Source organism: Scyliorhinus canicula, chromosome 21 (assembly GCF_902713615.1).
Source record: "Scyliorhinus canicula chromosome 21, sScyCan1.1, whole genome shotgun sequence".
In the NCBI taxonomy this organism is placed as follows: domain Eukaryota; kingdom Metazoa; phylum Chordata; class Chondrichthyes; order Carcharhiniformes; family Scyliorhinidae; genus Scyliorhinus; species Scyliorhinus canicula.
Window position 1 is genome coordinate 15,615,418 of NC_052166.1, and position 144,179 is coordinate 15,759,596.

General features: G+C 49.6%; 1 protein-coding gene across 1 annotated transcript; it reads right to left on the minus strand.

The window, feature by feature from the left end:
- Positions 1 to 23,113: 23,113 nt before the first annotated feature.
- On the minus strand, positions 23,114 to 107,855 carry LOC119955701 (ectonucleoside triphosphate diphosphohydrolase 2-like). The gene is made up of 9 exons (XM_038782165.1): positions 107,575 to 107,855; positions 62,848 to 62,965; positions 59,380 to 59,530; positions 57,655 to 57,814; positions 56,056 to 56,286; positions 53,976 to 54,245; positions 45,147 to 45,266; positions 31,051 to 31,188; positions 23,114 to 24,032 (listed from the first exon to the last, which is right to left on the minus strand). The coding sequence occupies exons 1-9, from the start codon at positions 107,686 to 107,688 to the stop codon at positions 23,829 to 23,831; spliced, it is 1,506 nt and encodes a 501-aa protein (XP_038638093.1). The 5' UTR covers positions 107,689 to 107,855; the 3' UTR covers positions 23,114 to 23,828.
- Between the last annotated feature and the right edge of the window lie 36,324 nt (positions 107,856 to 144,179).

Below are 144,179 nucleotides of genomic sequence, written 5' to 3' on the forward strand. Positions count from 1 at the left end.
ATGGGGTTACTGGGATATGGGGATAGCGTGGAGGTGTTGACCTTGGGTGACCAAGAACTGGTACAGACTCGATGGGCTGAATGGCCTCCTTCTGCACTGTAAATTCTATGATATGGCCCCCAGGGGACCAGGCTCCAAGTTCACATGCAAGGCTGCTGACATGGTGCTGAAGAACAACCTCCAAAATTTCTCCAATTTAGAGTAGGACCTGAACATATGTAAATGATTAGCCAGGCCCCTCCCACACAGTTCAGAAATATCCTCTACTCCCTCAAACAGCTGGCTTATCCTCGACTTCGTCAGGTGTGCCCCAATTACCACTTTCAGCTGTATCAACCCTAGCCTCACACACGAGGTTGAGGTATTCACCATCCGCAGCACCTCGTACCGCAATCCCTCCTCCAGCGCCATCCAAGCTTCTCCTTCACTTGACCTTAACCCCCTCCATAGTCACCTTATCATCCTCCAAAATCCTCCCATAAATTGCCGAGACGAACCCACCCCCAACCCCACCAACAACAGCAACACCTTCAGCAACGAGAAGGAAGGTGCTACCAGAAAGGTCGGAAACATCTTTTTTGCAAAGTCTTGCACCTGCATGTAACTAAAACCCTCTCCACACGGGAACCCAAACTTCACCCCCAACTCTCCCAAACCTGTGAACCACCCTTCCAAAAACAAGTCCTTCATCTCCTTCACCTTCTTTCCTCCCATTCCCAAAACCTCGCATCCATCCTCCCAGGCTCAAACCCATGGTTCCCTCAGATGGGCATCAACCTTGACCCCGCCCCTAACCTAAAGTGTTGCCAAAATTGCCTCCATATTTTCAGCATTGCCACCACCACAGGAAACTCCAAAGACCTACCAGGGGTAACCGGGAGCGCGCCGTTACCAGCGTCCGCAACCCCGATCCCTGACAAAAATTTGTCTCCATCCTCACCCACAAAGCCTCCATCTCCCTACTCCAATCAGAATACCCCGCCACTCCACCCCACCCCCACCGACTGTCGCCTTCTCTGAAGTATGTCTTCCTGATCCTAGCCCTCTTACCTGCCCAGAAAAACTACAAGGCCAACCCATTCACCCCCTTAAAGAATGGCTTTGGCAAAAAGACCGGCAGGTACTCAACTATAAATAAAAATCTGGGCAAAATAGTCATCTTCACTGCCTGCACCTGACCTGCCAATGACAGGGGATGAGTAGGCCACCTCAGTAGATTTGCCTTAACTTGTCAATCGCCCCCTATTGCTGGCCCTCTATCCAGCTCCACTGCTCCACGCACATCTCCCACAACAGTGAAATCAGACCCCAAACCCAGTTCTCTCCAGCTTTGACAAAGAGTCATCCAGACTATGAATTGGATCTTGTTCAGGCGGATTTTAGCTGTTTTCTGGATTCTTTTTATAGAACCCCATCTCAGCTTCCTCTGGAGGTCCCCAGCATCACAAATGTCTGTCTTCAGCCAATACGATTCACTCCACATGATATCAAGAAACGCTGAAGACACTGGATACCGAGAAGGCAATGGGTCCTGACAATATTCCGGCAATAGTACTGAAGACTTGTGCTCCAGAACTTGCCACACCCTGGCCAAGCTGTACTAGTACAGCTACAAAACTGGCATCTACCCTGGAATGTAGAAAATTGCCTCGGTGTGGCCTGTACACAAGAAATAGGACAAATGCAACCCAGCCAATTACCGTCCCATCTGTCGACTCTCGATCATTGATAAAGCGAAAGCTTAGCAATACCTTGCTCACTGACGCTCAGTTTGGGCTCTGCTCAGGCCACTCAGTATGGTTGACCAGGAAGCCTTCCAACTCTTTACCCCCTCTCATCTGGTGTAGTAATCCATGGGAGGCAGGAGTTCCGTCACCACACCAATATTTATTTACAATAACGATATTACAGGAGCAGCTACAAACAGTGCTGCTAGCAGTCCAGTCAACTTAAGACTGGCTCACAAAACCTACACAGGTGCTTATATGGGCCCCCTCAATGAGCTATCATTGAGGGAGCCCATACTCCAATTGGCCAACCAATAAAGCCAATTGGAGTTCATTACACCCTCCTCCCCCAAGGTCCGAGGAATTCCTGCCAGCTGGCATTCCTCTGAGCTTCTTCCTGCTCCTCATGTCTGGGTCTGTCACCTCTGTGCCGTCCGCCGGGTCGTTCTCCGAAGTGGGCGGGGTGTACCTTATAGGTGCCCGTCTTTTCCTTGACGACCTCCTTGGAAGTTGTTCTTCCTCCTCCTTGGGGAGAGGTGTCGCGGCGGCCTCGTCGAACGTGTCCATCTCCGACTGGAGAAATTGCTCGGGACTGGGGATCCTTTCCGTCTGGGCTATCCCCGCTTGAGGCGGTCCTGCTTCGCCTGCCTCCAGGTGTGGTTCCGCTGCCCTTATTTGGTCTAGGTGTTTCTTCAGCACCTCACCTCCTATCGAAACCTCCTAGGATATGGGCCCTGTTTGGGACTCTACCGTGCCTTTGACCCACGTTGGTCCATTCCCATAATTCTTGACCCAAACCGGTGCCCCCACCTGGAAATGTCTCTGCTGCCGACTATTATCATGCCCCCTGCGTTGGGCCTCCTGTTGTTTCTCCACTTTCCCCGTTAAATTTGGGAAAAGGAGAATCAGCCTCGTTCTCAGCCACCTTCCCATTAAGAGTCAGCTGGCGGTATTCCCGTTGTGGAATGCGGTGTGGTCCTGTAATCAAACAGCCAGCGGGAGAGCTATGTGTCCATTGACGCTGCCGGCTGCTTCTTGAGTCCCGCTTTAAGTGTCTGGACCGCTCTTTCTGCCAGGCCATTGGTCGCTGGATGGTAAGGGGCAGTTTTGATGTGACGGACTCCGTTTTCCTTCAGGAATTTTCCAAATTCCGCACTTGTGAATGCTGTCCCGTTGTCCGACACCAATACCTCCGGAAGTCCATGTGTTGCAAATGAGGCCTTGAGCTTTTCAATTGTCGATGCTGTGCTTGCCGCGTTTACCCGGTGGACGTCCAACCACTTGGAGTGGGCGTCCACTATCACCAAAAACATTGAGCCCATGAAAGGGCCGGCGTGGTCAATATGCAGGTGGGTCCACGGTCTGCCTGGCCACTCCCACGGGTGCAATGGCGCCTCTGGTGGCACTCTTTGCCCCTGTTGGCACTCCTGGCACCGACGTACCAAGGCTGCTATGTCTGTGTCCAAACCTGGCTACCAAACGTAGCTTCGAGCTAGCATCTTCATTTTAGACACCCCTGGGTGTCCGTGATGTAACTCGGTTAAGATTGCCTGACGGCCCTGAGCTGGGACTATTACCCGGGCTCCCCATAATAGGATACCGTCTTCTACGGTTATTTGGTCCCTTCTGCTCCAGTATGTGTGCATCTGAAGCTCCACTGGTCTTTCCAGTTCCCCTGTTAGCAGTAAATGCTTCATCTTGGCTAAAACTGGGTCTTTTTGCGTCCACAACCGAATATGTTGTGCGACTACTGGTAGGGTATCCAAAAAATTTAGAGTCATTACTGTCTCCTCTACTTTTGGTATTTGCGGCGGAGTGTCCGGGAGGGGACGTCTGCTCAAAGCATCTGCATTTGCTACTCGCGTTCCCGGTCTGTGCTCCAGAACGTATCTATACGCCGCCAGTAGCAACGCCCAGCGTTGGATTCTAGCTGATGCAATCGGGGGTATTGACTTGTCTTCTTTTAATAACCCTAATAACGGCTTATGGTCCGTCACTATGGTGAATTTCCGCCCGTACAGATACTGGTGAAATTTTTTTACTGCGAATATCACCGCCAGTCCTTCCTTCTCGATTTGGGCGTACTTCCTCTCAGCCATCGCCAAGGTCCTCGAAGCATAGGATATTGGCCGTTCTTCCCTATTCCTTCTTCTATGGGCTAAGATGGCTCCTACCCCGTAGGGGGATGCATCACAAGTGACCACCAACTCCTTCCTTGGGTCATAATGCTCCAGGACATTTTCGGATGACAGCTGTTCCTTAATGTCCCTAAATGCTTGGTTTTGGCAGGTGGACCATTTCCATTCTTGCCCCTTTTTTAGTAGCTGGTGGAAGGGTTCTAGGATGGACGCCCTATTTTCAATAAATTTTCCATAATAGGTTACCAACCCTAGAAATGATCTTAACTCCTGGACCGTGGTGGGACCTGGGGCTTCTTTTATTGCCCTTACTCTGTCTTCTAATGGGTGTAAGCCTGACTCGTCTACTTTATATCACAGGTACGTCACTTGTGGGGCCAGAAAAACACATTTTTCCCTTTTTAGCCGTACGCCTGCCTTTGCGAAACGCCTGAGCACTTCCTCCAGGTTCCTTAAGTGTTCCCTGTTTGTCCTACCCGTGATTAAGACATCGTCCAAATAAATCGCCACCTGCAGTAGTCCCTGCAGAATATTTTCCATCATATGCTGAAATATAGCGCAGGCTGATGACACTCCGAAAGGTAGCCTAGTATAACGACAAAGGCCCTTCAGGGTGTTGATCATAGCGAACTTCTGGCAGTCCTTGCCCAGTTTTAACTGCAGGTAGGCGTGGCTCATGTCCAGTTTCGTGAACAAAAGCCCACCTGCCAATTTGGCATATAGGTCGTCTATTTTCGGGATTGGGTATTTGTCCAGTATTGCGTATTTGTTTACCGTCTGTTTGAAATCTCCACAGAGACGTAGCGAGCCGTCTGGCTTCAAAATTGGTACCACCGGCGCTGCCCATTCTGAGAATTGTACTGGTCTGATAATGCCGTCGCGCCGTAACCTTTCTATTTCGTCATCTACTTTCTTCCTTAATGCAAAAGGTACCGGCCTGGCCTTACAAAATTTCGGAAGGGCTTCTGGGTCCACGTGCAAAGTTGCTTTGGCGCCTATGATTTCCCCCAAACGTTCCTGGAAGACCTCCGGGTATTTTTGGAGTATTCCACTCAACTGCCCGCTTCCACTCTGGAAAATTTTCATCCAATCTAATTTTAGGTCTTTCAGCCAGTTTCGTCCAACTGGCTAGAACTTCCAGGGGTTCCCCCGTGTAGGTTTTAAGTTTCGTCGATATTTTTGTTAGGGTTAGTGGCTAGAGTCCATCTTTGATTTTTCTAAATGCTGCCACTCCCATTACTGATACGGCCGCCCCGTGTCTATTTCCATTATTGTCGGCCGACCGTTTACCCGTGGGGTAATCTTAATGGGTTCTGATTTCTTTGTTGCAATATTATATAATTGTTCCCCTTCGGAGGAGGATGGGGCATCTAGGTTGTGTACTTCCCTGCGTCCCCACCTGCTATTCCTCTTTTGCCACCTCCTTCTAGGGTTTCTGTCGCTGTTACCCCACTCTGTCTGGTGCCAGAAACGGGCCTTTTCTGTTGGGAGAGCCTCAGCCGGTATTTCCCTCTGTCTCCAGTTAGTCCTGGCAGACTTGGGGGCAGTTCTGCGGTTTTCCTTTTTCCCTCTATTCCTCTGGCTTTTCTTGAGAGCGGCTATCTGGTAGCAGGACCCATTGTGGTAGTCCCTCTCACAGGTATCTACCTCCATTGGCGTGCCCTGTAGTTCCTGCGCCCCACTTGCTGCCTTTTCTGGGGACAGTGCGAGCTGTATCGCCTGCCTGCAGTCTAGCTCCGTTTCCGCCAACAGGCATTTCTGTGTTGTGAGGTTGTTTATACCACACACTAACCGGTCCCGAAGCATTTCATTTAGCATCGGGCCAAACTCACATTTTTCCGCCAGCCTTCTCAGGCGGGTCAGGAAATTCGTGACTGACTTCCCGCTTCGCTGTGTAGAATCTGTACCTACGCAAAATTAGGGGTGGTTTTGGGTCGTAGTGCTCTTTCACCAATTCCGTTAATTCTTGGAAAGTTTTCATGTCCGGTGCATCGGGATAAGTCAGACTACGTATAATGGCAAAAGAGGAGGGTCCGCACGCCGACAGCAGGATAAGCCGTCTCCTTTCGTCCGTCAGTATATCATTTGCCCGGAAGAAGTAACACATTCTCTCCACATACTGGGACCAGTCCGAAATAGCCGGGTCGAATGCCTCTAACCTCCCAAAAAACGGCATTTTTAAAACGGCAAGGCTTACCCTCCGAGTGCGGCAGCTGGTCTCCGCAAAGTTCTTAGTTTACCTCGTCGCCACTGTAGTAATCCACGGGAGGCAGGAGTTCCGTCACCGAACCAATATTTATTTACAATAACGATATTACAGGAGCAGCTACAAACCATGCTGCTAGCTGGGGCTGGTTTTGCTCACAGGGCTAATCGCTGGCTTTTAAAGCAGACCAAGCAGGCCAGCAGCACGGTTCGATTCCCGTACCAGCCTCCCCGGACAGGCGCCGTAATGTGGCGACTAGGGGCTTTTCACAGTAACTTCATTGAAGCCTACTCGTGACAATAAGCGATTTTCATTCATTTCATTTCATAGCAGTCCAGTCAACTTAAGACTGGCTATCATTGAGGGAGCTCATACTCCAATTGGCCAACCAATAAAGCCAATTTGAGTTCATTACATCTGGCATATTGGAATGATTGACATGCTGATAATCAAGCTGTTTGTCTGTGTTATGAACACACCTTCTATGGCCATCAAGTCCTGGAGTGGGTCTTGTTTCTGGCCCAGACGGAGGGATGCTACCCATTGCACTGTAAGAGATCCCTATTCTCGATCTACCCAATCAGTTTTGTGTAAGCTTCTAAATGTGGAAAGACTAAAGTGTGACAGATTCAAGGGTACAGCAGAGCAAAGGAAAGACACAGAGGCAACCAGAGTTTGATCAAAGCAGCCTCTACACAGTGCATTGGGTTTGAAGCAGTTAGATAACTATGGGGACCATCAAGGACACACATAACAGCACGAGATGTTGGTGGGAAATTGGGCATGGGTTGGTGGGTGGTGGGTTTTTGCATGAGTTGCAATTGATGAAGATTCTATTTTGATATAAAACTTGATCATTTTTACCATAAGAAAAATCTAAATGTTTATTACAGTTTCAGGATCTGATGTGTGCTACAAATTGTACTCCTTCCGCTGTCATGATTTCAATTAGTGCAATCATCCAATCATACCTGTTCTTTTGGATCTAACTGCCAGTCATTGAAAACCAGCCTTGGAATAAGGAAATCAAAGGAGACTGCTTATCCTATGTCCAAGTGGATTCTCACTGTCCATCGAGGCTATAGTCCATATAGTCAGGGGCCAGTTAGCTCAGTTGGCTGGATGGCTGGTTGGGAGGTCAACAGCGTGGGTTCATTTCCCATACTGGCTGAGGTTATTCATAAAGGCCGCGCCTTCTCAACCTTGCCCCTCGCTTGAGGTATGGTGATCCTCAGATTAAATCACCATCAGTCAACTCTCTCTCTCAAAGGAGAAAACAGCCTATGGCCATCTGAGACTATGGCAACTTTACCTTTCATAATAATAATCGCTTATTGTCACAAGTAGGCTTCAATGAAGTTACTGTGAAAGGCCCCTTGTCGACACATTCCGGCGCCTGCTCAGGGAGGCTGGAATGGGAATTGAACCCACACTGCTGGTCTTCTGCATTACAAGCCAGCTGTCTTAGCCCAGTGTGCTAAACCAGCCCCAGTCCATTTAGCCCATTTACATGCCTTGATTTAATTATAAGTGCTACACAAACTCTTAAAAGTGACATCTGGTTTGTTAGCTGCACAGACACCTAAGAACGACTAAGAATTTCAGTCTTTGTACTTTGCATCTTTGTTGCTTAATTGTGGAATCATTCAGACACAGTGAGTACTGACGGCACAGAAGACATTGTTCCAGAAAGCTGTCGACGTGAAGTGATCTTGGCTTAGAAGATCAAGATATAGAATTAATTTTGGTGGAGATAAGAAATAGCAAGGGAAATAAGTCAATAATGGGCATAGTTTATACTATTGGCTATTCTTTACTAGCAAGGATTATTGTCTGCAATGAGTCCGAGGATGGCTGATGAGACAAAGTGATAAGGCAGACTTTATGACACAGAGGATATACATCAAACACAACCAAAACCAAAAAAAGAACAAACAGGAAATTTCATAACAAATAAATAACCAACACCCATGCACCGCCCTCCCCGCTGTGACCCCCACCCTCTCTGCCGCCTCTTTTTTTTTTTAAACCCCAAAATCCCGCCCCCCCTCCCCCTGCTGACTTAACAATCCTGGAAGAAGTCAATAAAAGACAAACCCCTCCACTGACTCTCCCAAGGCGAACTTGATTTTTTTCCAGCCTAAGGAATTCCGTGAGATCACTCGCCCAAACCCCAGAATTGTGGAACCAACTAGGAAACAGGGTATTTTAAACCTAGTAATGTGTAATGAAACAGGATTAATTAATGACGTCTTAATAAAGGATCTTTTTGGAAGCTTTTTGTTAGGTCTAACATAGAGGGGAAATATACCGAAAGTGGCAAAACTCTTAGGAATATTGAAAGTTGAAGAGATATGGGGCGGGATTCTCCCATAATGCGCAGTATGGGAGAATCACCATTCGTGCCATTTTTTCCTGTGGCGCCGGTCCAATGCAATCGCCGCCATTTGTGCCGGTGAGTTTGGCGCGGGGCCGGCGCTGTCCGCGGCTGGGCCGTCGATTCTCCGAGTGGCTGCGCGGAAACAGCAGAGTCCCGCCAGTGCCGTTCACACCTGCTCGCAGCCGGCGGGAACTCTGTGCGTAGGGTCGGGGGCGGCCTGTGGGGGGAGGGGGAGAGGCGCTCCTTTACTGGAGGGGTCTCCGATGGAGTCTGGCCCGTGATCGGGCCCTATTTTATTACCCGGCCGGCTCCTGAACGCTCATGCCATGTTGTGTCGGGGCCGGCGTGTTGAAGAAGTCCCCGCGTATTCACGGGTTAGCGCGGCCCAACTGCACATGCGCAGGTTTGCTCCGCCCACAGTGCGCGCCAGGAAGTGAGATTGGAGCGGCGTGAACCGCTCCAGCGGAATTGCAGATGTCCGCGCCCGTTTCGTGCTGTCATGAAACGCGACGGCATTCACAACGGTGCGGACACTCTATCCCACGATCGGAGAATCGCGCCCCTGGGGTGCAGGTCCACAGATCTTTGAAGGTGGCAACACAAGTGGACAAGATAGTCAAGAAAGCATACGGAATGCTTGCTTTCATTGGACAGGGCATTGAGTAGAAAAACTGGCAAGTCATGCTACAGTTGTATAGACTCTTGGTAAGGGTGCACTTGGAATATTGCGCACAATTCTGGTTGCCACACTACCAGAAGGATGTGGAGGCTTTGGAGAGGGTGCATGGAGGTTTAACAGGATGTTGCTTGATCTGGAGGGTGTTACCTATGTGGAGAGGCTGAATAGAACACAGAACAATACAGCACAGAACAGGCCCTTCGGCCCTCGATGTTGTGCCGAGCAATGATCACCCTACTCAAACCCACGTATCCACCCTATACCCGTAACCCAACAACCCCCCCCGACTTAACCTTAGTTTTTAGGACACTACGGGCAATTTAGCATGGCCAATCCACCTAACCCGCACATCTTTGGACTGTGGGAGGAAACCGGAGCACCCGGAGGAAACCCACGCACACACGGGGAGGATGTGCAAACTCCGCACAGACAGTGACCCAGCCGGCAATCGAACCTGGGACCCTGGAGCTGTGAAGCATTTATGCTAACCACCATGCTACCGTGCTGCCCATTTCGGACTCAGACTGTTTTCATTAGAAAGACAGAGGTTGAGGGATGACCTGATAAAGATCTACAAGATTATGAGGGGCATGAATAGAGTGGAAGGGCAGGCACTCTTTCCCAGGATGGAGGAGTCAGTCACCAGGGAGCATAGGTTTAAGGTCTGTGGGGCAACGCTTCGAGGAGATGTGCGAGGCAGGTTTATGATACACAGGGTGGTGAGTGCCTGGAACGCGTTGCCAGGGGAGGTTGTGGATGCAGATACATTAACGGCATTCAAAAGGCATCTTGACAAACACATGGATAGGATGGGTATAGAGGGATATGGCACAAGGAAGTGGTGAGGGTTTTGGCAAAGGTTGGTTTCATGACTGATTCAGGCTTGGAGGGCCGAAGGGCCTGTTCCTGTGCTGTATTGCTCTGTATTCTTTATGACATGATATAATTTCACATTCAGTTTGAGCATGTGAAATTTAGGTCTAAAGCTAGTGTTTTAAATTTAAATAAAGGTAATTATGAAGATACAGTTGGCGATAGTAGACTGGGAAAAAGTTTCAGGAGATTTTTCATAACTCTCAATATGCGGGCAGCACCGTTGCACAAGTGGCTAGCACTGTGAATTCACAGCGCCAGGGTCCCAGGTTCGATTCCCCGCTGGGACACTCTGTGCGGAGTCTGTATGTTCTCCCCGTGTCTGCGTGGGTTTCCTCCGGGTGCTCTGGTTTCCTCCCACAGTCGAAAGACGTGCAGGTTAGGTGGATTGGCCATGCTAAATTGTCCTTAGTGTCCAAAAAGGTTAGAATGGATTATTGGGTTACGGGGCTAGGGTGGAAGTGAAGGCTTAATGTGGGTCAGTGCAGACTTGATGGGCCGAATGGCCTCCTTCTGCACTGTATCTTCTATTAGATCACAGATCATAGAATTTAAAGTGCAGAAGGAGGCCATTCAGCCTATCGAGTCTGCACCGGCCTTGGAAAGAGCACACCTCCACTCTATTCCCACACCTCCACTCTATCCCCTTTTTGGACACTAAGGGCAATTTAGCATAGCCAATCCATCTAACCTGTACATCTTTGGACTGTGGGAGGAATCCGGAGCACCCGGAGGAAACCCACGCACACACGGAGAGAATGTGCAGACTCTGTACAGACAGTGACACAAGCCGGGAATCGAGCCTGGACCTGAGAAGCAACTGTGCTAACCACTGTGTTACTGTGCTGCTATTATAATGGAGGAGATGGTGGAATAGTGGTAAGGTCACTGGACTAATAACCCAGAGGCCCAGACTAATGCTTTGGTGACATGGGTTCAAATCCCACCATGGCAGCTAATGGAATTAAAAAGCTTGTCTTGGTAATAGTGACCATGAAACCATTCTCAATTGTCATAAAAACCCATCTGGTTCACTGCCATCTTACCTGGTTTGGTCTTACATGGGACTCTCGACCCACAGCAATATGATTGACTTGAATGCCTTCTGGAATGGCCTAGACAGCCACTCAGTTGTATCTAATCTCTATGGAGTCTACAAAAAAACAATCAAAACCAGGTTGATCACCTGGCATTGACCCAGGCACCAGAAACGACAACGCCAAACCCAGCCCTGTCGACCCTGCAAAGTCCTCCTTATTAACATCTGAAGGCTTATGCCAAAATTGGGAGAGCTATCTCACGGACTAGTCAAGCAACAGCCTGACAGATAATTTTCCAGACTCCATTGTCTCTTTCGCGCCCTTTTGGGTGGTCCTTACTCCAGGTCCAATGGATCGATAGGGTTTCAATCACCCTCATCGATCTCAGCCAATTAGGGGGCGGATACCTCGATAGCTGGGCGGGTCCCAACTATCATTGTCCCAGGCACGTAAGCCTTTCCAAGTTGGGGGGGGGGGGGGGGGGGGGGGGGTGGCGGGTGGCGCCGGTTAGTCTGCTGCTGTTGTAACTCCTTGATTCAAACTCTATTGTCCTGGGGGAAATGGTGATCGACTCTTAATGGATACAAGTTTCAGCCAAGTCTGGTTTCTTTGCACAATACACAGAGGCTGTGTACCTGTCTGTGTCCCAAATTGACCATAATTCCCATGGTCCTTTGCAGGTGCCCATTTCACATGGCTATAGCACACTGCCACCAATGCTAGCACAAGCCTTGATCTCTCTGATAACCAAGAAAGACAAAGTCCCGACAGAATGCCAGTCCTACAGGCCCATTTCGTTGCTCAATGTAGATGCAAAAATACTGGCCAAGATCTTGGCCAGGCACCTGGAAAACTGCATGCCAGAGGTGGTTGCAATGGATTAGACGAGCTTTGTCAAGGGTAGAAAGCTAACATTGAACATCAGGCGCCTGCTGAACGTAATAATGACCCCATCCAGGGACAGAACACCAGATGTGATCATCTCCCTGGACACAGAAAAGGTCTTCGACAGAGTCGAATGGAAGTACCTCAGAGAGGTACTGGAGCGGTTTGGACTCAGAGCAGGATTCACCGCCTGGGTGCAACTCCTGTAGAGTGCTCTAAATACATCAAGCTGCACAGGGGCACAAGGTAGGGATGCCAGCTGTCCCGCCCCTATTTTCCCTAGCGATTGAACCACTCAGAATGGCAAAAAATTGGAAGGGAATCCAGGGGAAGAACAGAGAGCACAGGGTCTGACCTATGTGGATGACCTGCTCCTCTATGTCTCTGACCTTCAAAGCAGCATGGAAGGGATAACAAAAGAACAAAGAACAAAGAAAAGTACAGCACAGGAACAGGCCCTTCGGCCCTCCAAGCCCATGCCGACCGTGCTGCCCGACTAAACTAAAATCTTCTACACTTCCATGGTCTGTATCCCTCTATTCCCATCCTATTCATGTATTTGTCAAGATGCCCCTTAAATGTCACTATCGTCCCTGCTTCCACCACCTCCTCCGGCAGCGAGTTCCAGGCACCCACTCCCCTCTGTGTAATAAACTTGCCTCGTACATCTCCTCTAACCCTTGCCCCTCGCACCTTAAACCTATGCCCCCTAGTAATTGACCCCTCTACCCTGGGGAAAAGCCTCTGACTATCCACTCTGTCTATGCCCCTCATAATTTTGTAGCCCTCTATCAGGTCGCCCCTCAACCTCCATCATTCCATTGAGAAGAAACCGAGTTTATTCAACCGCTCCTCATAGCTAATGCCCTCCATACCAGGCAACATCCTGGTAAATCTCTTCTACACCCTCTCTAAAGCCTCCACATCCTTCTGGTAGTGTGGCGACCAGAATTGGCCTATCTAAGTGTGGCTTATCTAAGGTTTTATACAGCTGCAACATGACTTGCCAATTCTTATACTCAATGCCCCGGCCAATAAAGGCAAGCATGCCGTATGCCTTCTTGAATATCTTCTCCACTTGTGTTGCCCCTTTCAGTGACCTGTGGACCTATACACCTAGGTCTCTCTGACTTTCAATATTTTTGAGGGTTCTACCATTCACTGTATATTCCCTACCTGCATTCGACCTTCCAAAATGCATTATCTCACATTTGTCCTGATTAAACTCCATCTGCAATCACGCCGCCCAAGTCTCCAAACAATCTACTCTACATATTGTTTTAAGAAGCCCTCCTGGATGCTCCTTACAAACTCTGCCCCATCCAAGCCCCTAGCACTAAGTGAATCCCAGTCAGTATTGGTGAAGTTGAAGTCTCCCATCACAACAACCCTGTTGTTTTTACTCCTTTCCAAAATCTGTCTACCTATCTGTTCCTCTATCTCCCACTGGCTCTTGGGAGGCCTGTAGTAAACCCCCAACATTGTGACTGCACCCTTCTTATTCCTGATCTCTACCCAGATAGCCTTGCTGCCCTCTGAGGTGTCCTCCCGTAGTACAGCTGTGATATTCTCCCTAACCAGTAGCGCAACTCTTCCACCCCTTTTACACCCCCCTCTATCCCGCCTGAAACATCTAAATCCTGGAATGTTTAGCTGCCAATCCTGTCCTTCCCTCAACCAGGTCTCTGTAATGGCAACAACATCATAGTTCCAAGTACGAATCCAAGCTCTAAGTTCATCTGCTTTAGCCGTAATACTTCTTGCGTTAAAACATATGCACTTCAGTCCACCAGACCCGCTGTTTTCAGCAAAATCTCCCTGTCTGCTCTTCCTCAGAGCCATACTGGCGCTATTCTCTCGTTCTCCCTCAATGTTTTCACCTTCTGACCTATTGCTCCGGTGCCCATCCCCCTGCCATTCTAGTTTAAAGCCTCCCGTGTGACACTAGCAAACCTCACGGCCAGGATATTTATGCCTCTCCGGTTTAGATGCAACCCGTCCTTATACAGGTCACACCTGCCCCTGTCTTTTAACTTTCTGCCTAGCTCCCTGAACTCCTGCTCCAGGACCTCATGCCCCTTCCTGCCTATGTCATTAGTACCAATATGTACAACGACCTCTGCCTGTTTGCCCTCCCCCTTCAGGATGCCCGCTACCCGTTCGGAGACATTCTGGACCCTGGCACCAGGGAGGCAACATACTATCCTGGAGTCTCTTTGACGTCCACAGAAGCACCTATCTATGCTCCTGACTATAGAGTCCCCTATGACTATTGCTCTTCTGCGCTTTGACCCTCCCTGCTGAACATCAGAGCCAGCCGTGGTGCCACTGCTCTGCCTGCTGCTGTTTTCCCCTGATAGGCTATCCCCCCCGACAGTATCCATAGAGGTATACCTGTTCGAGAGGGGGACAACCACAGGGGATTCCTGCACTGACTGACTGCCCTTTCTGGTGGTCACCCATTTCTCTGCCTGCACCTTGGGTGTGACCACATTTATATAACTGCTATCTATGACACTTTCCGCCACCTGCATGCTTCAATGTGCATCCAGCTGCTGCTCCAACCGAACCATGCGGTCTGTGAGGAGCTCCAGTTGGGAGCACTTTCTGCAGATGAAGCCTCCCGGACCTGCCACATCTCACAGTCAGAGCACTGCACCCCTCTAATTGAGTCAATTAATTAGTAAATTAAATTTAAAACTTAAACAAAAGTTACTGTTAACTGTATGTTTCCTAGCACTAGATTTCTACTATAAATGTGAAAGCTAAATACAGTACTCTCCGATCTCTGGCTTAGATACCCCTTTAAATTGTAATGAAGTAATTATGTTTAATTAGTTTAATAATGCTTAATTTTTTTAATTTAGTGTAGATTCCCAACCAGCTAATCTGTGCTACTAAACAGATCATGAAGCCCCTGAAAGAGTTTGGAGACTTTTCGGGTTATAATCTCGGCCTGAGTTAAAGTGACATCTTCCCAGTGCACCCGCAAGGCACAGCCGTTTAAACAAGCCCAAAACAAATTCCGCTACCTGCGGATCCAAATTGCCAATGACTGGTGACGGATTCACACTGACGGTTCGGGACTTCTTTTTAAAAAAAAAACATTTTATTCAGATATTTGTGATTTTATAACAACAATTTCAAATGTAAACATAACTCAGTAAATAACACCCCGCCAATCAAAAACCACACCCAACCAACATGGCTTACACATACAGTTCCCCAGTCCCACCTCCTTCACTCGCTGATCGCGCCTGAACTATCCCTCCCAACTCCCTCCTTCCCTAACCCCCCTCCCCCTTATCCTATCTGCTAACAGTTAAATTTTCTCCAAAGAAGTCGATAAACAGCTGCCACCTCTGGAGGAACTTGATTTTACTCACGCATGTGAAACCCAGCCATGTCACTAACCCAAATCCCCGATTTCGGGGGCTCCAAGTCCCTGCATGCCAGTAAGATCCGTCACTGGGCTACCAAGGTTGCAAAGGCCAAAACATCAGCCTCTCTCGCCCCCTGGACTCCCAGGTCTTCCGACACTCCAGAAATTGCCATCTCTGGACGTGACGCCACTCTTGTTTTTAGCACCGTGGACATGACAGCCGCAAATCCTTGCCAGAATCCCCTAAGCTTCGGACATGCCCAAAACATGTGGACATGATTTGCGAGTCCTCCCGCACACCGCTCGCACCTGTCCTCCACCCCTTCAAAAAACCTGCTCATCCGGGCCACTGTCATAGAGAACTACCTTACATAGAACATAGAACAGTACAGCACAGAACAGGCCCTTCGGCCCTCAATGTTGTGCCGAGCAATGATCACCCCACTTAAACCCACGTAACCCGTATACCCGTAACCCAACAATCCCCCCATTAACCTTACACTACGGGCAATTTAGCACGGTCAATTCACCTAACCTGCACATCTTTGGACTGTGGGAGGAAACCGGAGCACCCGGAGGAAACCCACGCACACACGGGGAGGACGTGCAGACTCCACACAGACAGTAACCCAGCCGGGAATCGAACCTGGGACCCTGGAGCTGTGAAGCATTGATGCTAACCACCATGCTACCGTGAGGCCCCGTGAGACCTTGAATTGTATCAGGCTGAGCCTGGCACATGATGAGGATGTGTTGACTCTACTCAGAGCATCCTCCCACAGACCTGCCTCCTAGCTCCCCTCTCAGCTCATCTTTCCATTGACGCTTTACCTCCCCTATCTTTCTCTGAGGAAGTATGTTCTTGCTCGAGGGTGTGCAGTGATGGTTTATCAGACTGATTCCAGGGATGGCAGGACTCATAGAATCATAGAATTTACAGTGCAGAAGGAGGCCATTGGCCCATCGAGGCTGCACTGGCTCTTGGAAAGAGCTCCCTACTTAAGCCCACACCTCCACCCCATCCCCGTAACCCAGTAACCCCACCTAACCTAAGGGCAATTTAGCCTGGCCAATCCACCTAACCTACACATCTTTGTACTGTGGGAGGAAACTGGAGCATCCGGAGGAAACCCATGCGGACACAGGGAGAACGTGCAGACTCCCCACAGTCAGTCACCCAAGCCGGGAATTGATCCTGGGACCCTGGAGCTGTGAAGCAAATGTGCTAACCACTGTGCTACCGTGCCGCCACTCTGCTACTGTACCGGAAGTGTCATATAAGGAGAGATTGACTAGGTTGGGAGTGTTCTCGCTGGAGTTCAGAAGAATGAGGGGGATCTCATAGAGACTTATAAAATTCTAACAGGTCTAGACAGGGTAGATGCAGGGAAGATGTTACCAATGATGGGTGTGTCCAGAATCAGGGATCACAGTCTGAGGATTCAGGATAAACCATTTCAGACAAAGATGAGGAGACATTTCTTCACCCAAAGAGTGGTGAGCCTGTGGAATTCATTAGCACAGGAAGTAGTTAATGCTAAAACATTGGGCGCGATTCTCCGCAAATGCGGCGAGTCGTAAAGGCTGCCGTGAAACTGGCCGTGTTTCACGGCAGCCTCCGCGCCCCCTCCCGAGACCCGATTCTCCCCCCAGGGTGGGGCTAGCAGCGGGGCCCCGTGAAGCATGGCATCGCGGCCTTAGCGACCGTCGCTAAGTCTGCGCGCCAAGCGTCACGCCGGCTGATGCGCACGATGACATCAGCCGCGCATGCGCGGATTGGACGGCTCCAACCCGCACATGCGCGGGGCCGTCATCTCCCTCGGCCGCCCAGCGGACTGATCCTGCGGGGCGGTGGAGGGAGAAAGAGTGCGTCCGTTACGGACGCACTGCCTGCGATCGGTGAGCACCGATCGCGGGCCCATGCCCCCCTTGGCACGGCTGTGGTACTGCCGTGCCAATCAGGGCCCTGGATGCCCAGAACGGGCATGTTGCGGCCGTTTTTATGACGGCAGCAAGCAGGTGTGTTTGCTGCCGTAAAAACGGCCGTAAAGGCCTGGGAACTCGGCCCATCGGCCTGGGGAGAATCGCTGTTCGTCGTAAAAAACGGCGAGCAGCGATTCGTGTCGTGGGGAGGCCGTGGGGGAGGGAGAATAGCGGGAGGGCGTGAAAAATGTCGGGGAAGCCCTCCCGCTATTCTCCGACCCGTCGTGGGCAGCGGAGAATCGTGCCCATTGAAGGCGGCTAGATATAGCACTTGGAGGACCCGGGTTTGAATCCCGGCCCTGGGTCATTGTCCATGTGGAGTTTGCAAGTTCCCCCCATGTCTGCGTGGGTTTCACCCCCTCAACCCAAAGATGTGCAGATTAGGTGGATTGGCCACACTAAATTGACCCTGAATTGGTAAAAAAAAATTTTTAGAGTTGAAAAAAAAATATAGCACTTGGGGAGAAAGCAGGATTAGGCTATTGAGTTGGATGATCAGTCATTGTTACGAATTGTAGAGCAGGCTTGAAGGCGTCCTCATAGAACATACAGCGCAGAAGGAGGCCATTTGGCCCATTGAGTCTGCACTGACCCACATTAAGCCCTCACTTCCACCCTATCCCCATAACCCAATAACCTCTCCATCCCTTTTGGACACTAAGGGCAATTTAGCATGGACAATCCACCTAACCTGCACATCTTTGGGTGAGGGGGTGAAACCCACGCAGACATTGGGAGAACGTGCAAACTCCGCACAGACAGTGATCCAGCGGGGAATCGAACCTGGCACCCTGGCGCTGTGAGGCCACAGTGCTATCCACTTGTGCTACCGTGCTGCCCAATCCTCCTGCTCCTATCTTCTATGTATCTGAGACGGTTAGGGACTTTGACATGGATGACAAACTGGCGACGTCAGAGGAGCTGTCGGAGAGGTTGTAACTGCACAAAGGGAATGAATGACATCATTTACAAATCAAAATTCCACCGTAAGGAGACGCCATCATACCCACGGACGCTGCTACACTCAATGATAGAGGAACATTTGGACGTGGCCGACTTAGGAAGGGGCAACTTCGAGGATCTATGTGGGCGACTGTTAGAACAAGCAGGTTCCCTGCTGGGCGAGACACGGGAACAATGGGAGGAAGAACTAGGGATAGAAATAGGATGGGGACTCTAGAGCGAAGCACTGAACAGGGCAAACTCCACCTCCACATGTGCAAGGCTAGGCCTAATGCAGAAAGTGTTGCACAAAGCCCACTCAACCAGAACGCAAATGAGCAGGTTCTTCTCAGAGATGGAGGACAAATGTGAACTGTGCCAGGGGGTCCCAGCCAACCACACCCACATGTTCTCGCTTTCCCCAGACTTGTCTGGTTCTGGACAGCCTTCTTTAAGGCAATGTCCAAGGTTGTGGGGATGAGGTTGTGGGGAAAACTGCCTGAAAGTGGCAGTCTTCGGGGTATCAGACTAGACAGAACTCTTCATGGGGATGGGGGCCGACACCCTTACCTTTGCCTCCCAAATCGCCCACCAAAGAATACGGCTCAACTGGCAATCAGCAGCACCACCCAAAGTTGCAGACTGGATTTCTGACCTGTTGGAATATCTCCAACTGGAGAAAATCAAATTCGCCATCTGGGGGTAAGGAGTGGGCATCCACTAGACATGGAAGCTATTCACCAACTTGTTCCAGGACCTGTGTGTAGCCAACAGCCAATAGAGCCATGGATAGCAAAGGAAAGGCAAAGTGGGGGGGGGGGGGGGGGGGGCAGGGTGGTTGGGAGGGAGACCGCAAAACACAGGGGCACAGCTACAGGGGGATAAATCCAATGGCAAAAGGAGGACCAGAGGGAATAACAACAAGCAGAGAAGCACAAGCCAGGGCCAAATAAGGCCCACAGCCACCGAAGGGAGAGGAAGCAGGCTATTGGAAATATGTACACCGAACCTAGCCAGTTCGCACTTTGGTTGACCCTTTAATCTTTTTATTCTTATTTTTTTTCACTCGTGTACAAAGCAGAACCGCACCCTGATTGCCTTTGTAAAATACTACTCGCTGATACGACACAGGTAACACAATGTTCAAACTAAAAATATGTGATGTAAAACTAATTGTTAAATATTAGATGTGAAAATCCAATTAAAACATTTTTAAAACATTAATGAGGTTCCAAGCGGAGAATCTGCCGTGGGATCCCACCATTCCGGTTGGTGGGACAGGCACCGCTGGAGCTGCCTGTCTTCAAATGGGAGAATTCTGTCCTATGGACGGATTTAAAAATAAAGATGAGAATTTTAAATTTGAGATGTTGCTTTACCAGGAGCCAGTGTAGGTCAACGAGCACTAGACTGATGTGAGTTACGACATGGCTGACAGAATTTTCGATGACCTCAAGTTGATGGAGTGTAGAATGTGAGAGAGAAGCCAAGTGTTTGTTAGAATAGACGAGTCTGGAGGTGAAAAAATCTTGAAGTAACAAAGATGCACATACAATGGTTGCCTGGGAAACAACAGTGCCAACCTTTAATCTGGTTCAATTACCAGTTCTTTGCTGGCTGCTCCAGGGATTATCTGCACAATAGCAAAGAGAATCAAACAAACTTTAAAGCCTGGCTTTCCACAGAAGACAGACCTGTTAAAATTCACTGCTCAGTTTGGGAACACTGAGCTACTCCAGATCCAAGCAATAATTGTTAAAAAAGTGCACTGATTTACAGCTTAAATTAAGACACTAATCAAATCGGTCAATGCGAGGAATGGGCTGTGTATTCCTCCAGCACCCAGGCCTGACTATATTCCCAGCCCCATTCTCTGGTGGGGTGTCGGGACAGCCTCTTCATGGCTGATGGGTGCCAATAAATGAGGGAGTGACGGATGTTGTGATGACATCTTCGCTGTAACATTGGATAACCTCCAAGGATTGCAATGTGCGATTAACCCGTGCCCATTTAATATGCTGCTTCCTGATTGTTGGGTAAGGTCAGCATGCCCTTGCTGTGTTCATTGGCTGCCCTCATCAGCAGAAGACCCGATATTATGAGTACTTCTTTTCATTTGGACCCAGAAGCAGTGCTTGAAAGACAATTTGGGATTGATGAGGCTAGGTTGTTTACAGATGGAAGATTAATTAAATCTGAGGGCCCCAATTCTGTTAGTCCTAGAGATGGGTGGGACTGAGATTTGAAATATTTGAAAAATCAAACCCAAACCAGCTTTTTTGGGAGTTAAAATTCCTCTCAAAGACTCTGAAAAGCGGGAAGGCCCATTCAATCCCAGCACCCCTGCTCCCAACCCAGATCCCCAGTTCATGCACTGCATTCCCCTCACCCCTGAACACTCCAGCCTCCCACTCCCTCCGGTTATCCCCATATCCTCAACTGGTCAACACCTTCCTTTTAGAAAGACAGAGACTGAAACATCACATTTGTAAAGTAAAAAATCAAATATTTATTCAAATCATGGCCCGTAACTTTGATCGAGACAGCAACTGAGCACATTAGCTGTAGATGGTCTCCAATATTACACAGCCAGTGCTGAACGCATAGCTCTGGCTGTCCCTGCAGTGAGTACATTGGGCAGGCAGGGCAGGGTGGGAAGGACAGGCCGGGTGAAGAGTAGAGGGAGCAGGGACGGGGTGAGAGGGCAGGGAGGGAACGATGGGTAGGGCAGGAAAAGGAGGGTAGGACTCAGATGAGAGGGCAGAGAGGGGAAGGTAGGGTGGATAAGAGGGGAAGATGAGGGAGGCAGGAGGGGAGGGTGGGCGAGAAGGAGTGAAGGGGAGAGTGGAGGAGAAGGAGGGAAGGGTGGGCAGGGGAGGGGATGGTGGGGAGGAGTGGGTCGGGTAACAAAATAGGAACAGCTAAACAAAAAGCCAAAGTCTATCCTCTTTAGCTCTAGCACCCTCTTTAGCTTAGTAACTAAGAGTATATCTTAGTTACTAAGAGATCAATGATAGAGTCCGTCATTAATCAGAACATTCCGGATCTCTCAATTAGTCTACAACAGTTTGACAGTGGTGGAGAGCTGTGAGGTCCAGGGGATCACCTTGCTATGTGGTAACCAGTTTATCAGAAAAAGGTTTCTACACAGATTAAAATGCTGGATTGGCAGACAGCAATTGGGGAGGGTAACTGTGTGAGGGTAACTGAGGGTGACTGGGGGAGGGTGACTGGGGAAGGGTAACTGAGGGAGGGTAACTGGGGGAAGGTAACTGGGGGAGGATAACTGGGGGAGGGTAACTGGCGGAGGGTAATTGAAAGGGGATAATTGGGGAAGATTAATATGGAATTAATATTATAAGAGGTATTCCTATGCTCTGAACTGGATTGTTGGTATTGTGTGGCCCAGTTGGGTTGCTATCACTGGGATCCAGGGGGATATGGGTGCAGTTTTCTGTCAGGCTCTGTGGTGGAGCACTCCAATGATATTTGTACAGTGATTGAAGACTGTGCTGGGCTAGAACAGTTAGTCTCCCAGAGACGTACACCCAGGATGCACTGTGTGATGGGCAGGGCTGTGCAGCTCACTCTGGCTGGATTGTCCCTTTAAGGAACAGAGATGTAACATTGATCACACTATGCTGATAAAGTCAGCCTCTGTTCGCAAAGTGCTAACTTGTAAAGCTATAGAATGGTGATTCGGACATTTAGCTAAGATACCAGCAATTGACTGGTTTAAAGTCAAGATGAGGGTAATTAGGAGAGGTTCTGCGTCCTCTGATACTATAGCACTCACTCAGTTGTGGAGTCTGGATTATGGAGTCTCATGTCTGAAAGATGCGACTTGACCCCATGACCTTCTGAATCAGAGGCAAGACTGCTAGCCACTGAGCTGAGTAGTCAGCAAAGCTCAGCGATCAGCTCCAAACTCTCACTCCAAAGACATAAGTTCAGAATTTACACTGACCCTCCAATGTGGTAGTGGGGGCAATGGAGGGGGTGGAGAGGGGGAGAGGAGTTCACAGTCAGAGAGGTCATCTTGTGAATGAGGCATTGAACCAAGGCCCTGTCTGCCCTCTCTGACGGCTGTGAAAGACCCTATAGGACGGGATTAACGAACGTTAGGAGTGTTGGCTGGTGTGCTGGGTAATATTTATCCCTCAGCCGACCTCACTGGAGAGTACAGTGTGCAGTTCACATCAACACTCTGGAGGGGATGGTTTAGCACAGTGGGCTAAATAGCTGGCTTGTAAAGCAGACCAAGGCAGGGCAGCGGCGCGGGTTCAATTCATGTACCAGCCTCCCCGAACAGGCACCGGAATGTGTCGACGAGGGGCTTTTCACAATAACTTCATTTGAAGCCTACTTGTGACAATAAGCAAATTTCATTTCATTTCAGATTATCTTTTCATTCATCTCATTATCGTGTGTGCGATCTTGCTACACGCCCATGACGGCCACATTCCCTTAGTTACAACAGTTACTACACTAAAAATGTATTTAGTCTGCTGGAAATTGTGTTGGGGCGTTGTGAGACTTTGAAGGGGGATACCGAATTATATTTTTATTCATACAGAATGCGGGTGTCACTACTGCCCATCCCTATTTACCCTTGAGAACTACCTTCCTGAATACATCTGTGTCTGGCTGGCCCGCTTCAGGGGGCAATTTAGTATCAGCCACATTGCCTAGGGCCTGGGTAGGTGCTCTTTCAAAGGGTCAGTGCAGACTCGATGGGCTGAATGGCCCCCTTCTGCACTGTAGGGATTCTATGATTCAACTAACTGAATTAAATGTCTCTGTTTCCATGTTGGAATTTGTACTTATCTCCAGATCATTAGTCCAATCTAGACCCCCCCCCCCCCCCCCATCCCCCCAGGTGTGGGAGCTAAAGACAATATTCCAGTTTCCTAATCCTGCCTTTCTTTAAAAGCTCAAGGTGGGATAGTGGTCTGAGGAGGCAGTGGTTAACCGTTTGTGTGAAATGTTCCTCCTCCTGGCCTGGGGTCAGCTGATGTTCAGCATTATGGAACTGAATTGTATAAAGTTCCCCTGGTCTCTCTCAATTACGTTACATCTGCTTTGAATGGTGCCTCAATCAGGAGATTTTAGCCAATGAAATAAGGAAGCTGAACATTGCTGAGTTGTGGACCTGTGCTGAATCCTGGGTGAAGTTTTAAACACAATTAGATGAGGATTTAGTAGGAATGTGAGTGAGGGGTATGTGCGATGGGAGTGAGAGGTACATACTGGAGAAGCAAGAAGTTGGGGTAAAAGGAGGTGGGAGTGAGGGGCTGGGATAAAGAGAGGTGTGAGTGAGGGGCTACAGTAAAGAGGTGGGAGTGAGAGGCTGGGGTAAGTGGGAGTGAGGGGCTGGAGTAAGTGAGGGTGGGAGTGAGGGGCTGGGTAAGTGGGGTTGGGAGTGAGGACTATGTGTGGTGGGAGTGAGGAGCTTTGTTAAGAGCACTCTTGCTTATGTGGCACAGTGTGAGCAGTGTGAGGGGCTACAATCCTCCAGTCAGATTGAGGAGTGCCACTGCTAGGCTGGGGTTAGTGAACCGCAGAGATTCAAGCCCAGCAATTACTTCAGGCACTACAACACCGAGTCATTCTTGACGGAGCGAAAGGACAAGGCAAACAACAGAACTCCAGCCACAATCACCAGGATACAGATGACAATAAGCACGGCCCAGGCACCAAGCATCTGCACTTTCCAGATACCAGGATTCTCAGCTGGTATTGTGTTAGTGAGATTGAGCATGTAACCCAGAGCCCATCCAATGGTACTGCCTCCAGCCTGAAATAAAGCAAAAAACAAACAGCACAGTCAACAGCAAGGACAGAAAATCACACTGAGAGGGTGGGTGGAAGGTATGTTTGGGACAGACAGAAAGATCGAGAGAGATTGAGATAGGGAGAGATTGAGACTGAGAGACAGATCAAAAGAGAAAGTAAGTGAGACTGAGAAACAGAGAGGGAGACACCCAGAGAGAAAGAGACAAAGGAAGAGAGACAGAACGAAAGAGAGAGAACAAAAGGGAGAGAGAATGAGAGAGAGCGAGAATACGAGAGAGAGAGAACAAGAGAGGGAGACTGAGAGAGAGTGCACAGGAAGGATTCCTGACTCAATATGTAGATAGGCCGACTAGGGAGGAGACCATATTGGACTTGGTGCTCGGCAACGAACCAGGCCAGGTGTCAGATGTCTCGGTGGGAGAGCATTTCAGTGACAGTGACCACAACTCCTTGACCTTTACCATAGTAAAGGTTCCCCACGGTCGTCTATTGCAGAAAATACGGAGGCTGGGGATTGAGGGTGATTTAGAGATGTGGATCAGAAATTGGCTAGTTGAAAGAAGACAGAGAGTGGTAGTTGATGGGAAATGTTCAGAATGGAGTTCAGTTACGAGTGGCGTACCACAAGGATCTGTTCTGGGGCCGTTGCTGTTTGTCATTTTTATAAATGACCTAGAGGAGGGCGCAGAAGGATGGGTGAGTAACTTTGCAGACGACACTAAAGTCGGTGGAGTTGTAGACAGTGCGGAAGGATGTTGCAGGTTACAGAGGGACATAGATAAGCTGCAGAGCTGGGCTGAGAGGTGGCAAATGGAGTTTAATGTGGAGAAGTGTGAGGTGATTCACTTTGGAAAGAATAACAGAAATGCGGAATATTTGGCTAATGGTAAAATTCTTGGTAGTGTGGATGAGCAGAGGGATCTCGGTGTCCATGTACATAGATCCCTGAAAGTTGCCACCCAGGTTGATAGGGTTGTGAAGAAGGCCTATGGTGTGTTGGCCTTTATTGGTAGAGGGATTGAGTTCCGGAGCCATGAGGTCATGTTGCAGTTGTACAAAACTCTAGTACGGCCGCATTTGGAGTATTGCGTACAGTTCTGGTCGCCTCATTATAGGAAGGACGTGGAAGCTTTGGAACGGGTGCAGAGGAGATTTACCAGGATGTTGCCTGGTATGGAGGGAAAATCTTATGAGGGAAGGCTGATGGACTTGAGGTTGTTTTCGTTAGAGAGAAGAAGGTTAAGAGGTGACTTAATAGAGGCATACAAAATGATCAGAGGGTTAGATAGGGTGGACAGCGAGAGCCTTCTCCCGCGGATGGAGGTGGCTAGCACGAGGGGACATAGCCTTAAATTGAGGGGTAATAGATATAGGACAGAGGTCAGAGGTGGGTTTTTTACGCAAAGAGTGGTGAGGCCGTGGAATGCCCTACCTGCAACAGTAGTGAACACGCCAACATTGAGGGCATTTAAAAATTTATTGGATAAGCATATGGATGATAAGGGCATAGTGTAGGTTAGATGGCCTTTAGATTTTTTCCATGTCGGTGCAACATCGAGGGCCGAAGGGCCTGTACTGCGCTGTATCGTTCTATGTTCTATGTTCTAATGGAGAGGGATAGGAACACGCAGTATGGGAAAGTATTTAATTGGGGGAGGGGAAATTACGCTGCCAATAGACAGGAGCTGAGGAGCATAAAGTGGGAACAATTGTTCTTTGGGAAATGCACAACAGTAATGTGGGGATTGTTTAAGGAGCACTTGCTGCGAGTGCTGGATAGTTTTGTCCCACTGAGATGAGGAAGGAAAGGTAAGGTGAAGGAGCCTTGGATGACAAGAGAAGTGGAGCTTCTAGTCAAGAAGAAGAAGGAAGCTTACGTAAGGTTGAGGAAGCGAGGATCTGACTCGGCTCTAGAGGGTTACAAAGTAGCCAGGAAGGAACTCAAAAATGGACTGAGGAGAGCTAGAAGGGGGCATGAAAAAGCCCTGGCGGGAAGGATTAGGGAAAACCCCAAGGAGTTCTACACTTATGTGAGAAATAAGAGTGAGAGTAGGGCTGATCAAAGATAGTGGAGGGAACTTGTGCCTAGAGTCTGAGGAGATGGGGGAGGCCTTAAATTAATACTTTGCTTCAGTATTCACTAGACAGAGGGACCTTGTTGCTCATGAGAACAGTGTGAACCAGGTTAATAGAATCAAACAGGTTGATATTAAGAAGGAGGATGTGTTGGAAATTTTGAAAAGCATCAGGATAGATAAATGCCCTGGGCCTGACGGGGTATACCCAAGGTTACTACGGAAAGCGAGGGAGGAGATTGCTGCGCCGTTGCCGATGATCTTTGCGTCCTCACTCTCCATTGGAGTAGTACTGGATGATTGGAGGGAGGCGAATGTTGTTCCCTTGTCCAAGAAAGGGAATAGGGAAATCCCTGGGAATTACAGACACATCAGTCTTATGTCTCTGGTGAGCAAAATATTGGAAAGGATTCAAAGATAGGATTTATGATTATTTAGAAAAACAGTTTGATTAAAGATAGTCAGCATGGCTTTGTGAGGGGCAGGTCATGCCTCACAAGCTTCATTGAATTCTTTGAGGATGTGACGAGACACATTGATGGAGATCGGGCAGTGATGTGGTGTATATGGATTTCAGTAAGGCATTTGATAAGGTTCCCCATGGTAGGCTCATTTCAGAAAGTTAGGGGGCATGGGATACAGGGAAATTTGGCTGTCTGGATACAGAATTGGCTGGCCGAAAGAAGACAGCGTGTGGTAGTGGATGGAAAGTATTCCGCCTGGTGGTCGGTGACCAGTGGTGTCCCGCAAGGATCTGTTCTGGGACCTCTGCTGTTTGTGGTTTTTACAAATGACTTGGATGAGGAAGTGAAAGGGTGGGTTAGTAAGTTTGCCGATGACACGAAGGTTGGGGAGTTGTAGACAGTGTTGAGGGTTGTTGGAGGTTACAGCAGGTCTTTGACAGGATGCAGAGCTGGGCTGAGAAGAGGCAGATGGAATTTAACCTTGATAAATGTGAAGTGATTCATTTTGGAAGGACGAATTTGAATGCTGAATACAGGGTTAAAGGCAGGATTCTTGGAAGTGTGGAGGAACAGAGGGATATTGAGGTCCATGTGCATAGATCCCTCAAAGTTGCCACCCAGGTTGATAGGGTTGTTAAACATAGAACATAGAAAAATACAGCACAGAACAGGCCCTTCGGCCCACAAAGGCGTATGGTATGTTGGCTTTCATTAACAGGTGATGAGTTTAAGAGCCGTGAGGTTTTGCTGTAGCTTTATAAAACCCTAATTAGACCACACTTGGAATATTGTGTCCAGTTCTGGTTGCCTCATTATAGGAAGGATGTGGATGCTTTGGAGAGGGAACAGAGGAGATTTACCAGGATGCTGCCTGGAATGGCGGGCATGTTTTATGAAGAAAGGTTGAGGGAGCTGGGGCTTTTCTCACTGGAGCGAAGAAGGCAGAGAGGTGACTTGATAGAGGTGTACAAGGTGATGAGAGGCATGGATAGAGTGGATAGCCAGAGACTTTTCTCCAGGGCGGAAATGGCTGTCAGGAGGGGACATAATTTTAAGTGATTGGAGGAAGGTATAGGGGAGATGTCAGAGGTAGGTTCTTTACACAGAGAGTGGTGGGTGTATGGGATGCACTGCCAGCAGAGGTGGTGGAGTCAGAGTCATTCGGGACATTTAAGCGACTCTTGGACAGGCACATGGACAGCAGTAAATTGAAGGGGTGTAGGTTAGGTTGATCTTAGATTCGGGTAAATGGTCAGCACAACATTGTGGGCTGAAGGGCCTATACTGTGCTGCACTGCTCTGTTCTATGTTCTATCTTCTGGTCACCACATTATCAGAAGGACGTGGAAGCTTTGGAGAGAGTGCAAAAAAGGTTGCCTGGTCTCGAGGGTATTGGCTGTGAGGTGAGGTTGAATAAACTAGGATTGTTTTCACTGGAAAGACAGAGGCTGAGGGGAGACCTGATTGAGGTCTACAAAATTGAGAGGCATTGACAGGATAGATAGTTGGAGGCTTTTTCCAAGGGTGGGTGTGTCAATTACAAGGGGACACAGGTTCAAGGTGAGAGGGGATGTGCAAAGTATGTTTTTCACACAAAGAATAGCGAGTACCTGGTATGCACTGCCAGAGGATGTGGTGGAAGCAGGCACATTAGTAACATTTAATAGGCATCTGGATGGGTACATGACTAGGGAGGAAATAGAGGGATATGGACCGAGTAAGGGCAGAAGGTTTTTTTTTTAGTTCGGGCATCATGATCGGTACAGGCTTGGAGGGCCGAAGGGCCTGTTCTCGTGCTGTACTTTTCTTTGTTCTTTGTACAGGTTCCCCTCTCTACTCTCCCTGTTACACCCTTAAGAAATTTGAGAAAATTTGTCAAACATGATTTACCTTTCATAAAACCAGTTTTGATTATATTCAGCTTTCTTAAATGATTAGCTACTTCCTCTTTGATTATTGACTCCAGCATTTTGCCAATAACAGATTTTAAACTAACTGTCATTTAGTTCCCTGCCTTCTGCCTTTCTTAATTTTTGAACAAGGGAGTCACATTGGCTGTTTTCTAATTTTCCAGTATCCTGCCGGAATTTATCATATATTTTACAGTGCAGAAGGAGGCCATTCGGCCCATCGAGTCTGCACCGGCTCTTGGAAAGAGCAGCCTACCCAAGGTCAACACCTCCACCCTATCTCCATAACCCAGTAACCCCACTCAACACTAAGGGCAATTTTGGACACTTAAGGGCAATTTATCATGGCCAATCCACCTAAACTGCACATCTTTGGACTGTGGGAGGAAACCGGAGCACCCGGAGGAAACCCACGCACACACGGGGAGGATGTGCAGACTCCGCACAGACAGTGACCCAAGCCAGAATCGAACCTGGGACCCTGGAGCTGTGAAGCAATTGTGCTATCCACAATGCTACCGTGCTGCCCTAAATTTTGTGAGTTACAAAACATTTCAACTAACATTTCCACTACCTCTGCTGCTACTTCCATTAAAACCCTAGTGTGCAGTTCATCGGGTGCTGGTGACTAGTCGGCCTTTAACCCCTTGTGTTTCTCTATTGGGATTTTTGTAAGTTCTACCATGTTATTTGAAATCAGCCCATCTGATACCTTGGCGGCCATCCTCTGGAGGGCTGGGACCTGGAGGGCCCTGGTCGACTTGCTGGTAGCACAGTGTTGTGGTGCCAGTCCGCTCTGTGTACTGGGCCGGAAGTGCCTCGGTCTCTGGAAGGGGTGAGTAATATGGATTGGACACTCCCAGGGTCTCATGCCCCCCTTGTGGGTAAAAGGTTGCTCTTTTCTCCTCCACATCATCCAACATCCATGTCGGAGCACCACTATCCCATGCCTCCTTACTTTCTGCATAAGCCTACCATGGGGAACCTTATCAAATGCCTTACTAAAATCCATGTACACCTCATCCACTGCTTTACCTTCATCTACTTGCTTGGTCACCTCCTGAAAGAATTCAATAAGACAAATCCGTGCTGACTATCCCAAATCAACCAGTGTCTTTCCAAATGCTCAGAAATCCTAGCCCTCAGTACCCTTTCCATTACTTTGCCTACCACCAAAGTAAGTCTAACTGGCTTGTTATTTCCCGGGGTTATCCTTATTTCCTTTTTTGAACAGAGGCACGACATTCACCACTCTCCAATCCCCTGGTACCACCCCTGTTGATAGTGAGGACAGCAAGATCATTGCCAATGGTACTGCAATTTCATCTCTTGCTTCCCATAGAATCCTTGGATATATCCCTTCAGGCCCGGGGGACTTGTCTATCCTCAAGTGTTTCAAAATGCCCAACACATCTTCCTTCCTAACAAGTATCTCCTCGAGCTCACCAGTCTGTTTCACACTGTTCTCTCCAACATATGGCCCCTCTCATTCGTAAATACTGAAGAAAAGTACTCGTTCAAGACCTCGCCTATCTCTTCAGACTCAATACACAATCTCCCGCTAGTGTCCTTGATTGGACCTACCCTCACTCTCGTCATACTCATATTTCTCACATATGTGTAAAAGGCCTTGGTGTTTTCCTTGATCTTACCCGCCAAAGATTTTTCATGCCCTCTCTTAGCTCTCCTAATCCCTTTCTTCAGTTCCCTCCTGGCTATCTTGTATCCCTCCAGTGCCCTGTCTGAACCTTGTTTCCTCAGCCTTACATAAGTCTCCTTTTTCCTCTTAACAAGACATTCAACTTCTCTTGTCAACCATGGTTCCCTCACTCGATCACCTCTTCCCTGCCTGACAGGGACATACATATCAAGGACACGTAGTATCTGTTCCTTGAACAAGTTCCACATTTCAATTGTGTCCTTCCCTCACCGCCTATGTTCCCAACTTATGTACTTCAGTTCTTGTCTGACAGCATCGTATTTACCCTTCCCCCAATTGTAAACCTTGCTCTGAAGCACGCACCTATCCTTCTCCATTACTAAAGTGAAAGTCACAGAATTGTGGTCACTATCTCCAAAATGCTCCCCCACTAACAAATCTCTCACTTGCCCTGGTTCATTACCAAGTACCAAATCCAATATGGCCTCCCCTCTGCATACTGTTAGAAAAGCTTCCTGGACACACTGCACAAATACTAATGGGCCAGATTCTCCGTAGGCGAGATCCTCACTTCGCCGGCAGTGCACTCGTGCCTGCGGATTTCCCGAAGCCTTGGGGGTGCCCACAATGGGAAACCCATTGGGCGGCTGCCAGGACAGAAAATCCCGCTACCAGCCGCACCAGAAAACGGGTGCAGCGGAATGGAGAATCCCACCCAATCTAATGAAAAAGACAGAAAGGTGAAGAAAGACAAAGGCAGAGAGAAAGGGAAGGATAAATGAAAGAGGGAGCATAAATAATTGATGCAAAATGTCATAGTCAGACTGTGAGGCAGAGAGAGCAATTGGCACAGATGGGGGGAGAGAGAGTCAGCAAACAAGTGGTAGCAAAGCCAAAGTTAAACTCAGACCTTTCTCTGAAATGCGATGTTTTTAAATGTTTCATCATTGAAGCGATAGCCTCTGGTTGTCAGGATATGGATGTAGGCGGAGGTTGTGCAATAATCCACAAGTCTTTTCACTGATGCATTTGGTGCCTTGTCCTTTAGCTGCATTGACAGAAAGAAATAGAATTGTCACCGTAATAAATGATCCAACATTCAATTCTAACAGGAGTAAGTCTGAATTTTCCACACGTTGCGATGACACAATCGGCCTATCGAGTCTGCACCGTCATATGAAAAACACCTGCTGTGGGATTCTCCATCGGCGGGATCCTCCGCTTCGCTACCAGAGCACCCACACCCGCGGGTTCCCCAATGGCAACAGGTGGCCACAATGGGAAACCCCATTGGCTGGCTGCAGGAACGGCTAGGGGCTTTTCGCAGTAACTTCACTGAAGCCTACTCGTGACAATAAGCGATTTTCATTTCATTTTTCATTTCATATTCCCACAAGTAACTCTTGTCGGTCTACCTTGGCCAGATCCTGCCTTATTTTACTAAAATCCGCTCTCCCCCAATCCGAAACCTTTTTTTTTGCAATTTTTCTATTTCTTTGTCCATAACTAACTGAAACTTAAGTTGTACCAATTCATTTAGAAGCATAGAATCCCACAGTGCACAAGGAGGCCAGTCAGCCTATCGAGTCTACATCAACCCGCTGAAAGAGCTCCCCACCCAGGCCCACTCCCCAGCCCTATCCTTATAATCCAATAACCTCACCTGAACTTTGGACACTAAGGGGCAATTTATCATGGCCAATCTATCTAACCTGCAGATCTTTGGACCATGGGAGGAAACCGGAATAACAAGAGGAAACCCAGGCAGACACGGGGAGAAAGTGCTAACTCTTCAGTCACCCAAGTTTGGAATTGAACCCGGATCCCTGGCGTTTCAGACATATTAGAAAAGGTCACATACAAGCCAGATGCAGAGTCAGACAAACTACCCCGAGTTACCCCCCCAAAAACATTGGGAATTCCAGTGAACAAGCTTGAGGAAGACCCAGAAGAGAAGTTTGTAGTCTATCAGCTAACGGCCGTCCATGAAACATTGATGTCGATACAGGTGCTGCCACAATGGCAGGAGACCAAATATTTCAGTATCTATAGGGAGGGCTGAAACCCTTGAATATCAACAGCACGTCAGCCACTTTAGCCACTGATATGGGGGAGGCCCTGAAGATAACGGGCATGATGCAAACACCCAGCTGCCAATAATCATAGTCAAAAGACAAAGACCAAACTTCATGGGGCGAGATTGGTTGAAAAGAATCGGGCTAAATTGATTGGAGATATTCAGCATCACAGATGGGTTTTTCCAGGAACATCTGTGTAATAATTACCTTGAAGTTTTTCAAAGAGTTGAAACGCATAAAATGGGTGAAGGCCAAAATCTACATAGAGCCTGAGGATAAACCAAAAAGTTTGAGAGCCAGATTGCTGCCTTATGCTCTGCACCAACAGGTTAAAGTGGAGTTGAAATATCTGGAAGACCTGGGGGCAATTACTCCAGTGTAGTTCTCAGAATGGGCAGCAGGTATCCGAAAGGCGAAGGATATTTCAGTTTTTGTGACCCCAGATGTTATATACCAATTCAAAGTTATGCCATTTGGCATGAAAAACGCACCAGCCACATTTCAACAGTTAACTAACAAAGTTGTTTCAGGATTACCCAATTGTGCGGTATACATCGACGATCTGGTAATTTTCAGCCAGATGTGGACAAAACTTTTAAAACATCTGATGGAGTTATTCGATCGACTTCAGGAGGTGGATTTGGTGATAAACCTCGCCAAAGGTGAATTTGGAAAGGTCCAAGTCATTTTCCAAGGCCATACAATTGGACAGGGTCGAATGGTCACACGGGATGTGAAATTAACAGTTATTAAGGAGTTTCCGATACCCTCAAGAAAAAGGGAAATAATGCGATTTCGTGGCGTGAGTGGATTTGATCAAACATTTGTGCAGAGGTTTTGTAGCATGATTGCTCCACTGATGGACTTGCTGAAGAAACGTCGAAAATTTCAATGGACAGCGGACTTACAACAGGCATTTGACGGCCTGAATGCTGTGATAACCAATGCTCCTGTGTTGGAGAATTGCAAGGGACTCTGTGATCAGATTGAACTAAAGTATCTGACTTTAAAGAGAAATGCCAAGGCGTAGAGCAATGGACAGATTATGCAGAGACCTTCTTTTTCAAAGAGACTGTCAATCGAGACAGATTTCAGTTGGAGTAAGACGAACAAAAAAAATGGACTATATTATTATACCTGTTTGCATGTGTTCTTTTTGAAATGAAAAAGTATGTTTACTGTGTGCATTTCTTAAAGGATAGTGAAAAGGTGAAAAATGAAACCATCTTGAAGTTGATGGGTTTTTTTTTTCTTGGGGGGAGGTGTCATGTGAGAGTACCTTTAAGAAATGGGTGTTTATTACTGCAGTGATGTCAGAGAGTGGGTGGAGATGGGCTGACTGTCAGCTTTTTACTTTCGTTTTCGGCTGTTTGCTGCAGGGTGTGTTTTAGTTTCATTTTCAGAGCTGGATTGCTGCAGACACAGCCAGAAGGTGTATGAATCTCTCTCTGTATTCTAAAGACTGTAAATCGATCCTGGTGATTTAAAACTAATAACTGCTCTCAGTAGTGACTTTAACCTGATGTGCTTCTGATAAAAAGGTGTTTTAAGTCTTATGGATATTAAAAGGAAAGCTTAAAGGATTACTTAGTGTTGCATTCTTTGGGGGTTGTATTTTAATTAATGGTTGCTCAGATGTTCACTGTATGGTTTAAAAAGGTGAACTTGAGTTCATAGAACAAACATTGTTTTGCTTTAAAGAATACTTTTCCATTTCTGCTGCACCACACCTGTCGAGTGGGCCGTGTGCTCCCCATACCACAATCTATTAAAAGTTGTGGGTCAGGCGAATTCCATCATACACCTTGGGGTTCTCTAAACCCTGGTCCATAACAGGTATTTTACATTTATGAAATAAAATACCATTGTCGACATATTTTACCCAACTTGTCAACAATTTTAAAGCCAACTGATGAGGAAGCCGCAACGATGGAAATGGAAAGATTCCCGGCAAAAGTCCCTTAAACAAGTGAAACAGGCCTTAAAATCGTCAACCTTACCTGCCCACTTTAACTCAGACAAACACATTATCCACTGGCAGGTGAAAGCAGAACTAGGGGGCATAGCCTCAAAATAAGGGGAAATAGATTTAGGACTGAGTTTAGGAGGAACTTCTTCACCCAAAGGGTTGTGAATCTATGGAATTCCTTGCCTAGTGAAGCAGTTGAGGCTCCTTCATTAAATGTTTTTAAGGTAAAGTTAGATAGTTTTTTGAAGAATAAAGGGATTAAGGGTTATGGTCTACGGGCCGGAAAGTGGAGCTGAGTCCACAAAAGATCAGCCATGATCTCATTGAATGGTGGAGCAGGCTTGAGGAGCCAGATGGCCTACTTCTGCTCCTAGTTCTTATGTTCTTATAGTCACATGCCTTATTGCATAGGACGGTACTTTTGCATAAGATGCAAGGTGGAGTGGAGAGACCTGTCGCCTTTACTTCCCGAATTACCCAGAAGGTGGCACCGGAGCGAGGAGACTCTCTGCGAGCTCTCCCCAATCCAATCCGAACGTTGTCGGATTCACAGATAGATAAAGAGAGTTTGGCAGTCATGTATGCCAGAAATAAATTCCACCGATAGGTTTATGGGCAGCACATCAACATTGTCTTGGACCAATAATTGCCTTTTTCACGATGAAAAACCGGTTTGCGCTGCTCCAGCAGCAGTGGCACCGGCGCCAACGAGGTCATGCGCAGTGGCATCTGCACCAATGCGCGCATGCGTAGTGGCCTCCTTCAACGTGCCTGCCCCGACGCAACATGGAGCAGGTCTACAGGGGCCAGTGCTTAGGAAAGGAGGCCCCCAGCCACAGAGGCTGGCCAGTTGATCGGTGGGCTCCGATCGCGAGCCACGCCACATCGGATGCCCCCCCCCTCCCCCCCGGGGTCAGGCCCGCCCCCAAAGGCCGACACCCGACCCTTACACGCCGAGGACCCGCCGGCCCAGAGCGGCCATACAATTGGACAGGGTCGAATGGTCACACTGGATGTGAAACTAACAATTATTGAGGAGTTTCCAATACCCTCAAGACGAAGGGAAATAATGCGATTTCTTGGCATGAGTGGATTTGATCGAACATTTGTGCAGATGTTTTGTAGCGCGATTGCTCCACTGATAGACTTGCTGAAGAAACATCGAAAATTTCAATGGACGGCAGGACTCGGCTCTTTTCTTACAGCCGCTTGGCCTATCCGGGCCGGAGAATCAGCAGGGCGGCCATGTAGAGAGGCCCACGACCGGACCAACCACGCCGCAGACAATGCCGCCAGCAGAGAATCGCGTGCCATCGTGGGGGTGACGTGGCGCGATTCGCGCAGCCCGCCGCCGATTCTCCGACCCAGTCGGAGAATCCCACCCCAGGTACACAGATCGCAAATGCTTTAAGCCAACGTCCACTCCCACAGACTATATCGGAGTCTCCTGTTCCATAGAAGATCGGCCTTGCTCTGATTTTTCTCAACACTTGGTCAGCCCATATCAAGACGTTGCCTGACAGATGGAGCACCACACCTTAGCCAAGTGAGACAGGTCGTTTAAAGAGAAGGATTTGGTTTTCATCTGGAATTCTGGAGGGGGACCAGCTGGGATATCCAGGAGGGTTATAGAACATAGACCATAGAATAGTACAGGCCCTTCAGCCCACGATGTTGTGCCGACATTTATCCTAATCTAAGATCAACCTCACCTACACCCCTTTAATTTACTGCTGTCCATGTGCCTGTCAAAAGTCGCTTAAATGTCCCTAATGACTCTGACTCCACCACCACTGCTGGCAGTGCATTCCACACAACCACCACTCTCTGTGAAAGTCTCTGGCTATCCACTCTATCCATGCCTCTCATAACCTTGTACACCTCTATCAAGTCACCTCTCTGCCTTCTTCGCTCCAGTGAGAAAAGCCCTAGCTCCCTCAACCTTTCTTTATAAGACATGCCCTCCAGTCCAGGCAGCATTCTGGTAAATCTCCTCTGTACCCTCTCCAAAGCATCCACATCCTTCCTATAATGAGGCGACCAGAACTGGAGACAATATTCCAAGTGTGGTCTAACTAGAGTTTTATAAAGCTGTAGCAAATCCTCGCGGCTCTTAAACTCAATCCGCCTGTTAATGAAAGCCAATACACCATGCGCCTTCTTAACAACCCCATCAACCTGGGTGGAAACTTTGAGGGATCTATGCACGTGGACCCCAAGATCCCTCTGTTCCTCCACACTTCCAAGAATCCTGCCTTTAACCCTGTATTCGGCATTCAAATTCGACCTTCCAAAATGAATCACTTCACATTTATCAAGGTTGAACTCCATCTGCCACTTCTCAGCCCAGCTCTGCATCCAGGTTATTGCAGGATTGGTCGGCCTATGGGGCTGCGAAGTGCGGAGGCATGTAGAGTTTATGAGGAGGCGGGAAGCTTCGGCCCCACAGCGCAACATGTGAACTCAGACATGTGGTCTGATAGTAGTTACCAGAGTACCAGCCAGAGTCTGTGGTCATAGAACCAAGGTCTTCCCAACAGGAATCCCGTGAGTCAGCACAAGGAGCTGAGGAGGGTGTCGGCACTGAAAATCTGCCTGCCACTGAAGGGGACCTTTTATTTATTCGTCCACAGGATATGGGTGACGCTGGCTGTTTATTGCCCATCTCTGAGGGCATTTAAGAGTCAACCACATTGCTGTGGATCTGGAGTTACATATAGGCAAGATTAGGTAAGGATTCCCTAAAGGGCATTAATGAACCAGATGGGAAAATCGACAATGGTTTCATGGTCAACATCAGACTTTTAATTCCAGATTTTTATTGAATTCAAATTTCACCATCTGCTGTGGAAGGATTCGAACCCGCGTCCCCAGAGCTTGATTCAGGGACTCTGGATTACTAGTGCAGCGATAATACCACTACGTCACTGCCTCCCCAAGTGACTTCAACTATGGAGGAACTGGTTGCAGATGTGTGGCGCTCAACAAGAGTTCGAAAGTCCCCGGATAGACTGACCTTATGAACTTTGCCCATTGTCTCCCTCACTGAAAATTCTGTTTCACTCTACATAGTTGTATATAAGGGTTTTTTTTGTGTAATTGTAAGGGAACTTAAGGGGGGAGGAATGTGGTAGCGTGGTTCCTTTAAGAGGCGATCTTTCATGGGCCATGTGACCCGCCTAGAGCCTCAGGGGGCAGAGCTTGCAAACCTGAGCCTGTCAGGTTCCAGAAAGGGGGTCCCATCAGAGTAAGCCCAGGAATCGAGGGAACCACTCCTGTGTTGATCTGTAATATAAAGTTCTTCCTTTGTTAATAAATCACCATTTTGATTTAACGCTGCCTCATCGCATTCCCTCGCACTACAACAAAGTGGAATCCCTTCCTCTTGGTGAAGGCACCAGGGTCACACGTTGATGCTCTTATGGCCATATGTGAGCAATCTATGGCACCCTGGACGCAGGGCAACCCAGTTGTTGCAGCAAAGTCTCTGGCTGACTCAGTCTGGCCAGCATCATCGACCTGGAAATGAATGAAGTTTGAGTCCCATCGAAACAGAATGTTAGTGACCAGTTTGATGCAGAACTGGAAACACCACATTGATCCCTCAATGACCCCTGGGCTGGAGGTCAATCATCTGGGCCAATCATCTGGCACATGGAGGTCACAGTCTCCCTCAGAGCCTCGTTCACACTGGACCTCAGACATGCTGAGGTGGCTAGAGCACTGCCCGTAAACTCTGCCTTGCAGGATAATGATGTCTTTTCATTTTCGGGAGCGAGGCCTTCATTTTCGGGAGCGAGAGAGAGAGAGCCGGGTAGCAGCTTGGGAACAGGTAAGTGATAGATATTCTGCTCTTCTGAGTGATCCGACAGGGGTGGGGGGAGCTGAAAAGTGATGTCACAGGAAAGCTGTGGCCTGATTGGCTGATAGGGAATCTGCACTAAATTTAAAAATTAAACATTGTTAAACTAATTAAACATAATTAATTGCTTAATCATAATTTAGAGGGGTATCTAAGTCAGAGATAGAGAGTACTGTATTTACTTTTACATTTATCGTAGAAATCGAGTGACAGGAAACATATAGTTAACAGTAACTTTTTTCTTTTTTAATTTAGTTTACTAATTAATTGAAGCAATGTCAATTAGAGGAGTGCAGTGCTCTGACTGTGAGATGTGGCAGGTCTGAGAGGCTTCCAGCATCCCGGATGGCTTCATTTGCAGAAAGTGCACCCAACTGGAGCTCCTCACAGACCGCATGGTTCGGTTGGAGCAGCAATTGGATGCACTTAGGAGCATGCAGGTGGCGGAAAGCGTCATAGATAGCAGTTATATAAATGTGGTCACTGTGGTGAATGTATAGTACTAGTAATTCACCAGTGTATTGGTATCTGTTTAGCTCACAGGGGCTAATCTGTTTAGCTCAAAGGGGCTGTTTAGCTCACAGGGCTAATCGCTGGCTTTGAAAGCAAACCAAGGCAAGCCAGCAGTACGGTTCGATTCCCGTACCAGGCTCCCCGAACAGGCGCCGGAATGTGGCGACTAGGGGCTTTTCACAGTAACTTCATTTGAAGCCTACTCGTGACAATAAGGATTTTCTTTTCATTTTCATCATGTTCTGCCACTGTGTTACAGCTATGTTATGTTGTTGACCTTGTGGGCTCCACCTATGGGCCATTGTGTGGCTTCACCCACAGGGGGATATGTTGGGGCATGTACGGGGTCTGCCCATGGCTCCTCCCCTTGAAAGGAAGTAGAAAGAGCAGTTGACCTGTAGGAGGTTGACAGTATTGTACTAGTCGCAGGCAGGCTGTTCTAAACTGATTAAAACCTCGGTTTGCTTCTACTCGTGTCTTTGAGTGAATTGATGGTCGCATCAGTCACATCCAAGGTGCAGGCAGAGAAATGGGTGACCACCAGAAGGGGCAGGCAGTCAGTTCAGGAATCCCCTGTGGTTGCCCCCCCTCTCAAACAGGTATACCCCTTTGGATACTGTCAGGGGGGGGGGGGGGGGGGGAATAGCCTATTAGGGGAAAACAGCAGCAGCCAGAGCAGTGGTAGCACGGCTGGCTCTGATATTCAGCATGGAGGGCCAAAGCGCAGAAGAGCTATAGTCACAGGGGACTATATAGTCAAGGTCAGAGATAGGCGCTTTTGTGGACTTGAAAGAGACTCCAGGATGGTATGTTGCCTCCCTGGTGCCAGGGTCCAGGATGTCTCAGAACAGTTAGCTGGCATCCTGAAGGGGGAGGGCAAACAGGCAGAGGTCATGGTACATATTGGTACTAACGACATAGACAGGTAGGGGGATGAAGTCCTGCAGCAGGAGTTCAGGGAGTTAGGCAGAAAGTTAAAAGACAGGACCTCAAGGGTTGTAATCTCGGGATTACTCCCTGTGCCACGTGCCAGTGAGGCTAGAAATAGGAAGATAGAGCAGCTAAACACATGGCTAAACAGCTGGTGTAGGAGAGTGGGTTTCAGTTATCTGGACCACTGGGAGCTCTTCTGGGGCAGGCGTGACCTGTATAAGAAGGACGGGTTGCATCTAAACTGGAGAGGCATAAATATCCTGGCCGCAAGGTTTGTTAGTGTCACACGGGAGGGTTTAAACTAGTATGGCAGGGGGGTGGGCACCGGAGCAATAGGTCAGAAGGTGAAAAAACTGATGGAGAATGAGGAAATAGGACCACTATAGCTCTGAGGAAGAGCAGACAGGGAGATGTTGCTGAAAACAGCGGGACTGGTGGCCTGAAGTGCATATGTTTTAATGCAAGAAGTATAACAGGTAAGGCAGATGAATTTACAGCTTGGATTAGTACTTGGAACTGTTGTTGCCATTACAGAGACCTGGTTGAGGGAAGGACAGGATTGGCAGCGAAATATTCCAGGATTTAGATGTCTCAGGCGGGATAGAGGGGGAGGTAAAAGGGGTGGAGGAGTTGCGCTACTGGTCAGGGAGAATATCACAGCTGTACTGCGAGACAACACCTCTGAGGGCAGCAAGGCTATATTGGTAGAGATCAGGATTAAGAAGGCTGCAGTCACAATGTTGGGGGTTTACTACAGGCCTCACAACAGCCAGCGGGAGATAGAGGAGCAGATAGGTAGACAGATTTTGGAAAGGAGTCTTCTAGGGGCCTGGACAGGGTAGCGTTCGTAAAGAGCATCCAGGAGGGCTTCTTAAAACAATATGTAGATAGTCCAACTAGGGAAGGGGCTGTACTGGACCTGGTATTGGGGAATGAGCCTGGCCAGGTGGTAGTCGTTTCAGTAGGGGAGCATTTCGGGAACAGTGACCACAATTCAGTAAGTTTGAAAGTGCTGGTGGACAAGGATAAGAGTGAATGTGCCAAATTGGGGGAAGGCTAATTATAACAATATTAGGCAGGAACTGAAGAACCTAGATTGGGGGCGGATGTTTGAGGGTAAATCAATATCTGACATGTGGGAGGCTTTCAAATGTCAGTTAAAAGGAATTCAGGACCGGCATGTTCTTGTGAGGAAGAAGGATAAATACAGCACATTTCGTGATATTTGGATAACGAGGGATATTGTAGGCCTCGTCAAAAAGAAAAAGGAGGCATTTGTCATGGCTAGAAGGCTGGGAACAAACGAAGCCTGTGTGGAATATGAGGAGAGTAGGAAGGAACTTAAGCAAGGAGCAAGGCTAAACTGGGTCACGAAAGTTTATTGGCAAATAGGGTTCAGGAAAATCCCAAGGCTTTTTACACGTACATAAAAAGCAAGAGGGTAGCCAGGGAAAGGGTTGGCCCATGAAGGACAGGGGGTGAATCTATGTGTGGAGCCAGAGGAAATGGGCGAGGTACTAAATGAATACTTTACATTCACCAATGAGAAGGAATTGGTGGATGTTGAGTCTGGAGAAGGGTGTGTAGATAGCCTGGGTCACATTGAGATCCAAAAAAAACGATGTGTTGGGCGTCTTGAAAAATATTAAGGTGGATAAGTCCCCAGGGCCTGATGGGATCTACCCCAGGATACTGAAGGAGGCAAGAGAGGAAATTGCTGAGGCCTTGACAGAAATCTTTGCATCCTCACTGTCTTCAGGTGATGTCCCGGAGGACTGGAGAATAGCCAATGTTGTTCCTTTGTTTAAGAAGGGTAGCAAGGATAATCCAAGGAACTACAGGCTGGTGAGCCTTACGTCAGTGGTAGGGAAATTACTGGAGAAAATTCTTCTAGACAGGATCTACTCCCATTTGGAAGCAAGGGTTCGTATTAGCGAGAGGCAGCACAGTTTTGTGAAGGGGAGGTCATGTCTCACTAACTTGACAGAGTTTTTCTTGGAGGTCACAAATTGATTGATGCAGGTAGGGCAGTGGATGTTGTCTATATGGACTTCAGTAAGGCCTTTGACAAGGTCCCTCATGGCAGACTGGTACTAAAGGTGAAGTCACACGGGATCAGAGGTGCGCTGGCAAGATGGATACAGAACTGGCTAGGTCATAGACGGCAGAGAGTAGCAATGGAAGGGTGCTTTTCTGATTGTAGGGCTATGACTAGTGGTGTTCTGCAGGGATCAGTGCTGGGACCTTTGCTGCTCGTTAAATCATTTGGAGGAAAATGTAACTCGTCTGATTAGTAAGTTTGCAGACGGCACAAAGGTTGGTGGAATTACGGATAGTGATAAGGACTGTCAGAGGATACAGCAGAATTTAGATCGTTTGGAGACTTGGGCGGCGAGATGGCAGATAGAGTTTAATTTGGGAAAATGTGAGGTGATGCATTTTGGACGGTCTAATACAGGTAGGGAATATACAGTGAATGGTAGAACCCTCAAGAGTATTGATGGAGAGATCTTGGTGTACAGGTCCACAGGTCACTGAAAAGGGCAACACAGGTGCAGAAGGCAGTCAAGAAGGCATTCGGCATGCTTGCCTTCATTGGCCGGGGTATTGAGTATAAGAATTGGCAAGTCATGTTGCAGTTGTATAGAACCTTAGTTCAGCCACACTTGGAGTGTAGCGTTCAATTCTGGTCGCCACACTACCAGAAGGATGTGGAGGCTTTAGAGAGGGTGCAGAAGCGATTTACCAGGACGTTGCCTGGTATGGAGGGCATTAGCTATGAGGAGAGGTTGAATAAACTTGGTTTGTTCTCACTGGAATGAAGAAGGTTGAGGGGTGACCTGATAGAGGTCTACAAAATTATGAGTGGCATAGACAGAGTGGATGGTCAGAGATTTTTTCCCAAGGTAGAGGGGTCAATTACTAGGGGCATAGGTTTAAGGTGTGAGGGGCAAGGTTTAGAGGAGATGTACGAGGCAAGTTTTTTACACAGAGGGTAGTGGGTGCCTGGAACTCGCTGCTGGAGGAGGTGGTGGAAGCAGGGACAATAGTGACGTTTAAGGGGCATCTTGAGAAATACATGAATAGGATGGGAATAGAGGGATACGGACCCCGGAAATGTAGAAGATTTTAGTTTAAATGGGCCGTATGGTCGGCTCAGGCTTGGAGGGCCGAAGGGCCTGTTCTTGTGCTGTACTTTTCTTTGTTCTTTGTTCTTTTGTGGATCCTTCCACCTTGCACTTCCTGCTGGTCCTGCACTCCCTCTGGCTGCACCTCTCTTTCCACAGGCCGCTCTTGGGGACACTGCCTCAGACACCAGCCGTTCTCTCCCTTCTGGCACTCTCCTCCTCTCCAGAGGAGGTACATCCAGCAGAGTAGACAGTCCGCATTTGCTGGAATATGGACACCACAGTATAATTCACTGAACAGTGTGCTCAGCAAAAAGCCTCTAAGAAAGCTTGTAAATCGAAAAGTACTCCAGAAATGCTCCTACAACAAACTCTCACCTAAACTCCATCTATTCACATTGCGACGGCTCTAGTCAACTTTTATCCTCCCCGGATTAAGTTTGAATTAAAAACACGATGGCCACTTGCCCATGTGACCTGTACACTGACTGCAAAATTGCACAGGCCATGTAAATTTTCATAAACTGAGGGCATTACGGTGGCGCAGGTTCGATCCCGGCTCTGGGTCACTGTCCGTGTTGAGTTTTCACGTTCTCCCAGTGTTTGCGTGGGTTTCGCTTCCACAACCCAAAGATGTGCAGGGTAGGTGGATTGGCGACATTAAATTGAATTAGGTATTCTATATTTATTTTTTTAAATGTAAAAATTTCATAAACTGGCTTTTCAATTGGCTTAATTGCTCGTTGAAATGTCAGCGGGCGAATTACTGTGTATGCCTAACAGCCATAATGTAGTGCGATGACGTCAGGACACACATCCGGTGTTTTCTCGCGGGATTTCACAGGAGTTCGGGTCAGCTGCACGCCCACTCCTACAGTGTAAAATTCTGACCATAGGGATCAGCCCTGCGATGAACTGGACAGAGGGAGAAATCGCAGCCCCCGACTGGATACTGAGGCACATCCAATGGAAGGGCAGTGGTTGCTGTCTACATGGACTTCAGTAAGACCTTTGACAAGCTCTCTCACGGCAGACTGATATAAAAGGTGAAGTCACACGGGATCAGGGGTGAGCTGGCAAAATGGATACAGAACTGGTTCAGTCATAGAAAACAGGATAGTGGTGAATGGGTGCTTTTCTGAATGGAGGGCTGTGACTAGTGGTGTTCTGAGATCAGTGCTGAGACCTTTGTTGTTCATAATATATATATATAAATGATTTGAAGAAAAATGTAGCTAATCTGATTAGCGGACTCCACAAAGGTTGGTGGAGTTGCGGATTGTCAGAGGATACAGCATATATAGATCGGTTGGAGACTTGGGCGGAGAAATGACAGTTGGAGTTTGATCCGGATAAATGTGAGGTAATGCATTTTGGAGGGTCTAATACATACATAGAACATAGAAACGTACAGCACAGAACAGGCCCTTCGGCCCTCGATGTTATGCCGAGCAGGTGGGAATTATACAGTAAATAGCAGAACCCATCGGAGTATTGACAGGCAGAGGGATCTGGGCGTACAGGTCCATAAATCACTGGAAGTTGCAACCCAGGTGGATAAGGTAGTCAAGAAAGCATACGGCATGCTTGCCTTAATTGATCGGGCATTGAGTACAAAAATTGACAAGTCATGCTGCAGCTGTTCAGAATCTTAGTTAGACCATTGTATTCAATTTCGGTCGCCACACTACCAGAAGAATGTGGATGCTTTGGAGAGGATACAGAAGAGGTTCACCAGGATGTTGCTTGGTCTGCAGGGTATTAGCTATGTGGCGAGGTTGGATAAACTCAGATTGTTTTCACTGAAACGGTGGAGGTTGAAGGGCGACCTGATAGAGGTTTACAAAATAATGAGTGGCATGGACAGAGTAGATAGTCAGACGCTTTTTCCCAGGGTGTAATCATTTACTAAGGGGTATAGGTTTAAGGTGTGAGGGGAAAGTTTAGAGGGGATGTGCGAGGCAAGTTTTTTACACAGAGGGTGGTGAGCACCTGGAACGCACTGACAGGTAAGGTGGTGGAAGCAGATACGATAGTGATGTTTAAGAGGCATCTTGGTGAATACATAAATAGGATGGGAATAGAGGGATATGGACTCCGGAAGTGCAGAAGGTTTTAGTTTCGACAGGTATCATGATCGGCGCGTGCTCGGAGGGCTGAGGACTTATTCCTGAGCTGTATTGCTCTTTGTTCAATATTGGGCCTGAAGCTAGGTTCACATGAAACCAATGGGGAGCATGAACCAGCTGGGCAACCCCAGGCAGTTCACTAGCAATGTGGTGGGGAGAGGTGTGTGTGAGCGGGGGGGGGGGGGGGGGGGGGGGGGGGAAGAGTGATTGGTAGATGATTGGGGAAGATAGGGAGCTAGTCAAGAGAGACAAAGGGGTTGAGGTTGAGAAAGGATTCTGAGGAGAGAGAGAGACGATTCAGTAGAGAGAGAGGAGTGCGAGAGAGAAAGGAAGAGAGGGGCTTTAGACAAGAGGGATGAAGGGTTGTGTGTTGTACTCTGTTATTTACAATCACCTCCTTGAAGTTCATTCCACAGATGGTATCAGTTGCTTGCTTCAGATCCCCGGGTGATTTAATACTCATCTTCAAAGTTGTTTTCAGGAAATCCACCGTGTAATAGAATGCCGCAAAGGCCTGCGCATAGAGAAGAAGCAATGTTATCAGATTAACTGCAATCTCCAGCTAACATATGTTAAACCTCAACTGTAACAGAAGGATATCTATCAACAGGATGTAACTAAGTGCAGAAAAATGATTTTCATTGCAAAGTGGCTCAAGCTGGAGACAGAATTCTTCACAAATAGAAAGACACTGCTATATTTAGATCGATCCCTCTACACCAGGGATGGGCAAACTACGGCCCGCCAAAGGTATTTCTGCGGCCCACCAAGTCACTAAAAAAAAAAAAAAAAAAATTTTAAAAAAAAAATTTTTTTTTTTTTTTAAATTTTTTTTTAAGGTTAATGGGGGGGGGGGTGCTGTTGGGTTACTTACTGGTATAGGGTGGATACGTTGACTTGAGTAGGGTGATCATTGCTCGGCACAACGTCGAGGGCCGAAGGGCCTGTTCTGTGCTGTACTGTTCTATGTTCTATATGAGGCGCCCAGAATCATAACCGGGTGAAGTAATTATTTTACTTTATATACGTACTATGCGGCCCTTTGTGAATTGTGAATTTCTGAATGTGGCCCTTGCACGGAAAAGTTTGCCCACCCCTGCTCTACACTGTCCCCATCAAACACTCCAGGACAGGTTCAGCACGGGGTTAGATACAGAGTAAAGCTCCCTCTACACTATCTCTGTTAAAGACCCCCTGGTCACGTACAGCATGGGGTTAGATACAGAGTAAAGCTCCCTCTACACTGCTCCCATCAAACACTCCCAGGACAGATACAACACAGGGTTAGATTCAGAGTAAAGCTCCCTCTACATTGTCACTAATTTGATATCCACCTGCTCTATAAAACAGCAAAACCAGTTACTGTCACAGAAGAAAATTTCCCCTACCCTTGTTTGAAATGATGCAATAGGATCTCCACAGGTTCCTGTTAGTGTCCAAAAGCTTTATCTTCAATTATGGGAAAGCCAAGGATTATCTGTTGTGTGTGTGTGTGTGCCCCTCCCCCCCGGGGCATGTTCAGAACCCGGAGTGGAGGCTGGGTTATGGGATGATCCTAGAGGGAATAAGGATGCTTGGAACAAAGCAGTGATCGGTGAGAATGCAATGGGAAGTTTGAGACACTGCACAAGTGTTTATCAGGCTAGTCTGCCAGAGACTTTGAACAAGAGCATGCATTTGGTTAAGAATTCTTTATAACAGTGGTTGACATCATGAGAAAGTGGATTAAAAGCCAAGGTTAGTGAATTCAGTATGCTCATGCATAGGTGCCCATCATTCTGAGCTGGGCAGGGCTCTCCATCAGCTGCAGGACTGGATGGGTAAAGGGGCAACTAATGAAAGGTTTGGTCAGCTTGGAGTTTGGATACTTGCTCCCATGTTCCACTGATCACCTCATGTCCCTGTTCTCTAAAGTTACACGGCTAATGGTAGATTAGTTGATCAAAATCTCATTAACTGTTTTGAGGAGGTAACAGTGAGAGTAGGCAATGGTCATGCAGTGATTTATCTGGATATTCCAAAGGCCTTTGATGAATGTGGTGGTACGGATATGAGCTCTGCCATTGGTGCAGCGCACTGGCTCCCCATTGGCTCTGGCTGGTCATGTGCCTCTCGTCCGATTGGTTGGGACTAGTCATGTGACTGCTCTCCAATTGGTCGAGAGGCAAGTAGGCCCCACCTCCGAGGTGGGGTATAAGTACCCAGCATTCCCGGCGGTCGGCCTTACTCTGTAGTCGACCACCGGGCTAACAACTAGCTGATTAAAGCCACAGTTCGGATCCTAATTGTGTCTTGAGTCGAATTGATGGTACATCAATGAGGTGCCCAATGATAAGGCCAGAGAATGTAGAGTCAGGACAAGTGGCAGAATGAATTTCTAGCTGACTTCAAGGCAGAAAGCAGAGTGGGAGTAAAGGGTGGTTATTCAAGGTAGCAGAAGGTGGGAAGTGGGTGTTCCACAGGAGCCAGTGCTGGGATCACTACTGTTCATAAGAACATAAGAACTAGGAGCAGGAGTCGGCCATCTGGCCCCTCGAGCCTGCTCCGCCATTCATTGAGATCATGGCTGATCTTTTCTGGACTCAGCTTCACTTTCCGGCCCGAACACCATAACCCTTAATCCCTTTATTCTTCAAAAAACTATCTATCTTTATCTTAAAAACATTTAATGAAGGAGCCTCAACTACTTCACTGGGCAAGGAATTCCATAGATTCACAACCCTTTGGGTGAAGAAGTTCCTCCTAAACTCAGTCCTAAATCTACTTCCACAATTTATATCAACAATTTCAACTTTAGACTCAATAATACAATTTCTAAATTTGTAGATGACACCACATTGGGGGCATGGGGGAAGATGGAGTCAATACCGAGGAGCATTATAACAAATTATAGGGGGGACATTACTAAACTTGCAGAATTGACAAATAATTGGCAAATGAAATTCAACACAGATAAATGTGAGGTGGTACATTTTGGTAGGAAGAACAGAGAGGTAATTTATTACTTGGAAAGTGTAAGTCTGGATGAGGTAGAGCAACAAGGAGATCTCAGAGTACAAACCAATCACTAAAGGTTGTACCACAAGTTAGCCAATAACAAATGTAAACAAATACTAGGGGCGGGATTCTCCTCCCAGCGACGCGGGAATCGCAAATCGCAATCGGGCGGAGGATCAGGTGTCAGCCAGAAACGAGGTTGGCGTTGGGCTCCCAACGGAACGCCATGCTTCGGTGCCTCGATGGCGGTGATCATGCGTTCCATGTCGGCATGGGCATGCAAATGTACAGGAGCGGCCATTAGCATATCATTAATGGACACGATCCAGTAGTCTCCGGCCTCCTGCGATGCTCCTCCTCTGCCAGCGTGGTTCACTTATGGGAGCATTTAAAAACAGGAACCAGGCGCCCTAGCTGCTGAGGGTGAGAAGAGATAAGACATATTTCCAAAGGCACAACCATGGGGTTGTCAGTTGTGCCGCTGACTGGGGGGATGTCTGCCAGGGCCAGGGGAGTAACAGTAGGTGACAGGAGATGAGCTGTAGGTTTGGGGTGACCGTGCCCGGGCCGCCATTTCCACGGCTTTCCACCGTGTCCCATAACTGTGCGGAGCGCCACCAACCGTATGGTTGCCTCCGCTACATGGGCAGCGTGCATAACACCTTTGTCCTGGGACATTCAACGCTTCCCGACACCTTCGAGGCACTCCTCCGGGTGAGGGATTGGCTCTGGGCGACAGGGGTTATACGCTGTGGTCATGGCGGATGACACCTATCCGTAGGCCTTGGACCGAAGCGCAGAACCAGCTGCATGGGCATCACTGAGCGGTGCATAAGCATGCTGAAGGTGTGGGTCAGGTGCCTGGACCGCTCGGTGGGGCCCTCCAGAACAGCCCTCGGAGCGACTCGCGAGTCATGGTGGCCTGCTGCGTCCTCCACAACATCGCACCGCAGAGGGGCGACATGCTGGAAGAGGAGGTGGAGGAACGGAATGCCACGTCCGATGAGGAGGATGGCCACATGGGAAGGACATGAGGCCCTGGGCAGACAGGAGGCTGCACGACGTGTGTGCCAGGGCCGCCACACATGGGACAGTGATTGCCTGCAGGCTAGCCGACTAGGGGGCCTATCCACCGGCAGCTTAACTGTCCCATCCCACCCCCATACTACATCCCTCACGGACTCTCCCCCCCTCCCTGAACCCCATCCCTCCACCCCAGCACCCTCAACGCCTCCGAGGCCCCCACTAGCTGCATAACAGTGGTTGCCCTTGATCGGCAGCATCAGCAGGTCAGGTCCATGGGGCAGAAGATGATGATGACCTGCTCCTCCATGAATTCTGGTGCTCCGCAACATCTGACTCCTGTCCCAGTGTCACATTCCACTGCCTGCCCGGTGATCCCTGCATGCATGCTGGCCATTCCATCACATGCACCCACAGTCTTTCTGGGGGAGGGGGAGGGTGGCAGTTTGGGTGGGTGGCAAGCGGTGATCGGTCACAAGGCGCCCCTGAAGCTCAGGCCTAGGCCCCTGCCACCTCCAAAGGCGGCCATTGGGAGTACCCCCGATTGCCCTGGGGGCCCCGGTGCATGCTGTCCTCCTACACCCGCACCCCACATTACTGGCCTCCCCACACCCAACTCCTCTAAACCACTCCTCCTCCTGCACAGTGGCACATCCTTGCACCCAGCACAGTCCTTATCTCACATTCTGCGAACAGAGGGCCTAGGCAGGACGGAACGCGGTGCACATGTGTTTATTGGTAACAGTGCTCTGTATAGAAACTGTGCCCTAGCCCCTAATGCTATCTTATGTGCTGCATCCGTGCTAACTTAACTGGTGTCTAACTTTCTAACCTTACGTGCCCGAACTCTCCATCCAGGTGGTTCCCCCAGGCGGTACATCAGGAGTATCCTGTCCTGTGACCTGGGTCCCCTTTGGCGGCCGTCCTCTGGAGTGACTGGGCCGGAATGGGCCTGGCAGTCTTCCAAAGGACGTGTGGTGCCACCTTGTTATACCCGTTGCCCATTGAATGTGCCGGGGACGGGGGTCTGAGACTGTTCTGGCACCTTCCCTCCGGGTGTCACCGGCACAGCCCCATCAGCTTCTCCCTCGTTGTGCCCGATGGACCTCAAGCCACTCCTTCGGACAGGGGTGCGGCCGGAGTGAGCTCCGGGGGCTCTGCCATTGCCTGGCACCTCAAGTCCTGGTAGACCCGCTCTCGTCTCAAACAGGGTGTCTATGCTTGCAGCCATGGAGAACAGGAACTGTGCCACATTCCTCTGGGGCTGTGCACGTCCTTCTGGGACTGTGCCACGTCCTTCTGGGATTGTGCCACGTCCTTCTGGGACTAAGCCACGTCCTTCTTGGACTGAGCCAAGTCCCTCTGGGACTGAGCCAAGTCCCTCTGGGACTGTGCCAGGTCACTCAGGCATCGTGTCAGGCCTCTCTGGGACTGGCTGAGGTTAGTGAGCACAATTCTCTCAACGCCCACAGCCCTGGCCCATTGTGACAGGGCCACGCTCTGGAGCGCCGCAGCAATGCCCATGTGGCCCTGGTACATGCTTGCCTGTGATATGGCTGCCCTGCCCTGGGCCTCAGCCACTGCCTGCACAGAATACCACAGTCCTTGGACATCCTGACCCCTGGCCGATACCTTTGCACCCAAGGCCTTCACCGCGGGCGCCACCCGTGCAGTGTTGCCCTGTGTAGCATGCATGATTGGCACTGCCTCCTGCTCCTGCAGGCGGTTGGACTCCTCCAACTGCACTTGCAGGTGCTGGATGGTTGCTGACCATCCTTCCTGTAGGTCCCCCGTTCTGCGCCTGCATCTCCAACATCGACGGAACCGCCCTTTCCAAAAGCGCTGCCCGCATCCAAGTGTCTCACGGTGCGCTGCCCTGTCTGGGTGGCAGCTAGTCCTTGGGATCGGGCCGCTCTCTGACCAGCCACACCTCGGGGGTGCCTATCTCCACGATATACTACTGCAAGTGTGTATGGTGCGCACCAGATAGTGTTCCAGGAGCCTCTTCACTAAAGCACCCAACCAAGGTGAATGTCTCTGGGATGGTGGAGGGTGTTGGAGACAGTTGTGACGAGAAGTCGGTATTGTCCCGGAAATGTGATCCGGGGTGTTGCAGGGTTGTAGTTGGAGTGTAGGAGCCTGGACGGTCCCGCTTCGTCATCAGGTGAGTCGCGGAGTTGCAGCTTGGGGGGGAGGGGCAGACACCGGCCAGTTATGCATCTTCTGGCGTTGACCCTGCACAAGACAAGACGCATAAGGATATCGCGAGTAGGCATGGTTTGGGCGGAGTGGCTTACGTGTCATAGGGACATCGCAACACTTTGGGGCTCACTTGCTTGTCCTATCTCTGCCTCTGCGACTGCCCGCTCCCCACCCCACCAACCAGGTCCATTGCTCTTTGCTCCATAATAGTGAGGGGCCACAAGTCCGGCAGGTCTCCGTCCGGTCTTTTCACTCACCAGCGGTTGTGGGCTGCCTTCTCCTGGGGGGGGGGGGGAGGGCAGATAATGCACACCGTGAGACACTTGGATGCGGGCAGCATAGGGTGTCCTAAACTGATGGCATGGTGTGCGGTACAGGTGTTGGCATGTGGTGCAGGGTGGGGTGTGAGTCGGCTGCAGGCAAGTGGGGTGCGGTCACCCTCTTGGGGGGGGGGAGGTGAGGGGTGGGGGTGTGTGGGTCAGGGGTGGTGCTAGGGGCACGGAGGTGGTGACTCTCTGGGCGAAATTCTCCGACCCCCACGACGGGTCGGAGAATAGCGGGAGGGCCTTCCCGACATTTTTCCCGCCCTCCTGCTATTCTCCCCCCCCCCCCCCCCCCCCCCTCCCCCCAACTCCCGACACGAATCGCTGCCGCCGTTTTTTTACGGCCGGCAGCGATTCACAGCTGTTCGATGGGCCGAAGTCCCAGCCCTTTACGCTGTTTTTACGAACGGCAAACAGACCTGGTCTGGCCGTTCGTAAAAACGGCGGGAACAACTCGCTTTTTATAACCATGGCACCGATTGGCACGGCAGTACCACGGCCGTGCCAAGGGTGCCATGGGCCCGCGATCGGTGGGCACCGATCGCGGGCAGCGGGCCCGATGCCTGCGCACTATTTGTCCTTCCGCCGCCCCGCAGTATCCATTCGCAGGGCGGCTGAGGGGCATCCCGGTCCGCGCATGCGCGGGTTTCGCGCAAATACGCGATGACGTCATCCGCGCATGCGCGGGTTGGAGTCTTCCAATCCGCGCATGCGCGGCTGACGTCATATGACGCGTCAGCCGGCGCTAACTCCGACAAGCGGGTTTAACGAAATTCGTTAAGCCCGTGATGCCGGAGCTTGCGGCGTCGGGCTGCTAGCCCCGACTGGGGACCAGAATCGGTTCCCGGTCGGGAAGGGGCGCGCTGGCGTCAAACCCGCCCGGGTTTGACGCCAGCCTTACGATTTCTCCCGTTTTGGGAGAATCGCGCCCACTATGTCTGGCCTGGGGGTTTGCCCATCCTAACCCAGTACTGCCTACCAGTTTGCCTGGTTACCCTTCCACCCCCCACAAACATTCCCACTGCCGCCGCACACCACGCCTACCTGCAATCTCCCCATGCTTGTCTTGTGTCTTGCAGGAGGTCATGCAGCTTTTTCCGACACTGTTGGTCAGTCCTCAGGGTGGGGCCCACAGCACTCATGGCCTCGGCAACCTGCGTCCAAGCCCTGTTTATGTCGGTGAGTGACAGCATCCTTCCCACCCCAGGGAACAAGGTGTCCTGCCTCTCCTCCATGGCATCCAGCAGTATCTCGAGATCTGCATCAAAAAAACCTTGGGGCTGCTCTTCCTGCCTGGAATGAGAGTGCGTGGAGAGCTGAGTGCTTATATGCAGCTCCAGCTTGTCCAGCTATCCAGTGCCAATCCTGCCCTTAGCGAGTCCAACACCAGCATCAATTTGAATTGCACGTGGCGCGATCGTTGGCCTATTAGCATGTCCTGAATTTCTCCGGGACCGGCGTTGCCATTGGGACTGTGGAACACCCACATTCAGTCCTGCGTCAACACTTAGACTCTCAAATATTGAGCATTGATAAACCCAAACTTCAAGAACTGTGCACTTCTGAACACTTAATTGGAGAAAGCATATGGAGGCACTGCAGAGTGGGCAGGAATAATCTACAAGGACGATACCAGAAATGTGTGCGTAGAATCCTAGAATCCCGCCAGTACAGAAGAAGACCATTCAACCCATCGAGTCTGCACTGACCCTCTGAAAGAGCACCCGACCTAGGCCCATTAGGGTATCTCCGCAATCCTGTAACCCTATCTAACCTGCACATTTTAGGACACTACGGGGCAGTTGATCATGGCCAATCCACCTAACCTGCACACCTTGGGACTGAGGGAGGAAACCCACACACTCACAGGGAGAAAGTGCAAACTCCACACAGTCACCCAAGGCCGAATTGAACCCAGGTCTCTGGTGCTGTGAGGCTAACCACTGTGCCACCGTGCTGCCGAATACGCATTAGAGCCAAAGAAAGTGTGTTCATAACGCAGACAGCTTCTGAGTGTCAACCTACAAATCCTTCCAAAGACGCCAATGGCTGGTGGTAGAGTGGGAGAGACTCCTGGGCAGCCAAGCTTGATACGCAGGGAATGCCCATCAAGCTATAAGCCTCTGGAGACAGACTAGTGACCTCTTCCAGGAATTACCAGCTGGGGAAACAGACAAAAGTCTACCTTAGTGCACCCCTAGGTGCAGAAAGAGAATTGGAATGGAACTGGCATATCCAGAAAGGATTGAGAAGCTGAGGTCTCTTCTCGATAGAAAACGGAAGGTTGAGGGGTGGCTGAATCGAGGTGTTTAAAATTCTGGAAGGTTTTGGTGAAGTGGATAGAGAGAGAACGTTTCCTCTTGTGGGGAAGAGCAGAACCAGAGACCGTCAATATCAGACATTCCCCGAGAAATCCAGTCGGGAATTCAGAAATTCTTTACTCAAAGAGTGGTGAGAACGTGGAACTCACCATCACTGGGAGTGGTTGAAGTGAACAGTGTTGATGTATTTGAGGGGAAACAAGACAAGTGTCTGAGGGAGAAGAGAATGAGGGTTACGATGGTGGATTTAGATGTGAAAAGATGGGAGGAGGCTAGAGTGGAGCATAAACACCAACAGGGACTGGATGGGCTGAAGAGCCTGCTCATGTGAACTGATGTAAAGTGATATAAAATTACCAGAAAGTCGCCTGTAACCTCGGGTTGATGGACATCATCAAAAGCACAGCTGCTGTAGCTACAAGTATCAAAGTCGAAGATGGAGCTGACAATTTTATAACACTCGGTGGAGTTTGAAGAGCCGTCGAAGGTTACTGTTTGCTTGGGTGAGTAACTTGGACCACTTTCATTAGCAGTGCACCAACTACTGAATATAAATTCCTGAGGATAACTGATGTTGTAGCCTTGTGGCATGCAGGGGTTGATAATGTCGCTCTTGTAACCTTTGGCCTGAAGGAGAAGCAACAGGACCGGCAATTAATTAACCTTTCCACTGGACAACCCAGCTCCATCAATATCAGCGACACAGCCTCATCCCCATCCCTCAATCCCACCTACCCAGCCGTCCCCATATCCTCCAATTTCACCAATCCACCTTCTCCCCATCCCTCAATCCCACCGACCTGCCCTCCCCGTGTTCCCCAATCCCACCTATCCACCTCTCCCCTTGTCCCCCAATCCCACCTACCCACCCTCTCCCCATCCCTCAATCCTACCGACCTGCCCTCCCCATGTTCCCCAATCTCACCTACCCACCCTCTCCCCATCCCTCAATCCCACCGACCTGCCCTCCCCATGTTCCCCAATCTCACCTATCCACCTCTCCCCTTGTCCCCCAATCCCATCTGTCTATCCTCTCGGTATCCCTCAATTCCATCTAACCACACTCCCCATCCCTCAATCTCACATAGCCACCCTCTCCCTCTATCTCACCTAGCCACCCTCTCCTCATATCCCTCAATCCCACATAGCCACCCTCTCCCTCTATCTCACCTAGCCACCCTCTCCTCATATCCCTCAATCCCACATAGCCACCCTCTCCCTCTATCTCACCTAGCCACCCTCTCCTCATATTCCTCAATCCCACCTAGCCACCCTCTCCCCGTATTCCTCAATCCCAGCGACCCACCCCGTCCCCATCCCTCAATCCCACCTACACATCCTTCCCCAGATACCCCAATCCTGCCTTCCGACCCTATCCTGTATCCCTCAATCCCACCTACCCACCCTCTCCCCATCCCACCTACCTACCATTTTCCTGTATTCCTCAATCCCACCTACCCACTCTTTCCCTGTTTCCCTCAATCCTACCCACCCATCCTCTCTCCGTATACACAATCCCACCCACCAACTTTATCCCCGTATCCCTCAATCTCACCGACCCACTCTATCCCCGTATCCCTCAATCCCACCAAGCTACCCTCTCCCATATCCCTCAATGCCACCTACCTACGCTCTCCCCATATCCCTCAACCCCACCTATCCATCTTCTCCCGGTATCCCTCAATCCCACGTACCCGCCTCCCCATATCTCTCAATCTCACCTACCCACCCTCCCCATATCCCTCAGTCCCACTTACCCACCCGCTCCTTGTATCCCTCAATCCCACCTAGCCACCCTGTCCTCGTATTCCTCAATCCCTGCGACCCATCCTGTCCATATCCCTCAATCCCACCTACTAATCCCTCCCCAGATGCCCCAATTCTGCCGACGCACCCTCTCCCGTATCCCTCAATCCCACCTACCCACCCTCTCCCCGTCCCCATCCCTCAATCCCACGTACTCATTCCTCCCCAGATGCCCCAATCCATCCTACCCACTCTTTCCCGTAACCCTCAATCCCACCATCCACCCTCTCTCCGTATATACAATCCCACCCACCAACCTTCTCCCTGTATCCCTCAATCTCACCGACCCACTCTCTCTTCCTATCCTGAATCCCACCGAGCTACCCTCTCCCCGTATTCCTCAATCCCTCTTACCCACCCTCTCCCTGTATCCCTCAATCCCACCTACCCATTTTCTTCCAGTATCCCTCAATCCCACGTACCCACCCTTCCCATATCCTTGAATCCCACCTACCCACTTTCTCCCTGTATCCCTGAATCCCACCTACCCGCTCTCTCCTCATATACCCCAATCCCACCTATCCGCTCTCTCCCCGTATCCCTCAATCCCACCTATCCGCTTTCTCCCCGTATCCCTTAATCACACCTACAAGTTGCATGAAATTCTTTAACGGAAAGTATAGTCTCTTACAGATATAATTTTTGAGAACACTCTCTTCATGACCTGGTCTCTTCCATAACAGAGGTAACTGTGAGTGTAAACTTTGTAGTCCTGTCCATATAGACGTAGATTGACTTCATTTTCATGATCTTCTGCCTTCTCAGTCGTGGGTACGAATGTGATCTGAGTGGACGCTCCTCCCAGGTCCATGGCCCCCACCGTGTTTTTCACAGGATTAACCCACTGTCCGATCAATCCGTACTGTAAAGGAAAGGAATGTGATCAATGAGGTGTTTGTGTTACTCAATCTGAGAAAGGGAAGAAAAGTGTTGACACTGTGTTATATGTGGACCAAATTCAGAAACCCTTCAATGTCTCATCTCTAAATCGAAGTGAAAGTGGATGATAGAATTTGCAGGAATAGGAAATGTCTGTTAAAGACAGTGAAATAACCTCTGGATCATTACCACCCTCTCCCCATTCCCAAACCCACCTACCCACCCTCTCCACATCCCCAATCCCACCTACCCACACTATCCCCATCCCTTAATCCGACCTACCCACCCTCTCCCCATTGCTCATTCCTACGTACCCACCCTCTCCACATCCCCAAACTCACCGCCCCATCCTCTAATCCCACCTACCCACCCTCTCCACATCCCTAATCCCACCTCCCCATCCCCTCATCCCACCTACCCACCCTCTCCCCATTCCCCAATCCCACCTACCCTCCCTCTCCCCATTCCCCAATCCCACCTACCCACACTATCCCCATCCCCTAATCCGACCTACCCACCCTCTCCCCATTGCTCATTCCTATGTACCCACCCGCTCCACATCCCCAATCCCACCTCCCCATTCCCTAATCCCACCTACCCACCCTCTCCCCATCCCCAATCCCACCTCCCCATCTACTAATCCCACCTACCTACCCTCTCCACATCCCCAATCCCACCTTCCCATCCCCTCATCCCACCTACCCTCCCTCTCCCCATCTCTCAATCCCACCTCCCCATCCTCTCCCCATCCCCAATCCTACCTACCCACCCTCTCCCCATCCCCCAATCCCACCTACCTACCCTCTCCCCATCCCCAATCCCACCTACTCATCCTCTCCCCCATCGTTCAATCCTACCTACCACCGACTCCCCGTCCCTCTATCACACCTACCCACCCTCTCTCCATCCACCAATCCTACCTACCAACCCTATCCCCACCTACTATTCCTACCTACCACTCTCTTCCCGTCCCCCAATGTGACCTACTCACCCTCTCACATCCCACAAACATACCTACCCACCCTCTCCCCACCTACCAACCCGCCTTTTCCCCATATTGCACAATCCCATCTACCCACCTTCTCCCCATCCCCCAATCCTACCTAACCACCCTCTCCCCACCTCCTAATCTCACCTACCCACCCTCTCCCCACCCACCACCAATCCCACCTACCCACCCTCTCCCTGTATTCCCCAATCCCACCTACCCACTCTTTCCCCATATTCCCCAATCCCACCTGCCCACCCTCTTCATTGATATATATCAGGAAGAGCAGGGGTCCCAACCCTGATACCTGCGGAATCCCCGTATAAACCTTCCTCCAGACTGAAAAAAGACTACTGTTTTTACCTTTATGAAGTTCTCCTGCAGGTAGTTGGCTGTAACCCATCCGAAAACCCCTTCCTCATTTCCTGTCAGGATCTTTGCTCCTTGGTAGTTGAACTTGTAGGATTTCAGGGTGGCAGCAATGGAAGCGAGGACCCCTTTCGAAGCCTGAGAATCAGTTTGACTGCAGAGAAACAGAGATAATGGGTATGGTCACATTGTGTGGCGGGACGATCCCAGTAGCTCTGAGATCACAGGGGCTGGCGGACTAATGTCAACAAATTTATCAACTGGCCAGATTAGTGTCACAGCAAGAACTGGGGGGGGGGGGGGGGAGCATACTGTCTACACCCTCCCCTCCCCTCCCACAGAGATTTTACCTCAAGGACCCCCCTCAGCCTCTTGTTTCTGACCATGAGGGAGTGTTATGAGTGTAAACTGACCTGCTCAGTAGGTTGAGGGCCTTCCACCCCCCCCCCCCCCCCCCCCCCCCATACTAAACATAGGGCTGCTAACTGTGATTAAATACATTCCTAGAGATTTCATTATTATTAGGCCAACATCCTTGTGACGTATGACCGCGTACCTGGTGGGTGGTGTTCGCACATGTAATGGTGGTACCCATGTCGATGATCTGGCACGTCTTGCAGAGATTGCCATGGCAGGGTTGCGTGGTGTCGTGGTCACTTTTCTGAAGGCTGGTTAGTTTGCTGCAAACAATGGTCTGTTTGAGTTTGCGCGGTTGTTTGAAGGCAGGTACTGTGGGTGTGGGAAGGACCTTGGCAAGATCTTCATCGATGACGTATTGAAGGCTGCGAAGATGATGTCGTAGTTTCTCCGCTCCGGGGAAGTACTGGACGATGAAGGATTCTCTGTCAGTTGTGTCCCCTGTTTGTCTTCTGAGGAGGTTGGAGTGGTTTTTTGCTGTGGCGTGTTGGAACTGTCAATCCATGACACCACACAACCCTGCCATGGCAATCTCTGCAAGACGTGCCAGATCATCGACATGGGTAGCACCGTTACATGTGAGAACACCACCCACCAGGTATGCGGTACATACTCGTGCGACTCGGCCAACATTGTCTACCTCATACGCTGCAGGGAAGGATGTCACAAAGCGCGGTACATTGGCAAGACCATGCAGACACTGCGACAGCGAATGAAAGGACATCGCGCGACAATTGCCAGGCGGGAATGTTCCCTTCTAGTTGGGGAACACTTCAGCAGTCAAGGACAATAGGACTCTGATCTCCAGGTAAGCATTCTCCAAGGCAGCCTTCAGGACACGCGACAACGCAGAATCGGCGAGCAGAAACTTATATCCAAGTTCCGCACACGAGTACGGCCTCAACCAGGACCTTGAATTCATGTCGCATTACATTCACCCCCCCCCATCGTCTGGCCTGGGCTTGAGAAATCCTACCAACTGTCCTGGTTTGAGTCAATTCACACCTCGTTAACCTGCTCCATCTGGACCTGTAAAGACTTAATTACCCGCAAAGACTCGCATTCAAAGTATCGTGCTCCAAAGCTAGTGATTCGAAACAAACCTGTTGGACTTTAACCTGGTGTTGTAAGGCTTCTTACTGTGCTCACCCCAGTCCAACGCCGGCATCTCCATATTATAATTGATGGAGAGCATGTACAGCCAGTGGATGATTGGTTGCAACTGTGTATGATAACTGGTGATTGGTAGAAAAAGTGTAAGGGTCTTTGGTGATTGGTGGAGAGCACAGAGGTGTTACCTACTTCAGCAAGCGCATCCCAGCCGTAGCGCCAAGGTAGAGGGGGGTCTCAGCATGTCTCTTTGAGGGAACAGTTTTCACAGCTTGATCAAGGCAGCGTTTCAGACTCTTCCCAGCTCCTGGCAGATTTTCAGCGTAACTTGAGATTCCAGGACCTACACATTGACATTGAACACGGTGTCAGTACATTTGGAATTACTGTCCTGAAGTGTGACAACGTTTTTACCTCCTCCCTCAGTCCAACCGTCAGGTAAAGAAAGCAGGTTTTCCCTCCACTGATGTGCCAAAAATCCAACTGCTACTGGTCACAGACTATCTCATTTGGGATTATTTCCAAAACATTTTGATCCAGGAAGATTTTCACCTCCTCATCACAGAGGGGCAGAGAACCCAATTTACTTGACCCATCCAAGCTCAGTCACTACTAGAAATAAATCCAGTGCCTCACACAGTTTTGAATATCAGATGAATTAATAATAGCTCAAAGAAAGCAAGAATGGAACACACTCCCAAGACAGGTACAGCAGAGGGTTAGATACAGAGTAAAGTCCCCTCTACACAGTCCCCATCAAACACTCCCAGGACAGGTGCAGCATGGGGTTAGATACAGAGTAAAGCTCCCTCAATATTGTCCTCATCAAACACTCCCAAGACAGGTACAGCATGGGGTTAGATACAGAGTAAAGTCCCTTCTACACAGTCCCCATCAACACTCCCAGGACAGGTAAGCACAAAGTTAGATACTTAGTAAAGCTCCCTCTACACTGTCCCACAAAATACTTCCAGGATAGGTGCAACATGGAGTTAGTTACAGAATAAAGCTCTCTACATTGTCCGCATCAAACAGATACAACATTAGGTGTTTTTTTTTAAATTCATTTACGGGATGTGGGTGTCACTGGTTAAGCCAGCCAGCATTTATTGCCCATCCCTAGTTGTCATTCAGAAGGTAGTGGTGCATTGCCTTCTTGAACCGCTGCAGCCCCTGAAGTATATTACGCCCAAAGTGTTGTTAGGAAGGGACTCTCAGGATTTTCCCCCAGCCACAGTGAAGGAACGGACATATATTTCCAAGCCAGTGTGATGGGTGACTTGGAAGGGGACATCCAGGTGGTCGGGATCGCAGGTATCTGCTGTTCTTGCCCTTCTAGATGGTAGTTGTCGTGGGTTTGGAAGATGCTGCTTAAGGAGCCTTGGTGAGTTCCTGCAGTGCATCTTGTAGATGGTACACACGGCTGCTACTGTGCATTGGTGGTGGAGGGTTTGAATGTTTGTGGAAGGGGGAGCAATCAAGTGGCTGCTTTGTCCTGGATGGTGTTGAGCTTTGTTGTTGGAGGTGTACGCATCCAGGCAAGTAGAGAGTATTCTATTGCACTCCTGACTTGTGCCTTGTAGATGGTGGAAAGCCTTTTGGGATGGGGTTGTCAGGTGGTGAGTTAATCACCATAGAATTCCTAGTCTTTGACCTGCCCTGGTAGCCACAGTATTAATATGGCTAGTCCAGTTCAGTTTCTGATCAATGGTAACAATGTTGATTCTGCAATGGTAATGTCATTCAATGTCAAGGGGCGATGGTTAGATCCTTTCTTGTAGGACATGGTCATTGCCTGGCACTTGTGTTGCGTGAATGTAACTTGCCACTTGTCGCCCCAAACCTCGATATTGTCCAGGATTTGCTTGCATTTGGGAATGGACTGCTTCAATATTTGTTGATAGATGCGAATGTTGTAGCTGCGAATGGTGCTGAACATTGTGCAGTCATCTGTGAACATCCCCACTTCTGACCTTATGATGGAAGGGAGGTCATTGATGAAGCAGCTGAAGATGGTTGGGGCCTAGTACACAACCAAGGAATTCCTGCAGTGATGTCCTGAAGCTGAGGTGATTGACCTCCAACTACCACAACCATCTTCCTCTGTGCCAGGTATGACTCCAACCAGTGGAGAGTTTCCCCCCTGATTCCCATTGACTCCAGTTTAGTTTGGGCTCCTTGATGCCTTACTCAATCAAATGTTGCCTTGATGTCAAGCGCAGTCACTCTCGCCTCACCTCTGGCATTCAGCTCTTTTGGCCATGTTTGAACCAAGGCTGTAATGAAGTCAGGAGCTGAGTGACCCTGGCGGAACCCATACTGAGCGTCCACGAGGAGGTTATTGCTGAGTAAGTGCTGTTTGGTAGCACTGTTGATGACTCCTTCCGTGACTTAGCTGATGATGGAGAGTAGACTAATAGGGAGATAATTGGCTGGGTTGGTTTTGTCCTGTTTCTTGTGTGCAGGACATACCTGGGCAGTTTTCCATATTGTTGTCGCTGTACTGGAACAGCTTGGCTAGGGTGTGGCAGGTTTTGGAGTCAAGTCTTCAGTACTACTGCCTGAATATTGTCAGGTCCCATAGTCTTTGCAGGATCCAGTGTTTTCAGCTATTTCTTGATATCACATGAAGTGAATTGCATTGGCTTAAGACTGACATCAGTGACGCGGAGGACCTCTTGAGGAGACCGAGATGAATCATCCACTTGGCACTTCTGGCCGAAGATTTTGAGAATTCGTCAGCTTTGCCTTTTGCACATATGTGCTGGGCTCCTACATCATTGAGGATGGGGATATTTATAAAGCCTCCTCCTCCAGTGAGTTGTTTAATAGTTCACCACCATACACGGCTGGGATGTGGCAGGAGTGCAAAGCTTATATCTGATGTTTTTGTTGTGGAATCGCGTATCTTTGTCTATCACTTGCTGCTTATGCTGTTTGACACCCAAGTAGTCCTGTGCTGTAGCTTCACCAGGTTGACACCTCATTTTTGGTCTGCCTGGTACTGCTCCCGGCATGCTCTGCTGCACTCTTCATTCAACCAGGGTTGATCCCCTGGCTTGGTGGGAATGGTAGAGTGGGGGATATGCTGTGCCGTGAGGTTGCAGATTGTGGTTGAGTACAATTCTGCTGTTGCTCCATTCATTCCTCATGGATGTCCAGTCTTGAATTGCTAGATCTGTTCGGAGTCTATCCCATTTACCACAGTGGTAGTGCCACACAACAAGATGATACAAAGTAAAGCTCCCTCTACATGACCCCATCAAACACTCTCAGGACAGATACAGCCCAGGGGTTAGATACAGAGTAAAGATCCTTCTACACTGTCCCCATCAAGCACTCTCTGGAAAGGTAGCATGGGGTTATATAGAGAGTAAAGTTTCCTCTACACTGTCCCTATTTAACACTCCCAGGACAGGTATAGCAGGAGATTAGATACAGAGTAAAACACCCTCTGCACTGTCCCATCAAACACTCCCAGGACAGGTACAGCAGCACAGGGTTAGGTACAGAATAAAGCTCCCTCTACACTGTCCCAATCAAATACTCCGAGGACAGGTACAGCACAGGGTTAGATACAGATAAAACACCCTCTACACTGTCCCCATCAAACACTCCCAGGGCAGTTACAACACGGGGTTATGTACAGAGTATCCTCACCTTCCACGTCACATTTGATCTGCTCACTCACGATGCCTGTGTCATTCTCTTTGCCAGCTGGCCATTTGTAAACATACAGGGTGGTACGAGAGGAACCAGCGTCAATGACAATGCCATACTGTCAGAACAGAAAACGAGGAACATGTTTCAGAATATCTACAAGTTTAGGTAGAGCACAGTTCATAAATAAATAAAATATCCATATAACTGGATTGGATAAATGATGCACTGCTGTTTAGTGTCTTAGGGCGGCACGGTAGCACTGTTGCTTCACAGCTCCAGGGTCCCAGGTCCGATTCCCGGCTTGGGTCACTGTGCAGAGTCTGCACATTGTCCCCGTGTCGGTGTGGGTTTCGTCCGGGTGCTCCGGTTTCCCCCCACAGTCCAAACATGTGCAGGTTAGATGGATTGGCCATGCTAAATTGCCGTTACTGTCCAAGAAAAGGTTAGGTGGACTAACTAGTTTGCAGGGATGGGGGTGGGGTGTTGGCTTAGGTGGGGTGCTCTTTCCAAGGGCCAGTGCAGACTCAATTGGCCAAATGGCCTCCTTCTGCACTGTAAATTCTATAATTCTGACTGTAACACTCTCAGTTCAAACCCCATAACAACTAACATGAAGATAAAGTCCAGGCTGTTACTGCAGTGCTGAGCGACTGCTGCAGTGTTAGAGGTGAGCTCTTTCAGACATGACGTTAAACCAAAGCCCAGTCTGCTGACTCAGATATCTGGACAAATTTCCAATGCACTAGTTTGAGGAAGGGCTGAAGGCTTTCACCCCAGTATCCTGTCCAATATTTACCCCTCAATCCACATCACAAAACAGCCAGAATCTCTGCTCATTAAAACATTGCTGTTTGGGCTGTATTCAAATTTGTGATTACAGAAACAATTATACTTCAAAGGGTAATGAATTGGCTTGAAAGCTGTTTTGTCCTGGGGATGTGAAGTATGCAACCGAAATGTAGTTTTTTATTATATGGTTCTGAGATTGAGATGGCTATGTTAAAGATTTTACTGAAGGCCTCCATCTTCACTGAGTGCTGGGTCTGAACTCAGACAGTCATGGTTCGATATAGCTCTGATTGTTTTCATAGAGTGCGATCTCTCGGCCACGCTGCGCCGGAAAAGCATCTCACTGCGGGGCAACGTAGCCGGTGAACGCCAGGAGATCCTGCTCCTGGGAACCACCCGACTTGCAATGCCTCCCGAGATTCAATGCCATCTAGTGAGACGTTGCAAGGAGAATCCCGCCCACAATAGGCGGGATCACTTTTTTGTAAATCTGCATATTGGAGCGAGCGAGGCAGTAAGCCTTACTCTAATGTGCAGATTCCGAGGTACCTGAGGCTTTGGGATTCAATCCCGTTGCCTCGGGGACCTTGGGCGTGTGCTGTTTTAGCACAAACAGGGACAGGATCGCTTCTCGGCCTTTTGGCTAAAATCAAGTGTAGAGCACTGGATCGGGGGAAGCTAAGGATTTCGATCTTGAAGTCGATCGTGGATTGGAGAGACTGAAGACTTTGAAGAAACGTTTGAGCTCGGCTGCTATTGGTGGATCTTCATGCTGGTCTAAACCTTTGGTTTGGGCCTAACACCGGTACAGTTAAGAGCCAACGTCGGAGCTATGACCACTGCTGCATCCCGACCACCAGGCTGGGGAGTGCGAAACACTGTCCGAGTCACAGTGAGGAAGTCAGAAGGGAAGTTGCCTGTGGATCAAATCTTCTTCGTGAAGCAGGTACTGATCGACTGCTGTGGGTTTCAAGCAACAGATATCTACTGCTTGCAAGATTATCCCAACAACTGCTATTTCGACGTCACGTTCAGGAATATTGCTGATTGCATCAAGTTCTTGGACGCGTTTAAAGAAAAAGGCAACCAGAGCCCCCTGTCTATCCTGACTGCGGAGCCTCTGTTCACGCTACCGTCACAGAGAAACCGGGTTGTTACGCTGCACACGTACAACCCCCACGTCCCCGTGTCTGATGTGCTCACTTTCCTTGCCAGGTACGTCGACTTGAAAAGTGACAGCGTACAACTGAAGGACACCTTTGGCATCTGGACAAGCGGGCACCAGGTCAAGGTAACACTGAGAACGAACGTCAATGGAACCATCTTGCATCCACCCTCCAGGTTCGCCATTGGAGGAAACCGAGGCTACCTCTACTACGGGGGGCAGCCACGGGTATGTCACACCTGTGGCAAAGCGGGGCACATGGCCGCCAACTGCAACGTCACCTTCTGCAAAAACTGCAAGCAGGAGGGGCACATGACAAAGGACTGTAAGGAAGACAAGTACTGCAACCTGTGTGGGGAGGCCGGCCATCTTTACAGGGCCTGCCCAAAACGTGGGGCAACCTATGTGCAAATCATCAGCGGTGGAGCCAAAAAGGCAACCACACAGGAGGTTCAGGCACCCTCCATCGACAAAGACACCCCACCACAGAATGCCGAAATTCTACAGAAAGGCCCTCAACAGAATGTGGAGGCCCCAGCATAGCCTGTCAAAACAACCCCACTCCCATCTGGCGAGGAACACGCGACAACCGAGGATGGAACAAAGAGTGAAGAGCGCTGGGAAACGGCGGGCACAAAAAAAAAGGAAAGAGGAAAATGGAAAATGAAACAAAGAAACCCCTGACGGGGAATGGTAAAAAGCGGCAACTCAATAGCGCCGACAACTCCTGCGATGAAGGTGAGCAATCTAAGACTAGGCCTCAATTAAAGAGGCAAAGCACCAATATGGAAGGGGATGCACAGAACCCCCAGACCACAGACAGGAACAAAAACAAAACTCGACCAGAGCACCAACCTCTGGACGATGGGAACCGGCCCACAACCCCAACACCCACTGACTGCCACGTCGGGCACAACGGCTACACCCCCACCCCCCCCACAATGCACATCCATCAGGTTCAAGGCCACACTGAGGACAATGGCAGCTTCCTAAACCCTGAAACTGTGAAACATTTTGAGAACACCACCGGCATGACGGGGAACTTTGATCAGCTGGAACAACCAACTGCAATAGACTCTGAAATCTGAGACTGGTAAATCTACTCTTTTTAAAATGGGTTTTAAAATTGCATCTATTAATGTGCGAAGTATTAAAGACACTTTGCGCTGTGTAGCCACACTCGGCTACTTAGAAAATGTGCGAGCCGACCTACTGTTCCTGCAGGAGTGCGGAATTCCACACCTCAGCAACTACAGGCGCTGGTCGAGCTGGTGGTCCCACGGGCCATCCATCTGGTCAGGAGGAAACGACTTGTTTCTCCGGCCTGGGTATTCTGCTACGGGGAGGCAATTTCACCATCTCCGACGTTAAGGAGGTGGTGGGTGGACGCCTCCTCGTAGCAGACGTCAAATACAAAAACACCCCTCACAGACTTATTAACGTGTATGCCCCGGCCGTAAAAACTGAGCAGCTGGCTGTCCTTCAGCAACTACCACTGCTGTTGGCCACCTCCAAGCCGGTCATCCTGGGCGGTGACTTCAACTGCATCATCGATGCGGCTGGACGATCCGGCAGAGCCGACAGCAAACTAGACGCTACGTCCAGACTCCTGATGGAAACGGTAAAAGACGCCAAGCTGCTCGACGTCTTCAGCAACTCTGCAGACGGAGCGCAGCGTAGATACACATGGTCACGGCCAGATGGGTCCGTCCGTTCCAGAATAGATTTATTTTTTGTGTCCCGTGCTTTCACGGTCAGGCCCACCGACGTCAAGCCGGTGTTCTTCTCTGACCACTGCCTCCTACTGGCTGACTGCCACCTCCAGGAAAACCAGGGGGTGGGCAGGGGGACATGGAAACTAAATGTAAAACTGTTGACCCCAGAGAACCTCCAGGAACTCAAAAGGGATTACAAAGGTTGGAGAACCGTGAAACCCCTCTTTGAGTCTCCACAACTCTGGTGGGAAGCAATCAAGGGGAACATCAAAAGGTTCTTCATCCTCAAAGGCGGACAAAAGGTGAGAGAGAGACAAGGGGTCACGACCAGGCTCCAGAAAAGCATGCAAAATTTGCTCCAGCTGCAGTCGATGTGGGGTTGATGTCAAGGAGGAGCTCCAAGAGGTGAAGGGCCAGCAAGCCTCGCTCTACACCTCGGAGGCCTCCAAGGTTATGTTCCGGTCCAGAGTCCGCTCCGTGGAGCAGGATGAAAAGTGCTCACGCTTCTTCTTCCAGAAGGTACACAGGGAGACCTCTGTGATCAGCAGCCTGAAGGAAAAAGATGGCTCTGTAGAGACATCGCAGTCTGACATACTGAGGATCAGTCAATCCTTCTATGCCAGACTGTATGATCTGAAGCCAACAGACAGCACTGTTGCCCAGACCTTCCTGTTGTCTATCACGGAGGTCTTGGACGACAATGAGGGGGAAAACCTGGACAAACCATTATCTCTGGACGAGCTGACAAAGGCCGTCAAGTCCTTTGAGATGAGTAAAACTCCCGGAAGCGACGGCTTACCGGCTGAGTTGTATTTGGCTCTGTGGGACTGGATGGGCCCAGACCTGCTGGAAGTGTACGAGAGTATGCTTCTGGATGGCAGCATGTCAGAATCCATGAGAAAAGGCATCATCACCCTCATCTACAAGCAGAAGGGGGAAAGGGAAGAAATTCGAAATTGCTGACCCATTTCACTGTTAAATGTGGATTACAAAATCTTAGCCAAAGTCATCGCCAATCGGGTCAGGTCTGCTCTGGAGTCGGTGATCCACCCCGACCAAACCTGTGCTGTACCCGGCTGGAAGATCGCTGACAGCCTCGCGCTGCTCAGGGATACGATCGCCTACGTGCAGGACAGGAGGGTGGACACCTGCCTCATCAGCCTTGACCAGGAGAAGGCTTTTGACAGAATATCGCACACCTACATGATGGATGTGCTCTCCAAAATGGGGTTTGGGGAGGGAAATCGCAATTGGATCAAACTGCTCTACACCAACATCTATAGCACCATCTCAATCAATGGGTGGGAATCAGAAAAGTTCCAGATCAAATCTGGAGTCAGGCAGGGCTGCCCTCTCTCCTTGGCCCTGTTTGTGTGCTGCATAGAACCTTTTGCTGAGTCCACCAGGAAGGATCCGGGTATGAGAGGGGTGACGATCCCAGGCAGCGGAGGTGTGCAAGTCAAGACCTCCCTGTACATGGACGACGTCGCCGTCTTCTGCTCGGATCCCGCGTGTGTACGCAGGCTCTTGGACACCTGCGACCAGTTTGAACTGGCCTCAGGAGCCAATGCAAACCGCGGCAAGAGCGAGGCCATGTTCTTTGGGAACTGGGCAGACGACACTAAAGTCGGTGGAGTTGTAGACAGTGCGGAAGGATGTTGCAGGTTACAGAGGGACATAGATAAGCTGCAGAGCTGGGCTGAGAGGTGGCAAATGGAGTTTAATGTGGAGAAGTGTGAGGTGATTCACTTTGGAAAGAATAACAGAAATGCGGAATATTTGGCTAATGGTAAAATTCTTGGTAGTGTGGATGAGCAGAGGGATCTCGGTGTCCATGTACATAGATCCCTGAAAGTTACCACCCAGGTTGATAGGGTTGTGAAGAAGGCCTATGGTGTGTTGGCCTTTATTGGTAGAGGGATTGAGTTCCGGAGCCATGAGGTCATGTTGCAGTTGTACAAAACTCTAGTACGGCCGCATTTGGAGTATTGCGTACAGTTCTGGTCGCCTCATTATAGGAAGGACGTGGAAGCTTTGGAACGGGTGCAGAGGAGATTTACCAGGATGTTGCCTGGCATGGAGGGAAAATCTTATGAGGAAAGGCTGATGGACTTGAGGTTGTTTTCGTTAGAGAGAAGAAGGTTAAGAGGTGACTTAATAGAGGCATACAAAATGATCAGAGGGTTAGATAGGGTGGACAGCGAGAGCCTTCTCCCGCTGATGGAGGTGGCTAGCACGAGGGGACATAGCCTTAAATTGAGGGGTAATAGATATAGGACAGAGGTCAGAGGTGGGTTTTTTACGCAAAGAGTGGTGAGGCCGTGGAATGCCCTACCTGCAACAGCAGTGAACACGCCAACATTGAGGGCATTTAAAAATTTATTGGATAAGCATATGGATGATAAGGGCATAGTGTAGGTTAGATGGTCTTTAGATTTTTTCCATGTCGGTGCAACATCGAGGGCCGAAGGGCCTGTACTGCGCTGTATCGTTCTATGTTCTATGTTCTATGGGCCGACCGGTCCTTTGTCCCCTTCACGGTCAGGGCAGATTACCTGAAAGTGCTGGGGATATGGTTCGGAGCGGCTGGGGCATGCACCAAAAACTGGGAGGAGCGCATTGCTAAAGCAAAACAAACTGGGCTGGCGGGAGCAACGCTCCCTCTCCATTGCGGGCAAAACACTGGTCATCAGATGTGAGGTACTCTCGGTGTTACTGTACGTGGCGCAGGTCTGGCCCATCACTCGGACCTACGCCGCAGCAGTCACCCGGGCCATCTTCAAATTCATTTGGAGATCCAAGATGGACCGGGTCCGAAGAGACATAATGTACAAGCCTCTAGATAAAGGAGGGAGGAACGTACCCAACGCTGCCCTCATCCTGATGGCCACCTTTGTGTGCAACTGCATCAAGCTGTGCGTAGACCCCGGGTATGCAAACACCAAGTGTCACTACATACTGAGGTTCTACCTGTCCCCAGTGTTGCGAAGGATGGGCCTGGCCTCATTGCTGCGGAACGCTCCAAGCAGTTGGACCGTGCCGAAACACCTGTCCTTCGTGGAAAAATTTTTGAAGAAAAACACCTTTGACCACAAAGCAATGAAGCAGTGGTCAGCACGTAATGTCCTCGAGACCCTCAGAGAAAAGGAGACTGGAGGACGTTGGATGGTTCCCTGAGCAGACTGTCAGAGCCATTTGGCAGAACGCCTCATCACCAGAACTTTCAAACAAGCACCAAGACCTAGCTTGGCTGGTGGTGAGAAGGGCCCTCCCTGTCAGATTCTTCATGTACACCCGAAGGCTCAGCATCAATGCACGCTGCCCTCGGAGTGGCTGTGGGGGAAATGAGACAGTCACACACCTTGTGGAATGTGCCTTTGCAAAGCAGGTCTGGAGTGAGATGCAGTGGTATCTGTCAAGGTTCATCCCGAGCAGCTCTGTAACACAGGACTCCGTGCTCTACGGACTGTTTCCAGGGACACACACCGAAACAAATATCAACTGCTGCTGGAAGGTCATCAACTCGGTGAAAGACGCTCTCTGGTCTGCCCGAAACTTGCTGATCTTCCAGTGCAAAGAACTGTCCTCGACCGAGTGTTGCAGGCTGGCACATTCCAAGGTCCAGGATTACGTGCTGAGGGACGTACTCAAGCTTGGGGCAGCTGCCGCCAAGGCGCAATGGGGAAAGACCACAGTGTAAGGTCTTACCAACAAATGTACACCGAAGGGTTGGTAACAGTGTAAAACCCCTCGGCCCGGGTCTTCAATACCACAATGTATGAAAGAAGCAAAACAATGTAAATATTTAAGAAAGAACTGTAACTTATTGTAGGATACGTGTGTAACGTATCCCAATTGAATGGAAGAAAGACGAATGAATGTAACTCGGATGGAAATGCACAGTCAAGACAATTTGAAATGTTCTGTAAAGTTTATGATAAATTTTATGAATAAAGTATATTTTTTGAAAAAAAAACAAAAAAACAAACAGGGACCAGGCTTCTCGGCCTTTTGGCTAAGATCAAGCGCACTTGATCGAGGGAAGCTGAGGATTTAGATGTCAATCGTGGATTGGACAACACGGAGGGATTGGAGACATTGAAGAAGAAACGTTTGAGCTCTGCTGCTATTGGTGGATATTCATGCTGGTCTAAGCCTCTGGTTTAGGCCTAACACCGGTACAGTTAAGACTCAACGTCTGAGCTATGGCTGCAGCTGCATCCCGACCACCAGGCTGGGGAGTGCGAAACACTGTCCGAGTTACAGTGAAGAAGCCTGTGGATCGCAATTTCTTAGTGAAGCGGGTGCTGCGGGTGCTGCTCGAGTGCTGCGGGTTTCAAGCAACAGACATCTTCTGCTTGCAATATTTTACCAACAATGGTTATTTTGATGATGTGGAGATGCCGGCGTTGGACTGGGGTGAGCACAGTAAGAAGTCTTACAACACCAGGTTAAAGTCCAACAGGTTTGTTTCAAACACGAGCTTTCGGAGCACGGCTCCTTCTTCAGGTGAATGGAAAGGCTTGTTCCAGAAATGTTTATATAGACACAGTCAGAGATGCCCCGGAATGCGAGCACCTGCAGGCAATCAAATCATCAAAGATGCAGAGAGAGAGGTAACTCCAGGTTAAAGAGGTGTGAATTGTCCCAAGCCAGTTCAGTCGGTAGGCCTCTGCAAGTCCAGGCTTGTTGGTGGGGGCCGAATGTAATGCGACATGAAACATGTCGCATTACATTCGGCCCCCACCAACAAGCCTGGACTTGCAGAGGCCTACCGACTGAACTGGCTTGGGACAATTCACACCTCTTTAACCTGGAGTTACCTCTCTCTCTGCATCTTTGATGATTTGATTGCCTGCAGGTGCTCGCATTCCGGGGCATCTCTGACTGTGTCTATATAAACATTTCTGGAACAAGCCTTTCCATTCACCTGAAGAAGGAGCCGTGCTCCGAAAGCTCGTGTTTGAAACAAACCTGTTGGACTTTAACCTGGTGTTGTAAGACTTCTTACGGTTATTTTGATGTCACCTTAAAGAGTGTTGCTGCTTGCATCAAGTTCTTGAACGTGTTTAAAGAAAAAGGCAACCAGAGCCTCCTGTCTATCCTGACTGCGGAGCCTCTGTTCGCGCTACCGTCGCAGAGAAACCGGGTTGTTACACTGCACACGTACAACCCCCACGTCCCCGTGTCTGATGTGCTTATGTTCCTCGTCAGGTACGTCGTGCTGAAAAGTGACAGCGTGCAACTGAAGGACACCTTTGGCATCTGGACAAGTGAGCACCAGGTCAGGTGACCCTGAGAACGGACGGCAACGGAACCATCCTACATCCCCCCTGCAGTTTCGCCATTGGAGGAAATCGAGGCTACCTCTACTATGTGGGGCAGCCACGAGTATGTCGCACCTGTGGCAAAACAGGGCATGTTGCTGCCAACTGCAACGTCACCTTCTGCAAAAACTGCAAGCAGGAGGGACACATGACAAAGGACTGCAAAGAAGACAAGTGCTGCAACCTGAGTGGGGAGGCCGGCCATCTTTACAGGGCCTGCCCAAAATGTGGGGCAACGTACGCACAAATCATCAGCGGCAGAGTCAAAAAGGCACCCACAGAGGAGGTTCATGCACCCTCCATCGTCAAAGACACCACAGCACAGGATACTGAAAATCAACGGAAGGGCCCTCAACAGAAAGTGGAGGCCCTAGCACAGCCTGACAACTCAACCCCAACTTCATCAGAAGAGGAAGACTCAATGGAAGAGGATCGAACGAAGAATGAATGGCCCTGGGAAACGACGAACAGGGACAAATGAAAGAGGAAACAGAAAAATAAACCAAAGAAACCCCTGATGGTGAATGGCAAAAAGCGGCAATTTCCAGCTAGCGGCCTTAGTGTCGACATCTCCTCCGATGAGGATGAACAAGCTAAGAATCGGCCTCAATTGAAGAAGCAAAGTACCTATGTGGAACGGGATGCACAGACCCGCCAGACCACAGACAGGAAAGAACATAAAACACGCAGAGATCACCAATCTCTGGTCGATGGGAATAGCAATGTGACCAACGGCCACCAAATGCCAGATATTGAAAACAAGGTCACAGTCCAGCCAGAGAAACTAAGAAGCAGCAACAACCCAGGCGAAAACCGGCCTGCAACCCCAACACCCACTGACTGCCACGACGGACGCCAGGGCTACACAACCCACCCAATGCACATCCATCAAGTGCACGGGCCCAGTGCGGACCAGGACAGCTTTCTCAGCCCTGCAACTGTGCAACAGTTTGCGAGCACCACCGGCATGCTGGGAAACATTCAACAGCTGTAACACCCAACTGTATAGACTGTGGACTCAGACTGGTAAATCTACTTTTTTAAAATGGGGTTTAAAATTGCCTCTATTAATGTGCGAAGCATTAAAGACACTTTGCAGTCTGTAGCCACACTCGGCTACTTAGAAAATGTGAGAGCCGACCTACTGTTCCTGCAGGTGTGCGGAATCCCACACCTCAGCAACTACAGGCGCTGGTTGAGCTGGTGGACCCACGGGCCATCCATCTGGTCAGGAGGAAATGACTGTCGTTCCTCCGGCCTGGGTATTCTGCTACGGGGTGGCAACTTCACCATCTCCGACGTTAAGGAGGTGGTGGGCAGACGCCTCCTCGTAGCAGACGTCAAATACAAAAACGCTCCTCTCAGACTTAATGTGTACGCCCCGGCCGTAAAGAGTGAGCGGCTGGCAGTCCTTCAGCAACTCCCACTGCTGTTGGCCACCTCCAAGCCGGTCATTCTGGGCAGTGACTTCAACTGCATCATCGATGCGGTTGGACGATCCGGCAGAGCCCACAGCAAACTAGACGCTACGTCCAGACTCCTGATGGAAACGGTAAAAGACGCCAAGCTGCTCGACGTCTTCAGCAACACTGCAGACAGAGCGCAGCGTTAATACACATGGTCATGGCCAGACGGGTCCGTCCGCTCCAGGATAGATTTCTTCTTTGTGTCCCGTGCATTCACGGTCAGATCCACTGACGTTAAGCCGGTGTTCTTCTCTGACCACTGCCTCCTACTGGCCGACTGCCACCTGCAGGAAAACCAGGGGGCGGGCAGGGGGACATGGAGGCTGAGTGTAAAACTGTTGACTCCAGAGAACCTCGAGGAACTTAAAAGGGATTACAAAGGTTGGAGGACCGTGAAACCTCTCTTTGAGTCTCCACATCTCTGGTGGGAAGCGAACAAGGGGAACATCAAAAGGTTTTTCATCCTCAAAGGCGTTCAAAAGGTGAGAGAGAGATGAGAGGTTATGTCCAGGCTCCAGAAATGTATGCAAAATTTGCTCCAGCTGCAGTTGATAGGGGTTGATGTCAAGGAGGATCTCCAAGAGGTGAAGAGGTGTGAGGTGTAGAGCAAGCCTCGCTCTACACCTTGGAGGCCTCCAAGGTTATCTTCTGTTCCAAAGTCCGCTCCATGGAGCAGGATGAAAAGTGCTCACGCTTCTTCTTCCATAAGGTGCACAGACAGACCTTTGTGATCAGCAGCCTGAAGGAAGAAGATGGCTGTGTAAAGTCATCGCAGTCTGACATCCTGAGGATCAGTAAATCCTTTAATGCGGGACTGTATGATCTGAAGCCAACAGATAGCACTGTTTCCCAGACCTTCCTGTCGTCTATCACGGAGGTCTTGGACGACAGCGAGCGGGAAAACCTGGACAAACCGCTAACTCTGGAAGAGCTGACAAAGGCAGTCAGGTCCTTTGAAACGAGTAAAACTCCCGGAAGCGACGGCTTACCGGCTGAGTTGTATTTGGCTCTGTGGGACTGGATGGGCCCAGACCTGCTAGAAGTGTACGAGAGTATGCTTCTGGACGGCAGCATGTCAGAATCCATGAGGAAAGGCATCATCACCCTCATCTACAAGCAGAAGGGGTAAAGGGATGAAATTCGAAATTGCCGACCCATTTCACTGTTGAATGTGGATTATAAAATTCTAGCCAAGGTCATCGCCAATTGGGTCAGGTCTGCTCTGGAGTCGGTAATCCACCCTGACCAGACCTGTGCTGCACCCGGCAGGAAGATCTCTGATAGCCTCGCGCTACTCAGGGATACGATCGCCTACGTGCAGGACAGGAAGGTGGACACCTGCCTCATCAGCCTTGACCAGGAGAAGGCTTTTGACAGAATATCGCACACCTACATGATGGATATGCTTTCCAAAATGGGGTTTGGGAGGGAATTTGCAATTGGATCAAACTGCTCTACACAAACATCTATAGCACCATCTCAATCAATGGGTGGGAATCGCAAAAGTTCCAGATCAAATCTGGAGTCAGGCAGGGCTGCCCACTCTCCTCGACCCTGTTTGTGTGCTGCATAGAACCCTTTGCCAAGGACATCAGGAAGGATCCGGGTATAAAAGGAGTGACGATCCCAGGCAGCGGAGGCGTGCAAGTCAAGGCCTCCCTGTACATGGATGACGTTGCCGTCTTCTTCTCGGATCCCGCGTCTGTACGCAGGCTGTTGAATGCCTGCGACCAGTTTGAACTGGCCTCGGGAGCCAAGGTAAACCGCGGCAAGAGTGAGGCCATGTTCTTTGGGAACTGGGCTGACCGGTCCTTTGTCCCCTTCACTGTCAGGTCAGATTACCTGAAGATGCTGGGGATATGGTTCGGAGCAGCTGGGGCGTGCACCAAAAACTGGGAGGAGCGCATTGCCAAGGTAAGACAGAAACTGGGCTGGTGGGAGCAACGCTCCCTCTCCATTGTTCCCTGGTCATCAGGAGCGAGGCACTCTCGGTGTTACTGCACGTCGCGCAGGTCTGGCCCATTACCCGACCCTACGCCGCAGCAGTCACCCGGGCCATCTTCAAATTCATCTGGAGATCCAAGATGGACCATGTCCGAAGGGACACCATGTACAAACCACTGGATAAAGGAGAGAGGAACGTACCCAACGTCTCCCTCATCCTGATGGCCACCTTTGTGTACAGCTGCATCAAGCTGTGCGTGGACCCCCGGAATGCAAACACCAAGTGTCACTATATACTGAGGTTCTACCTGTCCCTGGTGTTACGAAGGATGGGCCTGGCCTCATTGCCGCGGAACGCTCCAAGCAGTTGGACCGTGCCGTACCACCTGTCCCTCGTGGAAAATGTTTTGAAGAAAAACACCTTTGACCACAAGGCAATGAAGCAGTGGTCAGCACGCAATGTCCTCGAGGCCCTCAGGGAAAAGGAGACTGCGGAGGACGTTGGATGGTTCCCTGAGCAGACTTTCAGAGTCATCTGGCAGAACGCCTCATCACCAGAACTCGCAAACAAGCACCAAGACCTAGCTTGGCTGGTGGTGAGAAGGACCCTCCCCGTCAAATTCTTCATGTACACCTGAAGGCTCAGCGTCGTTGCACGCTGCCCTCGGAGTGGCTGTGGGGGAAATGAGACAGTCACCCACCTCCTTGTGGAATATGCCTTTGCAAAGAAGGTCTGGAGAGAGATGCGGTGGTATTTGTCCAGGTTTATCCCGAGCATCTTTGTGACACAGGACTCTGTGCTCTACGGACTGTTTCCAGGGTGGATAGTCAGAGACTTTTTCCCAGGGTAGAGGCGTCAATTACTAGGGGGCATAGGTTTGAGGTGCGAGGGGCAAGGTTTAGAGGAGATGTACGAGGTAAGTTTTTTACACAGAGGGTAGTGGGTGCCTGTAACTCACTGCCGGAGGAGGTGGTGGAAGCAGGGACGATAGTGATGTTTCAGGGGCATCTTGACAAATACATGAATAGGATGGGAATAGAGGGATACGGACTCCGGGAGTGTAGAAGATTATAGTTTAGACGGGCAGCATGGTCGGCGCAGGCTTGAAGGGCCTGTTCCTGTGCTGTACTTTTTTTTGTTCTTTTGTTCTTATGCCGTATGCCTTCTTGATTACCCTCTCCACCTGCATTGCCTTATATGGGGCTGGTTTAGCACACTGGGCTAAATCGCTGGCTTTTCAAGCAGACCAAGCAGGCCAGCAGCACGGTTCGATTCCCGTACCAGCCTCCCCGAACAGGCGCCGGAATGTGGCGACTAGGGCTTTTCACAGTAACTTCACTGAAGCCTACTTGTGACAATAAGCGATTTTCATTTCATTTTTCATTTTCATATAGCCCTGTAAACATTTCCAGTCAGATAATGACCCCATTTCCTTTTCAAAGCATTGATTGAAACTGCCTCCACCACACTCCCAGGCACTGAATTCCTGATCCTAACCATTCACTGCATGGAAAATCCTTTCCTCATGTCATCTGTGGTATTTGGTCCTTCCACCAATCTACTCTGTCGAGCCCCCTCATGATTTTGATCGTCTTTATCAAAGCCCCTCTCAGTGTTCTTTTCTCCAATGAAAAAAGTCCCAACTTCTCCAATCTGTCCTCTTAACTGAAGTTCCTCAACGTATTATTATATTATGTTCCCGTGAATCTTTTCTGCGCTCTCTCTATTGCCTTCACGCATCCTTCCCAAAGCGTGGGGCCAGAACTGGGCACAATACTCCAGCTGAAGCTGAGCCAGTGTTTTATAAAGATTATAAAAGGGTTATGGGCCAAATGCGGGCAGTTGGGACTAGCTTAGTGGTAAAAACTGGGCGGTATGGACAAGTTGGGCTGAACGGCCTGTTTTCATGCTGTAAATCTCTATTCATAGAATCCCTACAGTGCAGAGGGATGCCATTTGGCCCATTGAGTCTGCACCAACCCTCTGATAGAGCACCCAACATAGTCCTATCCCATTAACCTTAGAACCCCACCTAATCTTTTTTTATATAAATATTTTATTGAGGTATTTATGGTTTTACAAGAACAACAAAATAAACAATGTACATGAATTTATAAACATAGTGCAAAAGCCGTCTTCCTCCCTTATAGGTCCCACCTTTACTAACCCCCCTACTCTAAACGAAGCTAACCCCCGCCTTCTGCTGACGGTTAATTTTCTGCGAAGAAGTCGACGAACGGCTGCCACCTCCGGGCGAACCCTAACATTGACCCTCTCAAGGTGAACTTGATTTTCTCCAAGCAGAGAAAGCTAGCCTTGTCCGATAGCCAGGTCTCCGACTTTGGGGGCTTTGAGTCCCTCCAAGCTAATAATATCCGTCTCCGGGCTACCAGGGAAGCAAAGGCCAGAACGTCTGCCTCTTTCTCCTGGATTCCCGGGTCTTCCGACACCCTGAAAATCGCCACCTCTGGACTCAGTGCCACCCTTGTTTTTAACACCGTCGACATGACATCTGCAAACCCCTGCCAAAATCCCCTCAGCTTTGGGCATGTCCAGAACATGTGGACATGGTTAGCTCGTCCTCCCACACACCTTGCGCACCTATCTTCTACCCCAAAGAACCTGCTCACCCGGGCCACTGTCATGTGAGCCTGGTGAACGATCTTGAATTGTATCAGGTTGAGCCTGGCACATGTTGCGGACACGTTGACTCTACTCAACGCATCCGCCCAGAGACCATCCTCTATCTCTCCTTCCAACTCCTCTTCCCACTTGCGCTTCATCTCCTCAGTCTACGTCTCCTCTGACCCCATGAGTTCCTTGTAAATGTCAGAGACCCTCCTTTCTCCCACCCACAGTCTAGAAACTATCCTGTCCTGTATCCCCCTTGGTGGTAGGCATGGGAAGGTTGAAACCTGCCTGCGTAGGAAGTCCCACACCTGTAGGTGCCTAAATTTGTTTCCCCTCGCCAATCCAAATTTCTCCTCCAGCTCCCTCAGGCTAGGAAAGCTCTCCTCTATAAACATATCCCCATCCTCTCAATCTCTGCTCTCTGCCATCTCCGAAACCCTCCATCCATCCTTCTTGGGGCAAACCGGTGATTATTACAAATTGGTGACCACACTGATGCTCCCTCTGGTCCCACGTGCCTCCTCCATTGCCCCAGACCCTCAGGGCCGCCACCACCATGGGGCTGGTGGAGTATCATGCCGGCGGGAACGACAGAGTCGCCGTTATCAATGCCCCAAGCTGGTGCCCTTGCATGAAGCCGCCTCCACAAACTCCCATACCGACCCTCCCCCCACCACCCACTTCCTGATCATAGCTATGTTCGCTGCCCAATAGTAATTACAGAAGTTCGGCAGCACCAGCCCCCCCCCCCCACCCCCCCACCCCCCTCCCCCCCCCCCCCCCACCCCCCGCGGCTCCGCTCAAGCATCCTCTTTTTTACTCACGGGGTCTTGCCCGCCCATACAAAGCCAGTGATTACCTTATTGACCCGTTTAAAAAATGACCGTGGAATAAAGATGGGGAGACACTGAAACACAAACAGGAATCTCGGGAGGATCGTCATTTTCACTGTCTGTACCCTCCCAGCCAGTGACAACGTGAGTGCGTCCCATCTCCGAAAATCGTCCTTCATTTGGTCTACTAGTCAGGCCAGATTTAGCTTGTGCAGCTGTTCCCATTCCCGCGCCACCTGGATGCCTAGGTATCGAAAGCTTCCTCCTACCACTCTAAACGGCAGTTTCCCCAGTCGCCACTCCTGCCCCCTTGCCTGGACCTCAAACATCTAACTTTTCCCCATATTTAGTTTATACCCCGAAAACCTGCTGAATTCTCAGAATCCTCATAATTTCTTCCATCCCCTCTAATGGGTGCGATTCATACAGGAGCAGGTTGTCTGGGTACAGCGAGACTCTGTGTTCCACTCCCCCCGGACCAGCCCCTTGCAGCCCCTTGAGGCTCTCAGCGCAATTGCCAGCAGTTCTATGGCTGATGCAAACAACAGTGGGAAGAGGGGGCATCTCTGTCTCGTCCCCCAATGCAGCCTAAAATAGTCCGATGTTGTGCTATTCGTCCGTCCGCTCGCAACAGGAGCCTGATACAACAATATGACCCAGTCAATAAAGCCCCGCCCAAATCCGAACCGTCCCAGTACCTCCCACAGATATTCCCATTCTACCCGATCAAAAGCCTTCTCTGCGTTCATTGCGACCACGACATCCACCTCCCTACTTCCGGGGGCATCATGATCACATTTAACAACCTTCTTACATTGGTCACCAACTGCCTTCCCTTAACAAACCCAGCCTGGTCCTCCCCAATAACGTCCGGAACACAATCCTCAATCTTAGGAGACAAGATTTTGGGCAGCAGTTTTACGTCCACATTCAATAGGGATATCGGCCTATAGGACCCACACAGCTCCGGGTCCCTGTCCCGCTTCAGGATCAATGAGATCGTGGCCTGTGACATCGTCGGGGGAAGCACTGCACGCTCCCTTGCCTCATTGAATCTCCTCATCACAGCAGCCCCGATATAGAACATAGAACAGTACAGCACAGAACAGGCCCTTCGGCCCTCAATGTTGTGCCGAGCCATGATCACCCTACTCAAACCCACGTATCCACCCTATACCCGTAAACCAATAACCCCCCCCTTAACCTTACTTTTATTAGGACACTACGGGCAATTTAGCATGGCCAATCCACCTAACCCGCACATCTTTGGACTGTGGAAGGAAACCGGAGCACCCGGAGGAAACCTCAGAGAACTTTTTATAGACCTCCATTGGGTACCCTTCCGGCCCCGGGGCTTTACCCGACTGCATGGCCTTAAGACCCTCCACTATCTCTTCCAACCCGATCGGGGCCCTAGCCCTTCTACCAACCCCCTGTCCACCTTCCGGAAATTCAAGAAGTGCCTCATTTCCGGCCCCGCTGGGGTTCCGACCCATACAGCCTACTGTAAAACTCCTTGAACGCCTTATTCACCCCTGCTGAGTCTCCAACCAGGCTCCCATCCCCATCCTTTACTTTCCCTATCACCCTGGCTGCCTCCCTCTTTCTAAGCTGCTGTGCAAGCATTCTGCTGGCCTTCTCCCCATGCTTATAGATCGTCCCCCTCGCCTTCCTCAGCTGCTCTACCGCCCTCCCTGTAGTTAACAAGCCAAACTCTGCCTGTAGCCTCCGTCGTTCCCTTAAAAGCCCTGCCTCTGGGGCCTCCGCATCGGCCTCCTGTCGACCTGCACTATCTCCTTTATCAGTCGGTCCGTCTCTGCTCTGTCTACCTTCTCTCTGTGGGCCCGTGTAGAGATCAGCTCTCCTCTAACCACCGGCTTCAATGCCTCCCAGACCACCGCTGCCGAAACTTCACCGTGTCGTTGACGTCCAGGTTGTTCTGAATACAATTCCTCAGCCGCCCGCACACCTCTTTGTCAGCTAAAAGTCCACGTCCGGCGTCCAGTGCGGGCGCTGGCTACTCTCCTTGCTAACCAGTAGGTCAACCCAGTACGGGGCATGATCTGAGATTGTAATCGCCGAATACCCCGTGTCCACCACCCCCGTCAGTAGAGCCCTGCTCAAAATTAAAAAATCAATCCGGGAGTACACTTTATGCACGTGTGAGTAGAAGGAAAACTCCTTCACTCTCGGCTGCCCAAATCTCCATGGGTCAACCCCTCTATCTGCTCCATGAACCCCTTTAGCTCCTTTGCCATTGCTGGAACCCTGCCCATCTTTGAGCTCGACCAGTCTAAACCAGGTCAATAACTGTGGTGAAGTCCCCTCCCATGACCAACTTATGCAAATCTAGGTCCGTGATCTTCCCCAACATCCTCTTTATGCACTTCATATCATCCCAATTTGGCAAATACACATTTACTAGTACCACCTGCACCTCCTCCAGTTTCCCACTGACCATAATGTACCGGCCTCCCACATCCGCAACTATTCTTCCCGCCTCAAACACCACTCTTAGAGTCCAGCCCCGAGTGAAAAACCTGTCCGACCCATCCCTTCTTTAATCTGATCTGATCAGCTATTCTAAGGTGTATCTCCTGTAGCATGACCTCGTCCTCCTTCAGTCCCCTCAGATGCGCGAACACGCGTGCCCTCTTAACCGGCCCATTTAGACCTCTTACGTTCCAAGTGATCAGCCTAGTTGGGGGGCTCATCGCTCCCCACTTCGCTGATCAGCCATCATCTTTCTTGGGCCAGTCTCCAGCCCGCACCCCACACCTCCACCAGCCTGCCCCCAGGCAGCTTCCGCCCGCGACCTCCTTTCTGTCCCTCAGCAACAGTCCTTCCCTCGTCAGCAGAACATCTTCCACCCTCCCTCCCCCAAGTAACAGCATAATGTAAACCAACCCTTTCGACAAGCATAACACCTGCTCATCCCACACCGCGCTTCCGTGAGCTAGCCTGCCCAGCTAGCTTGGTGACCCCGGCCCATGGCGCCAGACATTCTCCCACCTGTTGTTCCCTCCCCCCGCTCATACACACATGCTCAAACGAAAAACCAGTCCCAACACAATTGCCCTAGAAAAAAACGATAAACAAAGAAAAGATCAAACAGAAGAGCCAGCATCTAACAAACACACCTCAATCCCCCATCATAGAACATAGAACAGTACAGCACAGGACAGGCCCTTCAGCCCACGATGTTGTGCCGACCATTTATCCGAATCTAAGATCAACCTAACCTAAACCCCTTCAATTTACTGCTGTTCATGAGCCTGTCTAAGAGTCGCTTAAATGTCCCTAATGACTCTGACTCCACCACCTCTGCTGGCGGTGCATTCCACACACCCACCACTCTCTGTGTAAAGAACCTACCTCTGACATCTCCCCTATACCTTCCTCCAATCACCTTAAAATTATGTCCCCTTGTGACAACCATTTCCACCCTGGGGAAAAGTCTCTGGCTATCCACTATACCCATGCTTCTCACCACCTTGTACACCTCTATCAAGCCACCTCTCTGCCTCCTTCGCTCCAGTGAGAAAAGCCCCAGCTCCCTCAACCTTTCTTCATAAGACACGCCCTCGAGTCCAGGCAGCATCCTGGTAAATCTCCTCTGTACCCTCTCTCCAAAGCATCCACATCCTTCCAATAATGAGGCGACCAGAACTGGACACAATATTCCAAGTGTGGTCTAGAGTTTTATAAAGCTGCAGCTTAAACTGTTCAAACTCTCTCCAAAGCATCCACAGCCTTCCGATAATGAGGCGACCAGAACTGGACACAATATTCCAAGTGTGGTCTAGAGTTTTATAAAGCTGCAGCTTAGACTGTTCCTCGCGGCTCTTAAACTCAATCCCCCTGTTAATGAAAGCCAAAACACCATACGCCTTCTTAACAACCCTATCAACCTGGATGGCAACTTTGAGGTATCTATGTACGTGGACCCCAAGATCCCTCTCTTCCTCCACACTTCCAAGAATCTCGGACATGCTCACTATGTATGCCCCAGCATCCGCTCCTTCGGACACCTCCGGGAGACCGACGAAGTTCTGCTGGCGGGATCTATTCTCTAGGTCCTCCACATTCTCCAGGAGCCGTTTCTGCTTGTCTCTCAGCATCCCCACCTCCAACTCCATTGCAGTTTGATGTTTCTCCTGCTCGGCCATCACCTTCTCTACTTTCTGGATCGCCCAATCTTGGGCATCCAGTCTGAGCTCCAGCCGAGCAATTGATTCTTTAATCGGGTCCAAGCATTCCTGCTTCTGCTTGGCAAAGCCCTCCTGGATAAATTGCATCAGCTGCTCCGTTGACCGCTGGGTCGACAAGCCAGGACTCCAGTCATCCGCCATGCTTTCCGCCGCTGCAGGTTCAGCTCAAGCCTTCTCCGTTCATCTGTTTCTTCCTTTGCGAGCACTTCTAGTCCGCCTCTCCATGCACCGATGTGGGAATCCAATCAACAATTGCCTCTACCCTCAATTTTTCAAATCAAGTCCAGTAAAAAATAGCGGGAAAAGGTCCAATGGTCCGACCCGAGCGGGAGCCACCAAATGTGCGACGTCCTCCTTCATAGCCGCCACCGGAAGTGCTCAAACCCCACCTAATCTACACATCTTTGGAAGCTGAGGGGCAATTTAGCATGGCCATTCCACCTAACATGAACTTCTTTGGACTGTGGGAGGAAACCTGGGCACCCACCGGAGGAAATCCACGCAGACACGGGGAGAAAGTGCAAACTCCACACAGACAGAATTGAAGCCGGATCTCTGGCGTTGTGAGGCAGCATTACTTCCTTGATTTTGTGTCTCCATTTATAACATCAATCTGTCTTATTAATCACTTTTCAAGCTGCCCTGTCACTTTCAATGATTCAAGACCATTTAACCCCAGGTCCTCATTATTCTGATCAAATGAAGCACATTTATAAATACATTAAATTCCATTTGTCCTGTGTCCACCCATTTCATCAGCCTATCTATGTCCTCTTGAGGTTTATTACCATCCTCCTTGGAAATCTTGCAATTGGAAATCTTCCAATTTCCATTTCATCCCCAAATTTTAAAATTGTGCCATGCACACACTAGTCTTGGTCATTAATATAGATCAAGAGAAATGTAGGGGACCTAACTCTGACCCTGTGTGACAAACCTATAAACCTTCCTCCAAAGTGAAAAGCACCCGATCATCACTACTCTATCTTTCTTGTCACTCAGAGAATGTTGTATCCATGCATTCCTGTCCCTTTTATTCCATGAGCTTTGCTGACAAGCCTGTTATTTGGCACTTTTTCAAAAGCCTTTTGGAAATATCCACATACACCACATCAACCACACTAACCTAATTTATCCTCACTGTTACCTCATCAAAATTTCCAGCGACTTAGTGAACACACAATTTGCTTTTAACAAATTTGCACTGTCTTTCCTGAATTAATCTAAAACTGCCAAAGTGACTGTTAATTTTGCCCCAGATTATTGGTTCTACAAACGTCCCCACCACCGAGATTAAACTGATTGGCCTGTAGTTGCAGGGGTCTGTCCTGAAATATTTTTTTGAACAAGGGTGTAACATTGGGAATTCTCCAGGCCGCTATCGAAGGAGGCTTAGAAGATTATGGTCAGTGTCTCCATAATTTCCACCCTCATTTCCCTGGCTGCTACTCATCTGGTCCTGGTGATTTAGCAACTTTAAGAATGACCAGTCTATCGAATTCCTCCCCTTTATAAATTTCAACCCATCCAGTATCTCCTCTTTCACTATGACCTGGGCTGCATCATTCTCATTGGTAAGGTTCTGATGCAAAGAATTCATTCAATACCTCAGTTTCACCCTCTGCCTCCAGGCGTAAATCCCTTTTTTAGTCCCTATTGACCCCACTCTTCCTTTTATTGTGCCTTTATTAATTATATGCCATCCATCCATAATTAGCCACAGTTCAAGAAGAGCTATTGGCATCTCTCTCTGTTTGCTGTAATTTCTGATGTCCAGTTGTGTGCAGTTTTAGTCTCCTTATCTGAGGAAGGATATTCTTGCTCTGGAGAGAGTGCAGAGAAGGTTTACCAGGCTGATTATTGGGATGGCGGGATGGACATATGAGGAGAGAGGCAATCTGTTAGGATTATATTGGCTGGAGTTCGGAAGAATGAGGGGGATCCCATAGAAACATATAAAATTATAACAGGACTAGACAGGGTAGATGCAAGAAGGACGTTCTCGATGGTGGGGGTGACCAGAACCAGGGGTCATAATCCAAGGATGAACTCCAGCGAATACAATCCTAAATGACTCTACCTCTCCTCATACTTCCATTCTGCCATCAAAACTGCGCACAATATTCTATTTGTGGCCTACAAAGGCCCTGTACATAGAACATACAGTGCAGAAGGAGGCCATTCGGCCCATCGAGTCTGCACCGACTCACTTAAGTCCTCACTTCCACCCTATCCCCGTAACCCAATAACGCCTCCTAACCTTTTTGGTCACTAAGGGTAATTTATCATGGCCAATCCACCTAACCTGCACGGCTTTGGACTGTGGGAGGAAACTGGAGCACCCGGAGGAAACCCACGCAGACACAGGGAAAACGTGCAGACTCTGCACAGACAGTGACCCAGCGGGGAATCGAACCTGGGACCATGGTGCTCTGAAGCCACAGTGCTATCCACTTGTGCTACCATGCTGCCCTGTATAATTGCAGCAAGACATCCCTGCTCCTGTACTCGAAGCCTCTCGCTATGAAGACCAACATACCATTATCTTCTTTACCACCTGCTGTACTTGTATGATTCCCTTCGGTGACTGGTGTATGAGGACACCCAGGTCTCATTGCACTTTCCCATCTCCTAATTTATGGCCATTCAGATAATATTCTGCCTTTCCGTTTTTGCTACAAAGTGGATCACTTCACAATCATCCAAATTATGCTGCCATTCATTTTCCCACTTGTCCAAATCACACTGAAGGATCTCTGCATCCTCCTCACAGCTCAACCTCCCACCCAACTTTGTGTCATCTGCAAATTTGGAGGTATTACATTTTGTTCCCTCGTCTAAATAATTGATATATATTGTGAATATCTGGGGTCTCAGCACTGATCCCTGCAGTACTTCACTTCTCACTGCCTGCCATTTGGATAAAGACCCATTTATTCCTACTCTTTCCTGTCTGCCAATCCAGTTTTCTATCCATCTCAATACACTACTCCTTATGCCACGCGCTTTAATTTTACACGCTATCTCTCATGTGAGACTTTGTCCAAAGTCTTCAGAAAGTCCAAATAAACTGCATCCACTGGCTCCCCCTCATCAACTCTGCTAGTTACATCCTCGAAAAATTCCAGTAGATTTGTCAAATATGATTTCCCCTTCCCCTTCACTTGTCGTGAAGACACTCAACCCTACTCTCCTCCAGTGTCAAAATCACTTGACCATTTGGGTCCAAGGTTGTATTTTCCTACATGTCGGGACCCATTTTGCAAGCTCTGAAAATGAATTGCACGGACTCGAAACGTTAATTCTGTTTCTTTCTCCACAGGCGCTGCCAGACCTGCTGAGATTTTCCAGCATTTTCAGTTTTTCTTGCAAGCTCTTACGTTTATTTTCATATGTCCTTATTTCTAAGATTGGGACGTCCTGTGCTGCTGGTTCCTGTGCTCGGCTGATTAAAGTACTGGCTTTGATTTGTGGAGGGTAGGTTTGTGGGGCTGGAGGAAATAGTGGATGAAATTTCATCTCTCGAGGGGGAGTTTGTTCAGGTATTTGCAGGTACAAAACTTTGTTCATAAGGAACTGCATTGGTTCCCTCAACTACCAGGACCTACACTATACAATACCTACACCTACAATATATGGGTGGTTGTTGGAGACAGGAGAGCAGTGTTAGAGGAAGTAAAAGGGAAGCGGGAGGAGGTACTGAGTCTGGGACTTGAGGGAAGGGTGTGGAGCGAGATCTTGCACAAGGTAAATTCCACCTCTTCTTGTGCCAGGCTGAGCCTGTAGTTCAAAGTAGTTCACAGCGCACACTTAACTAGAGTGCGCATGCGTGGGTTCTTCTACGGAATGGAAGACAGGGATCAGCGACATCTAGGGGGCCAGAGACCCATTCACACATGTCCTGGTCGTGCCCTAAGCTGTTGGGTTTTGAGTCTCGCTTTTTGGCATTATGTCGAGATTGTGCGGTCAGGCTGGAGCCATGTCCATTGGTGCCTATCTTTGGGATGTTGGACTTGCCGGTGCTTCTGGAGGAGAAGAAGGCTGATGTCCCGGCCTTCGCCTTTCTGATTGCCCGAAGATGAGTTCTGTTTGGATGGAGCTCACCAGCACCACCAAAGCCCTCGGTGTGGTTGGGGGACTTGTCAGAGTTTCTGAGACTGGAAAAGATCAAGTATGCCACTAGAGGGTCAGAAGTAAGGTTCTAGTCCATGTAGAAGCCATTCATAACCTTCATTAAGGACCTGCTTGTGGCCAGCAAATGGGGGGGGGGGGGGGGGGGGGGTGGTTGGTTATGGGGGGGGGGAGGGTGGTTGGTGAAGTATTGGAAAGGGTTCAGTCTTGGGTGGCAGGGGGATTAGGGGTATTATTATTGTTATTTATAAAATAACAATTTGCATATATTGTGTTGGACAGTTTTGTATGTGATAAACTGAGAATGTTTTGAATGAAAATGTTTATTAAAAAAATGCCCTCAGGGCGGCACTGTGACCCAGTGGTTAGCACTGCTGCCTCACGATGCAGGGGACCCGGGTTCGACCACGGCCTCGGGTCACTGTCCGTGTGGTGTTTGCACATTCTCCCCGTGTCTGCGTGGATCCCACTCCCACAACCCAATGATATGCAGGTTAGGTGGATCGGCCATGCTAAATTGGCCCTTAATTGGATTTATTTTTATTAAGTATTGCCTTTGGTCTGTGGGAATCTCCATGTGAACCACAAGAGTCACCCAGCAAAGCAGAGATATGACGAGCATGCTCCCGATGGCAGGTACACAGCTCTGACAAAGAGTCATCCAGACTCAAAACGTGAGCTCCCTTCTCTCTTCACAGATGCTGTCAGACCTGCTGCAATTGTCCAGTACATTCTGTTTTTGTTTCAGATTCCAGCATCTGCAGTAATTTGCTTTTATCCAGGTTTGCAGCATTTTGTAAGAACCTCGGTGTTGGGGATTCTGTTCTGCCATCTTATGTTGAAAATAGATCTCAGGCAGCTGAGGTGGAATGAGTCTTGGTGTTTCAGTGTGATAAAGAAGTGATGTAACAAGCACTGCCTGAGAGACTTTAATCTTTATTCTGAGATGGACTCCATTCTCCTTCCGAAGTCTGTAAGTGAACCTGTCAGATGCTGAGCTTATTTTTACTGTGCTATGGTTGATTTCTTCATCCAGCCTGGTGTTTTTGAAGAGAATAATGCCAAGGTAACAAAAACCTCCGTATTGAACAGGGGGGTGGGCTGTTGGCAGGGACTGTGGGGTCTTGAGAATGTGGCCAGGGGTGGGATTGATCCAAGACCTCTGTCTTCTTCAGTCTTATTGTCAGGCCAAAGTGTTGAGGCTAGGGTAAAGCAATCAAAGAGCAGCTGAATGTCCTCCAAAGTGTCTGCTATGAAAGTGAAGTCATCCAAAAACAAGAGGTCACTCAGGAGCTGTTCAGCATCCGTTGCACAAACATCGAGCCTTTCACGGTTGAAGAAGTTGGCAACTGTCCTGAATTTAAGGTATTGAGATCTTTGAGTGTGTACTGGAGCAGAGCAAAAGGCTGCAGTCAATACTCAGCCATCAGTGTCAGGAAATACATCCAATGATGTTTAACCTTGCATCAGACTGGCCATCCTGTCAAAATGAAATGAGTGAATGACAATGATCTTCTTTTCAGGGCAGCCAAGTTGTACAGAACCTTCCACAGGCCTTCCCGGTTTTACTGGGTCACAAACCTTGGTCAGGTTAACCAACACCATTTAGGGGCCCTTATTCTGTTTGTGAGACTGTTCATGGAATTGACATTTCTGCAGAGATCATGTCCACTGTTCCCCGGCCTGCACAGAAGCCACACTCTGATTCTGGGTACACAGGATTAATGCGATGAGTGCCAATGCCATTATGATAACTCTTGCATGAATCTCTCCTGTTATTGAAAGAAATGGGGCGGGATTCTGCATAGCCCAACGCCGAAATCGTGTTCAGCGATCAGGCGGAGAATGGGTTCCGGCGCCGAAATCGGAGCCGGCGCCGGTTTGACGTCGGTCCAGCATGCTCCACCCCCTCCAAATGGCATCATCATGATGTGCCGTTTCAGTGTCGTTAGCATGTCGGCCGGCCCACCTGCGATGCTCCACCCCAAATGGGCTGAATTCCTGACGGCGTGGGCCACATGGAGTCTGTGTCCAGCGCTGCCACACTCAGCCGGGATCTGTGCTGCTGGCTGGGGGTGGTGGGACATCTGCTCGGACTGGGGGGACTGTTGGGGCGTAACCAGGGGGTAGTCTGTGGGGTCACGGTTTGCGGGTTAGGATACGGGCACGATTGGCGCCATGTTGTATGGCATGACTGGTGCAGGTTGTCAGCCGTGCACATGCCAGGCACGGTGCCTCGCCATTCTCTGGCCATTTTCGGTGCTGGTGCTCGCCCCTCACCGGAATCGGAGAGGGGTCGGCGCTGAATTTCCTGTCATGAAAGTCGACACATTAAACGCTGGCGTCAGCACTTAGTCTCCAGAACGGAGAATCCAGCCCATGATATTCCACAATGATTGTCACAGATGGGACAGTTTTTGTTCTGTTTGTACAGATGAGTTATGGACGCATCTTTGTATTCTTGGTGCACAGCATCCTGGATCTAGATTAGGCAGAAGAGATGAGTGAGTTTCCTCACCATCCAAGTCCCTCTGGACTTGAATACTTCAGATGGGAATGCGATCAGCTCCTAACTTGCCCACAGAAAGTTGTTTTCTTGCCTTTTGTGACTTCTGCTCAAAGATTGAGAGCCAGGTCTTCCAGAGTGTGGATCCGTGAATGTGTCCCAATAGAATCATTGCACAATCTGCATTGTTGGGTTCAGAGGTTATTGAAGCGCTTTATCCAATGAGAGAGAGTCTCATCCTGTTTTGTTTGGAGGTGATTGCTATCGGCCAAGAGGATGGCTCTCCCATCTTGGGTCTTGGGACCATTGAGTGATCACAACTGTCAAGGGCAGCTTTTTATCAACAGCTATTTAAAGCAGTCGCCTTGTTTCTCCACACTCAATTCTTTGTCTTTCTCTCTTGGTTTGGCCGGCAGCATTTGTTTTACACGATAATATCTGACTTTTTAAAAAAAATTTAGAGTACCCAATTCATTTTTCCAATTAAGGGGCAATTTAGCCTGGCCAATCTACTTACCCTACACATCTTTGAGTTGTGGGGGAGAAACCCACGCAAACACGGGGAGAATGTGCAAACTCCACACGGACAGTGACCCAGGGCCGGGATTGAACCTGGGACCTCGGCGCTGTGAGGCAGCAGCGCTACCACTGCACCACCGTGCTGCCCAATATCTGATGTTCTTGGCAGATGATTCGTTGTCAGATTTGAAAGATGTGTGACTGTCGTGCACCTTGCTGAGGAGCTGACCGATGTCCTTGTTGCTGATCCAGTCTTTTGATAACTGCGCAGCGAGTAATATCTTCTACTGTTTCAATATTGCCCATGAGGATATCAGCAATTTCTGTCTTCCAGTCTGTGCCTCTTGGCCATGTCTTTAGGAACACATACAATACGCTCCCATTATGGACATGACTCACTGCCAAAGCACCTGATATTTTATCGTCAAAGACACAAATTTACTGACAAGCCGATGGTGAGACAAACATCCTGACCCTCTGAGCGAACTGGTTCAGAGAATGTCCCAGAGGTTGAGCTGTTTTACAGTAATGTAGTCTGACAGGAGCCAGTATTGGGCACGACATAAAAACATTGATCTCACAACTGTCTGGTAAATCTATCCTTTCACTTTCCCCAATACCTTTCTATCACAGAACGTTTGACTGCACTTTTACTCAGCAGATATCATATGTCACAACAAATAAAGAACATTGATCATTTAATCAGTTAATGTTTCGCTGCAGGCACAATCCAGTTTGGAGAACACCATCTGTCAGCAACGTCCAAAAGACAAAGCAGAGTTTAGTATGTGGCTGTTTGATGAATTTTTGATTGGTGATGTTCCTGCTCACAATCTTAAAACAGACGGACAATCCAGTGCAGAAAGGAAGGAGTGCTGCACTGTCAGAGGGTCAGTACTGAGGGAGAGCGGCACTGTCAGAGGGTCAGTACTGAGGGAGTGTTGCAGTGCCAGAGGGTCAGTACTGAGGGAGCACTGCACTGTCAGAGGGTCAGCACTGAGGAGTGTCCATTGTCAGATGGTCAATACTGAGGGAATGCAGCACTGTCATGGGGTCAGTACAGAGGAAGTGCTGCACTGTCAGAAAGTCAGGACTGAGGGAGTGCTGCACTGTCATGGGGTCAGTACAGAGGGAGTGCTGCACTGTCAGAGGGTCTGTACTGTGGGAGCACTGCACTGTCAGAGGCTCAGTACTGTGGGAGCACTGCACTGTCAGAGGGTCAGTACTGAGGGACTGCTGCACTGTCAGGGTCAATACTGAGGGAGTTCTGCACTGTTGGGTGGTCAGTACAGAAGGAGTGCGACACTGTCAGAGGGTCAGTACTGAGGGAGTGCTGTACTGTCATGGGGCCAGGACTGAGGGAGTGCTGCACTGTCAGAAGGTCTGCACTTAGGGAGCACTGCACTGTTAGAGAGTCAGTACTGGGGGACTGCTGCACTGTCAGGTGGTCAGTACAGAAGGAGTGCAACACTGTCAGAGGGTCAGTACTGAGAGAGCGCTGCACTGTCAGAGGGTCAGTACTGAGGGAATTCTGCACTGTCAGGGGGTCAGTACTGAGTTTGTGCTGCACTGTCAGAGGGTCAGTACTGAGGGTGTGCTGCACTGTCAGTGGGTCAGTACTGAGGGAGTGCTGCACTGTCAGTGGGTCAGTACTGAGGGAGTGCTGCACCGCAGAGGGTCAGTGGGTACGCTGGTCTGACGGGGGGTCAGTATTGAGGGAGTGCTGCACTGCCGGAGGGTCGGTACTGAGGGAGTGTTGCACTACCAGATGGTCAGTATTGAGGGAGAGTGTCAGTCCTGAGGGACTGCTGCACTGTCGGCCGTTCCATCTTTTAGATTAATATTTAATTACCTTTCCTGTCCGGTCGATGTTAAAGAATCTAAGGTACTTGGTTCATTGCTATCGGAGGAATTTTTCCTCACCCACTGGTCAATGTTTATGGCAGTATGCGGACAGCCGGATGCCATTCAGCCCCTTGAATCGTTTCCACCATTCAATGAGATCATGGCTGAGCTGCAGACTAACAATAATACACTTTTGCCCATGACCCTTAATACCTTTGGATCGTAACAATCCAACTGTGGTGAATGTAATTCACACTGTATTTGTAATGAACTCCAATTGGCCAACCAATAAAGCTGGCCAATTGGCCAACCAAATGATAGCTCATTGAGGGGGCCCATATAAGCACCTGTGTAGGCTTTGTGAGCCAGTCTTAAGTTGACTGGACTGCTAGCAGCACTGTTTGTAGCTGCTCCTGTAATATCGTTATTGTAAATAAATATTGGTATGGTGACGGAACTCCTGCCTCCCGTGGGTTACTATTGTATTGTATGGTATTGTGTCCTTGTGGGCTTTGTCTGTGAGCTGTTGCGCAGCTCTGACCATAGGGGGAGATGAGGAGCTTGTACAGGGCTCCAACCTCGGCTCCGCCCATGGCCCCTCCCACTACCGGAAGTATAACGCGCTGCAGCCGTGTGAGCCTGCCCTCAGTTCTTCTGGTCGCAGGCAGGCTCAGTTGTAAGACTATTAAAACCACAGTTTACTTCCAATCGTGTTCCCATCAATTTAATAGTCTTAGAAAACTTGAAGAAAACTACTATGGAATCAGCCCTCAAACCTGACCGACTAGAACTCGACCCGCAGGCTGCAGAGGCGAAGGAAATCTTCCGACGCTGGCTTCGGTGTTTCAAGGCCTACCTGGCTGAATCGGGCACCTCCGAGACTACAGAGGAGCAGAAACTCAGCCTACTGCATGCACGGGTGAGCCATCGCATCTCCACGCAACTCAATTGTACCAACTCCTATACTGAGGCCCTTGCTATGCTCGATCGATTGTACGTACGGCCGATAAACGAGGTCTACGCGCGGCACATTTTCACTACCCGCCGCCAGGGCCCCGCAGAGTCGCTAGAGGACTTCCTGCACGATTTAAAAGCCCTTGCTCAGGACTGCAACTTTCAGGCTGTAATGGCCTCCGAGCATATGGAACTCGCTGTCCGTGATGAATACGTTGCGGGGCTCCTCTCTAACTATGTGCACCAGCGACTACTTGAGAAAGGGGCCCAGAACTTGGAGGACACGGTAGAGCTAGCAACAACCATGGAGGTCGCGTTCCAAATTCTAAACTCATTCCCCACGGACCAAGCGACCCCATCGTGGGCCCCCGACCAGCGACTGCCCCAGGCCTGCGCCGCGCGGCCACCCACTCACTATGGAGCGCCAGCGTGCCATTTTTGTGGCCAGCCCCAACACCCACGGCAGCACTGCACGGCCCGCAACGCAACCTGCAGCAGCAGCGGTCGCAAAGGACATTATGCCAGAGTATGCCTAGCGAAATCGAAACCCTCTAACTCCCCCGCAGTCCAGAACAATCGCTCCCCCAACTCGCAGGCCCTCAGACGCTGTAATGTTGCAGCGTGTCTACCGACTCCGCCTCCGCCCGACATGTGCGACTCATGGGGGCCGCCATCTTGGCAATCCTCCCCCACACGGCCGCCCATGTGCGAGTCATGGGGGCCGCCATCTTGGACGCCATCTTCTTCGCCGCCCGCCACGTGCGATCCACGGGGATGGCCATCTTGGACGGCATCTTCTTCATCACCCGCCATGTGCGATCAACGGGGGCCGCCATCTTGGCAATCCTCCCCCACACGGCCGCCCATGTGCGAGTCATGGGGGCCGCCATCTTGGACGCCATCTTCTTCGCCGCCCGCCACGTGCGATCCACGGGGATGGCCATCTTGGACGGCATCTTCTTCATCACCCGCCATGTGCGATCAACGGGGGCCGCCATCTTGGCCATCACCCGATGTTCACCTCGACGACTACGACCTCAGCGGACAGTCATCACGGGGCCACTCCAGCACTGCTGATCGAGCCGCCGACTACCCGCAACTCAACGCAGTCACGTTGGACCAGTCGCGTCCGAAGCACATCCAGAGCTCGATGATGTCCGTTCAAATCAACGGGTACAGGACACCGTGCCTCTTCTACTCCTGGAACACGGAGACCTTCGTACATCCTGACCTGGTAAGACACTGTTCGCTCCCTATCTTCCCTGCACGGCAAACTATCTCCCTCGCCTCGGACTCGCACTCAGTCCAAATACAAGGACGCACCATCGCGACCCTAACTATTCAGGGCGCCAGCTACTCTAATTTCCAGCTGTACGAACTCCCCGACCTCTGCGCCCCACTCTTACTCGGGCTCGATTTCCAATGCCACCTCAAGAGCCTCACACTCAGCTTCGGCGGACCCCTATCTCCACTCACTATATGCAGCTTAGCGACTCTAAAAATTGACCCCCCTCCACTCTTCGCTAACTTAACGGCTAACTGTAAACCAGTAGCCACTCGTAGCAGGCTGCAGGATAGAGTATTCATCAGAGCCGAAGTCCAGCGGCTCCTACGTGAGGGAGTCATAGAGGCCAGTAACAGCCCCTGGAGAGCTCAAGTGGTGGTCATCAAGACCGGGGAAAAGTTCCGGATGGTGGTTGATTATAACCAGACAATTAACCGGTTCACGCAACTCAATGCGTACCCCCTCCCCAGAATTGCAGACATGGCCAACCAGATCGGCCAGTACCGCATATTCTCCACGGTGGATCTGAAGTCTGCTTACCACCAGCTCCCAATCTGCCCGGAGGACTGCCACTACACGGCATTCGAGGCAGATGGCCGCCTCTTCCATTTCCTCCAGGTCCCCTTTGGCGTCACGAATGGGGTCTCGGTGTTCCAACGAACAATGGACCGAATGGTGGACCAGTACGGGCTGCAGGCCACGTTTCCGTACTTGGACAATGTCACCAGCTGCGGCCATGATCAGCAGGACCACGATGCCAACCTCCACCGATTTCTCCAAACCGCCCAGAAACTCGATCTCACCTATAATAAGGAGAAATGCGTTTTCCGCACTACCAGACTAGCCATCCTCAGCTGTGTCATGGAAAACGGAGTCCTGGGCCCTGACCCGGACCGTATGCTCTTACAACTCCCTCTCCCTAATTGTCCCAGGGCCCTCAAGAGGTGCCTGGGATTCGAACAAAGGCCACCCACTATTTAAGACCACACTCAGGGGCTGGTTTAGCTCACTGGGCTAAATCGATGGCTTTTCAAGCAGGCCAGCAGCACGGTTCGATTCCCGGACCAGCGTCCCCGAACAGACGCCGGAATGTGGCGACTAGGGGCTTTTCACAGTAACTTCATACTCGTGACAATACGCAATTTTGGGCAGCACGGTAGCATGGTGGTTAGCATAAATGCTTCACAGCTCCAGGGTCCCAGGTTCGATTCCCGGCTAGGTCGCTGTCTGTGTGGAGTCTGCACGTCCTCCCTGTGTGTGCGTGGATTTCCTCCGGGTGCTCCGGTTTCCTCCCACAGTCCAAAGATGTGCGGGTTAGGTGGATTGGCCATGCTAAATTGCCCGTAGTGTCCTAAAAAGTAAGGTTTAGGGGGGGGGGGGATCATTGCTCGGCACAACATTGAGGGCCGAAGGGCCTGTTCTGTGCTGTACTGTTCTATGTTCTTCCCACTGTCAGCTGAGGCCCTCCAGGCCTTCAACTGCATCAAGGAGGACATCGCCAAAGCTGCCATGCGGGCGGTGGATGAATCCGTCCCCTTCCAGGTGGACAGCGACGCCTCAGAGGTCGCTCTCGCCGCCACTCTGAATCAGGCAGGGAGACCAGTAGCTTTCTTGTCCCGGTCTCCGCTCAAGCCATTGTGGAAGCCGTACGGCACTGGAGGCACTACCTCGTAGGTAGGAGGTTTACCCTCATCACCGACCAAAGATCGGTTGCCTTCATGTTCGACAACTCGCAAAGGGGCAAAATAAAAAACGATAAAATCTTGCGGTGGAGGATCGAACTCTCCACCTATAATTATGACATCATATATCGATCGGGGAAGCTCAACGAGCCCCCAGATGCCCTGTCCCGCGGCATATGCGCCAGCGGCAAGACGACTGCCTGAAGGCTATCCACAACAACCTCTGCCACCCGGGGGTCACCTGGCTCGCCCACTATGTCAAAGCCCGAAATCTGCCTTTCTCCACCGAGGAGGTAAAAGCCATCACCAGGGATTGCCAAATCTGCGCGGAGTGCAAACCGCACTTCTATAGACCAGACAAGGCCCACCTGGTAAAGGCATCCCGGCCCTTTGAACGCCTGAGCATCAATTTCAAAGGGCCACTCCCCTCGACCTATCGAAATGTGTACTTTCTCAACGTCATAGACGAATTCTCTCGCTTCCCGTTTGCCATCCCGTGCCCCGATATGACCTCCCATACAGTCATCAGAGCCCTGCACAGTGTCTTCACCCTGTTCGGTTTCCCCAGCTACGTACACAGCGACAGGGGTTCGTCCTTCATGAGCGTCGAGCTGCGTCAGTACCTGCTCGACAAGGACATCGCCTCGAGCAGGACTACCAACTATAACCTCGGGGAACGGGCAGGTGGAGAGGGAGAACGCGACAGTCTGGAAGACCGTCCTACTGACCCTACGGTCCAGGAATCTCCCGACCTCCCACTGGCAGCAGGTCCTCCCCGACGCGCTCCATGCAATTAGGTCCCTCCTATGCACCGCCACCAACCAGACCCCTCACAAATTATTATTTGTTTTCCCTAGGGGCACTACCACAGGGGCTTCGCTCCCATCTTGGTTGAGGACACCGGGCCCGGTTCTCCTCTGGAAGCACGTCCGGACACACAAAATGGACCCCCTAGTAGAGAGGGTACTACTGCTGCATTCGAACCCACACTACGCCTTTATTGAATACCCCGACGGCCGTCAGGATACCATTTCCCTCCGGGACCTGGCGCCTGCAGGATCCACCACTATCACCACCACCGCACTCACACTACATCCCACCCAACCCCCCACGCCCTGCACCCCCGCGCCTATAGGTTTCCTCCCCGCGCCTATAGGTTTCCTGCTCCCCCCCTTCGCCCGTCGCACCGGTCAGGAATGGAGCTCGGACCGAAACACCCCCGGAGTCCACACCCATACCCACACCAACCGTCACCACCCAGCCACCTCCGCCGATCCCAAAGGATGACTTGGCCACCGGACCGGCTCAACCTGTAGACCCGTCACCCTCGCTGGACTTGATTTTTTTACAGGGGGTGAATGTGGTGAATGTAATTCACACTGTATTGTATTGTATGGTATTGTGTCCTTGTGGGCTCTGTCTGTGAACCGTTGCGCGGCTCTGCCCACAGGGGGAGATGAGGAGCTTGTACAGGACTCCACCCTCAGCTCCGCCCATGGTGCCTCCCATTACCGGAAGTATAAAGAGCTGCAGCTGTGTGAGCCTGCCCTCAGTTCTTCTGGTCGCAGGCAGGCTCAGTTGTAAGTCTATTAAAACCACAGTTTACTTCCAATCGTGTTCCGAGTGAATTGATGGTCACATCACCAACAATCTCTGATTTAAATCATGAATAATCTCACATCAATCATCAAGTGCAGATGAGAGTTCTGTACATCTCTCTCTGTCAAACCTGTTCCTATTTTTACAACTGAAACATTTGACACAAATTTTTAGACCTTATATCTCCAGCCCTGGAAATCCCAACAAGCAAGAATAATTTCTTCCAAATCACCCTGTTGAAAACTTCAATCATGTAACTCCTTAACTTTCTAAATTCCAAGGACTACTATCCCTAGTGTGTATAACCTATCATCCTAGCTTAACACTTGGAGTGCTGGTATTATTCTGTATTGTGCTCCCTCCAATGACAATTCGCATAGTTTAAACAAATGGGCACTATGTCCCAGAGTGAGCACGTTTCGCCGTGTTTCCTGGTGCTCCCAGTCCCGAGAAACACAATGCCATCTAACATGACTTGGGTTGGATACAGGGCCTCAGTGAGGAACACGCAGCCAAGACTGCACTAAGTTCCGCTTCCGACGCTGAGGAGCCACACTTGCCGAAACTCCTCAGTGCAGTGAGAGAGGAAAATCGGGACTTCATTTTTAAATAGTGTCCTGCTCTCTCGAGCCCCCGACCCTCAAATTCCACCATCCCCAGGTCCCAACTCATTGGAAGGGGATCCCCAGGCCCCCTGGAATCCGGGTTCAATTCCAGCCTTGGGTGTAGTTTGCATGTTCTCGCCGTGTCTGCATGGGTTTCCTCCGGGTGCTCCAGCTTCCTCCTACAGTCCAAAGATGTACTGATTAGGTGGATTGGCCATGATAATTTGCCCCTGAGGAAGGTGTTGCATGAATAGGGTGGGAGATTGGGCCTCGGTAGGGTGGTCTATCAAAGACATTGGTGCAGGTTCAATGGGCTGAATGGCCTCCTTTTGCACTGCAGGAATTCTAATTTTCCAATCTAATACTCCTCTCCCTTTTCCTGATTACTCCGTATGGTAACAAATACTATTCATTTAAATAGACCTTTATGAGTCACACCTAAGTTACAACTGCGAACAATAACTTACATTTATAGAGAGCCTTTAACATAAAATCCCAAGATGCTTCACAAGAACATTATAAGACAAAGTGTGACACCAAGTCACTCAAGAAGAAATTGGACCAACCGACTGAAAGAATAGTCAAAGAGGTCGGCTTCGAGGAGTGCCTGAAATTAGGAAAATGAGATAGAAAGTCAAAGCAGGTTAGGGAGGAAATTTCAGAGCTTCAGAGTCAGGCGGCTGAAGATATAGTCACCAATCGTGGAATGATTAAAATCTGGGAATTTCTAGAGAAATGCAGCAGAGATCTTGGAGAGCTGTGGGGCTGGAGGAGATTCCAGAGATAGAGAGGGGTGAGGCCATTAAAATCGAGGCGTTGTTTAACCCAGAGCTCGGATGGATGAGCAAACATGCGGCAAACAGGAGAATGGTATTTGGTGTGAATTAGGACATGGGCAAAAGAGATTTAGGTTGCCACAGGTTTGGTGACCATGAGAGAGCAGTTAGGTGAGTGTGAGAAATAAGAGATGATATTTTTCAGAATTGTATTGAATTCTTACATGATTTGATGGAATGGGTATGAGGCAATTTCAACCGAGAAACAGCTTCCTTTCTCTGGTAAAACCCAAAATGTCGAGGCACTTGGTTCTATAATTCTTAGTTGGTAGGATGTTGCCTTTTATCCAAGTGATTTGTGTGCTAAGGGCTCTTGAATGACTATCAGCTTGACGTAAACTAATGGGCTAAATGATGGACAGAGGGGGAAGTGATAATCCTCTCAGCTTGGCGATCTGTCCTGTATCCATCGGGTTTTACAGCATGGAAAGAGGTCCTTTGGCCCATCACATCCGTGCTGGCCATCAAGCACCTATCTATTTTAATCTCATTTTCCAGCAAAAAGAACTGGCCATTGACTTCAGGAAGCAAAGACACACCCCTGTCTGCATCAATGGTGCTGAGGTGGAGATGGTTAACAGCTTCAAATTCCCAGGTGTGCACATCACCAACAGTCTGTTCTGGTCCACCCACGACGACACTATGACCAAGAAAGCACAACAGCGCCTATACTTCCTCAGGAAACTAAGGAAATTTGTCATGTCCACATTGACTCTTAACAATTTTTACAGATGCATCTTAGAAAGCATCCTATTTGGCTGCATCATAGCTTGTCATGGCAACTGCTCGGCCAAGATCATAAGAAACTACAGAGAGTTGTGAACACAGCCCAATCCATCACGCAAACTCTCCCCCCATTCATTGACTCTGTCTACACCTTCCACTGCCTTGAGAAAGCAGGCAGCGTAAGCAAAGACCCCTCCCACCCAAGTTATTCACTCTTCCAACTTCTTCCAGCGGGCAGGAGATACAAAAGTCTGAGAACACACACGAACAGGTTCAAAAACTGGGGCTGTTTAGCACAGGGCTAAATCGCTGGCTTTTAAAGCAGGCCAGCAGCACGGTTCAATTCCCGTACCAGCCTCCCCGAACAGGCGCCGGAATGTGGCGACTAGGGGCTTTTCACAGTAACTTCATTGAAGCTGACTCGTGACAATAAGCGATTTTCATTTCATTTCAAATGTCAGAGTGCGTGGTTACCCTTGCCAGGGCCAGGTTAGAGGTGATGGAGAGTCGTTGAAAAAAACCTGCTCACAGTGGTCAGTGCCCAGTGCCCAGAGTGTATAAGTCCCTTTGTACCATTGTGGCCGGAGAGCCGATGGCTCTGAGGAAAGAGTTGGAGGCGACAAGAGGATGTAAGTACTAATCTGCCCTAATGTCACAAAAGGACATAGAAGACCTCACATTCAGAATTAGAAAGTGTTGATTTTAAACAGATCCTGGTAGCTGCATACTCCCTCGCATTAAAATGAGACTGGATGAAAAGAGGAGCTGGAGATATTAACCATCAGCTGAAGAATGAGTGAAAAGAGGATCCAGAGAGACTAACCGTCACCGAGAAGAGTGAGTGAAAAGAATATCCAGAGAGACTAACCGTCACCGAGAAGAGTGAGTGAAAAGAGGATCCGGAGATAGTAACCATCACCAAGAAGAATGAGTGAAAAGAGGATCCGGAGAGAGTAACCATCACCGGGAAGAGTGTGTGAAAAGAGGATCCGGAGGGAGTAACCGTGTCCAAGAAGAGTGTGTGAAAAGAAGATCCAGAGGGAGTAACCATCACCGAGAAGGCACCCAAACAGTAACAGAGATGTGGAGGAAAAGATTGCAATGCAGATTTTGGATAGGTGAGGTAGTCACAGGGTAGTTGTCATGGGTGACTTTAACTTTCCAAATATTGATTGGAACCAGTACAATTTGAATAGTTTGGATGGGGCTGTTTTTATCCAGTGTGTGCAGAAGGGTTTCCTCACACAATACATGGATTGACAGCCAGGAGGCGAGGCCACATTGGATTTGGTACTGGGTAATGAACCAGGCCAAAAGGGGCTTTTCACAGTAACTTCATTGAAGCCTACTCGTGACAATAAGCGATTTTCATTTCATTTCATTTCATTTCATTTCATTTTCATTTCATGTTAGATTTGGTTGTGGGAGAGCACTTTGGAGATAGTCACTACAGCAATGGAGAGGGATAGGAACATACGGCAGGGCAAGTACACTTATGTGAGGAATAAAAGAATGACCAAGGTGAAGTTAGGGTCTGTCAAGGACAGTAGTGGGAACGTGTGTATGGAGTCTGAAGATATAGGAGAGGCCCAAAATGAATACTTATCTTCAGTGTTCATAAAGGAGAGGGGCCATGTTGTTGAGGAGGATAGTATGATACAGGCTGGTAGGCTGGAGGAGGTAGATATTCGGAAGGAAGGTGTGTTAGAAATTTTGAGAAGCCTGAGGATAGATAAGTCCCCTGGGCCTGATGGGATATATCCTAGGATTCTTTGGGAGGCGAGGGATGAGATTGCAGAGCCTTCGGCTTTGATCTTTATGTCCTCACTGTCTACAGGAATAGTTCCAGAAGACTGAAAAGAGGTGAATGTTGTCCCCTTGTTCAAGAAAGGGAATAGAAAATAGAAATAGAAAATCGCTTATTGTCACGAGTAGGCTTCAATGAAGTTACTGTGAAAAGCCCCTAGTCGCCACATTCCGGCGCCTGTCCGGGGAGGCTGGTACGGGAATAGGTATAACCTGGGAATTATAGGCCGGTTAGTCTCATTTCGGTCATAGGTAAATTATTGGAAAGGGTCCTGAGGGATAGGATTTATGATAATTTGGAATGATACAGCTTAATCCAGGACATTAAGCACGGATTTGTGAGGGGTAAGTCTTGCCTCACAAGTTTGTCTGTATTCTTTGAGGAGGTAACTAAGTACATAAATGAAGGTAGAGCAGTTAATGTTGTATACATGGATTTTAGTAAGGCGTTTGATAAGGTGCCCAATGGTCGGCTCATGCAGAAAGTAAGGAGGCATGGCATAGAGGGAAATTTGGCCGATTGGATAAGTAACTGGCTATCACATAGAAGACAGAGGATGGTGCAAGATGGTAAATTTTCAACCTGGAGCCCAGTCACCAGCAGTGTACCACAGGGATCAGTGCTGGGTCCTCTGCTATTTGTGACTTTTATCAATGACTTGGATGATGGAGTTGAAGGTTGGGTTAGTAAATTTGCTGATGACACCAAGATTGGTGGAGTAGTGGATAATGTGGAGCGCTGTTGTAGGCTGCAAAGCGACATTGATAGATGAAGAGCTGGGCTGAAAAGTGGCAGATGGAGTTTAACCCTGATAAGTGTGAGGTGATTCATTTTGGTAGGACAAATTTGAATGCGGATTGTATGGTTAACGGCAGGGTTCTGAATCATGTGGATGAGCAGAGAGATCTCTGAAAGTTGCCACCCAAGTGGATAGAGCCGTGAAGAAAGCCTCTAGTGTGTTAGCATTTATTAACAGGGGGATTGAATTTAAGAGCCATGAAGTTATGCTGCATCTGTACAGGACCTTGGTTAGACCGCATTTGGAGTATTGTGTGCAGTTCTGGTCACCTCATTATAAAAAGGATGTGGAAGCATTGCAAAAGGTGCAAAGGAGATTTTGCACTGCCTGGATTGGTGGGTGGGTCTTATGAGGATAGGTTGAAGGAGCTAGGGCTTTTCTCATTGGAGCAAAGGAGGATGAGAGGCGACTTAATTGAGGTGTATGAGATGATAAGAGGGATAGATAGAGTGGACGTTCAGAGACTTTTTCCTTGGGTGGATGGAGCTGTTACAAGGGGGCATAACTATAAGGTTCATGGTGGAAGATATAGGAGGGATGTCAGAAGTAGGTTCTTTACTCAGAGAGTGGTTGGGGCATGGAACGCACTCCCAGCTATGGTAGAGGAGTCGGATACTTTAGGAATTTTCAAGCGGTTATTGGATAGGCATATGGAGTGCACTAGAATGATTGGGAGTAGGTTGATTTGATCTTAGTTTCAGACCTGTTCTGCACAACATCATGGGCCAAAGGGCCTGTACTATGCTGTACAGTTCTATGTTCTAAGAGTGAGTGTAAAGAGGATCCGGAGATAGTAACCATCACCAAGAAGAGCGAGTGAAAAGAGTATCCAGAGATCGTAACCGTCACCAGGAAGAGTGAGTGTAAAGAGGATCCGGAGGGAGTAACTGTCGCTGGGGCCTGTAGCTTAAAATTATTAATAAGTGGCTGGTTTAGCACACTGGGCTAAATCACTGGCTTTAAAAGCAGACCAAGGCAGGCCAGCAGCACGGTTCAATTCCTGTACCAGCCTCCCTGAACAGGCACCGGAATATGGTGACTAGGGGCTTTTCACAGTAACTTAATTTGAAGCCTTGAAGCCTACTTGTGACAATAAGCAATTTTATTTTCAGGAGTGAGTGAAAGCACGATGAGCGAGTGCAGCACGGTAGCACAGTGATTAGCACAGTTGCTTCACATCTCCTGGGTCCCCAAGTTCGATTCCCGGTTTGGGTCACTGCCTGTGTGGATTCTGCACGTTCTCCCCATATGTGCGTTTGTTTCCTCCAGGCGCTCCGGTTTCCTCCCACTGTCCAAATGTTTTGGCCATGCTAAATTGCCCTTTGAGTCCAAAAGTATAGGTGGGGTTACTGGGTTACATTTCCATACACACTGACTGGAACTGTCCCACACTGAGAGTCAGTGTGTGTGGAGCCGTCTCCAGTGAGAGTCAGTGTGTGTGGAACTGTCACACGGTGAGATTCAGTGTGTGTGGAACTGTACACCAGTGAGAATCAGTGTGTGGGGAACTGTCTCCCAGTGAGAGTCAGTGTGTGTGGGACTGTCTCCCAGTGGGAGTCAGTGTGTGCGGAACTGTCCCTCAGTGAGAGTCAGTGTGTATGAAACTGTACCCCAGTGAGAGTCAATGTGTGTGGAACTGTCCCCCAGTGAGAGTCAGTGTGTGCGGAACTGTCCCTCAGTGAGAGTCAGTGTGTGTGGAACTGTACCCCAGTGAGAGTCAGTGTGTGGAACTGTACCCCAGTGAGAGTCAGTGTGTGGAACTGTAACCCAGTGAGAGTCAGTGTGTGTGGAACTGTCCCCCAGTGAGAGTCAGTGTGTGTGGAACTGTCCCCCAGTGAGAGTCAGTGTGTGTGGAACTGTCCCCCAGTGAGAGCCAGTGTGTGTGGAAATGTACCCCAGTGAGAGTCAGTGTGTGTGGAACTGTCCCCCAGTGAGAGTCAGTGTGTATGAAACTGTACCCCAGTGAGAGTCAATGTGTGTGGAACTGTCCCCCAGTGAGAGTCAGTGTGTGCGGAACTGTCCCTCAGTGAGAGTCAGTGTGTGTGGAACTGTACCCCAGTGAGAGTCAGTGTGTGGAACTGTACCCCAGTGAGAGTCAGTGTGTGGAACTGTACCCCAGTGAGAGTCAGTGTGTGTGGAACTGTCCCCCAGTGAGAGTCAGTGTGTGTGGAACTGTCCCCCAGTGAGAGTCAGTGTGTGTGGAACTGTCCCCCAGTGAGAGTCAGTGTGTGTGGAACTGTACCCCAGTGAGAGTCAGTGTGTGTGGAACTGTCCCCCAGTGAGAGTCAGTGTGTGTGGAACTGTCCCCCAGTGAGAGCCAGTGTGTGTAGAAATGTACCCCAGTGAGAGTCAATGTGTATGGAACTGTGTCCCAGTGAGAGTCAGTGTGTGTGGGACTGTCCCCCAGTGAGAGTCAGTGTGTGTGGAACTGTCCCCCAGTGAGAGTCAGTGTGTGTGGAACTGTCCCCCAGTGAGAGCCAGTGTGTGTGGAAATGTACCCCAGTGAGAGTCAGTGTGTGTGGAACTGTCCCCCAGTGAGAGTCAGTGTGTGTGGAACTGTCCCCCAGTGAGAGTCAGTGTGTGTGGGACTGTGTCCCAGTGAGAGTCAGTGTGTGTGGGACTGTGTCCCAGTGAGAGTCAGTGTGTGTGGAACTGTCCCCCAGAGAGAGTCAATGTGTGTGGAACTGTGTCCCAGTGAGAGTCAGTGTGTGTGGGATTGTCTCCCAGTGAGTCAGTGTGTGTGGGACTGTCCCCCAGTGAGAGTCAGTGGGCGCGATTCTCCGCAAATGCGGAGAATCGTGAAGGCTGCCGTGAAACTGGCCGTGTTTCACAGCAGCCTCTGCGCCCCCTCCCAGGACCCGATTCTGCTCCCCGGTCGGGGCCCCGTGAACCTCGGCATCGCAGGCTTAGCGAACTTCGCTAACCCCGCGCGCCAAGGTTAACGGCGGCTGACGCAAACGATAACGTCAGCCACGCATGCGCGGATTGGACGGCTCCAATCCGCGCATGCCTGGATGACGTCATCACGCATATGCGTGAAACCCGCGCTTGCGCGGGCCGTTATGCCCCTCAGCCGCCCCGTGGACTGATCCAGCGGGGCGGCGGAGGAACAAAGAGTGAGCGGGGTTTGGACCCGCTGCCCGCGATCGGTGCCCACTGATCGCGGGCCCATGCCACCCGTGGTGCGGCCGTGCCAATCGGTGGCATGGTTCTCCAGAACGGCACTTTGCGGCCGTTTTCACGAACTGTGAGAGCAGGTGTGTTGGAGTTCGTGAAAACGGCCGTAAAGGCCTGGGAAATCGGCCCATCAGCTAGGGGAGAATCGCTGCTCGCCATAAAAAACGGCGAGCAGCGATTCGTGTCGTGGGGCGGCCGTGGGGGGGGGGGGGGAGAATAGCGGGAGGTCAGGAAAAATGTCGGTTAGGCCCTCCCACTATTTTCCAACCCGTCGTGGGGGGCGGAGAATCGCACCCAGTGTGTGTGGAACTGTCTCCCAGTGAGTCAGTGGGTGTGGGACTGTATCCTTAGTAAATGTGGTGGTATGACTAGGAGGTTTACAATACCTCAGAGTAGTGCTGCCATTGGTGCAGAGGACTCGCTGCCCATTGGCTCAGGCAGGTCATGTGTCTCTCTGCCAATTGGCTGAGGTCAGTCATGCGACTGCTCGCCGATTGGCTGTAAGGCCAGTAGCCCCTCCTACGAGGCGGGGTATAAGAACCCGTAGCAGCCGGCAGTCGGCCTTTCCCTGTAAGTCGACTGCCGGGCATACAACTAGTTCATTAAAGCCTGATATTTGGAACTTCTTCACGACCCGAATCCAATTGATGGTGCATCAGTATAGTTTTCCTTCAAGTGTCTATTTCTCTATTTGAAGTTTATTTTGAATCCATTCCACCAGCGTTTAATCGTTTAAAAATTGTCTCTTGATGTCAGCTCTTTTGCCATTGATCAAAGAGCTCTGTCTGCTTTGGATGGCGATTCGTCAACCTGGCACAGTGATAATTCGTGACTGCAGCATCTGTGAGAAGTGTGAAATTGTTGTGGTTCCAGCCTTCTGTCACCACACACAGCTTTGATTCTGAGTGGCGTTCCCTCAAAGCTGAATTGCTGGAAATGCCAGGGTAAGGATTTGTGTGTGAAGCAACAGCAGAGGGAACCCAGGCAGAGACTGACAGCGGCTGCATTCTGAGTCTGCTCCCTGTTAGAAAGGGGCCAGAAGGTCTGAGGGGAGAGAAATGGTTCGAATGATTGGCCAGGATGCTATACCTGTGGTACGGCGGGGGGGGGGGGGGGGGAGGGGGTGTTGCTGGAAATGAAGCTTCCCAGCAAATGTCCCAGCTGCATTGGAGACCCCTATTTCTCCAGAATATACACCGCACCGTGCTCTTGACTGCTCCCCATTCAATATCCTCAATACCAACCTGTCACACTCCACGGTAGGTTTAGAATGAGGCAGTTTCTGGGCAGGAACCCGTACTCTCATACTTAGGAATATCGGCACAGGAGCTGCATCTTTCTGAAAACCTGGAACGTGTATCTCTGCACACTCCTGATCTGTGTCTGCGCACTCCTAATCTGTATCCCTGCACACTCCTAATCTGTATCCCTGCACACTCCTGATCTGTGTCCCTGCACACTCCTGATCTGTGTCTGCACACTCCTCCTTAGCCTCGGCTAACAAGGGAAACAATAAATACCGCAAACGGTGATCGCCAGTTACGGGACACGGTAAACAAGGACACAGTAAACGCTAGGTAAACACCGGAGGCAGCAAACACGGCAGACAAGAAACAAACTGGGCTCTGGAAAGACATTAGCCTCTGGAAACACACTGGGCTCTAGACACACGGCTCTGGAAACACACTGGGCTCTAGACACACGGCTCTGGAAATACACTGGGCTCTAGACACACGGCTCTGGAAACACACTGGGCTCTAGACACACGGCTCTGGAAATACACTGGGCTGGGCTCCAGAAACACGGCTCTGGAAACACACTGGGCTCCAGAAACATGGGGCTCTGGAAACACACTGGGCATTGGAAATATACTGGGCTCTGGAAACACACTGGGCATTGGAAATATACTAGGCTCTGGAAACACACTGGGCATTGGAAACAAACGAGTACTAGAAACACATTGGCGTCTGGAAACACACTGGGCTCGAGAAACACACTGGGACTCCGCCCTACGCTGAGCTGAAAGTGGCTGTAAAACGGTTAATTTTGAAGCTATGACTGTTTCCCAGGCTGGCGGTGCAGACTGACAGCTAAGAGGGAGGCGAGGCTGACAGGCACAGTTTCCAGGTGTTCACCCTGTAGCTACAGGAAGGGGAGTGGACAGAACTCACCTTGTGAGGAGGAGGTTGCTCCAGGTCCCGGGTCGTTGCACACAGCAGGATGATTCCCAACAATCCCAAAAGGCCGAGAGCCACTGAAATGAGGAGATGATAAATGCCAGGCATAGTGAGGTTCAGCTGAAGGCGATGCTGCTGCAGGTTGAGCTGAATCGCAGACAGACTCAGCAAGAGCTGCGAAGGGATTGGTTGATGCTGAGTGTGTGAATGGCAGACACTCCTCCATTCACTTTGCAGCTATTGCCCCGGAACTCGGAGTGTGCAGAGAATGAGAGAGAGAGAGCAGAGCCTTCTCTGCCCCTGCACTACCCAGTCCACTCACAGCCTCTCCGGGCAGTCAGCAGACATCAGGACAGGGGCCACATGTGGGCAGAACGTCTCGCCAGAGCCCAGAGTGTGGAAACACGCAGACCGAAGCTGATGTTACAACTGGCAGCAAGTAATGACCTGCCCCTGTGCTCAATCCCAAACCTCACTGAGCAACACTGAGAGTGCCTGCACTGTCAGAGGGTCAGTACTGAGGGAGTGCTGCACTGTCAGAGGGTCAGTACTGAGGGAGTGCCGCACTGTCAGAGGGTCAGTACTGAGGGAATGCTGCACTGTCAGAGGGTCAGTACTGAGGGAGTGCCGCACTGTCAGAGGGTCAGTACTGAGGGAGTCCCACACTGTCAGAGGGTCAGTACTGAGGGAGTGCTGCACTGTCAGAGGGTCAGTACTGAGGGAGTCCCACACTGTCAGAGGGTCAGTACTGAGGGAGTGCCGCACTGTCAGAGGGTCAGTACTGAGGGAGTGCTGCACTGTCAGAGGGTCAGTACTGAGGGAGTGCTGCACTGTCAGAGGGTCAGTGCTGAGGGAGTGCCGCACTGTCAGAGGGTCAGTACTGAGGGAATGCCGCACTGTCAGAGGGTCAGTACTGAGGGAGTGCTGCACTGTCGGAGGGTCAGTACTGAGGGAGTGCTGCACTGTCGGAGGGTCAGTACTGAGGGAGTGCTGCACTGTCGGAGGGTCAGTACTGAGGGAGTGCTGCACTGTCGGAGGGTCAGTACTGAGGGAGTGCTGCACTGTCAGAGGGGCAGTACTGAGGGAGTGCTGCACTGTCAGAGGGTCAGTACTGAGGGACTGCTGGACTGACAGAGGGTCAGTACTGAGGGAGTGCTGCACTGTCAGAGGGTCAGTACTGAAGGAGTGCTGCACTGTCAGAAGGTCAGTACTGAGGGAGTGCTGCACTGTCAGAGGGTCAGTACTGAGGGAGTGCTGCATAGTCAGAGGACCAGTACTGAGGGAATGCTGCACTGTCAGAGGGTCAGTACTGAGGGAGCGCCGCACTGTCAGAGGGTCAGTACTGAGGGAGTGCTGCATAGTCAGAGGACTAGTACTGAGGGAGTGCTGCAATGTCAGAGGGTCAGTACCGAGGGAGTGCTGCACTGTCAGAGGGTCAGTACTGAGGGAGTGCTGCACTGTCAGAGGGTCAGTACTGAGGGAGTGCTGCACTGTCAGAGGGTCAGTACTGAGGGAGTGCTGCACTGTCAGAGGGTCAGTACTGAAGGAGTGCTGCACTGTCAGAAGGTCAGTACTGAGGGAGTGCTGCACTGTCAGAGGGTCAGTACTGAGGGAGTGCTGCATAGTCAGAGGACCAGTACTGAGGGAATGCTGCACTGTCAGAGGGTCAGTACTGAGGGAGCGCCGCACTGTCAGAGGGTCAGTACTGAGGGAGTGCTGCATAGTCAGAGGACTAGTACTGAGGGAGTGCTGCAATGTCAGAGGGTCAGTACCGAGGGAGTGCTGCACTGTCAGAGGGTCAGTACTGAGGGAGTGCCGCACTGTCAGAGGGTCAGTACTGAGGGAGTGCTGCACTATCAGAGGGTCAGTACTGAGGGAATGCTGCACTGTCAGAGGGTCAGTACTGAGGGAATGCTGCACTGTCAGAGCTTCAGTCCTGAGAAAATGCTGCACTGTCGGAGAGCCAGTATTGATGCAGTGCCGCACTCTCAGAGGGTCACTGCTGAGAAATGCTTCTCTCAGAGGGTCAGTACTAAAACAATACTGCACTATCAGAGGGTTAGTACTGAGGGAGTGCTGCACTGTCAGAAGGCCAGTACTGAGGGAGTGCTGCACTATCAGAGGGTTAGTACTGAGGGAGTGCTGCACTGTCAGAGGGTCAGTACTGAAGGATTGCTGCACTGTCAAAGGGTCAGTACCGAATATACGACACCCTGGACTAGTGGAGTGGTCCCTCATGTAAGGGTCCTTTCTGATTATTCCCTTATTTCCCCTTTCTTTTATTTTTCCCGATGATTATTGGACATGTGTCTTTAAGTCAAACAGCAGAATTCTGAAGTTTCAGGGCTTTGCTCGTCTCTGCTGGTTTGAACAGGAGCTTCAACCTTTTCAGCACCAGAGACAGAGGTGAGGTGGGATTCGGTTCGATTGACTGGCTGCTGGCCAATGGATTAGACAAAAGGTCGTACTCTGCATGGTACAGGTGGTGATTGGATCTTATCTCAGTGGGATGGTTCCTAGAACCCTCAGGGAGCAGTTTGACTCCTGGAAGTACTGGGACAGGGTCCTATTCTCTCTCCTCCTTGTTTTCTCCAGAAAAGCTGTGAATGCTGTATTTCTGAAGCTGCAGAGAATCTGAATGAATGAATTGACAGGAAAACCATTATAGCTCCAGACAAAGATAATATCGTGCTGTCTCTCTCCAGAAAGGCTATGAGTTCTGTAGCCTGAATTACAGAGGCCTGAATGAATCTTTGGTAAAAGCTCACAAACTGAAAGCAAAGGAGGAAGAGGAATATGGTGCTAAAACTCACCATCTGAAACAAAGACTCTTTCCCTTTTACTTACAGTTTGTACCCCTTTCCGCCCCTATGTGTGTGTGTCAGAATGTGTGTGAAGCTTGGGGGCAAGTTAAAGTGGGAACATAGAACATAGAACAGTACAGCACAGAACAGGCCCTTCGGCCCTCGATGTTGTGCCGAGCAATGATCACCCTACTTAAACCCACGTAACCCGTAGACCCGTAACCCAACAATCCCCCCATTAACCTTACACTACGGGCAATTTAGCATGGCCAATCCACCTAACCCGCACATCTTTGGACTGTGGGAGGAAACCGGAGCACCCGGAGGAAACCCACGCACACACGGGGAGGACGTGCAGACTCCACACAGACAGTGACCCAGCCGGGAATCAAACCTGGGACCCTGGAGCTGTGAAGCATTGATGCTAACCACCATGCTACCGTGAGGCCCCTCATGAGGGAAGTTAGGAATTAGATAATAGTTAGCCAATTGTATTTACTGCATATTTCATTATGGTTCTTGTTATAAGTAAACTGATTGTGTTTTAATTTACAAACCTGGTGACTGCAATTATTGGGCAGCCAAGGGCCAAAGACATTGGGTATTTTTCTAAGGATTATTGGTTAATTCATTTGTGTTGTGACTCCGGGACAAGTGGGGCTGGAATTGACCATGCACAAGGTGTCGTAACATAATTTGGGCCTTGGGTCTGGGATCTTTGGAAGGGTAGACATCAAAATTTAGATGACAGTATGAATTAAAAATGAGAAACCAGGTTTGCAGCAATATAACAAGATGACTCTGGAAGCTGCTAACGGTTTCCTTCAAGTGGACGACTTATCTCTGGTTTATTTAAAAAAGCTTTGAACAGACAAGCTGGTCGAATTGGCTGGGGAATTAAAAATAGAGGTGCCAGCTAGAGCTAGGAAGATGGAGATAACTGATGCGATTGTTCAGCTTTTAAAATTGAAAAAAAAAACCACAGGAGCGACCACGAAGTAGTGTAGCATCAAGGACATTTTCTGGTGGGGAAATTGAGCTGGAGAGAATTCGGTTGCATTTCGAGCATGAAAGAGAATTAAACAGAATAGAAAAATAAATGGAGAAGAGGAAAAAGAAATGGAGGTGGAAATGAGGAGGTTGGAATTTGAGAGAGGAAAGAGCAAATGAGGGAGAATTCCAGTTTACGTTATTGGAAATTATAGGGGAGCTGCCAGGAACTAGGGGGGAGCTTAATCTTAGAACGGAACCCAGGGGTGATATGTTTAAATTTATACAGACACACTCAAAATTTGAGGAGAAGGCGATGGAATTTTTTTAAGGCTTTTGAGAAAATAGCAACTCAAATAGAGTATCCAATAGCAAAGTGGATATTACCCATGTGGAGTAAACTGACGGGGTGGGCACAGGAAGTTTATGCTTCCCTGTCAGAGCGGGAGTCTAAGAATTATGATGAGGTAACAAAAGGGTTATTCTGGGTGCATATGAATTGGTTCATAAGAACAGAAGTATGCCGATTTCAAAAGGTTAAGCAGAACAATTTTGATATATGGTACGAGCATTGGAAGTTGCAACTACCTATGAGGCTCATTCTCTTAGAGGAAATGAAGAATTCCATTCCTTCGATGATAAGAACTCATGTTGAAGACCAGAGGGTGATGACTGATAGGCAGGCAGCAATTATGGCTGCCGATTATGAGCTGATCCATAAATTTAAACCTTTGTTCCATCACCCCCGTAATATTGAAAAGGATAGGAAGTGGGAGAGTGAAAGGAAGGCAAGTAGCCAAGGTAACGAATGGGTAGCTGGGAATGTTCCCGGATCTCCTCCTCAAACAAAAAAGAAAGGTACTGAGTGTGAAGTGAGACTCGAAAGCCTATGTGTTACCATTGTAATAAGGTGGGACACGTTTGTTCCGCATGTTAGAAGTTTCAAGGCAAGCCCTTGCGACATGTGGGAGTTTATAAGGAGGATTCTGCAAAGGGAACAAAAGTGGAGAATACTACAGGGCAGACTGTAGCTTTAACTGGTCTTAGGAGACCTGAAGTAAACACTGTGGGAGCAGGTGTGATGAATGAGGTAGAGGAGAGAGATACAGGGTGTTTGGGGGAGATCACCCCATTTTTAACAACTGATGTAGCCAAATCCATAACTATCTTAAGGGACATGGGGCCACTCAAACTCTCTTACTGGAGAAGGACTTGGTTTTCCTTTCAGAGAGCTCAATGAAAGCTAAGGGGCTGGATTCTCTAATCCCCGATGTCGAAATCACATTCGGCGACGGGATGGAGAATCCCCGATGACGACAAAATCGGGGGTGGCACCGCTTTTTCGATGCTCCGCCCCCTGAAAAGATATCCACAGCCTCAAGCTGTTGCCTGAGGCTCACTCCGCATTGAGCCCAGGGCTAAAGAGTTGGCATTTAAAGCAGACCAAGGCAGGCCAGCAGTGCAGTTCAATTCCCGTACCAGCCTCCCCGAACAAGGGGCCGGAATGTGGCGACTAGGGGCTTTTCTCAGTAACTTCATTTGAAGCTGACTTGCGATTTTCATTTCATTTTCATTTTTCTTGCTCCGTCCCCACCCGGCCGAGTTCACAATGGCGTGGGACTCTCATGGCCTCACCCATCGGGTACTCAGCGTGACGGCTGCGGACTCAGTCCAGCGCTGCCACAGTTGAGGAGAGGCAATCCGCAAGCAGGGGGTCTTCATTTGGGGTTGTGGGGGGGGGGGGGGGGGGGGGGTGGTCCGGGGCACGTGAGTCGGCCGTAGGGGGGGACTAGTTTTGCAGTCTGGGTCCGTGGGCTGCGTCCGCCATGAAGCATGTGCGGCCCCTGCAGGCCACCGCCGTGTGCATGCACAGCCACGGACCCAGCAATGCTCCGGGCCGTACTGGCAGCTAGAGCTGGGAGCTCAATGCTACCTGGCTGCTAGTCGCCCCCCCCCCCCCCCCCCCCACCCCCGGAGCAGGAAATCAGTGGCCGTTTTGCGCCAGTTTTCCTGACGTAAAACGCCATTGTTTTTACGCTGGAGTGGGGACTTATTCTCTCAAACGGAGAATCCAGCCCAAGGTATTAGTGAATGTGATAGGTGGAAATTGTATCCTAGTTCCATTATATAAAGTACAATTGGATTGTGATTTAGTGTCAGGTCCAGTAGTTGTTGGGAGTGATTAAGAAATTCCCAGTGGATGGAGTAGACTTCTATGGACTGATTTGGAAGAGTGAAGGTTGTAGCTTCATCCACGATTACAGAGAGTCCGAGGGAAGTACTGCAGGTAGCACATGAGATACCATCGGTAGGGCATGGGAGAGTTAGGAACACACATTGGGTATCAAATGACTCGAAGAAAGAAATGTTGAAAGATATTTATCACATATCAATAATAATAATAATCTTTATTGTCACAAGTAGGCTTACATTAACACTGCAATGAAGTTAGTATGAAAATCGTCACATCCGGCACCTGTTCGGGTACACTGAGGGAGAATTCAGAATGCCGAATCAACTGATCATCACGTCTTTTGGGACCATGGGAGGAAACCGGAGCATCTGAAAGAAACCCATGCAGACATGGGGATAACTTGCAAACTCCACAGACAGTAACCCAAACCGGGAATCCTTAGATTGGAGAAAATTAAATTTACCTTCAGGGAGTCAATGGAAGTGTCCGGAGATGGAAATCATTCACTGATTTCTTCCAGGACAGTTAAGTCAGCGGAGTGGGGGGGGGGGGGGGGGGGGGGGGTGCCGGGGGGATGACGATTAGGATTAACTAGAAAAAGCAGAGGCACAGGGGGTGGGGGTGTTGTATGGTGGGGAGGGCGGGGTGCGGTTGTTGGCTATTTATTGAGTTATGCCTTGTTCCCCTGTTGGTTATCGTTTTCATCCTGGATGTGGGTTTGTTTGATGTTTCTTTATAAATGCCTTATTAAACATATTTTTTAAATAAGAAGTGAGGTTGAGAAGCACTTTGAACGGCATTGGAAGGTGATGTCAGAGAGGCTGCTAGAGTCGATTGAGGATACACTGGGCCCCATTCGGAAAAAACTTGACAAAACTTCCGAAGTAGTAAGGAATCATGGTGAGGTGCTTGAGGAGGTGGAGAAGGCCCTGACCACACAAGGTGAGCAGCTTGCATTATTGGAAACTGAGATGGCGGTGGTGGCTTATCTAAACAATTTAAGGCTAAGGTCGACGAGCTAGAAAATCGGTCAAGGAGGCAGAACCTCCGAATCGTGGGTGTTACCGGATGAAGTGGAGGGCCTGATGCCCACTGAATACTTGTCGCAGATGTTTCAGAAGATGATGGCTGAGGTCAAATCTGCGTCCCCTCTGGAGCTGAACAGGGTCCACCGAAGCCTTGACTGAACAAGCCACCTCGAGTGCTTATTATTCTTCCACAGCTTTAGGGAGAAGGAGAAGATCCTGAAGTAGGCAAAGAAAACTGCGAGTTGAAATGGGAGGATTTAGCAGGATTTGGGAGCTGAGCTGACAAGGAAGCGAGGGGCCTTTAATCAGGTTAAGGCAGCTCTATATAAGAAAGGAGTTTGATTTTTAATCTTAGAATCATAGAATCCCTACAGTGCAGAAGGGGGGCATTCGCCCCATCGAGTCTGCACCAACCCTTCGAAAGAACACCCCACCTAGGCCCAATCCTCCGTTCTATCTCTGTAAGGGGCAGCACGGTAGCATTGTGTATAGCACAATTGCTTCACAGCTCCAGGGTCCCAGGTTCGATTCCCGGCTTGGGTCACTGTCTGTGCGGAGTCTGCAGATCCTCCCCCTGCGTGCGTGAGTTTCCTCCGAGTGCTCCAGTTTCCTCCCACAGTCCAAAGATGTGCAGGTTAGGTGGATTGGTCATGATAAATTGCCCTTAGTGTCTTAAATTGCCCTTTGTGTTGGGTGGGGTTACTGGGTTTTGGGGATAGGGTGGAGGTGTTGACCTTGGGTAGGGTGCTCTTTCCAAGAGCCTTCTGCACTGTAAATTCTATGATATCTATGATATAACCCAAATGTCTTTGGACATTTAAGGGGCAATTTATCATGGCTAATCGACCTAACCCGCACATCTTTAGACTGTGGGAGGAGACCAGAGCACCCGGAGGAAACGCACGCAGACATGGGGAGAAAGCGCAAACTCCACACGGGCAGTCACGTGAGGTCAGAATCAAACCCGGGTCCTTGACACTGTGAGACAGCAGTTCCATCCACTCTGGCACTGTGTCAGTGTTTCTGGATGGCACAAAGACTGATGGAGTTGCGGATATTTAGAACAGTACAGCACAGAACAGGCCCTTCAGCCCTCGATGTTGTGCCGAGCAATGATCACCCTACTCAAACTCACGTATCCACCCTATACCCGTAACCCTACAACTCCCCCTTAACCTTACTTTTTAGGACACTACGGGCAATTTAGCATGGCCAATCCACCTAACCCCGCACATCTTTGGACTGTGGGAGGAAACCGGAGCACCCGAAGGAAACCCACGCACACACGGGGAGGACGTGCAGACTCCACACAGACAGTGACCCAGCCGGGAACCGAACCTGGGACCCTGGAGCTGTGAAGCATTGATGCTAACCACTATGCTACCGTGCTGCCCCTAGTGTTGAGGACTATCAGAGGATACAGCAGATTATAAATCAGATGGAGTTTGATCTGGGCAATGTGAAGTAATACATTTTGGAAGGTCTAATACAAGTAAGAATTATACAGTAAATAATAATATGCGAGAACGCTGAGGAGTACTGACAGAGAGGTCTGAGCGTACAGATCCACAGATCTCAAAAAGTGGTAACACAGGTGGAGAAGGTAGACAAGAAGGCATACGGCACAATTGCCTTCATCGGTCAGGGCACTAAGTATAAAAATTGGCAAATGATGCTGCAGCTGTACAGAACCTTAGTTAGGCCACACTTGGAGTATTGCACACAATTCTGGTCGCCACACTATCAGAAGGATGTGGATGCTTTGGCGAGGGTGCAGAAGAGGTTTACCAGGATGTTGCCCGGTCTGGAGGGTATTAACTCTTTTATTTATTTATTTTTAAAAAAATTAGAGTACCCAATTCATTTTTTCCAATTGAGGGGCAATTTAACGTGACCAATCCACTTACCCTGCACATATTTGGTTTGTGGGGGCGAAACACACACAATCACAGGGAGAATGTGCTCCAGTCAGTGACCCAGAGTCGGGATCATACCTGGGAACTCAGCGCCGTGAGGCAGCAATGCTAACCACTACACCACTTTGCTACCCTTGCTCTTTTACCTTTAGTGGTCAATATTGAAAGATGCTGGAGTGGTTGGTGCAGTGGAAATCCATATAGGGTCAGATGGAGCAGGGTTCATGTGGGGGCTGCAGGTGCTGGATACTTGGAAACAACCCCTCATAAAGTCCACGGCTCTGTGATTTCATCTCCACTATTGATGGGGCTATCCGTTTCAATAGCCCTAAACCTGTCTGGATGGCAGCTAGCCCCTGGGGTCAGCTTTCCCACCAACTGTCCGCCCGCCCGGGGGCTCCTACCTCCACCTACTGTATCGGCGCATATGTGTGGTGTGCACCAGATAGTGTTCCAGGAGCCTCTTCACTAAAGTGCCAAGCTGAGGTGAGTGTCTCTGGGATGGTGGAGGGTATTGGAGACTGGGTATCGGAGATTGGAGATTCTGCACGGTAGCACAAGTGGATAGCACTGTGGCTTCACAGCGCCCGGGTCCCAGGTTCGATTCCCTGCTGGGTCACTGTCTGTGCGGAGTCTGCATGTTCTCCTCGTGTCTGCGTGGGTTTCCTCCGGGTGCTCCAGTTTCCTCCCACAGTCCAAAGACGTGCAAGTTGGGTGGATTGGCCATGATAAATTGCTCTTAGTGACCAAAAAGGTTAGGAGAGGTTATTGGGTTCCGGGGATAGGGTGGAAGCGAGGGCTTAAGTGAGTCGGTGCAGACATGATGGGCCGAATGGCCTCCTTCTGCACTGTATGTTCTATGAGACAGTGGTGACGGGAAGTCACTGTCATCCCCAGGCTTGGGCTCTGGGGTGTCTCAGTATGTGGGATGAGGGATCCCGGCCTTGTCAGTATCATCTTCGTCACTGGTCGTCACACAGGGTTCTGGCTGTGACTGGGGCCGGGGACAACAGAAAATGCACAGTGTGACACATGCAGTCCCGGGGATGGGTAGCTGGTCGGTTCAATGGCCAAGGCACGCAGCCATGGTGGCTGACATGGTGCAGAGTAGGGGTTCGTCCGCCCTCCAGGTGGGTGGGGGGGGCGGGGTTACGGGTGTGCGGGATGGGGCTTGGTGTGGGGGGCACAGTGCTGCCTACCCACCCTGGCCATCCTGAGGAGGTTGTGCAGTTTTTTGGCTGATCCGGTCGGTGTTATCCATGGCACTGTCCATCTCTGCCACCTGTGCTCAGGCCCGTTGAACGGCTGGCAGCCTCCTTCCCACCCCAGGGTAAGGGGTCACCCGCCTCTCCTTCACGGTGCCCAGCAGTGTCTCCAGTTCCATGTCGGTGAACCTCAGAGCCATGCTTCTTGCTGACCTCTTGTTGACTGGGATGGTATGTGTGGGGAGTGAAGTGTGTATGTGCGGCTGCAGCTCGTCAGCCTCCTGAGTGCCAATCCCGAGCCCAGAAAATCCTGCACCGTTTCCCATTGGAATCGATTGTGGCACCGTTGCTAGCCCCTTAATGGTTGTTGAATCGGTCCAGGTGCAGCACCGGTTTTGCTGTCGTAGAACTCCACTAATCCTACCTAACGTCAACGCGTAGTCTCAGAAACAGAGAATCCAGCTGGCTGTCTTTGATTTTGAAGAAGGAACTGAAAACAAGGCAAGGTTTGAAGATATCAAAGGGAGTTCTAAAACCAAGATACAAACCCATCAACAAAAGCACAGAGAGAAGATATAATAAAGATGCCAAAAGATTACAGACACCCCAAGGGACCCTCAGTTAACTAATCATGATGCAGACATGTGAAACTCTGAAGCAATAAATCCACGTCCATCTTGACTAAAACCACAGAGACTGGCTCAGTTACAGATTTAAATAAGTGCAGGTTGGACATGTTGCGGTAACAAGTGAAAACATAGTGGTCCACAGAACGGTAAATAGAGTTTGAGAGATTGGCAGCCATGTTAGTGAGCAAACCCCTGCTGGCCACCTTGGATGAATACAGGAGTTGAGACGTCTTGTTAAAGTTGTACAAGTCATTAGTCAGACCACACATGGAATACTGTGTTCAGTTCTGGACACCCTATTATATGAAGGATATTGTTAAACAGGACACAATGGTCTGAGCTTTCAGGAGAGGCTGGTTAGGCTGGGACCTTTTTCCCTGGAGCGTAGGAGGCTTAGGGGTGATCTTATAGAGGTTTATAAAATAATGAGGGGCATAAATCAGATAGATAGTCAACATCTTATCCCAAAGGTAAAGGAGCCTAGACCTAGAGGGCATAGGTCTAAGGTGAGAGGGGAAATTTCTTTACACATAGGGTGGTGAGCATCAGCTGTCAGAGGCAGTGGTAGAGGCAGATACATTTTTTTCATTTAAAAAGCAGTTAGACCATGGAAGGGGACTTCAACCCAGTCATTGATCCGGTATTGGACAGGTCAAAATCCAGGACAGGGAGGAGGGTGGCTGCAGCAAAGGAATTGAAGGGTTTTAAGGAACAGATGGGGGGAGTAGACCCATGGAGGTTTGCAGGTGCGAGACTTCCTGAGAAAACAGGTGCCGGCCTTTCCACTGCTGCCGCCACAGGGGATACAGGATAGAGTAGTCTCCAGTACCTGGGTGGCAGAGGGGAAGGTATCGGATATTTACCAGGAGCTTTCGGAGGTGGAGGAAACCCCGGTGGAGGAGCTCCAGGGCAAGTGGGAGGACGAGCTAGGAGGAGAGATAGAGGCGGGTCTATGGGCGGATGCCCTAAGCAGGGTTAGTACCTCCTCATCATGCACCAGGCTTAGCCTGATACAATTTAAGGTTGTCCACCGGGCACACATGACAGTGGCTAGGATGAATAAATTCTTCGGGGTTGAGGATAGGTGTGCGAGGTGTGCGGGAAGCCCAACAAATCACGGCCACATGTTTTGGGCGTGCCCGAAGCTTAGAGGGTTTTGGCAGGATTTTGCTGAGACAATGTCCACGGTGCTAAAAACACGGGTGGTGCCGAGTCCAGAGGTAGCGATCGGAGTGTCGGAAGATCCGGGAGCTCAGGGGGCGAAAGAGGCCGACATCTTTGCCTTTGCCTCCCTGGCAAACGGATCTTGTTAATGTAGAGGGACTCGAAGCCCCCGAGTGCAGAGACCTGGGTTAATGGGTTTTTTAGTCTCGAGAAAATAAAGTTTTCCTTAAGAGGGTCAATATTAGGGTTCTCCCGGAGGTGGCAGCTGTTCGTCGACTTTCTCGGGGAAAATTAAAATGTCAGCAGATGCTGTATTCCAAAGTGGGGGGGATTGTTGTTGTATGGTTGGGGAGTGTGAAGATTGGGCTGGGGGGGGAAATGTTTATTTTACCATTATGATATCATTGTTTATGTTACTGTTATAAAAATTTTCAAATACCTTAATAAAATATTTTAAAAAGGCAGTTAGACAGTTAGATGGGCAGGGTAGGTATCGAGGGATATGGGCCAAATGCGGGCAAGTGGGACTGGCTTAGTGATAGAAACTGGGCGGCATGGACAAGCTGGGCAGAAGGGCCTGTTTCCATGCTGTAACCATCTATGACGCTATGACTTTTACAGACTATTTAAAATGACCGCAGGTGGCAGTGACCTGGGGGCAAGGGCAGCACTACTCCAAGACGACAATCCAGCAATAGCCAGACCAGTGGGATATTTTTCAGAAAAACTAAGTCTGAGGCAAAGAAAGTATTCCACCATTGAAAAAGAAGCCTTGCTACTAACCCTTCAGCACTTTGAAATATATGTCTGACATGATAATCACAAAGTTTAAACAGACCATAATCCACTTGCGGTTATAGGGATGTTCAACACCCAGAACACAACAATATTACGTTTGTGTTTCTTATTACAACAGTACAATATCAAAATTGTACACATTCCCGGAAAGGATAATGTGATTGTGGATGCTTTGTCATGTGTTTAAGGGCTGACTGGTTACCAATGTAGGGACTGGGAAGGGAACTTGTATAATGGGGATGGATTGGTTGAATATGTGTTTGTGATTTATGTCTTGCATACCTCATAATGAAATGTCCGTGCCCTGAGATTTAATTCTTTTAGGGAGCGGGTATGTAAGGGTCCTTCCAGCTTATTCCCTTATTCTCCCTTTGTTTTATTTTGCTGTCATTATTTTTGATCCATGGGTGATTAATGGACTTGTATCTTTAAGGCAAGCAGCAAAGAGAATGAGGAATTTAGAAGTTACAGGAGAGAACACTCTGCTAGTTTGAACAGGAATGTCAGACTTTTCGGCACCAGAGAGAGAGATGGGGTGAGACTTGGTTCGATTGAGCTGGTGACCAATCAATTGGCTGAAAGGCCTTACTTTCCGGTAACAGGTGGTGATTGTATCTGCCTGAGTGCAATGATTTTCAGAGACCCAAGATCAATTTGACTACTGGACAGGTCCTGCTTATTCTCTCTCCTCCATGTTTTCTCCAAAAATGCCGCGAGTGTTATATTCCTGAAGCTGCAGAGAGCCTGAATGAATGAAACTAAAGGGAAACCATTAGAGACTGCAAACAAAGACCAGGGCCTGCTCTCTCTCTCTCCCGAGAATTTCTGAAATTACAGAGACCTGAATGAAGCTACGGTAAGAAACCTCAAACTGAAATCAAAGTTTGAAGAGGTGTACGGTGCTAAATACCACTGTCTGATATAAAGACTCTTTGTTCCTTTTACTTATGATTTTCTCCTCCCCTCTGTGTTTGTCTGTCTTGTGTGTCTGTGTGTGTATAGAGGACTGGGGTCAGGTTAAAGGAGGGGGCGGGAATGAGGAATTAGATGATAGTTAGCCAGTTGTGTTTGCTGCATAATTCATTGTGGTTCTTGGCATACATAAACAGGAATTGTGTTTACATTTACAAACCTGGTGACTGTAATATTTCGGCAGCCAAGGGCCAAAGATGTCTGATATTTTTCTCAGAATTATAGGTTAATTCACTTGTTCTGTGGCTGCGGTGCTGGTGGGGCTAGAATTGACCGTGCATTAGCCCAGGGTGTCATGAAATGAGGGAATGCTGCACTATCAGTGCAACAGTACTGATGGAGTGCTCCACTGTCAGAGGTTCAGTATGAGGAAATGCTGCACTGCCAGTGGCTGAATACTGAGGGTGTCGTGCACTGTCAGTGTCGGAGGATTAGCAGTGAGGGAGTGTTGGCGGTTCAGTACTGAGGGAGCAACGTACTTTCAGAGGGTCAGTATTGAGGGAGTGCTGCACTGTCAGAAGGTCAGAACTGAGGGAGTGCTGCACTGTCAGAAAGTTAGTATTGAGGGGGTGCTGCACTGTCAGAGGGTCAGTAATAAGGGAGTGCTGCACTGTCAGAGGGTCAGTAGTGAGGGAGTGCTGCACCGTCAGATGGTCAGTACTGAGGGAGTGCTGCATTGTCAGAGGGTCAGTGCTGAAGGAGTGCTGCACTGTCAGAAGGTCAGTACTGAGGGAGTGCTGCTCTGTCAGAGGGTCAGTGCTGAAGGAGTGCTGCACTGTCAGAAGGTCAGTACTGAGGGAGTGCTGCTCTGTCAGAGGGTCAGTACTGAGGGAGTGCTGCACTGTCAGAGGGTCAGCACTGAGGGAATGCTGCACTCAGAAAGTTAGTTTTGAGGGGGTGCTGCACTGTCAGAGGGTCAGTAATAAGGGAGTGCTGCACTGTCAGAGGGTCAGTACTAAGGGAGTACTGCACTGTCAGAGGGTCAGCATTGAGGGAGTGCTGCACTGTCAGAGAGTCAGTACTGAGGGAGTGCTGCACTGTCAGAGGGTCAGTACTGAGGGAGTGCTGCACTGTCAGAGGGTCAGCACTGAGGGAGTGCTGCACTGTCAGAGGGTCAGTACCGAGGGAGTGCTGCACTGTCAGAGGGTCAGCACTGAAGGAGTGCTGCACTGTCAGAGGTTCAGTACTGAGGGAGTGCTGCACTGTCAGAGGGTCAGAATTGAGGGAGTGCTGCACTGTCAGAGGGTCAGTACTGAGGGAGTGCTACACTGTCAGAGGGTCAGTATTGAGGGAGTGCTGCACTGTCAGAGGGTCAGTACTGAGAGAGTGCTGCACTGTCAGAGGGTCGGTATTGAGGGAGTGCTACACTGTCAGAGGATCAGTACTGAGGGAGTGCTGCACTGTCAGAGGGTCAGGACTGAGAGAGGGAGACACAACATTAAATTAATCATAGGGGGTGATTTGAGAAAGCATCAGTGGCACAGTGGTTAGCACTGCTGCCTCACAGCGCCATGGGCCCGGATTCGATTCCAACCTTGGGTAACTGTGGAGTTTGCACTTTCTCCCTGGTATCTGTGTGGGTTTCCTCCAGGTGCTCCAGTATCTTCCCATAGTCCAAAGATCTGCAGATTAGGTGGATTGGCCCTGATAAATTGTCCCTATGTGTGTGGTTGCAGGAATAGGGCAAGGCATTGCGTCTAGGTAGGATGGTCTTTTGAAGGGTCTGTGCAGACTCAATGGGGCGAATGGCCTCCATCTTCACTGTAGAGATTCAATGAATTCTGGGCACAATGGCCAGTGGGAACCCTGAGATCAGCTCCACCCCCCCCCCCCCCCCCCCCCCCTTTGAAAAAGCCTTTGAGCTGGAGGTGAATTGACAATTTAAAAACTGGAATTGATGTTAGGCTATAATTTCAACCACATTTTAAAAATTCATGCACAGGATGTGGGCTTTACTGACGAGTGCAACACTTACTGCACGTCCCTAATTGTTTTTGCGAAGTTGGTAATGTAGCAGCTTCCTGGGTACAACTGAGTGGTTTTCTAGCTTTTTCAAAATTAACCACAAGGATATGGGCCTGGAGTCACATGTCGACCAAACTGGGTGAAGACAATAGGGAAGCAGCTGGCTTTTTACAACAATCCAACACTTTCATGCTAACCATTACTGATACCAATACTTAGTCCCAGATTTTTAATAATTAATAGAATTTAATTTGTCAGCTGTGTTGATGAACTCAGAGCTCTGGATGACCGGTCCAGACCTCTGGATTACTCGTCCGGTAATAATGTACCGCAGAGAAAATAGGTTTACTTGTAATTTCTGGAGGAGGGAAAGTGCTTGCATTCAGTGAAGTAACTCAGAGGCCTGGTGATAGGCAATCCCTCAGGCTGATTCCTTCATGGCAGAACTGGAGAGGACATCTGAAACATGTGTCGGGTGGGTTATTTGCATTCACAAATGATCTAACATCAGGTACAAGCCATCACCTGTTCATCTCTATAACTAACACAGCAGCAGCTGCTTCCAGCTTCAGCTGCCTGAATATAGTGCCTGGGAACTGTCGGGAGCAATCTCTCTCCCATTGTCCCTGAAAATGTTCCAGAAATAGTGCAGTTTGTCTATGTTACTCTGCTCCTCTCAGTCTCTATGAAAATCTCTGACTGGAAACAGTCTGTTCCTGCTACATGCTTCACTGAATAACCATCTCCATCTCACTCCTACACACTCACAATGTTTATTTTCCATTTTTTGACTTACCACGATTTTTCTTAGGAATGACACGGTGTGCTTAAAAAAAATCAGCTATTTTATCTGACATTTCAGACCTTTCATCCTGAATCTGGAGCTCCAATATGATTTATTGTCAGGTTGTGATCTTTCCTCACATCACCCTTTTCTATCAGTACGTTATGATCACTGTTACTGTTCCTCTCACACGACCCTACACTTCTGTCATTGGTTTACATCCTCCCTATTGATCCTGCTGCCTCACAGCGTTAGAGACCCGGGTTCAATTCCGGTTTTAGATGACTGTCTGTGTGGAGTTTGCACGTTTTCCCTGTGTCTGCTCTGGTTTCCTCCCACGGTCCAAAGGAATGCAGGTCCGGTGGATTAGCCATGCTAAATTGCCCCAAAGTATCCAGGGGTGAGTAGGCCAGGTGGGGTTACAGGGATAGTGTGGGGGAAATGGGCCTAGGTGGGGTGCCCTTTCAGTGGGTCGATGCAGACGAGATGGGCCAAATGGCCTCCTCCTGCACTGCAGGGGTTCTATGGTTCTTTCCACTCTGACTTTAGAGCAGCCTGGCTCAGTGGTCCAGTTGTCCCAGTACTGCTGTGGGCGTCCCATACAATGGACCCGGCCTTTCTCACCCCACACCTTTACCAGATGTTCCTTCCACCCGCTGCTATTGGAGGTTTTCATAGCCATTAACTGGTTGTGAAGAAAATGCTGGCTGGTGTCAGTTCAGCCTCATTGTGCAGCTCACCTGGGGCATGTTGAATGTCGAGGAGGTGGTTTGAAGCTGAGGCCCATGTGATGATGTATGGAGAGGCAGACCTGTGTGTGTGTTGATGAGATCGGTCTTTGTGACTTGTGTTAAGTGGGCTCCAGGGAAATAATTGGAGCAGGGTTCACGGTTCAATACACTCACTCCAGGTTCAGAGACTCCCGCTGGGATTTCTGTGGCGAACAAATGAGCATTATTGCAAGCTGAGATACAATAACATGACTTGGCGTAGGCTGGGCCAAGTTAAATAAATACTTGTATTTCTGCTGCACCTTCCACTCCTCCATGCAACCCAATGTGCTAAACACTCTGCTTCCATAGCCCTGCTTCCATAGCCCTTAAATCCCCTTAGCCAATCAAAATCCATCAATCTCAGAGTTGAAATTTTCAACTGATCCACAGCCAAATAACGCCGTGGCACAGTGTTTAGCACTGCTGCCTCACTGCATCAGAGGCCCGGGTTAAATTCTGGCATGGAGTTTGCATGTTCCCTCCGTGTCTGCTTGGGTTTCCTCCGGGTGCTCCGGTTTCCTCCCGCAGATTTTTAGGTTAGGTGGGATTACGGGGATGCGGAGGGGGAGAGGACCGAGGTGGGGTGCTCTTTCAGAGAGTTGGTGCAGACCCGATGGGCTGAATGGCCTCCTTCTGCACTGTAGAGATTTACTTTTGGGGGTGGGGAGTTAGATTTCCACTCCTATTTACATGTAGAGGTGCTTTCTGACATCACCCAGGATGGGGTGGAGTGTGTCAGGGCTGGATTGTCAGATACACAGATGAGAAAAAAAAACCCTGAAGCTTGTCCAAGTTCAGAGGGAGGGAGCGAGTGAGTGAACTCACACAACAGTTGGCACTGTTTGCAGTGAATTTAACGAACATTGCCAGTGCCTCAGCCTGGGAGCTGTTTGGATTGTTAAAAAAGAATCCCATCACAGACACCGTTGAAATGGGAAATAGGCTGCAATGGAGTTTAATCCGGACAAATGTGAGGTAATGTATTTTGGAAGGTCTAATGCAGGTAGGGAATATACAGTGAATGGTAGAACCCTCAAGAAAATTGAGTCAGAGGTGTACAGGTCCACAGGTCACTGAAAGGGGCAACACAGGTGGAGAAGGTAGTCAAGAAGGCATACGGCATTTTGCCTTCATTGGCCGGGGCATTGAGTATAAAAATTGGCAAGTCATGTTGCAGCTATATAGAACCTTAGGCCACACTTGGAGTATAGTGTTCAATTCTGGTCACCACACTACCAGAAGGATGTGGAGGCTTTAGAGAGGGTGCAGAAGAGATTTACCAGGATGTTGCCTGGTATGGAGGGCATTAGCTATGAGGAGCGGTTGAATAAACTCGGTTTGTTCTCACAGGAACGACAGAGGTTGAGGGGCGACCTGATAGAGGTCTACAAAATTATGAGGGGCATAGACAGAGTGGATAGTCAGAGGCTTTTCCCCAGGGTAGAGGGGTCAATTACTAGGGGGCATAGGTTTAAGGTGCGAGGGGCAAGGTTTAGTGGAGATGTACGAGGCAAGTTTTTTACACAGAGGGTAGTGGGTGCCTGGAACTTGCTGCCGGAGGAGGTGGTGGACGCAGGGACGATAATGACGTTTAAGGGGCATCTTGACAAATACATGAATAGGATGGGAATAGAGGGATACGGACCCAGGAAGTGTAGCAGATTTTAGTTTAGACGGGCAGCATGGTCGGCATGGGCTTGGAGGGCTGAAGGGCCTGTTCCTGTACTGTACTTTTCTTTGTTCTTTGTTCTATGGTTCATGTGAGTTCCAGGGGACTTAGATCTCATTTGAATATAGGGTGATGTCATGTAGCCCTGGTGAATTATCTTTTTTCTGACTCACATTTTCCGGAGCTCACTGCCTGTTATTTTCTTCTGGAGGCACAACACTTTCAGACACGTTAGTGCAGTGGGTGGAGTGTGACAAAAGTGCAGTGGGCGTGGAGTTTGTACATTCTCCCCGTGTCTGCGTGGGTTTCGCCCCCACAACCCAAAAATGTGCAGAGTAGGTGGATTGGTCACGCTAAATTGCCCCTTAGTTGGAAAAAATAATTGAATAATCTAAATTTTTTTTTAAAAGTGAAAAGTGGAGTGTGAGGAGTGTGGTGTCTTGCTGTGATCGCACCTGTCCCCAAAACAGCAGCAATTTAAGAGCTAAATCAACCTGGTTTGTAAGTGTAGCATTCAGCCAGACCAGGGACTGGGCCCATCAATGGGATGGAGAGAAGGTGCAACATGGGACAGAGAAAGGGTACATCACTGGTTTAATCATAGAATCATAGAATTTACAGTGCAGAAGGAGCTCATTCGGCCCATCGAGTCTACACCAGTCCTGACAAAGAGCACCCTACTGAAGCCCACATATCTACCCTATCCCAGTGACCCCCACTTAACATTTTTTGGACAGTAAGGGCAATTTAGAATGGCCAATCCACCTAACCCGCACATTTTTGGACTGGGAGGAAACCGGAGCACCCGGGGGAAACTCACGTAGACACGGGGAGAATGTGCAGACTCCGCACACACAGTGACCCAGCCGGGAATTGAACCTGGGACCCTGGAGCTGTGAAGCAACTGTGCTAACCACTATGCTACCGTGCTGCTTAATAAAGATCAGGGACTCAAAAGTAAACAACTTTTATTTTACAAAAATTACATACATGAGTACCAGTTAAACCTCACTGAAGACACGCTCTCTCTCTCTCCCTCCCTCTCTCTCTCTCTTGTCGGTTGGTTCCAAACTGGCCGACCTTTTACACAGTATGGTAAGCTACTCTGCCCCTAGTGGGCGAGCTCATACTCCTCAAGGAGCATGGGGAAAATAATCATCCCCACACCGTATGTCACGTGCTGATTATTACAACTGGGAGAGATAGGCGGTACAACACCGGAACAGAAAGAGATAGTATAGTACTGGAACAGAGAGTGGGAACAACACAGGGACAGAGAGAGGGAAGAACACTCGGACAGGGTGAAGGCATAACACTGGAACAGAGGGACAACACTGGGACAGAGATGGTACAATACTGGCACAGGGCAAGGGGACAATACTGGAACAGAGAGACAATACTGGGACAGAGAGATGGTACAATCCTGGCACAGGACAAGGGGACAATACTGGGACAGAGAGACGGTACAACACTGGGACAGAGAGACGGTACAACACTGGGACAGAGAGACGGTACAACACTGGGACAGAGAGACGGTACAACACTGCGACAGAGAGACGGTACAACACTCGGACAGAGAGACAACACTGGGACAGAGAAACGGTACAACACTGCGACAGAGAGAGGGTACAACACTGGGACAGAGAGACAGTACAACACTGGGACAGAGAGACGGTACAACACTGGGACAGAGAGACGGTACAACACTGGGACAGAGAGACAACACTGCGACAGAGAGACGGTACAACACTGCGACAGAGAGACGGTACAACACTGCGACAGAGAGACAACACTGGGACAGAGAGACAACACTGGGACAGAGAGACGGTACAACACTGCGACAGAGAGACGGTACAACACTGCGACAGAGAGACAACACTGGGACAGAGAGACAACACTGCGACAGAGAGACGGTACAACACTGCGACAGAGAGACGGTACAACACTGGAACAGAGAGACGGTACAACACTGGGACAGAGAGACGGTACAACACTGCGACAGAGAGACGGTACAACACTGCGACAGAGAGACGGTACAACACTGGGACAGAGAGACTGTACAACACTGGGACAGAGAGACGGTACAACACTGCGACAGAGAGACAGTACAACACTGGGACAGAGAGACGGTACAACACTGGGACAGAGAGACGGTACAACACTGCGACAGAGAGACGGTACAACACTGGGACAGAGAGACAACTCTGGGACAGAGAAACGGTACAACACTGCGACAGAGAGACAACACTGGGACAGAGAGGCGGTACAACACTGCGACAGAGAGAGGGTACAACACTGGGACAGAGAGACGGTACAACACTGGGACAGAGAGACAGTACAACACTGGGACAGAGAGACGGTACAACACTGGGACAGAGAGACGGTACAACACTGGGACAGAGAGACAACACTGCGACAGAGAGACGGTACAACACTGCGACAGAGAGACGGTACAACACTGGAACAGAGAGACGGTACAACACTGGGACAGAGAGACGGTACAACACTGGGACAGAGAAACGGTATAACACTGCGACAGAGAGACGGTATAACACTGCGACAGAGAGACGGTACAACACTGGGACAGAGAGACTGTACAACACTGGGACAGAGAAATGCCGGGAACACGATCCGCCATTGGGTGGGCACCATGGCTTCTGAGGGAGAGAGAGATGACAAAAGTTTCTAAAATAGTTGTAGATGGGTAAAAAAATGTAATGCTTACAGGGGATGTCTACCGGGGGCAGGGGAGAGGGGGGTACGGGATGGGGGTTGTTGTTAGGGGGAGTGACTGCTGACTCATGGGTGTCCCCTTTGGGTCCAGGTGGCCACACACAGACTGCCATTGCTTCAGTAGTTGCTAGAACGGCAACCGTTCAGTACAGGTTACAGGACCCCGTTACCATTCCTGCTGACTGCTCACTGTGTCCTGTAAATGTTGACAGAGCCTCTGGTCATTTGAGAGTCCACCCAAGCCTCCCCTCTGGAAACCCCCAGACCCCAGCTGACCCATAGAATCCCTACAGTGCAGAAGGAGGCCATTCATTCCATCGAATCTGCACCAACCCTCTGAAAGAGTACCCTACCTAGGTCCGCTCTCCCACCCACCCCACCCTTATCCCTGTAACCTACCATGCACATCCCTGGACACTGAGGAGTAATTTAGCAAGGTGTATCCACCTAATTTTCACAGAATTGAACCCAGATCCCTGGCGCTGTGAGGCAGCAGTGCTAACCACTGTGCCACAGTGCTGCCAATGGGATGGGTGTGGCCAAGCTCAATCAGTGGCCCACCAGGTGCTGGCACTCCTCAGGGCACTCATCAGAAATGCAGTCCAACTGCAGGGGAAGCAGAGGAATAGCAGAGCTCACACCAAACAAAGGACACATACACCACACCCTCCTTGGCACGCTGCCCTTGTCGGGACAGAGGCCTCACCAGTCACACGATCAGCTAGCCCATTCCGCAGGACCACCAGCTGTCTCCAAGCTCTGCCTGTACACTGTGCCCCTGCTCTTATCCATCCTGCCCCCGGTCAGGTTGTCACAACCTGTGTGTCACACCCAGGACCGACATCACGCTGCAGCTATGCTCCCATCAGACACACACTTCCTGCCTCACCCCCATCTGTAGGACCTGCTCACACACAAGCCTCTAAGCATTGAGATGATTGGTGGTACACCGTGACCCTCTCCAGGTCAACCAAGTGCCAGCAGGCGTGGTGCCCCACCCAATGAGGTCACCCACAGTAGACCCCACTGGGGAGACAGGACAGGGGCCACAGCACCTATCGCTGACAAGGGTTACGGCAGCCACTGGTACTCCTGTCGACAGAGACGTGATGAGGATCAAGGCCCCCCGGTGCCACTCATTGATGGGGTGAAAAGTGATGTGTGGAAGGCAACATACCGAGAGGAAGCAGGGAGGGTGGACATGAGTTTGGTGGAGCTGAGGTGCAATGCAGGATCGCCAAATAGCCTGTTGAAATAGGATGGGCAAGGGAATACTCATCTTGCGAACATCTCCTATCTTTTCCCCTCTCTATAGAGAAGGAATTTAGGAGTACAACCTGGAATGGTTACATTCTGCTTGGCCGCAGCTGACCATGCAGACACACTGAGGCTGCAGGCACAGGCGCTGCTCAGGGACCCTGCACAACAGGAGCCTGCCCAGAAGGGGAGCCAGCTGGTGCGCAGGCTGGCCAACAAGCCAAGGGGTGGTGCGAAGGCACTGCATCAGTCCACATTTGTACCGTCAGTTCCTGTCTTTCAAAGACCTGCTGGACCGGACGTGCTGCCAAAGACATTGGCTGAACAGGGAGACTGTGCACCATCTGTGCCATATGATGGCGCACCTGGAACTGTGAGGGTATGGAGGAGGACACCCGCTGCCGTTGGTCACCAAGGTGATGGCCGCTCTTAACCTTTTTTGCCCAGGGTCTTTCCAAGCACCAAGCAGGGATTGGTGTTGACCTTGTCCAACAGGTATGAGACTCTTGCTCCCTCTATGGATGAGGAAAAGGGCTCTGGACAGGATGAGCCAGCTGACCACGGTACCATGGTGCAGAAGGCCATTCAAGAGGGGGGAGTAAAAAGACAAGTAGTTGTTATAGGGGATTCTATAATTAGGGGGACAGATAGTATCCTATGCAAGCTGGATCGGGAGTCTCGCATGGTGTGTTGCCTGCCCGGTGCCAGGGTGCGGGACATCTCTGACCGGCTTGAAAGGATATTGGAGCGGGAGGGGGAGGATCCAGTTGTTGTGGTCCACGTTGGGACTAACAACATAGGTAAAGCTAGGGTGGAGGACCTGTTCGGGGACTATCAAGCACTAGGAAGAAAACTGAAATACAGGTCCTCAAGGGTCATAATCTCCGGATTACTGCCCGAGCCACGTGCCAATTGGCATAGGGACAAGAAAATTAGGGAAGTAAACACGTGGCTAAGGGATTGGTGTGGGAAAGAGGGATTCCACTTCATGGGACATTGGCATCAGTTTTGGAACCGGGGGGATCTGTACCGTTGGGACGGTCTCCACCTGAACCGATCTGGAACCAGTGTTCTAGCGAAGAGGATAAATAGGGTGGTCAGTAGGACTTTAAATTTCTGAGTTGGGGGGGAAGGGAAAGTGAAAGCGACAGAGAGCATAGAGTTAAATGGCAAGATACGCAGGAGGATAACATGTAGGCAGGTGGATTTAAGCTTGAGGCAGACTAGGAATTCAACAAAAAGGAAGGATAACTTTGGACATCTTAGGACTTCCAATATCTGTAATGATATGAAAGTTAGCATTAAGGCACTTTACCTGAATGCTCGTAGCATTTGGAACAAAGTGGACGAATTAATGGCACAGATCATCGTGAATGATTATGATGTGGTAGGCATCACAGAGACATGGCTGCAGGGGGTTCAGGACTGGCAGTTAAACATCCAAGGATATACAACCTATCGAAAAGACAGGGAGGTGGGCCGAGGGGGTGGGGTTGCCTTGTTAGTTAAGAACAAAATTAAATCTATGGCACTAAACGACATAGGGTCGGATGATGTGGAGTCTGTGTGGGTAGAATTGAGGAACCACAAAGGCAAAAAAACCATAATGGGAGTTATGTACAGACCTCCTAACAGTGGTCAGGACCAGGGGCGCAACATGTACCGGGAAATAGAAAAGGCATGTCAGAAAGGCAAGGTCACGGTGGTCATGGGAGACTTCAATATGCAGGTGGATTGGGTAAATAACGTAGCCAGTGGATCCAAAGAAAAGGAATTCATGGAATGCTTACAAGATGGCTTTTTGGAACAGCTTGTCATGGAGCCCACAAGGGAACAGGCTATTCTGGACCTAGTGCTATGTAATGAACCAGACTTTATAAAAGATCTTAAAGTAAGGGAACACTTAGGAAGCAGCGATCATAATATGGTTGAGTTCAGTCTGCAGTTTGAAAGAGAGAAGGCAAAATTGGATGTAATGGTGTTACAGTTAAATAAAGGTAATTACGAGGGCATGAGAGAGGAACTGGCGAAAATCGATTGGAAGCAGACCCTAGTGGGGAAGACAGTAGAGCAAAAATGGCAGGAGTTTGTATGCATAATTGAGGACACTGTACAGAGGTTCATCCCCAAGAAAAGAAAGATTATCCGGGGAGGGATTAGACAGCCATGGCTGACAAAGGAGGTCAGGAAATGTATCAAAGAAAAAGAGAGATCCTATAAAGTGGCCAAAAGCACTGGGAAATCAGAAGATTGGGAAGGCTACAAAAACAAACAGAGGTTAACAAAGAGACAAATAAGGAAGGAGAGGATCAAATATGAAGGCAGGCTAGCCAGTAATATAAGAAATGATAGTAAAAGTTTCTTTCAATACATAAGAAACAAACGACAGGCCAAAGTAGACATTGGGCCAATTCAAACTGATTCCGGAAGGCTAGTGATGGGAGACGAGGAAATGGCTGGAGAACTTAATAAGTACTTTGCGTCTGTCTTCACAGTGGAAGACATGAGTAATATCCCAAAAATTATAGAAGGTCAGGGGGCTGAGTTGAGTATGGTTGCCATTACAAAAGAGATGGTGCTAAAAAAGCTAAAAGGTCTTAAAATTGACAAATCTCCTGGCCCCGATGGGCTACATCCTAGAGTTCTGAGGGAGGTGGCTGAAGAAATAGCGGAAGCGTTGGTTGAGATCTTTCATAAATCACTGGAGTCAGGGAAAGTCCCGGACGATTGGAAGATCGCTGTTGTAACCCCCTTGTTCAAGAAAGGATCAAGACAAAAGATGGAAAATTATAGGCCAATTAGCCTAACCTCGGTCGTTGGTAAAATTCTAGAATCAATCGTTAAGGATGAGATTTCTAAATTCTTGGAAGAGCAGGGTCGGATTAGAACAAGTCAACATGGATTTAGTAAGGGGAGGTCGTGCCTGACGAACCTGTTAGAATTCTTTGAGGAGGTGACAAGTAGGTTAGACCAGGGAAACCCAGTGAATGTGGTCTATCTGGATTTCCAAAAGGCCTTTGATAAGGTGCCACACAGGAGGCTGCTGAGTAAGGTGAGGGCCCATGGTGTTCGAGGTGAGCTACTGGCATGGGTTGAGGATTGGCTGTCTGACAGAAGGCAGAGAGTTGGGATAAAAGGTTCTTTTTCGGAATGGCAGCCGGTGACCAGCGGTGTCCCACAGGGTTCAGTATTGGGGCCGCAGCTGTTCACCATATATATTAATGATCTGGATGAAGGGACTGGAGGCATTCTAGCGAAGTTTGCCGATGATACGAAGTTAGGTGGTCAGGCAGGTAGTGCTGAGGAAGTGGGGAGGCTGCAGAAGGATCTAGATAATTTGGGAGAGTGGTGCAGGAAATGGCTGATGCAATTCAACGTGAGAAAATATGAGGTCTTGCACTTTGGAAAAAAGAATCCAAGCATAGACTACTTTCTAAACGGTGAGAAAATTCATAAAGCCAAAGTACAAAGTGATCTGGGAGTGCTAGTCGAGGATTCCCTAAAGGTTGAATCTGTGATTAAGAAAGCGAATGCAATGTTGTCATTTATCTCAAGAGGGTTGGAATATAAAAGCAGCGATGTGCTACTGAGCCTTTATAAGGCTCTGGTTAGGCCCCATTTGGAGTACTGTGTCCAGTTTTGGGCCCCACATCTCAGGAAGGACATACTGGCACTGGAGCGTGTCCAGCGGAGATTCACACGGATGATCCCTGGAATGGCGGGTCTAACATATGATGAACGGCTGAGGATCCTGGGATTGTATTCATTGGAGTTTAGAAGGTTAAGGGGAGATCTAATAGAAACTTACAAGATAATACATGGCTTAGAAAGGGTGGACGCAAAGAAACTGTTTCCGTTAGGCGAGGAGACGAGGACCCGTGGGCACAGCCTTAGAATTAGAGGGGGTAAATTCAGAACAGAAATGCGGAGACATTTCTTCAGCCAGAGAGTGGTGGGCCTGTGGAATTCATTGCCGCGGAGTGCAGTGGAGGCCGGGACGCTAAATGGCTTCAAGGCAGAGATAGATAAATTCTTGATGTCGCGAGGAATTAAGGGCTACGGGGAGAATGCTGGTAGGTGGAGTTGAAATGCCCATCAGCCATGATTGAATGGCGGAGTGGACTCGATGGGCCGAATGGCCTTACTTCCACTCCTATGTCTTATGGTCTTATGGATTCTGGCAGGTATATCCCAGACATCCGTACCATTCCGGATGTCCTACATGCCCAGGCAGCGAACCTCAGTTTGGGCCTAGCCTGTCAGGATGCCCGGGCAGCAGGCTTCATTGCCATCGCTGGCATGCCCCAGGTCCAGGGGATGATAGATGGCAGGCATGTCTCCCTATGAGCACTGACAATTGGAAGGGCTTCCACTCTCTGACCGTGCAGTTGGTGTGTGACCACCAGACACTTAATGCACGTCTGTACCCAATACCCGGGCAACACACACGACTCGTATATCCTTTTTTTAAAGTATTTTTATTCGGCAAATTTTCAACCATTTTACAATACAAAACAATCCCAAACAGACAACTCCAACCCCCTCCCATAACCCCCTCAACAGTCAATGGTAACCAACTTAACTCGTATAGGGTGGCATGGTAGCACAGTCACAGCGCCAGGGTCCCGGGTTTGATTCCCACTTGGGTCATTGTCTGTGCGGAGTTTGCACGTTCTCCCCATGTCTGTGTGGGTTTCCTCCGGGTGCTCCGGTTTCCTCCCGAAAGACATGCTGATAAGTGAATTGGACATACTGAATTCTCCCTCACTGTACCCGAACAGGCGCCAGAGTGTGGCGATTAGGGGATTGTCACAGTAACTTCAGTGTTAATGTAAGCCTACCTGTGACTAATAAAGATTATTATTAACCTAGTGTGCCCGACTCTTTCGAGACGTCCCCTCGGGTGAGAGGTTGGCTTTTGGATGACAAGGGTATTCACTGTGGTCGTGGTTAATCATAGAATCTGCAGTGCAGAAGGAGGCCATTCAGCCCATCGAGTCTGCGCTGGCCCTTGGAAAGAGCACCCTATCCAAGCCCATACCTTAGATGTGGGTAGCACAGGGGGTACACGGCTGCCAGCCTGTGTGTGCAGGGCATCGGCTATGGCAAGTGGTATAGGCCTTGTCATGGGGCAGAGTGGGGTTCACGGTGGGGTGCGAGGGGACTGCTGGTGGGTGGGGGTTCTGTCGCCCTCTGGGAAGCTGGGGGGTGCGCGGTGTAAGGCAGGGGCATGTGGGGCAGATGTGGTGCCAGGGGCACAAGGTAATGGCTCAGCAGATCAGGCCAGGGGTTGCCCCTTAGAACATAGAACAGTACAGCACAGAACAGGCCCTTCGGCCCTCGATGTTGTGCCGAGCAATGACCACCCTACTCAAACCCACGTATCCACCCTATACCCGTAACCCAACAACCCCCCCTTAACCTTACTTTTAGGACACTACGGGCAATTTAGCATGGCCAATCCACCTAACCCGCACATCTTTGGACTGTGGGAGGAAACCGGAGCACCCGAAGGAAACCCACGCAAACACGGGGAGGACGTGCAGACTCCGCACAGACAGTGACCCAGCCGGGAACCGAACCTGGGACCCTGGAGCTGTGAAGCATTTATGCTAACCACCATTGTGGGCCAGCAGTGCCTATAATAAGGAGAAATTCATTTTCCGCACAACCCGCTTCGCCATTCTTGGCTACGTTGTGGAAAATGGAGTCCGAAGGCCCGATCCCGACCGCATGCACCCCCTCCTGGAACTCCCCCTCCCTCACTGTCCCAAGGCTCTGAAACGATGCCTGGGATTCTTCTCGTATTACACCCAGTAGGTCCCTAATTATGTGGACAAGGCCCGCCCCGCCCACTCATCAAGTCCACCTTTTTCCCCCTGACGGCTCAGGCCCACCGAGCCTTCAACCACATCAAGGCGGACATTGCCAAAGCCACGATGCACGCAGTCGATGAGTCCCTCCCCTTTTAGGTGGAGAGCGACGCATCGGACGTGGCTCTGGCCGCCACCCTCAACCAGGTGGGCAGACCCATGGCTTTCTTCTCCCGCACCCTCCATGCCTCCGAAATTCGGCATTCCTCTGTTGAAAAGGAGGCCCAAGCCATTGTGGAAGCTGTGCGACATTGGAGGCATTACCTGGCCGGCAGGTGATTCTCTCTCCTCACTGACCAATGGTCGGTTGCCTTCATGTTTAGTAACACACGGCGGGGCAAGATTAAGAACGACAAGGTCTTGAGGTGGAGGATCGAACTCTCCACCTATAACTATGAGACCTTGTATCACCCTGGGAAGCTCAATGAGCCCCCAGATGCCCTATCCCGCGGTACATGTGCCAGCGCACAAGTAGACCGACTTCGGGCTCTCCACAATGACCTCTGTCACCCGGGGGTCACCCCGTTCTTCCACTTTATCAAGGCCTGCAACCTGCCTTACTCCATTGAGGAGGTCAGGATCGTGACCAGGGACTGCCAGGTCTGTGCGGAGTGCAAACCGCACTTCTACCGTCCGTACAGAGCACATCTGGTGAAGGCCTCCCGCCCCTTTGAGCGCCTCTGCATGGACTTCAAAGGGCCCTTCCCCTCCACTGACCGCAACGTGTACCTTCTCAATATCATTGATGAGTACTCCCGTTTCCCTTTCGCTATCCCAGTCTCCCGCTGGCAGACGGTCCTCCCCGATGCGCTCCACTCCATCCGGTCGCTCTAGTGCACTGCTACCAATGTGACCCCTCACGAACGTGTTTGCCTTCCCTAGGAAGTCCACCTCCGGGGTCTCACTCCCAACCTGGCTGACAGTTCCTGGGCTCATCCTCCTCCGGAAGCATACGAGGAGCCATTAATCAGGCCCTCTCGTCGAAAAAGTACTCCTCCTCCATGCGAACCCACAGTACGCCTACGTGGCACACCCTGACGGGTGACAGGACACAGTCTGCCTTCGGGACCTGGCACCCACTGGTTCTCCATCCACCATCACCACCACCCCCGACCTGGTACCGTCCCCATCCCCTCCGGTTGCCAACCCCGCCCCTGCGCCATTCTCCCCCCCACCAGCGATTATCACTGCCACCCCCATCCTGGCAGCGCCCGTCCCCCCACCTGCTCCACTACTGTGTGAAGAAGGAGAGGACAACACACTCCAGGAGTCGCAGGTACCCACATCGGCGCCCACACCACAGCCGGGACTGAGGCGATCACGGCGGAGAGCCAAAGCCCCCGACAGACTCGACCTGTGACTTCGCTTCACCCCCGCTGGACTCTTTTTTTTAAACAGGGTGTGAATGTGGTAAACCACTGGCCCCACCCAGCAGGCTCTGTATAAAAGTGTATTTTTCTCCTGCACTGCCCCCATTCTTGGTTCCATCTGCACATCTAGCACAATAAAGCCTCAATAGTTAACCATTCATCTCGTAGTCATTGATGGCACATCAACCTGGGAATGCCACCACCTGGAGGTTCCCCTCCAAGTTCACTCACCACCCTGACTTGGAAATGTATCGCTGTTCCTTCACTGTCTCTGGGGCAACATCCTGGAATTCTCTCTCTAACAGCATTGTGGGTGTACCTACACCTGAAGGACTGCAGCAGTTCAAGAAGGCAACTCACCACCACCTTCTGAAGGGCCACTAGGGATGGGCAATAAATGGTGGCCTAACCAGCGACACTCAAAACCCGTAAATGAATAAAATTAATTTTTAAAAATAGCCCTGTGTCATACCTTCCCCTGTGAATTTGAAGAATGCTGACACTGCCAGAGTGCACAGAACCTCTCAAGAGTTTCCTGTGCGGTTTGCAGCAATTATTCTGTGGGGCTTAATCTCTGGCGAATGTATTCTCCTCAGTGCGGTTTGATACTCTCGAGCTGTGTTTCCATTATTGATTTTGCAATGTTGCTCCAAGACCTACATCAATGCTGAGAGCTGAGCTCACTGCCATCTCAAAACGGAGACTTCCTTTGTATTTGATGTGTCGTCACGTAGAAAAATAGAAAATGCTAACAGAAGTAGGCCATTCGGCCCCTTTGGACCTGCTCTGTCATTCATTATGATCATGGCTGATCCTTTGTCTCAATGCCAGACCCCAGCGTGCCTCCCATACCCCTCAATATGTTTAAAGATTAGAAATGTGTGCTGGATCTGTCTTTTTTTTAAATTCATTAATGGGATGTGGGTGTCACTGGCTGGGCCAGTATTTATTACCCAATCCCTGAGAGTATTTAAGAGTCAATCACATTGGTGTGGGTCTGGAGTCACGTGTAGGCCAGACCAGGTAAGGACGGCAGATTCCCTTTCCTTTTGTTTTCTTTTAAAAAAAATTTAGAGTATCCAATTCATTTTTTCCAATTAAGTGGCAATTCACCTAACCTGCACATATTTGGGTTATGGGGCAAAACCCACACAAACACGGGGAGAATGTGCAAACTCCACATGGACAGTGACCCAGAGCCAGGATCAAACCTGGGACCTCGGCTCTGTGAGGCAGCAGTGCTAACCACTGCACAGATTTCCTTTCCTGAAATGACATGAGTGAACCAGATGGGTTTTTACCACAAACAACAGTGGTTTCATGGTCATCATTAAACTTTTCATTCCAGATTTTTTTATTGAATTCAGAGTTCAGCATCTGCCATGGGGAATTTGAACCTGGGACCCCAGAGCATGATTCTAGGTCTCTGTATTACTAGTCTCGCCTGCAGAGTTGCTCCTTGCTGCTCTCCTATAGGATCTGCTCTTTCCTTAGCTACCCTCTTGCTTGTTCATAAAACGTCGCTGGTTTTTCCGTGATGTTACTTGTTAATATTTCTTCATGTCCTCTTTATTCTCTTCGAACTTCCTTTTTAATTTCACCCTCTGCACTTTCTATCATCTGTTTTCTGTAAGATGAAACTGTCAGTATCTGACAATAATTTCCCATTTTTTGCCTTATCTTATTCTTTGACATCCGAGTACTCTAGATTTTGGAGTTCCAGCCTTTTTCATTGTGGGAACATTTTTGTTCGCAATCTGCTCCTTGAATTCCTCCCACTCGGTCACTTGGCTTCCAGTGACTGCTGTCAGCTCCAATTTGGCTGAATCGCATCTTTCTAAAATTAACCTTTCCCCAATTTATAACTTTTGCTTCTGGTATATCTCTGTCCTTTCTACCACTCTATCTGCGGGATTCTCCATCGGTGGGATACCCCATCCCGCCGACAGTAAACCCACGCCCACGTGTTTCCCGACGGTGTGGGGTGGCTCACAATAGGAAACCCTGTTAGCCGGCTGTGGGAATGGAGAATCCCGATGCCAGCAGGGCCACTGCGCCGGAAAACACAGCTGGTGGGACGGATAATCCCACCCATTGTGTTTAGATTTAGTTAAGCAGGTGAGGGAGTCAGAATGGGATAAAGATGATGTAATTAATGGGAGGAGCCAGGTCTGTAGCAGGCAGGATGCTGGGATCTTGAAGTTGAGCAGGAGCTTTTGCCAAAGGCTGTCAGGTTTAACAGTAGTCTCCCAAAGACAGCAAGACCTACAGCTGGTGTCTGAAAGAGATTCTCTCTCTCTCAAACATTCTTTCCTGGATGTTTGCTAAACCTGTGTTTGCTAACTTTATTTATAAGTGTCTTTGGACCTGTAATGGACATTGTTTGATTGGAGATAGAGAAGATATCAGTTAGAAGTTGAAATTTTTCCTTTAATTGTCAAGAATTGTTTGGCATTCAATGGCATTACTATCGCTGAATCCCCCACAATTAACATCCTGGGGGTTACCATTGATCAGAAACTGAACTGGACTCACCATATTAATACTGTGGCTACCAGGGTAGGTCAAAGGCTAGAAATCCTACGGCAAGCAACTCACCTCCTGATCCCCCAAAGCCTGTCCACCATCCACAAGGCACAAGTCAGGAGTGTAATGGAATACTCTCAACTTGCTTGGATGAGTACAGCTCCAGCAACACTCAAGAAGCTCGACACCATCCAGGACAAAGCAGCCTGCTTGATTGTCACCCCTTCCACAAACATTCACTCCCTCCACCACCGACGAACAGTGGAAGCCGTGTGCACCATCTACAAAATGCACTGCAAGAATTCACCAAGGTTCCTTAGACAGCACGTTCAAACCCACGACCACTACCATCCAGAAGAACAAGAGCAACAGATACATGGGAACCCCACCACCTGCAGGACCTTCAAGTCACTCACCACCCTGACTTGGAAATATATCACTGCTCCTTCAATGTCCCTGGATCAAAATATTGGAACCCCTCCCTAACAGCACTGTGGGTGTACCTACACCACATGGACTGCAGCAGTTTAAGAAGGCGGCTTAAAACCACCTTCTCAAGGGAAATTAGGGATTGTAAATAAAGGAATTACAAATAAAGAAGGCTAGCCATGGATTTGTTACTGGAAAACCATGCTTAACTTAACTTGCTGAAGTTTTTTGAAGAGAGGGTTGATGAGGGTAATACTGTTGATGTGGTGTATATGGACTCCCAAAAGACATTTGAGAGAGTGGCACACAACAGACTTGTGAACAAAAGTTACAGCTAATGGAATAACAGGGTGAGTGACATAGAGAGTAGAGGTTAATGGATGTTTTTGGAGGAAGGTTTGAGTGGAGATCCCCAGGGGTCCATGTGGGGACTCTCTTTCTGATATAAATTAATGACCTAGACTTGGTGCACAGGGCACAACTTCAAAATATGCACGTGATACAAAACTCGGAAGCATTGTGAACTGTGAGGAGAACAGTGTAGAATTTCTAAAGGGCATAAAATAAAGGGCATAAAGGGCATTGATGAAAAGGGCGGGCAAGTGACAGATGAAGTGTGAAGCGATTCATTTTAGTCAAAAGAACTTGGAGAGACTCCACTGGAGTATCATCCCCGGTTCTGGGCACCACACTATAGGAAGGATGTGAGCACATTGAAGAGATTGCAGAAGAGATTTATAAGAATGGTTCCAGGGATGAGAAATTTCAGTTATGAAGTTAGATTGGAGAGGTTGGGACTGTTCTCCTTGCAGAGAAGGCTGAGAGGAGATTTGATCGTGATGTTCAAAATCATGATGTTCCCATTGGTGGAAGGATTGAGAATCAGAGGTCACAGATTCAAGGACGAAGCAATGGAGACACGAGCGTAAACATAGTCGCACAGCGAGTGGTGCGGATGTGGAAGGTGCTGCCCAAGGGTGTGGTGGGGGCAGGGTCAATGGAGAGGGTATTGAATTATTTTCAGAAAGGGAAGAATGTGCAGGGTTACGGGAAGAAAGTGGGGGCATGTCTCGAGGTCAATTGCTCCTTCAGAGGGCTAGTGCAGACACAATGGCCTGAATGACTTTCTGCGCTGCAATCATTCTCTGAAATACTGGTCTTGCCAGCGATGCCAATATCCCAATAAAGAATGAAAAACAGAGGCTGTTCACCCTCTCTCCCTAAGGGTGCTCTGCAGCAGCTCAAAGATATCCTTTTTTGAAAAATATTTTAATTAGTGGCATTTTCAAATATACAAAGAAAAAAAAGTAAACACCAATAATCATTAAACAGCAACCACACCCTAACCCACATCTTAACCATCCCCACCTCTTTGTCTTAGCCCACTCCCACAGTCCCTCTTTTCATTATAGTAACAAACCCCAAAAGGAAGAACCCCCCATGTCCCCCACTCCACCCTCCCTCTGCTGATATTTTACCACTCATTAAAGAAATCGATAAACAACCTCCACCTCAAGAAAAAACCCTCATTCACGCCTCTAATCGCAAGCTTCATCTTTTCCAGAAGCAGAAACCACCAAGTCGCTCATCCATACCCCTGCTTTAGGCAGCTCCAGGACAGCCATCCCAGCAATATCAGGGAGGCAAAGGCCAACACGTCAGCTTCTCTCCCCACTTGCACTCCCGGATCCTCTGAATCTCAGAATATTTCCACCCATGAGCTTGGAGCCACCTTCTCCCCCAAAATCTTTGACATTGTCTCCATAGAAGCTTTCCTGAACTCCTCCAACTTTGGACATGCTCAGAACATGTTGACGTGGTTCGCTCCCCCCCCCCCCCTGCACACCCCGGGAAAGAACCAACTCATCCGTGACACCGTCATGTGTGCCCGACCCACTATTTTGAACTGAATTAGACTAGTCACACATGACGGTGTTGAATTAACCCTTCGCAGAGCCTCACTCCAGCTCCTTCCTAACAAAGTGCCTGATTTGCAGGTATCAAAGCCCATTCCCCTTTGGCAGCTGGTACTCCGCCTCCAACTCCCCTAACTCCACAAACGTACCCCCTATGAATAGGTCCCTGAAGCATTCTATCCCCGCCCACTCTCACTCTAAACATTGAATCTAATCCGGCTGAATCTAATCCGGTGGGATAAACCTATGATTGCCACAATTCGGCCCCCACAGCGACATGCCTTCCATCTTGAAATGTTGTCGGCATTTATTCCATACTCTCAATGCTGAAGGCACTACTAGGCTCATGGAGTACTTAGCCGTCGAGTATGGAAGAGGCGCCACCAACAATGCCCAAACTCAACGCTCAGTACAAGGCCACTTCCATCCGTCCCCACACCCACCCCTGCTCCACTGCCCACTTCCTGACTTTTGCGAGATTCACTGCCCAGTAATAATTCAGCAGGCTCGGTAATGCTAACCCTACTTCTCCGCCTATCTCACTCCAGGAGCACCCTCCTAGCCCAAGGCACCTTACCCACCCATATGAACTCTGAAATCATTTCATTGATCTGCTGAAAAAAAGACTTGGGCACTAAGATTGGGAGGTTCTGGAAGACGATCAGAAACCTTGGCAACACCATCATCTTTACCGACTGGACCATTCCAGCTCTCCCCCCCCTCCCCCTTCCCGAGTGAAGAGCAAAGAGGAGAGCGGACACCCCTGCCTCATCCCCTGGTGCACCTCCAAGCTAATGTTAGTACGGGCACTCGCCTTGGGGGCCTTGTACAGAAATCTAACAAAGATATGCAGAGGGACAGGTAGTATTGAGGAAGCAGGCGAACTACAGAAGGTTTTGGACAGGCTAGTAGAGTGGGCAAAGAAGTGGCAGATGGAATATGATGTGGAAAAGTGTGAGGTTATGCACTTTGGAAGGAAGAATGGAGGCATAGACTATTTTCTAAATGGGGAAATGCTTCGGAAATCAGAAGCCCAAAGGGACCTGGGAGTCCTCTTAAAGTTAACGTGCAGTAAGGAATGCAAATGCAATGTTAGCATTCATGTCGAGAGGGCTAGAATACAAGAGCAAAGATGTACTTCAAAGGCGATACCCATTTGGAGTATTGTGAGCAGTTCTGGACCCCATATCTAAGGAAGGATGTGCTGGCCTTGGAAAGGGTCCAGAGCAGGTACACAAGAATGATGCCTGGAATGAAGAGCTTCATTCCAGTGCTAATGTATGCCTACTGTAATAATAAAGATTATTATTATTATTCGGAGGTTCACAAGAACGCAAAGAAACTGTTTCCGTTAGGCGAGGAGACGAGGACCCGTGGGCACAGCCTTAGAATTAGAGGGGGTAAATTCAGAACAGAAATGCGGAGACATTTCTTCAGCCAGAGAGTGGTGGGCCTGTGGAATTCATTGCCGCGGAGTGCAGTGGAGGCCGGGACGCTAAATGGCTTCAAGGCAGAGATAGATAAATTCTTGATGTCGCGAGGAATTAAGGGCTACGGGGAGAATGCTGGTAGGTGGAGTTGAAATGCCCATCAGCCATGATTGA

Coding starts and splice junctions, on each gene's coding strand:
- LOC119955701 (XM_038782165.1), bottom strand. CDS start 107,688: ATGCCTGGCATTTATCATCTCCTCATTTCAGTGGCTCTCGGCCTTTTG. Junction 56,287..57,654: donor TGCAGGAGAACTTCATAAAG/GTAAAAACAGTA, acceptor TTTCCTTTACAG/TACGGATTGATCGGACAGTG. Junction 24,033..31,050: donor ACATCGCATTTCAGAGAAAG/GTCTGAGTTTAA, acceptor GCTTTATTTCAG/GCTGGAGGCAGTACCATTGG.